The following is a 127271-nucleotide window of genomic DNA, read 5'->3' on the forward strand; positions in this document are numbered from 1 at the left end:
TCCGCAGACGACGGTGGGGTTGTTTTACATAGTATACTGTGGCTTAGGGGTAATTGGTACGTACTTAATCAGAATCAGAAGTGGTTTTTATTGAGATGATTAGAAAGATTACAAGTTGTTAAATATTCATGCAGCTGCAGCTATTTCGTTTTCGTTTCATTTTTCGCTCGGTGACCTTGTGTCACACACGGGGCAATGTCTGCATGACGCACAACTTCGCCGGACGTGACGCGCCAAAAAAAAAAAAAAAAATATGGATTGTCAGCGGAAAGCAGCTGTTTATAACCGCACCTTGAACCACGAGTTGGAAAGCGAACGAATGAAAGCATTTGAGGGCATCAGTGTTCACTAGGTGCTAGAAATTCAGACGACGAGACGTAACTTGAATACAGGGACACGGCGGTCAACCCAATTAAATTTAATCATGGGGCTTCACGTGCACAAACCACGATCTGATTATCAGGCACGCTGTAGTGGGGGACTCCAGAAATTTGGACAACCCATAGGGTTCTTTAACGTGCCCCTAAATCTAAGTACACGGTTGTTTTCGCATTTCGCCCCCATCGAAATGCGGCCGCCGTGGCCGGGATACGATCGGTCAACCCAAGAGGAGGACAAGTAGCTTTCGCGGGTCCACCACATCTTGCGATCCAAGCTACTGCCGCTGTGCGACAGATATTCCAGATGCGTAGGTACTTGAACTGCAGGCTATACACGATGCGATTAAAGCTCTCCTCAACAACTGCATTGATCGTGGTGAGGCTTCTTGCATATAAAAGAAACAGCTTAAGTGTAGTGCCTGTATCAAGGAGCTTTGTCATTTAGGCCGTACATTATTTTAAAGATATTTCTGAAAAGTCCAAAATTTCGTAAATCACAACTACAAAATTACAGCTCTATAATTCAACAATGAAAAACCACATCACAATTGTGTAAATGCCGTTATTATTGCATCTAAAGCGGACAAAATTGATGTATTATACAGCGCTCTGAAATATACAGCTAATTCACGAGTATAGGACTCTTGCAAAAGCCTCGCAAACACAATTTCAAGTAAGCTATACATTGATATATCCAATTAGCGCGCTTTAGATTCTCTAACGATGTAGCTTGCAGAACTACCGTATCTATTCTTGGTGCAATGTTGCGGATTTGTAAATTTCATGCTTAAGTTTTTTTACAAATCTTAAGAAACTTTTCTCTTTTTTTTATTTTGACACCCGAAATCAACATTCTATTCCGCTTCCTATATAGTCACGATAATTTAAGCTTCTTTCTCAAGCGCGATAAATTTCATTTAAATCGGTCAAATAACTGCTCATGAAAGCACTTCTGCGTTTTATGTGTACTTGAAAAGGTAATTCGTGGTTGGCCCCGAGTTCAGTCTTCCTCTTAAACGAGTAATCGAAACGCTGCGCGTTCTCGAACATATTCATAAGCTTAAGAAATCTTGACGTGTTAACATCGCAGTCCGGTAGAGGTAGAGACATGATAAACACCACTGCAACGACTTAACGAACCGAAACACTCGCTATTTCTCGTTTCCAGTAAACCATCTCATTTTTTTTATTTCTGTGAACCGCGCTTGTCTACATCGCCCGAAAATCTCTACCCCGACGGGACAGCGGGCTGTTTTCACAATAAAGAACTTTACCTTATCCGGTATTCCGGCAAACGCGGGCGTGCTGGGCGTTTTGTCGGATGGGTAGTAGACTTAAACGTGAACGGCTTGACAGGCTGTGGGACCTGGTGGCGCTAAAATGAACCAGACAGAAACAGAGCTAATATTTCACCAGCCTACTTCCTTCTACTTCGCTACTGGCGTAAATTCTCGGCCGCCGCGAATCGTGGCACAATTACGCCGCTGCGAAAAGTTAGACCAGCAACGAAAAATAATACGCTTGGTTGCTGAGCTATTAGCTCTGTGTTTGTTTGGTTCAGCTGTGCGCCACCAGCTCGCGCCATTCATCAAGCAACTCACGCTTACGCCTCTCGCCCATCCGGCAAAACGCCCAGTCCGCCTGCGCTTACCGGACATGCTAAAACTGTCTAATAAGAAGTGACCGTAAAGGTAATGTCGTTGAACAAATATTGGATTCCCAGAGAGTTGTACGGCAGCAACAACGCTAATAGCGACATCTGATGAAGCAGATCGGAACCAGAGAGCACGCAAAGCTAATACTTCAGTGGCTGAAATATTTTACTTCCCTGCTTGTGTAAAGCGTTTGTAGCGACATAATACGTAATATGCAGTACGTCTGCGATTTTTTTCGGCGATAAGACCAATGCTACAGAAAGATCTCGCAAACGTATTGTAGTTGCACAATATGCGACAATGTCGCGACAAGTTCTGCTACCGCAATCCAAGGCTCCGGTAACCCCATAACCCGCAAATGGTCAGAAGTTTGCGGACAAAGTGAAACTCTCTGATACCGGCTGACCTTAAATAATCCCTGAGTGTGTATAGACGTTCATCACAGGAAGAAATAGTTTATGAGCAAGCTGAGAGAACCCACCGAGGTAGAGCTCAGACCAAGTTGTTGTGCCGCAAATGTGCTTTACCGAAACCTGGCATTCGTGAAGCCAAAAGCATTAAGAGTGGTAGGCGAATAGTCGAACCTTCGAATACGAAACGTGTGCTTAACACTAACTACACTTATTCGTATTCGAAAATGAACTATTCAATATTTTTGAGTAGTTGAAACTAGACAAGTTTTCCGCAATAAAATGTTAAAGTCTGGTAGCTGTTCTTCGTCTGCTAAAAATGTACCACTTAATCACAAATGAGGATCCGATAAACGTTCGCGAAGCAATGCAGACACAAAATGGGTAATGCAAGCTTGTTTTCGGCTTCACGGAGGAAGCTTACATGACAACTTGTGATTTTAGAGCGTAGCTCTCAGGCGCCCTTTCCTGCGTTGAGCGTCGGCCTCGGCGTCAGCGTCACTTGAAACGAATTCTCAGGATGACACCAGTTTCGAGATATTGATTCCTGAAATTCGCGGCATTGGCGTTCCAGTTACTTTTGTGCTTCAACGCACAAAACGACATTTTGTTAAGAAATTAACTGGAATGCCAATGCATTTCTCCGCAAATTTCGGGAATCAATATTTCGAAACTGGTGGCATCCTGAGAATTCCTTCTAATTGGATCTGCGTTGCGAACGCCGCGGTTAGAGTTGTTAATATAATAATATGGGCAACAGCGCAATTAGTTAGACCTTAATTAAATAATGTTTGTTAATTAGTCGATTATAGATTTCGATATTTTGTGCAAGTAATGTCCGCTAAATCGAGTAGACCAGCTCATAAACTTTAGTCGGTTACAACTTTAGAAGAAAGGGGAAGACCCACCCATATGATCGAAGCGCGACAGCTGATTTGAGCCGCGACTAAAATAGTCCCGCTCAAAAACCATACTTCTAAAACGCGTAATTCTCTATATAAATATAGACTTTTGTATTTTGATGACTAGTTTGGTAGACCTATCGTGATTGAAATGCTACAGCACGTGCCGGATCGCGAAAGACAAATAACCCCGTGTCTTCTACAACGCTGCCCATCGTCTGCTCTTTAGCTTCATTGCAAGTGAAAAAAGTAGAAAGATGAGCAAAACGGGAACAAAGTGCAAGCAGGAGCCAACGTTTCGACAAGTGGACTTGTCTTCTTCAAGGCAAGTCCACTTGTCGAAATGCTGGCTCCTTTGACCTTGTTCCCGTTTTGCTCATCGTCTTGAATTTCCATCTCCCGACTTCCCCCCTTTTTCCCCGGAAAAGTAGAAAGAGCAGCTCTGCAACGCTTTTGCGCTGGTTTACATGTACACGGCGCATTTAATACTCGTTTCGGCGCGCTTAAAATGGATCAGTTGCTATTTAACAAGTGCTTAAAGAAACAGTGCATTTATTGACACCATTACAAACCTGGGGCGAGAAGACGATCGAGGCAGGAAAGGTACAAAAATGCTTCATTAATAGTTTAAATAAATACTCTTGATTTTAAATATCATAAGCTTTATATTCTTTTGGTTCTGAGTTTTCACACACTCATTTTCAATAATGTGATATGTTTATTTTTTCATTCCTTTTCACATTCTTGAGGTCAAGACCATGTATGTGGGGGGATCGCATGACCGCTTTCAGAACATCACGCAACACTACAGATTGAAAAGATGTACATACTACACCACCGCGCGCCAAACTAAACAAGAAACAGGCGGTTGCCCGGAGGCAATCGCAAACACACACATATCCGAACCCGGCGATCCCTCACCTCTGCTACCCCGACATTTATTCGTCCGACGATTGTAAAGCGTGCGGAACCAGAGCGACACTGCCGTACATGCTGTGGGCATGCACCGGTAGCGAGCAGCAGGAGTCGCCCGACGAACGGGGTAGACATGGCAGTCTCGAACCGACGTGCGCGTTGGGAGGCGGCACTGCTCAGCCACGACCTCGCTGATCAACTGAGGGCCGTCCGGCACGCCAAGAAAGCCGCCCGTGTCCAAGGACTCGAGGCCGTCACCTAGGCTGGTGTGCTTATGGCCCCCACCCCAGCCAAATCGCCGGACATTTAGAATAAAGTTTTCGCTCACTTTTCCCGTCCTTGTTTTTTTTTTTTTTTTTTGCAAGTCTCCAATCTCGCCAGTTCGCGTAGCTTAGCGTCAGCGATGCTCGCTGCAATCGTTCGTCACCATGGCTCAGAATAAACGCACGGGGCACAAATGGTGCATCGTAAGCTCGCAATAATATTTCCGGCATGACAGACCACCACAAACAGTTTGGGAATGCACTCCGACGAGGGGCAGACGCACGCGACTGACGTGACTCGGCCCAGTTCGAAGCGCGGGCGGCCATCTTGTCCATCGGCGGGGTCACCGGCCATCTGGCTAGTGACGTCAGTCTAGAGTGCGCGCCCATTGGTGGAGGCTCGTGTGCATCCGACTTTGAGGAGTAAACGCCCCTTTTTTCTAAAGTTGCACCCAACTATAGAATTGTGCTCTCTGCCACAGACAACCTGCACTTATGCTTCTGTGTTCGACTATTCCATATTCGACACTTACTATTCGTTTTCGATCCGCATTAAGACACATCGCACGCATGTCCTACCTTGTTCCAGAAGAAGCCCGCTGTTATTCTGAACGCTTCACCAACTTTTTTCACGCTCAGTTCACCATCTTTCCAGCTGTGATTGGCTCATAAGGCGGGTACGCTTTCTGTGATTGGCTTTAAATGCAAGAACAACGTAACTTGACAGCGTCTATGCGAAGCAGCATCGCTGCGCTTGAATTCTTATAGATGGCAGAGGGAGACATTATAGGAAGGCTCACGGATACGTGGCTTCTCGGTGTAAGCCCACACTGTATGGCAAGGCAGCGGAAATGCGCGTCGACTGTCGTTGCGCCGTTTTGAAAGCATCAACTTGTTCTGGATCACGTAACACCTAATAATAATAATGTAATGGGTGCACTGAACAGTTCCGAGGGTAACGTCTCTTCGTAACCGAGGAGGCAGGTGACGCAGAGCAGGAACAGCTGGTTGCCCGAACGGCTCACACTCGTGCCAAGCACTGGCGATCCGGCTGGCCCACTGGTTGCACAGCAGGCATGGAAGAGACCATCTGCTGGCCCTGTTCTTGTGCTCTTCATTACAATTACCCCCGGCGCAAAAGCGGAGCCATCCTGCCGACTTACGACGTGGAGACGAGCGGGTCATAGAATTGTTTCAGGCGGCGCACGTGAACAACATCCCGTCCACGGCGGCGTTTGTCGGATGTCGATGTAAGCGGCTCTATGACATAGTTGACCGGAGAGGTCTGTTCGACGATGCGCTATGGTCCATCATACTGCGAGAGAAGTTTTGTCGAAAGTCCAGGCGTGGTAGAAGGCACGGACAACAAGACAAGGGTGCCGGGAGCGAAGTTCGGATTCGTAGCGTCGCCATCACGATTGGATTTTTGTCGTTGTTGGTCAGCGGAGGTGAACTTTCGGGCTAATTGACGGCATTCCTCGGCGTATTGGGCGACAGCTGAAACGGGGGCACATTCTGACGCGTCTGGTGTATAAGGCAAAGCCGTATCGATGGTATGGGAAGGATCGCGACCGTAGAGAAGAAAGTATGGAGAAAATCCTGTGGTACTTTGTGTAGCCGTATTATATGCATACGTGACAAATGGGAGGATGATGTCCCAGTTTGTATGCTCTGATGAAACGTACATGGCGAGCATATCACCAAGGGTGCGATTGAAGCGCTCTGTAAGTCCGTTAGCTTGAGGATGGTACGGCGTGGTGGTCCGGTGAACTATGCGGCATTGAGCAAGCAGAGCTTCAACCACCTCCGACAGAAACACACGGCCTCTATCACTCAGCAGCTCCCGAGGTGGACTATGACGAAGAATGAAACGATGGAGCAGAAAGGATGCAACGTCACTGGCGGTCGCTGCAGGTAGAGCAGCGGTTTCCGCATAGCGTGTAAGGTGATCAACTGCGACAATAATCCATCGTTTTCCAGCAGGTGTTAGTGGTAGCGGCCCGTACAGGTCAATTCTCACACGGTCGAAGGCACGAGCTGGGCACGGAAGCGGCTGTAATAATCCGTGGGCCGGATGAGGCGGAGATTTGCGGCGTTGCCATTGTGGGCACGAGCGAACAAACTTTTGGACAAAAGTAAACATTCCTCGCCAGTAGTAGCGTTGCCGCAGGCGCTCATACGTCTTCAAAACGACTGCTTGTGCACATTGTGGGTCAGTATGGAAAGACGCGCACATGTCGGAACGCAAAGTCCTAGGGATAACCAGGAGCCACTTGCGACCATCGGGCTGGTAGTTCCGTCGATACAAGAGTTTATCCCGGACAGCAAAATGGACAGCCTGGCGACGCAGGGAGCGGGAGATGGGAGAAGCAGGCAAGCCAGAAAGGAGATCCAAAAGAGAGGCCACCCAAGGATCCTTGCGCTGTTCTGATGCGAAGGTGTCGATGTCGACCGAGGATACCGCCTTAATGGTGGAGAGGGAGGCCGTGTCGGCAGGCAGCGGAGAGCGGGACAGAGCGTCAGCGTCAGTGTGCTTGCGACCTGAGCGGTATACGACGTGTATGTCGTATTCTTGAATGCGCAGAGCCCAGTGGGCCAGAGGGGTCTTTTAAAGAGGATAACCAACAAAGGGCGTGAAGGCGACTAACCACATTGAAAGGCCTGCCGTATAAATAGGGGCAAAACTTCCCGAGTGCCCAAACGATGGCCAGGCATTCTTTTTCTGTGACGCTGTAATTGCGTTCCGCTTTGGTCAGCGCACGACTGGCGTAAGCAACGACGTACTCGGAGTCGCCAGACTTGTGCTGTGCAAGGACAGCGCCAAGGCCAATACCACTGGCATCGGTATGCACTTCAGTTGGGGCGGTGGGGTCGTAGTGTCGCAGTATAGGCGGAGACGTCAGGAGACGGCGTAAGGTCACGAACGCGGTGTCGCATGCAGGAGACCAGGGGGATAGGTCGTTGGCGCCACTTAAGAGTTGTGTCAGAGGTGATATTATCGAGGCAAAATTGCGAACAAAGCGTCAGAAGTAAGAACAGAGGCCGATGAAGGCGCGGAGTTTTTTGAGTGTCTTAGGTTTGGGAAATTCTGCCACGGCGCGAAGTTTTGATGGGTCAGGGCAAATGCCGTGTTGTGATACGACGTGACCTAGAATCATGAGCTTGCGCGCGGTGAACTGGCACTTTTTCAGGTTCAGTTGCAGGCCTGCGTTGGTCAAAGACGTCAACACTTGCCTAAGGCGAAGAAGATGCGTACTGAAATCAGGGGCGAACACAACGGTGTCGTCGAGATAGCACAAACACGTGCTCCATTTTAGGCCGCGCAATATATTGTCCATCATTCGTTCAAAGGTAGCAGGCGCAATGCATAGGCCAAATGGCATCACATTAAATTCGTATAAACCATCTGGCGTAATGAATGCAGTTTTAGGGCGATCAACTGCTGACATCGGTACCTGCCAGTAGCCCGAGCGTAAATGCAACGAAGAGAAGAATTCAGCGCCTTGCAAGCTGTCCAGAGCGTCGTCAATGCGCGGTAGAGGGTAGACGTCTTTGCGCGTTATCTTATTGAGACGGCGATAATCGACGCAGAACCGAATGGAACCATCTTTTTTTGTGACGAGAACCACCGGTGATGCCCACGGGCTATTGTAAGGTCGAATGATGCCGCGCTGAAGCATGTCGTCCACGTGTTCACTGATCACCTGACGCTCCTTGGCGGATACGCGGTAAGGGCGCTGCCGCAATGGCGCGTTGGAGCCAGTGTCGATGTGGTGGCTGACGGTTGACGAGCGACCCAGAGTAGGCTGAGCGACATCAAAAGAGCGGAACTGGGCAAGCAGGTGAAGAAGCTGGGAGCGCTGCTCGGAAGTAAGGTCATCGGCAATGAAAGGTGTGAATAAGTCTGTTGATGGTGGAGCAGAAGTGGAAAGTGCACAGAAGTCGGTGAGCTCTGTATACGAAGCATCCGGCACGTCGGTTATAAAAATGTCATCAATAGGCTGAACATGGCCAAGTTCTTCGCCGCGAAGAGCCATCAGGGCTGTAGGAAGCGGATTGCAGACAACGATGCCGCTGAAACCGGCTGAAATGTCAAGCGCGGCGAAAGGCAGGGGAACGTCTTTGCGGGTCATGAAGAGTTCTGAAGGAGTGAAGAGGACAGCGCCTTCAGAGACCGCTGAATGGCAGAGACCGCTGAAAACCGCTGGATGGCGTTGCGGGACAGCGCCAGAGCAGGCAGCGGGGGGTGGCGGCGGCGTCGGCTGGGGAGAGTCAGGCATGACGGGAGGCAGAGTCCGAGACCGGAGTTCCAGGGTGTAGATGTTCTTGAGTACCCCGCACCTTCCACCAATTGTAATGGGTGCACTGAACAGTTCCGAGGGTAACGTCTCTTCGTAGCCGAGGAGGCAGGTGACGCAGAGCAGGAACAGCTGGTTGCCCGAATGGCTCACACTCGTGCCAAGCACTGGCGATCCGGCTGGCCCACTGGTTGCACAGCAGGCATGGAAGAGACGATCTGGCTGGCCTTGTTCTTGTGCTCTTCTTCTTCGTTGCAATAATAATAATAACAATAATAATAATAATAATAATAATAATAATAATAATACCGTCGAGAGACGGTACATGCTTTATGCAGCTACGGCAGACAAAGAGGGATGCTTTAGCGCAGCACTGCGCAAAGCTCGCAGGTGTCTTGTTCTCGTTTCCATAGCTGGCAGGTATTTTCGAAGCTCATTTCGAAGCTAGTTTCGTAACAGTACTGCAGTTGACACATGCGAGCGCATCTGTGCAAAGCTCGTAAATAAATTGCAAAAATAGAAAATAAAGCTGGTCGGTGACGGCACCACAGGTAATAATCGGGAGAGTTGTGGCACAAACATTTCGCTCCGTTTGATGACGCACGTAGACGACGCACTGTACGCGGTGGAGACCAAAACAGAAGAAGACAACAAAGCAACTATAACAACCTTACAGCAATAAGAATACCTTGTTTTAAATACGACTGCCTCTCGGACTGCAGAGCGAGCATTCCTCTGAGACTCAAACGAAATAGTGAAGGCTTCAAAACATATTGCACAAGAAATTAGACCGAAATTGCGAAGCGTATTTGTTCGTAACCGTTTTATCAAGAAGGGCGAGTATCAACAGACCAAAAATAATGACCCATAGTTTCATCTTTGATACAAGATGAGCCTAACACGGAAAGAAAGGAGGGGGGGAGCGAGTGTACACAGAATTCCTGTGCAGAAATACGGCAACAAGCCTCGTAACCGAGACTTAAGTTCTTCGTAAAACGCAGCTTCAAAAGAAGATGGAGTCGTGATGAGATCAGCAATGGGCGAACCAGGGATGCCTCAAGACTTTAGCCAATGTTTTTACAGTGGGTACTTGCCTTCGCACTAACAGAGACAAGTTTCATTCTCGAAATGTAAGCTCCGAGCTGAAGATTCCTTTGTTTTGCCGTTGATCGTTTCCCGTCATTGTGTTTGGCAAAACTTACGCCCCCGAAAAAGGTGATAATGCCGTTGCACATTGTGAAAAGGTATAGGCTTGCTCGGCTAGTTTTAATGCTACTTTCCAATGTTCTGTGGCTGTTACGCTAGATCATGTTGATTGCTACAAACTAATTTTCCTTCGCAAACTGCACATGTAAGTGCCGGGAAATATATGCGCATGACTATCACTATCACTATCTGACTATCATTACCAATACCTGATAATGTGGCAAGGCGTAACCGGTGCTGTGTTCAAGAGCCTACAGCTTCTTTTGATTATACTTAAAAGGAAAAAAAGAAAGAGAAAGAAAAAAATTAAATTATGGGGTTTTACGTGCCAAAACCACTTTCTGATTATGAGGCACGCCGTTGTGGAGGACTCCGGAAATTTTTACCACCTGGGGTTCTGTAAAGTGCACCTAAATCTAAGTACATGGGTGTTTTTGCACTTCGCCCCCATCGAAATGCGGCAGCCGTGGCCGGGACTCGATCCCGCGACTTCGTGCTCAGCAGCACAACACCATAGCCACTGAGAAACTACGGCGGGTAAACAGAAAGAAAGAAAGAAAGAAAGAAAGAAAGAAAGAAAGAAAGAAAGAAAGAAAGAAAGAAAGGAAGAAAGAAAGAAAGAAAGAAAGAAAGAAAGAAAGAAAGAAAGAAAGAAAGAAAGGAAAAAAGAAAGGAAGAAAGAAAGAAAGAGAGAAAGAAAGATGAACACATTAACAATCACTGCACAAACCAACACAAGTCCCAAGCGTGCACATAGTGTCTCCACAGGCAGCACCACCAAGAAGCAACCCGAGTGTCCTGGTAGGAGCAAGCAATAGACGCTAACCTTCTTCGCATTTGAAGCAAGCCGGTAGGATGTTCTGTGGCTAGTTTATCGCATACTCATTATTGCGCTGTAACACAGAGCGCACTGGGTTTGTTATTCTTTAGTTTGCCAGGGATTAGTGGACTAATAAACGAAAAGGCGTTCAGACCTTATCTTCTAAACTATGTATAAATTATGTCAGCATAAACAATCTGCGTTTTTCAAACGCCTAGAAAATCAGGCCAAACCAATGCTAGTATCCATGTTGGCGGAATCGAGCTGACAGATGTGTGCTGAGCCTCGTTTTGTATATACATCACTTGCTGAACTAGATAAAAATAACGCATATAGGGCACAAGTGTTGCACAGTGGTAGACGAAGGAACGTCGCTGGGAACAATGTTTCAACAAGGGAACTTGTATCATACCGCTTTATCTCCACCTTCTACAGTGCTATCTGCAGGAGGTTAAAATAACGACGAAAGATTATATTACCATCCATTCTCTCCCATTCCCTATTAGAGAGCTTCAGCGTGTCCGGTATTTCGGTATACCCAGTGGTGTTTGCGAATTACCGGATTAGCGGAGGCGTAAACATGAGGGCCGGTTCTCTCGCACCACCAGCTGGCGCAGAGCTACACCAGGCAACCACCGAGCTATTACTGCAGTAACCAAACGTAATCTACTTCTCGGCTGGTGTGACGAGAAAGCTGCCACGTTGCATCAGGTTTCTTTTTTTTTTTTCGTTTTCATTGCAGGAAGGCTTCGCTCAGCACGCAGCTGGCATAGCGTCGTGGCTGCTCAAGTGTGGTACTCTCAGCGCACTGTTGCTGTTCGGCGCGCAGCAGACGGCGTGGAACAACTACCCGAAAATATGTCAAGGTCCCTGCTTGACTCTGCTCGACGTCGGCCACTTTGTGAGTTCATGACACGCTAGCCGCATTTATGGCTATTGACGCACGCGCAGCAGAAAAGAGCATCGTGAGGCGGTCGCAACATTGTCGTCATGATTCATTAATACCCACAGAAGCACAATCAGTCTTATTTTTTTATTGAAATGTTCCTGAAAAAAAAAAAGAAACTAGGCCAGTAGTTAGCAACGCTACCACTACACCGCACATTTAGATTACGATAACGGTGAGGTCTCGACAGTTGCGAGTGCGTGTGTAAGGTGCGACCTTGCAACTCTCATTTGTCAATGTGACGTTTCCACACCTCGCACGTATTTTGCGATCTTGTGCACACTGTCACGCGCTCGCTCAACCCACCTCGAGTTTTCTGTTGGGTACCTCCAACGTGGCTGAAGGCTGCCTCTAATGCTATAAAGAAATGCTTGATCATTGGTGGGATGGAACCTTTGTCTTATGGCACAGGAGCCCAACGCACTAACCACGATCCCACGCGTTCTTACCTCGTGCCAAAGTGTAACGCCTGACGCTTGCGTCAAGTGCCAGTTCGTAAGATTCTTCCCTCGTGATGACTAGCCCTGTGAGACGCTGTGTTAGGCTGCACTGCCTTCGGGATCAGCCCACACTTTTCGTCGGATGGACACCTACAAAGTCCTTGCAGTCCGCCCATAATGCTATCGCATTAAAAAAAATAATTTGCCGCAGTTGGCATACAAGAGGCTAGCATGTAACCTGCGCTCAATATGCGACGCCGAGAGTTATTATTTGCTCGTACTCAAACGTAAAAAAACATCCGAGGACACCTAAGCACTTCTTATGAGTTGTGAATGCGAAAGCATTAATCTCCAATTGAACGGCGCTGAGCGGTCAACTCAACTCAACTCAACTTCTTCGTGTTCTGTGCTGCGATGTGTACGTGTTGCAGCGGTACGTAGCTGACCTAGCCAGCAAGCAGTGGTAGCCATGTCCAGTGGGGGTGAGAAAGAGATACGAACCGCGCGCCGGCTTCCGAGAGTGATACGGCGAGAGCGAGAGGCGCGCTGATTACGTGGCGTTGTGGCGATGCCCTTTCCCCTCACGCCGCAACACCTGGCGCGCATTCGACCAGCGGGTGTTATGTTTCAACAACTCTGCATGCTCCGTCGAGACGCGATCGTGATGTGGCGTGTTCGTAACGTAGCGTCGTAGCCAATGGGAATTTAGGCGCCCTTTCGCTGCTACAGACGCCGGCTTTTCGCGCTCAATGGGCCCCATTTGATGCTTTCGCATCAAAAATGAAAATAAAGAAGAAGTTTCACAGATACTATCGACGACGATAGTAAAGATATGAAAATATCCAAATGCTTCCAGAAAGCTATCCGGTTTATTTAAGCAATCGATGCACAAGACGCCGTATATTTGTTGCAGCCTGAGAATATTTAGCTGGCGTTTATTTCGTCACTGCGTAATTCCACGGACGATAGAGCCGTTAAGCAGCGCCATTGAAGCGGCAGTATAGGTGGACAGCATGTGCGTCTCACAGAGCATTAACAACAGTTGGCGTTCGAGGACGCTGATAGTCCGATCTCCGACCCAGGACCACCCGCTACGAAAACGGGCGAAGAAGCCAAAGGAAGCTATTCGCTTTGAAACTGTGGAAAAATAGCAAAAGCATGAAGAAGCTAGGTCTACAAAAAAAAAAGAGCCTCGCAGGCCCTTACGCTGCACATGAGTGATTTTAATGCAGTGGAATTATCAAAATCAGGTGACCTGCGCCTTTGATTACGGCATCGGCCTGCTATTTTGTGTCGGCACCAACGAAGAAGGTCGGTGAGGCTCCTGCATAATGTTGTCGTATTAAAGGAAATGAACATGCGATATTGTTTCTAAAAAAATAATTAGGTGCACAAGAAAACATTGCTATGTTGTGACAGCTAATCTTTGCTTATTTGGACAAAATAAGGGTTCATGTACCGCCACCTTCAAACTTAGCCCATGCATGTATGCACGAACGTGAGCCCCTACACCAACACGCCACTGACGTCATTTCGGAGTCATCATTTCATCGCCATCATGTCCTTCTGCTCGCTTTTTTTCGTTGTGACGTCGTAGTCATGCATCTGCCACCTTCACCTTGTAGTCGGAACTGCCTTGTCACATCTTAGTTATAACGCCACCATCGTCAAGCGGTCATAGTCGCACTGTCATCATTCAGTCATCCTCAATCTGTCGAAAGACATCTTCGACAATGTTGTAGGGGGGCATACCACGAGCTACGAAGCAAGCTATCATTTTTGTCATCTGTTGGGCTTTTGGGGCCGACGCTTTCATTTTCGGCTTGAAACTGTCGGCTATGGATGGCTGTTGACCACTTGCCTTGCTTGCCCCCTTGAGCGTGGATGGCCTTTCGCGTGCGTCCCGCTTCTCTTGGTAGTCCTTGTGCAAGTCAGGGTGCCTCCTTAAATGCGTTGCTAGGGTTGTTGTCGTACTTGTCGGGGTCTTCAGGATTGTCTTGCATTTAAGACATCGAGCTTCGGTTCGTGGTGGAATCTTTACAAAAGAATTCCAATTCGGATTGCTGGCCGCATGCAAGTCCCCCATGGTACTCTCTGAAGTGGTCCAAGGCAGCTGGGATTGATGAAATGCCGCCACGGCAGAGACCCCCACTAAACGCAATCGACCACACCACCACGCCGACGAGATGCGTTTTTGTAGGCCTTTGTTCTGAGTATAGTTCTGTTTTCCTGGCTTGGTTTGGATTGGGAAAAGTATTACTGAATCCAAAATTGAAACTTCCGAAAACGCCTTCTCCCTGCCGCGCGTGGCTATTTGTCCGAGCCGAATACTTCGAAATTTCTGAATAACTAAAATCGAATCGACGCGAATATCGAATAGCGCATTGTTCGTTCAACTATTCAAAAATATCGAATATTCGCACAAGCCTAATCGTTGCCATGCCTTCGTCGTCGGATCGTTGTCGTCATCGACTCGTCACCATGCCGTCGTGGTCATTACATTATCGTCATCCCTTTGTCGTCATTCGTGGGACCCTCACGATCGAGCGCGCCAAGTTTATATTAAGCAAGGCGGTTCCCGGCGTAACTGTGTCCAACTTGATCGAGAGCTTCATAAGCATCCTGCGTCAGCGAGGTGGCGCTGCGTCTCTTTCATTTGTCAGCGTCGCCGAAACTAGCCATTGGGGCGACGGTGACGGTGAAACGCTTCAAAGGCAGAGACGCGTCCGTGCTTCGTCACTCGCCTGAGTGGTACACGCCGAACTCTGCCGAGCCCTAAGCTCAAACAATGGGTTTTTCGGTCTGTTGTGTTCACGCAGAACTTGCATGCAAAGCTTGCGCGGGAATGACATAAAATTCACACAACGCCATTAATTCTAAAAATGAGCATCAGTAAATTTAAAGTAGTAGTTTCTGATGAAATAGAAGTTCTCAGGCTATGCAAATTACTAAGAGTAATAAAGTTGATTCATAGTATGTCTTGCTTGCCAAATCTCAAACTAGAGAACGAGGAAGAAGCCGTAAAAACTTGCAAGTCAGGGATCTTAAAGAGATAAGTGTCTGGTTGGTTACACTACACTGGCAATAGAAATTGGAAATAAAAAAGTCAAGGGGCACTGAGTTATCCGTACGTGGACGAATGTAAAAGCATTGCGACCACCACGCGATGCTTAGACATTACGCCACAACGCAAGGTAGTTGGATCGATTCCCACCAAAGGTCGCGAGTACGAGGGCCTTAATTAACTCAATCTCAATTAACTGTACCTTCAATAACTTCACTTTAATTAACAACAACGGCCGTGGGTTACAGTGCCTTAATTAACTATATCTTAATAAACTGTGCCTTAACACCAAAGGTCGCGGCTTCGGCTCCCACCAAAGGTCGAGGGTTCGAGTGTCTTCATTAACTCTATCTTAGCTGTGTCTTCGTGATATGTAAGGTTATAAGCAGGGACAAGGTGCCTCAGAAAGGCTGGCCAATGTTTGAATAGGAGCGCCTGTCTTCGTTAAAGGCGGCTTCGTCATCTTCAGCATGTTTATTGCTCAATTATCTTCGCCTTAATTAACACCAAAGATCATGGGTTCGACTTCCACCAAAGATAGAGGGTTTGTATTCCTTTTGTACCATCGTGTGGCCACGCCACCAACGCTCGATTTCCCGCCTCATGAGTCATTTATTGCCTTCGCATTAAAGAAGAGAGAGATAGGAAAGTAGTGAATGTGTAAACCTGCGCGGAGAGCACCCCGCTGTCAAATGTACTCGCACAAGCCAGTTGTTATCAAAAAGCATTTCACTGCCTTCTGCGCCGCTGACCGATGGGGACGGGTTTCCAGTAGTGTCAGTAGGCTCAGTGGACGATCACCTATAGGGACGTATTGTGAAACGATCTACTTCGGCGATATTATCATCTCGGCGATAGTTTCGCCATCAGGCGCGCGCTGGTTGGCTGGTTGAGCAAAATCGGATGACGTAGTGCTCAACCAGCCAATCAGCTCATCCGATTTTGCTAAAACAGCCGATCAGCGCGCGCCTATGGCGAAGGCGTGGCCAAGGCAATGGTAATGCCGAAAGTGATCGTTTCTGAATACGGCCCCTAGTCATTGCAATACCTTGGCCATTGATCACCTTTGTATGCCAAATCGAGAACGGTGGCACAATAGGTTTCCTATGTTCTTTTCGCAGCCATAGGCAATCACAGACAGGACTGTCACCAATGCCAATTAGTGCAGAACAAACGAAAAGACGCTTAAGGCTTGTTCTTGTTAACTATGTCGGAGGCTATACACTGCGGATTTGTCTTAATTACGCGTTGTGTTTCAACACAGTTGCTGCTTCTGCTGCCGGTTGGCCTCGGCGTAGCAAGGGGCTGCCTCACGCTGGGGACGGCACACCTGGAGGGCTGCGTGCGTGTCACATCCTTGGTGGATGCAACCTGCGACTTCGCAGTGGCTTTGTCCTGCGTGAGTACTTGTCGCAAAATTTATCCAGGCCTGTCAATAGTCGAACTTTCATGTCGTTCTCATTGCGCACAAGGAGGTGGTTGCATCATGAGGTTTTCCGACCGCCAAATAGGCACGGGTAATCGCCGTTCTCAACTGAGCTCACGATAGGCGTAAACCGACACTTGAACACTTAACTTAAATAATATGGAACCCGCCGTGGTTGCTCAGTGGCTATGGTGTTGGGCTGCTGAGCACGAGGTCGCGGGATCGAATCCCGGCCACGGCGGCCGCATTTCGATGGGGGCGAAATGCGAAAACACCCGTGTGCTTAGATTTAGGTGCACGTTAAAGAACCCCAGGTGGTCAAAATTTCCGGAGTCCTCCACTACGGCGTGCCTCATAATCAGAAAGTGGTTTTGGCACGTAAAACCCCAAATATTATTATTATTAAATAATATGGAGGAGTACAATTAGTAATAGTAAAGTGCCTGCTTGATCGAACCAGATCTCGACACGGTCCCGAGTGTTGGGAGGCGTGATTTTCTTTATGCAATAAACGCCGACGGCATTCCTCTGCATACGCCCATCCATTTTCGATCTCGCTAGCTGTCGTGCCACGTTGCGGCGTCTTCAGTAAGACCCGACAGATGGTGCTGCAGTGCTGCATGGCGTAGAGTTGACGCAAGGACATGTCTCTCATATGGCGTAGTGTTTATTTACAGACTGAAGCATGTACAGGAACACGTTTCATGCACAGAAGGCAACGCTATGACGGCTAGATAGACTTCGCGCCCTGCTTAAATTAGCAACCAAAAATAATGCGTCACAATTGAAAGTAAGTAAGTAAGTAAGTAAGTAAGTAAATGTCATGTAGTGTGATGAAACTCTAGCTCTCGTATACTTATGTCTCAAAATATGATGTATATATTATGCGGAAAGCGTAGCAAATCCAAACCTATTTACGGGCGAGTGAACGGAGTGACAGCTTTGCTACCAGCGGCCACAGCGCACCACTGGCTCTTGCGACCAATGCACAGTACGTCCCATACTGGAATCGCGAAGGTTCAGAAAAATTCCGCAGTTTGACGTAATCTTGTTTCCACAATTCCACAAGTTCTAGTTGGGGCCAATACGTGAAGTAGTTGGTGGTGATTGTGATGTGATTACCAGGCTAAACCCTCTTGCAACAGCAGGCAGATTTAGCCTGGTGAGCGAGGCTGGCAACTGCTCCGCCAGGGAGTCTCATGCAGTGTCACAGTGTATTTACCATCTGTAAAACATATCAGCTCCTAATCAGAAGAAGGCGTGAAGATTCCGTGCGGGCTATAAAGGATTTTTTTTGGAAACACAAGCTGTCGCTGGAGCGCATGTGGATCGCCTTTCTTCCATGCTTCTGTAATGCCTCTGTACTGTTCCCAAAGAGCGCGTCACTTTCACCACAGCAGCTTAGGCACGACCACATAAAATATTCGATGTCTCCTATTTCATTGCACGAAGTAAATACCGGAGAATCGGTATACTTGAACAACTACGCCCGGGTACATGCAGATCCGGTCCGTATTACATACAGTAGAGAGGCTTCCTCTCTACGAAATCGCCTAGTCACGCAGGGCTTATGCGACCCAAAGCTACACGAAGGGTGCACGTATAGAGCGTCGGAGGCCCAGAACCGCACTGCGAAACACGCAGGGTGAGACTTGTATGACCGCATTATTTACGTAGCTGCTGCAGCGTCGTTGCCTGTTAACTATAAAACGAGGTATGTTGCTAAGTACGATCCACAAGCGTTGCGTGTGGATTGTGTGGCGTGTGAGCGTTTACGTCATCGAACCGAAGCGTGCAGATTACGATATAAGCGCGAAAAAAAGGTACGATGCATTTGATGTGTGCTGTTTTAGAGCGCTGTTCTCAGCGCATGGCGTGATTCTTCAACAACGGAAGCGTTGTCGAAGTTCCTGCAAGACGCCTGAGTAGACGAGCGGCTTTGGTGCGGCTTATGCATACTCATGCATTCACTCCTTCCTTTCTCCTTACCATCATCCCATCCCAATTCGTTAACTTTCCTTCCCTCTTTCTCAGCGCATAGTAGCAAACTATACAGAGCGCTCCAGCTCAGGTTGACCTCTCTGCATTTCCTGTAAATTAAATCTCACCCCTCTCTAAGCACGTGAATGATATGTCCGCTGCTGTATATGAGATTTCAGTTTTGAACCTGCCATGCCATCTGTTTTCAAGGAGGCGTACAGCTGTTATCATTGCCACATCGCTATGATTTCACAAACATATTCCCAAGTTGATATGCATGAAACTCACCTACACTCTAAGAAAAAAGAGAGTAAAAAGTGAGTCACGGCAACTTGACTCTCTTTTTTCTTACGAAGACCCATTTTCGCGCGGGTAGAGTCACAAAACAAGAGTCAACATTTGTGTGTGGGTCGTTTGACTCTTAATAGGACGCGAAGAGTCGTCGTGCAAGATTCGTCGTCGCGACTCCTCTGATATTCGAGATGAGTCTGGCGAGAGAAAGATTAAAATGCAGGAGAATAAATACCGGATAACGTCTTATGTTTTAGGCAGGCCCTCGGTTTCCTGTCCTGGTTGTAATGCGGTGTATCATTCTTTCGTCAAGCTTGTCATGTTCTGCAATTACATCGAACTCTAAATATCGATTTTCCTTGAACATGTTTGTTAATATCTCGCACGCTGGCATCCTATGCTAAGGAATACCCAGATTTGTCAAACTGGATTCTGACCATAAGTAAATCTAAAAAATATAGCATTGGCTACTACAGAGAGCACAGCAACGAGATAACAAGTTCAGTATAGGCGCACTCAACACTGTCGATTGTAAATGTAATGGCACTACGTAAAGTTAAATTTTGAGGATTTAGGTTCCAAAATCAAGATCTTGTTATGAGGCGCACGGTAATGGAAAACTGCAGATTTATTTTCAGCAGCTCGGGTTATTTAACGCGCACGGAATGCACAATATACGCGCGTTTTCGCATTCTGCCCCCATTGGAACGCGACTGCTGCGGGTGTGATTGTTCCCGTCACCTCGAGCTCAGCAGCGCAACACCAAAGCCACTGGGCTACCGGAGTGCGTTGTGTTCCGCGACCAGAAACAAACATTAACGTACGCAGCACTGCTTTTGAACCCCCTAGAAATTTAAAAAGAAAAATGTAGCAGTTTCCCCCCAATGCTGCATGAACCAAGGTTCGTAGTTTCATCGCCTGAATAAACTGCAGTAAACAATCGCTTACTCCGTAAATTAGCAAGCACGGGGTCACACGCGCACGTGCAAACATGAACAGATTTCACTCAATGACCGCGAACACTCGCTGTCACAGCCTCGGCGGGATGAAGGGCGCGAACAGAGCGGACAGAACACTGCTGCTCCCTCATCCTTCGAAGCGCCTCCGAAACTTGAAATGGCGCAATAAAAGCGCCCTTCCCCTCTCCCCCCCCTCCCCTCGCCGCTTCGCACCTATCGCAAATTATCTCCAAGACAGAGCGAGAGTGGCGCCAGACCGGGCTAGAGCAACGGCCAGAGGAGAAGCGTGCTAAATAAGCGCCTCCTTTCCCCGGCTTGCGCGCTTTTTATCACGTGACCACCTATAGATACTTGGGGCACCCATCCAGACACTATACATCTCGGCTCGCCCTCGTACACTTCTTTTAACGCGCACAGCTAACGGCGCAGGATAGGATCTTATCGCACTTGACTTTATGCGTAAGGTCACGGCAACACCGACAGATATATTTCGACGGTTGTGTCCATATAATTGCTATCGCAAAATTCGCAATAAATAGAAAATTTCACTAAGGACCAACCCCGCTGCTTCTCCATGTCGTGATATAGCGGTGAACGATAGTTCTAGAAAATGTGTTGCTAAATATCCGCCAAATGACTACGCTCGCATTTGGTGATCGCGGCACACAGTCGCAAGAACTTGTGGAGGAAATACCGGAGTTCTGGCAGCTTCAGGTGCACTAGATCATTCAGTAACATGGGTGGGTTTGTAGTTCTACTTTACATCAGAGCAAACTGCACTCGACAGAAATCAAGGGCAGCCGCACCGTTATAGCTAAGCAAATTAAGGACAATTACGCCGCGTCTTCACACTTCGAGCACGCTCCGACAGCCCAGCGATAGATATTTCAAACACAACCACACTCGGACGAGCAAATTTTGCTTCTGCCAAGTGAACGTAGCGGGTATTTCAAGACGCGTGTTAAATTCATGGCTGTTTCATTCGTGAACATTACTTAAGTAACGTAAAATTTATCAGTGAGCAAAACAGTTTTTATTTCAACGCAAGGAAACAAAACCGAAACTAGCGCAACTGTTTTGCCCAGTTGTGCAGACACAAAATGATCCAAAGCTGAAGCCATCAATAGCATGACGCCATTTTTAAGTTGCGCCGCATCACGCGCGAGTACGTTGTCGTTGAGTAGTTCTGAAATCGCTACGTTAGGGGCGACTGCAACCAGGCGTTGCGGCAAGTTACGGTGGGAGCTTCTGTCCGTGCTGTGTGATTGCGACGAGGGGGACCGCCGCCAGCAGCAGCGTGTCGCCGATTTCGTCTTTGCCGACATCGCGCAAGTGCAGCTCGCCGGACCGTCACAAGCGCCCGAAGTGCTGCGGTTTGCACAGCATCTTTTATTGTGATATGGGAGATCGCAACGGACAGAGACGACCAGATGCATACGAACGACTACCAGCGGGGAGTGACCTGTGCCATATTTAACGTCTCAGGTAAGCATATCAGCTTTTGTTCCGAGTTTACAAACGGCGCGTACTCGGCCCTTCCGGTATGGCTACATTTTGCGCCACGTTTCTCTTGGCAGTTCACAGACGTTTCTTAGGCATGCGTGCGCGTATGTATGCGAAAATACTAGTGACCGACGGAAAGCCTCAGGCGAGCATCTGAAATTATTGCAAAGCTGTACTGCCAGGAGAAACACCGTTCTTAAGGACCCTAGTGACGAGTGGCCTGTCGCATCGAAAAATAAGTAGAATATCAAGTACTGCGTAACTTGAAGTGTAGATACAATACTAGCGCCAGTGTGACTTTCGCATGGCGAAGACAGGTAGTCGAAAAGGCAGCTTGTGTATTCTGAAGATTTACTAGCGCTTTAGGCATATTACCGCGAATAATAAAAGCGCTACAACGCTGTACGGCAGTGTCAGGCGATGTGGCAGCACAGAAATTTTAAGAGCGGTAAAGCGGCTGCATGCACAAGCGAACAGACACAGCGCTTTAAAAGCGCTGAAAGAGAACAAATTTTTTGTGCATTTGGCTGTAAGTAGAAAACACATTAGCTCACAATCTAAGCCTATATATAATGTATTATTTTTACTTAATCTTTATTTTCACGGTTGTAAATATTTGAAAGCATGAATATGCTGCAACATTTATATAGTAAATCCTACTAGGCTTACAAAACCTGGCTGTGTTATGTGGTGAAATTGTAATATTGCTACTGGATTTTCTATTTTGAGTCCGGTGTTTTATGAAAAAGAGGGTCTTTTTATTTGTAGTCTTATGTTAGTGCAGATATTTGGCGAGCAGAAATGAGTTGATTGCAAAGTTGTATCTCCCGGTGAGCTGCATATGAACCCAAATGTATCCTGTCTTGGCTATTGCAATGTGCATATAACAATTTTAGGTATATACAGCCGTAGTTGGCTTAGGCGCTGTAGCGTATTTTGTAAAATTAGAAGGCTATGATTATTTTACTGTTTTCATGCAGAAATACCTTTTTTTCTTGTACCAAGAAACGCTCACAGCATTGAATGAGATAAGGTGTGGTGTATTTTTCTACTAATTTAATAAAGGAAATTTCGTCTGCGGTGTATCAGAGATTAGTTTACTTTCTTTTACTAAACAATGCGTTGTCTCTTCTGCTACTGCTGTTGTTCTGTGTATTTTTGTAATTTTGAAATTTACTTTACTTTAGGTATTCAAGAAATGGCAACATCTAGAAGAAGACGCCATCTTATCCAGCCTGTTATGGGTGAGACAGATCGTAGCAGGCACTTTTGCATATCTCATTAGCATATGATGCCATTTGTTGTAATTTTTGTGTCCACTTTCCTGTCTTGATGCATTTTACTATTATTGTGCAAAGGGTAACAGTTTTACATTTAGACAGAGTAATCGCCCAAAGGGGAGACATGGCTGGAGGTGACAACACACACAAACCTCCTTTGTCCGTATCTCTACGTTGCGCAGTTACTCTGTTGTTATCTACCAACAAGCCCAAGTTCCTCATCAGCTACATTTACTAATGATCCGTTATTACAGTTTCATTGACATCACATTGAAAGTACAGAGGTACACAGGAAGACAGAGACGTGAACTGATGAAGAGCCGTTGAACAAGAATCTCTGGAGCCAATATTTCGACAGAGAAGGAGATTTTTCTTCTCAAAACGTTGGCTCCAATGAATTTTCTTGTTCTATCACTATTTAAAAGAAAGCATCATTGCTCTTGCTGAAGTATTATGCATTATGGCATAAAAATTAGCAGGGTGAAATATCAGGAATGTCAGAATTCTTGTATATTCCAGTGCTGGAGCGAAAGCCAGGAAAACAAGATGTAGAGAACCACATTGTCATTTTTCACTGCCCAGTTTGGCCAGCTTCATTCCGAGCTTGCACTTTGTTGCATTAACGACCACTGGAATTCGTTAATTGAATTACCTTGGTGATTTTCTTATATTAAAAGATTTTGAACTTGTATTAATGCAGCTTAACATAATGCATGTAAAAGAATTTACAATGACATTTTAAGGTGGCAGGCTTACAGTTGACTAGCAGGTCACTTGATGGTATGAGCTCAGGTTTAAACCGAGCTTCCATGCACTAACCAGTTACACATTTTTTGTTTCATTGTTTGGATTTTCATAAACATAAGTACTGTTTCTTTTTTGTCAGGCTTCTAGTTGTGTCGTAGGACCTAACTGTTTATCTTTATTTGTATTGGTAGCCATGTTACACAGACAGCTCAATTTTTATTGTAAATCGTGACATGGTAGGACTAAGAACATTTGTGCAAATTTGTTGCAGGTGCACTCTGGCGGCTCCTACCCCTGCGTCCTGCCACCACCCTGTCCTGACTACGTCCACTAGGTAGTTGGGAGCCTTTGGCGGATTCTGTTACTGCATCCTGCCGCCACCATGTCCCGACTATGTCCACTAGGGAGTTGGCAGCCTTAGTGATGATGCCAGCAGGCTGACAGCCGACAGAAAAATTCAGGTAAATACCTGTAATTAAGCAGCGTCTTTTTGAGTGAAATGGCTTGTAGTCACTCAGCAATAACAGAAGTAACTTCGAAGCAGTTTAGACTTCCTGCTATCCGTGCAGGGATGCTCAAGTCCATGCATTTTGTCTTAGCCGCCAAGAGGCTATGTGTATTAGGCGAAATGCGATGCAAATTTTGAAACTACAAGAGACCACTTGTACAATTTTTTTCTTGCTTAACACAAAAACTACTTTGATAAAGCTTTACCAATTTAAAAACAATACAATGTACTCTCATAAATGGTATTTGGCATAAATTTACTAGGGCTGCCTCAATGGTAAGTAGGCCGATAAACGTACGCCAAAACTGACTTCTTTTCCAAGTTCATCCTCCTCTCTCTGCACTGCTGCATAATGTATCTTTCTGATACCATTCTTGCACACAGGACAAGTCCTAAACACATAGATTGCATAAATTTGCAGCTTTTGCTGTAGGTCACTTCTGTGAAAATAAAGTTAATAAGCCATTTTGTCCATTTTTAATCAGCCATAATAAACTGAGCCGTGGCTAATAAGCAGTTAAGTTTTTGGTGTAAGGCCTCTCTTCATTGTCGTTAAAGATTCGGCCCTCTTAATGAAGGAACCATATTTTTGGCTATGCCATTTTATGATGCATTCTTTGGTGCGTTACACAAAATTTGACATAATGTTTATGCCAGTAAATATATTTTTTTGCTTTAAGTATTGCGTGAAATTGAGATTTGTTCTATATTGAAGGGCCCTCAGTGTTCAAAATAAAATTCCAAGTGGTCGTGTGCCAGGTTGGAACAGCTGGCATGGAATAGCCTACCTACACAAATAGGGAGGGTCATGTACACTTTATGTTAATATACTATTATTGATCCACAAAAGACAAAATGAAGGATTCCGTCCTATAAGCAGCTCTTTGCATTCATTTCCACTTTTGCACATTTATATACCTTGAGTCTGGTGACTTGTGTCTGTTTTCATCATCTGCTATGTGCAGAGGGTAAACTTCAGATTTGCCCTATGGTACAGAATATTTTGGTGCTAAATATATGGATCTGTGTTTTTCAGGTTGCCTCGAAATTTTACCCAAGCCATGCCGCACACTCGGGCCAGGCCTCGTGCAAACGACGTATAACCAGGTTCAACGCATCAGGGTCGAGGGAGTCCGGAGATAAGGCAACCTGCTGTGCAACCAGCGTGCAACCTTTGGTGACCCCTCTACATGTGCTACCTATTTGACAGCTGTGCCTCACTTTCATCTATCCAAACAGCATCACCGACTGTGATCACTTATCGAACCATGGATGAGTGTTGGGGTGGAGTGATTTGAACAGACATTCTATTTGTCTCTTCAAATTCTTTGCAAATATTTCTGTAATTATAATTCATATGTGTCCTTAGTATCTAGTTTTTAATAGTTCCTTTCTCTTAGAATTCTCACCATCAGCTCCTGCTATTCTAATGTATACCTGCCTTTAAGCCCCGTTTCTCGTAGTTCTTTTGTACTTGTGGATGTAATTGATAGGTTCTTAATTCTTGTTGTACAGAAGGCTAAAATGCGAACTTACTGCATTTTTTCTTCCTTTGATAATCTACAGCACTGCAATGTGTTCAAGAAATGTAACATAACACAGGCTCTGGTGCAGGATAAATTTGAGAGCAATATAGAGTACTTATTTCAAGCACCCGTTATTTTTGAAAAACTCAAGGATATAGGAGCACAAGAAAGAATATATTGAACTAGAGAAACATAAATTCCCCTCATGAGTCTGGTAATAATGTGACTTCCTTTCACTGCAAAGATACTGGTACTCGCATACAAGGTTTGAAACATGAAAGCTATGATACCCTTGGCATTTCTCAGTGCTTATTTGCCACACTGACGAATGTCAAAGGCAGCTGCATAGGTTTCATGCACACATTGGTTGTATTACACCTTTTGAGTATTGCATTTCTCAAACACACGGGTTTGCAACAGTGCTTTAAATAGCAGATGTATTTCCTAATTTTCAGAATTTGTTAGTGCAAGAGTAACGCTACAGATCATGTAAAAATAATTTTACAGACTATATGTCCATGGATGCATGCTTCTTCTGATGACGTAGCAGTGCCATGTGGTCGGGGAATGAATGTCTATTTCAGATTTAAATATTGGCTTCCAGGCCTGGGTTAGTCTCCTACACTTAGTATTCTAGGTCAGAGCCCAGTTAATATAGGAAAGTGAATTAAACTAGGAATTATAAACATCAAAAGATCTTGTTCGGGACACTAATGTAACAATCAGCAAGGTTCTTCGTGCATTCATTTCCAGATTTGCGAGATTATATTTTGACTGGTTTCATTAATGCGAGAACAAATATTTCTTTATTCTCATACTAGAATTGGCTGCCCCCATTCGCACACAACCCTTTACAGGCTAAAAATTAAGTGTTATAATAGGCTGTTTTTTCGTTATGCGCCCTCAGTGTTAAGGGATGCAAACGGTGGCATACAACAGAATGCAGAAAAATGTCTAAGGAATGCAAGCAGGGCATGGGGCTATTTAGGCAGATGCGTGCGTGTGCTATTTATAAAACTCCCTATGGTATGCCTCAAGGTATTTTGTAACCCTTTGGTAGAAACACTGACACCCATTTAAGGGGAAATGCTCCTCGAAACAACTTTTTAAATTATTTGTGCTAGAAATTTGAATGTACGGCCGTTCATAGGGAGTTTTATGTAGACTTGAATTGTCATTGGTTTTTGTGTAGCTGGTGTTCTTTAGTTATGTCCTACATAGTGGCAATATATTTTTATGGGCACTTGTTTATAAAAGTTTCACAAATAGTTTCATGCTGTATCTTATTTAGCTAGTTGTATACCGCAAAGTGGTGATACCTATCCAAACAGCTTGTACAATTTCTGGAACTATGCAAAAAATATTAGGCCACTTTAAATAATTTTTGCAGATTGCAATTTCAATTAGATATTGGTGTTCTGCTTATCTTGAAGAGTATGTACGCCAAATTTAATTTGTATAGGACATTTATAAGTGCACAAGCTCATTCTCATGCTATTGTGAGAAAAAATTATTGAAGTATTCTCAATAATTTTTTTTTTCAGAGTACATGAGAGGTATGCAAGATTAGTATGCAGGCCTGCCTGCCTACTAATCTTGCATACTTCTAGTAACTTTACGTGCTGTTTGAATAGATATCGGCACCTTGCAGACTACAGGGAGTTGAGTTAACTGCAGCACACTGCTTTTTGTGAAAATTTAATACACAAGAAAGTGCCCGCAAATATGACTATATTTTGCCGTTGTGTAGGACATAACTCAAGAAGCAGCTAAACAAAAGCTAATGGAATATATGAAATCTGCATGAAGCACTCTACAATTGGGTCTCTTTTCAAACCTCTAGTACAAATAATAAAAATATTTCGAGTAATATTCGATCAGCAAAACGTTCCCGTTGCTACAGTGACCTACAACATAGCGATGCAAAGCTTAAGGCAAGTCCTCTTGTCGAAGTGATTCTGGGCTGTCTTCCCAAGGGCTTCTGTTAAAGACGGTGAATTTTCCTGCATTTACCAGAAGTGCAATACTAAAATGTTTGTGAATGTGCGATTGGTATTGGCACACTAACAGAAAAAAAGACAGCTCTGTGAAATGTAGACTTGAGACGTGACCTTGTTGGACATTTATATTTTGACTCCATGTATTTATGTTATGTTTTGTACTGAGTGTTTCAGCGGTGACTGCCACTAATTATTGAACATAGCTGCTTCATGAAAGTGCGACAATTTTCACTACCAGAAATTTATAGCAGTGGCAGGCATTAAAATTACAGTACTCCATAACGTCTACTTTGTAAGAACTCGGACTAGCACCAGTTCTGAGATACATATACCCAAAAAGTAATGATCAAATAGATTTCTCTTCCACACAGAATTGTCACACAAGGCTTACAGAAGGCTTTTTGGCAAAGTAATATCTGAAAGAGCAAAGCATTTTCCACCAAGTATGGTGACAAATATTTCAGAGCTGCCAGTCTGAGGACTCCTACAAGCTAACAATACCTTCAGCACTGACTAGCTTCAATAATGGGATGTCAGCGTTTTGCTGAAGTTAATGAAACTTCAAATATTGTGATCTTGTTTAAGAAGACATTTGAAATTAACATGCAGTTCTAATCCCTGTCGCTTTTGTAAATATTTGCCAATTATTTTTTCAGGCTACAATTTTTGATAATAATGGTATTCATTGCAGAAAGAGCTATTACATGGCATTTAATAAAAAAGGTACTGGTCGTTGTAGATTTTCGGTCTTCAGCATTTGTTCTGTTCCATAGCTGTTTCTTGAAATCTGAAATGATGTACTCATCTCTTTGTTAGCAATAAACAGGGAAATCTGTCAGTATGCTTTGTTTAAAATGGAGCTGATCAACCCAATAGTTAGGCTATTCGCTAATTATAAATTACAACGATAATAGTACAGGTCCATAAAAACAGACTGATGCTGAATAACAGCTGTGCCCAGCTACATCCACGCAGCTGTGCGACACAATTTGCATGTGTTCAGAAGAGCCAAATTGCCCAGAGAGAAAGCAGCAGTAACTCATTTTTCGTCATCTTGTACAAGCAGATTATGCGCTAAATGTAATTTATGCTCAGTAAATACATAAGTCAGTCATGTGAGGTGTCTCACTTTAGGTTGCAAGTTGGAACTTCTTGCAATCTTGCTTGTTCTTATTTTGTTTCCTTTGTGAGCATGAGTGACTTAGTTGCCTTGGCACATATTGTCAAAAGTGTTTCTTCATCAATGGGAATCACAAAATTTCAATTACACATAATATTCCCAGTTACTGATATGGTAGACTTCGAGCTTAATTCTCTTATTTTTCATACGTTTATCTACTACGTAGTTTTATCATTCATTGAAACAAAACCATGCAATGCACAGTGGCAACCCAAATTATAAATATCTGTTGCTTTCTACCTTGCTCTACAACATTATGAAGATACAAAGCAAAACTGTAAGTTTGCAATTGTCCCCCATAACCAGAGTTTCGCTTAGAATTTGAAAAACAAAATTGACATCCTGCTATGGTGTGAGAGTTGCTTTGGGCACCAAGTGAACTGCGTAGCACCTGTGCTAGAGTGCACAACAAAGCAGAAAATCGCACCAGATTGGAATGGCAGTGGTAAGTTAATTTCACGCACCATTAATGTGGCTTATCATCTGCTCCTGTTTTGTTTTGTGGGAACGCATACATTGGGAAGACAATTTTTTGCACCAATCTTACCTTAGCGGGACACCAGAGAAAGGTAGAAATCAAGAACAGGTATTCACACTTTGTTGCCCACAGTGTATTATCTGGATGTGTTTCACTCTACAAAAGACTACTGTGGTAGATAATCATAAAGACAAAAGAATTAAAAGAGGTATGTGTCAGTCATCCTTCGATGACCTCCAGTGTTTATAGAAACACTTCTTTCTGTATATGTGCCAAGCCGTAGGGAGGCTTTACGTTACTCAGTCATGCTTTCCAAGTTAAAAATCTGAATAAGGACAATCACAAGAACATTGTATGAGTGATTTGTAAATGTGGCACCTAATGTAACTTATTTACGTGCGTGCTGAGGGTAGATTATAGCCAGTGCATAATCTGCTCTTACAGGATAGCTTGTCATGAGTAAAAGAAGCCTTCCTCACATCTTCCTCTTTGTTTCTTTTGGACATTGGTGCACCATGTGTATGGTTACAGCTGCATGCATGCAGCTGGGTATAGTTTGTTTATGTGTTCTGCTTCCTCCCTTGTCCTCATTATTCATGTGCAATCTTTGCCGTAACAAAATACAGCTACCTGTGCTACATATTTTGTCAGCGTGTTTGCAATATGGCAGGTTTTGTATTAGTGGTTATTGCAATCTCTGAAATTGTCTGTGTCAGCTATTATACTTCGTCTTGCAAAAGTATGTTTGTCAACATAAATAAACAATTAGTATAAATTTTGCTGTATTTATTTTTGTAATATCTGTTGTGAAGCTTTTATACACTGTTGCACGTTGTATGACAGAATAAAATTGATGCACAACTTTTTAATGTGGTATTTTTCAGATCAATTTTCAACTGCCACTAACATGCACAAGTTGTGGGGGAAAAGTGCCAACAAGAGTACCATAAGGTAAGACAGCTGTTCTTACTGTTAGATTGGATTATCAATTGCCGACCAGTTGTTTTCAGCAAGCATAGTATAACGCATAGATTATGTAATCTAAGTTGGAATATTGTTTTTCTTGCACTTGATTATCTGGGTCTCCTTTGTACATAAGTGCGGCCTTTTTTATTTGTTTGTGTAGCTTACTTGCTTAATATGCTAAATCGTAAGTTCTAAATAAAAACACGTCTCGAAGAACAGTGAAATAGGTTTAACTTATAAATGTTTTGACATTAGAGACTTGTGCAGTGCTTAATTGAACTTCTACATGAGTTACCTAATATTTTGGGGTCTCATTATGGTTCTGAGTTGCATTGCAGTGTCATGCATATGCACCTGCAGGCTACATATTGGATGTTTATTTAAGGCTGTTTTGCTTGGTTGGCTATTGATTCCAGTTTAATAGTAATGAGAACTGTCTTGCTTTCATGGTGATTCTGTGCTGACTAATACATTTGAATTTTCCAGAAGACAACAAAGGGTGATGAAATGCTAACTTATTGTTGCTAACCTGCCACGTCCTTTTTGGCAAGTTTGCTATGGGTTCTTTTATGTTGTCTTTTCACAGTAGTCATCTTGAGAACTAGCCGTAGTCGTGTGTACTTACAGCAAAAGTTGGTGACCCATTTTGAAAAGTGGCTCGACACTGCCATCCGAGAGTCAAACGACTTACATGGATTAGTTATTTTACTCTATTTGCAAGAGTCCTGCACCACACACTAAGGGTAACTTGACACACACTGCTGGAGTCGTCAGACTCATCACGACTAGTTGCCCGAATCCTTGAGCAGTGGTCATGTGACCCTTTATCTTGACTCGTCTGACTCATGCAGAATAGTTAACGGGACTCCCTCAGCAGTAGTCGTGTAACCCTTTTGAGAAGGTTAGGAGACTACTACAAGAGAGTGTGCATGACTATTGTGTGTGGAGTCACGTAACCACCTTGTATCGAGCACAGATAGTCTCGGGACTCTCTGCCGAAAGAGAGTTCGGGTGTCTCCCACAAAGTGTGTCGTATACGTGGCGAGTCCAGACTCTTCGAAAAGAGTAAGCGGTACTCTTTTTTTTCTTAGTGTGTAGAGACCCACCCGAACATCTACTTCTTGGCCACTTCTTCGCACTTACATCGCTCTGTATTTAGGTCACTCGTCTTTGGCCGCTTTATCCAGTGTCCTCGAGACACCACATCCGAGCAACAGCAATATATGTTGATAGGCACCATTCCGATGTTGCCAAAGTAATGCAGGCAAGTAATTTTTTGAGCGACAAACAACAACCAAGTAAGCAGTTAGTTGTGTTGTTCTCAAGGCAATCTCGTGGAAAGCGTTGGGTAGCTAATGCAACGTTCCGTATGGCGGAATACTAGTGTACCGCTAGCAAGGCGAGGGCACAAAACACCAAAACACACAGAAAAGGCAGGCACTGTCTGTAAGTTCCCATTAGTGGCACAGGTTGAGTCATCTCTCCTTTATGCCTCTCTCACTGCCTACCTGTAAGTTTGTGTTCCCTTCTGAGTCTTCATCTTGCTCCTGCTACACTAGCTCTCAAGATTACGTACCAACAAGCCCGAATTGAGACAGCAGCTGCTCTACATGGCAACCTGCGAAAAAAGCTGTGATAGTGACTTGTGCCGCCCCCATTTTGTGCGCCAATTCCCGTTTCGATACTCATCTTTCTTCTTTCCTGCATCTTTAAGGCGTTTTTCCCTGCGTAGGGCAGCAAGCCAGATTTTTTCTTGCTAACCTCCCTGCCTTTGCTTTTCGTCCTTCTCTGTGTCATAAATGAAAAGCTTTCAACGCCGAGAGCCGGATCGATAACCTAAAGCGAAAAATTGATGTACATTCTATTGCATCTTTTTGAATCTTCGCTTTCAAACTTCTAAGAGCTGATAAAAAGGAGTCCATCTTGTCGGCTCTTGAATTAGGCGACCTAAGGTATTCTGCATGCGATAGACATGATGCATGCGATGACATGGGCTTTACTAGGCGAACATCATCCCTATTATGTCAGGAAATCTCTCTGCTGACTTTTGCACTCAATTTAATTGAACTTCCTCAGTGAGTCTTGAACTTTAAATGTGCGGAAACAAGCCGGCGTCATTTTTTGATACCAGACAGTGTACGTTGCCATAGAAGTTTCATTAAGCTGGCACGATGACCTTATTTTGTCGACAGGTGGCGATGTTGGCGGTTGCGTGGAAACGGTGGAGGAAGTGCCTTCCGACGTCGGGATTCGTCTGCACACTGCTGGGCTTTTTGAGCACAGCTGCCGTTCTCGACGCCGTCCAAGACTCCATATTTCTGCGAGACAGCCAGGTATATATAGGCTATATATCAGTGCCTTACCCATAATATTGCAGCGTTAACCGGTGTACCCGGGAAGACCTGCTGGACAGATAGTTTTCAGTTTCCAGAACGAGTTAGGCAAGACAGAATGCAGCGCAAAAGCTGCACCTGCGCTCGCGTTCGTGTTTGTAGACCAGAACCATTTACTCTCGCACCTACATTTGGAGCAAGCGCGAATAATCTCCCCCCTCCCCCCCTCCCCCTTCTGCGCTATTTGTCGGTACGAGTTGCGCGGCTTTGATGACGGAGCAGTTGGCGACAAAGCCATGACGAGCCAACAGCGGTGGCAAGCATGCGATAAGAACAAGGCTGAGTATTATCGCGGTCGCCCTTGCCGCCAGTTACCGTAGCCCCCAGCAAAGAAAAATGGCCGCCACCTAGCAGCGTTGCAAATTGTCGTCTATAGATCGGAATATGAAGCGCTTGATTGTAGGTGACGGCCATCTTCTGCAGGGGGACTTCGGTTGTAGGCGGGAAGATTGGCCGTGGTAGCTCTCTGGATTGCGCCCGCGAAATGCGGCGAAGAATCGAATCCGCAACATCTTGCTCAGCAGTATGAACACCATAACCATTTAACCACCGCAGCGGGTGAAAGTTAGGACGGGAGGAATAACGTGAAACTAAGGAGCGCCAAGCTGTTGCAATCGGAAGAAGAGAAGCAAACAAGAAAGATTCCGGCACGACCCGTCTTACGAATAATTTCGACATCATTGCGATCAGCGTTGACGCAATGTAGCAACACACCATATTACCGCCGCAGAGACGCCTTATGTATGAGGCGTGTACTGCAGCAGGGTACCTCTGGCCGCGACATGCCGCGCCATCTAACGACGCCGCCGGGAAGTCAGCGAATGGCGCATGTGAATTTATTTCAGGTGAGATTGTCTAGATATATATGACGCGGGTTCGACTGCGCCATGCACATCAAACATTTTGAACGCTTTTCTTTTCTTTTGTCATTGAACAACTCCACACAGCCAGTGGTACATACCCAATGACCGGAGTGTGCCTCAAAAAGATCCATTGGACAGCAGCACATGCCATTTGACACAAGCTGGCGTCAAGGAGGTTAAATGAAAAGCGGCACACATCCAGTGTCACATACCCCCCACTGAGACAAGTTGGTCCGATGATTGGTTTCGAGTGCGGTTCCCTCAGCACACAAATGCTTAGACAGACAGACAGACAGACAGACAGACAGACAGACAGACAGACAGACAGACAGACAGACAGACAGACAGACAGACAGACAGACAGACAGACAGACAGACACCGGGAAGCGCGTGGAGCAGAATGCTAATTGCATTACAAATTGCGCTTTTATCCTTTGTTGCCCTTCATAGCAAATAAGTGTGTTCAGCTAGACAGACACACACAGACAGACCGACAGACACCGGAACATGCATGGAGTAGAATGCTAATCGCATTATAAATTGCGATTTTATCCTTTGTTGCCCTTCATAGGAAATAAATGCGTTCAGCGATCACTTCAGGGAAGGCGTCCTCGTTGTCACATATCTTTTGGTGGTGTGCATAGCCGGGAACTTCATTGGTGCCGGAATACGTGACCAAGTCATCTCCATGCCAAGGTCTGTGCGGGTAAGTTCCGCCGTGTATCTTGCAGCATTCAACAGGGACATTAGAAGTGCAGGATAAGTCAGTGTGAGCTGGCATATTAATTGCCACAGAACGCTCCGTAGTAGCTTTCTTCTTTTTTTCAGAGGGGACAAATAACTTGTAGTGGGCGTCACATTGCAGCTGATGATGACGAGGACGATGATGAACTTTTAAACATGACACTTATCTGGTTGATTTGGCAGAGACGGCGTCAATATTTTGGCATCTCTTTCGTCCTTCGGTTGTTTCATCTATTGGAATAGTTATGCCTGGTAAATGTTTGGCTATGTAATGGAAATTCTGAAATTACGTTTTTCACCACTACAAAAAGTATTCCTAGCCTTGGTCAGGCGATTCTGAAATCTGAATTCATCGTACGCTATTTTGGATGCCAAGTCCATACCTACTTTTCGTGGTGACTGTAATTGTATTTTAGAGTTTCGAGCCTCTGGCACTGATAAGAGTAAGTTATTTGCATAGTTTTGCTCATTTGGCGATGTAAATTAAATAACACAATATCATGTACGAAACATCTGAATTATTTTTTTCTTGATGACGCACTTCAATATAACTATAAGCGCTACCAGTACGTGAAAGTGGAAGACACGTCACGTCAGAGAAAAAGGAAGCCGTAGCCAAAATCAGAACGCCACTTACATCCAAAATCCGCTTGGAATGACTAGCGAAATGGCTATGGTGCCATTGAATGCCGTCATTCAATGTGCTCGCTCACGGTTTTTGGAAAGGTTTTCAAAAATAAAGTCTTCGTTTTTTTTGGTCACGGTTTCATGTGCAGACGTATCAAGGCTTTCTCGACGAGGATAGCGTGTCGCCTTTCGCCAAGATATCGTGCCTGTGCCTATTACCGTAAGTTTTCACATGATTGATTGATTGATTGATTGATTGATTGATTGATTGATTGATTGATTGATTGATTGATTGCATGTAACGTTGACTGCATGTAGCCCTTCCAAATGTACATTTGGTCACGCTACACGAATAAAAGTTCATTTGGTTATATCTGATTACCCATCCAGTTTCATAATGGCGTTATACTTCTGAGTTAGTCGCATGTAATAATAATTATTATACTTTTTTACTAGCACGTCTGCAGCTGATTTGTATTAGTACTGCCAAACCTAAACCAATACTAGTATTGCTTTTTTATATTTTGCATTATTTGTTGCAACTGTTGCTTATATCTTTACTTATACACTGTACAGGATATACTGTACAGGAGGTCCCGTTACAGTCTTTGACCTCGGGGGCTCCTCCTGTATAATATTCCCTTGTACTGTATCTTGTCTATAATTAACAAAAAACTCATTTAGAAAAAGCGACACTGGGACTGTGAGAGACGAGGATAAGGATGCTCCGGGCTTTTTTTCAACCACCTGACATTATTTCTGTAACGTGCAGAACTAGACGTAATTACAAGAGAGATTTTCTTTTTTTTTTTTGATTTCGCCCTCGTTTAAATGCGGCCGCCGATTCTGCGAATCGAAGCCGCCACCTCGGGCTCAGCAGCAAGACGCCAGCTTTCGCATAAGAATGTCGTTAACCTGTCCCAGAGATTTGGGGCTACTCGAGGTGATAAGGGAAGGCAACTCCAGAAATGTTTAGGTCAATTGCCTCATTATATAACCTTTATGATAATTTGGTACGAACTTTTGAACATTTTTTGTATTCGCCGGTTTCGTGCATTGCTCTCTTTCATTTATTTTGTTCTCTCTGCACAGACCTCGAGTCCGCAGTATGAATTGGATAATTAAACAACATAAATAATGTAATGAATTATTACATGAATAAAAATATTATGAATTAATTAGTAAATAATATCCTGATCGAGCGTAAGCAGCATCGGCGGCCATACGCAACTTTGTCGCTGAGAAGAAATCTGCCACTAGTTACGAGTTTTAAGCTAGTCCCATAGAAAAAATTGCTGTTATGTTGTAGTACGTAATATCCTGGTTTCGGGTACAAGGAAAAATATAAATACTTAGAATATGGGGCACAGTATAATAGTGCCTCGCAGTGCCCGCAAAAGAGCTACGATACGGAACTTAAGTATGTCGCGACGCGGCATTAGACTGGGGGATGGGAATTCTACATAGCATTTCCGGTAGAAATGAGCATACTCGTACAAGGCAGAAAGCCAGATGGTTTGGGAATCCACGTGTGAAGCACCAATGTCAAGCGACTAAGCCACAGAACACGTATGTAATGCATGTGCTGTGTATACATGTTTCGTGTTTCCGCCTGTATCGTATGTAATAGCGATAATGTGCAAAGCTCCACGCACATCTCTCAGCCTTGAAGCATTTGCGTGTCCGTCTACGGCGATTTTGTTTGCTCCGTTGAATATACATGGTAATGCGAACATCACCCACCACGAAGGTGATTCTCCTTAATGTCACTTCTTATATGGCGGGCCTCAAAACATCTCGTGAAGTCGACTAGTATAGCGAAGAATATCGCGAGGTTAAATTACGTTGACGCTATAATTAATGCTGCGCGATGTGACGCGCAAAAAGCGTCCCCGCATTAGCAGGAAGCAAGCAGGAAGGCTGGTACACACAAATGCACACAGGTACAAATAGAAAACATGTACTCACACGCTGCATCACGTTGTCTGCAGATCGATGATTTATTTTCAGTCGCACTGCCACATAGTATGTATCGTCCTTGCTGTTTTTTCAAGTGCGGGTAGCGACGCCCCACCTAGCGATAACGCAAGAGGCTCCGCAACATAGCTTTTAACTTGCATCACGTCTGTACTAACATGTTGGAAGCGTATATATATATATATATATATATATATATATATATATATATATATATATATATCACTGTCCCAATAAAAGCCAGTTGAAGTTTGCGCATGTTGTGTGTCCCTTCTTCGTTCGACATCCTGTCTTTGTGGGCGCGTAATTCTCTGAATAATCATTTACTGGGACTGTCCACTCACGCAGAGAGGCCCTATGTCTCGTGGCAGGATTGGTCAGACAAACGTCTCTCCGTTGTCCCATCGATGGTGTCCGTTTTGTTGCTTTTTGTCGTCACGCTTGCTAGCTGTGGGTCGCTGTTCTTCAGATGTTCTCCTCCCTCCACTGTCACAGGACCTTCAAGGAAGCGGGCAGGAAAGAGAAATCCAAGCTGCAAATCCCACACCTGCGAAGAGCAGTGCGCTGCAAGCGTTTGGTACACGTTCTGATGTCACGGCTGCCCAGAGGGTAAGCTTATAATTACACTTTCGACTTTTCACTTTTGCAACACTATACCGCGGCATCTGGCGGTAAACAATAAATGCCGCAGTTCCGCCAGGAAGAATTGAGTGCCATAGCAATCAATTCTTCGCCAGCTATACGAAGCTATATGATATAAGTACAGTAGTTTTATCAGTCGTACAAACATGTAAGCATTCGTTTACAAGCTAAATTAACAAGCATGGAGTCAGGCGCGCAGAGACAAACATGAACCCATCTCACTCGATGACCACCTGCACTCGCTGTCGAAACACAGCTTTGTCGTACGGCAACACCGACACCAGTGAGGCAATACAAGCTTCGCTTGAATAATAATAATAATAATAATAATAATAATGATGATGCCTATATATATATACATATATATATATATATATATATATATATATATATATATATATATATATATATATAAAGGCGTTTTTATTCAGCTAAACGCACCGCAGCTTCGCTGCTCGTCCTTCTCCACTGTAGTGTGGAAGGGGCGATGATTTTTTTTTAATTGCCGTCACCGTTGGCCATGCAGTTGCATGACGTGCTTGGCGTGCCCGTGCTACAGCTTCAACAAGCATAAATGTCATGGAGGAAGGAAATAATTAGAGAGCATCGCTCGACACAATTGAAGCCAGGCGTATGATCTACCACGTGATCGTCGCGTCAGTGCACGCTTTAAGTGTTAGCGCTCTCAATCGCTGCAGGTGGAGCTACGGCGGGGTGGTCGATCAAGTGTGCATTCATTAAAGCCTAAAGGGAGCTAAAGCATACTCGGCCAATACGCTGAGTTTCAGAGGTCACGTGTTAGACGGATACTGCGAGAGAATAAGCATTCACCGACGATTACGACATTCCCTAATTGGAAATTTGTATGAAGCTCTATACGTGTTTTCATTTCGCGATATATTGACTGGCGCGAACAATCTGTCTCGTACGGCACGTTGCAAACGGAGCGAAGTGTGGCGCGACTGCCTCGGTGATTTGGAGATTGCGAGAGGCAGCGCGCGGGGTGACGCGTGGGCGCGATTCACAGCAGCCGCCGCAGACAGATCTCTGCTCATGCAGCACTTTGTTTCCATATATGGGCTCCGTGGCATCATCGGTAAACAGACGACGCGCGCTACTCTGGCGCCATCTCATAGCCATCGTCGCCGCACTATGCTTTTCCTCTCACGCTTTCGCCGTACCCTCCTCTTACGCATTCATCCTCGCGTGTTTCATCCCCCGCTGCGGTCTGCCTTGGCTCTTTCATCTCTCGCTGTGCTCGTACGTTCGCTAGATTACGCCGACGCTGAAGGCTCACCGCAGGAGCGGGGGCCTAAGAGCTGCTATCTAAAACGTGGAAAGCGTGTCTTCACGAACAGTACGCTTGCGAATGATGGCTACGTGACGCAATACAATCTCCTAGTTTATTTGCTTTCTCCATGATAAAAGTCCTGCAAGGTGGCGCTGCTGTGGGTTGTAGCGAAACCGGGCAGCCGTTGCACAAACACAGAAGTCTATGTTCCAAGCAGACGCTCAGCATCTCCTGGGCGATGAGCATAACTCTCTGTTTTCTGGTATTCCCAAAATCAAGGCGCACACCTCGATCGCCGAAGGCAGCATTCCTGCGGCGTGTGTTCAGCGTGCTGTGGATCGACGTACTGCGCGCGTTGCTTGCCACTGCGGCCTACTACTTCTGCATATTCGCAAGGGTTCCTGCTCTCGAGTAAGTATAAACACACCTGCAAGCCTTATAACATGAAGGATAGCGCCTTCGAAGTCAGAAAAGCGAGGAGTTAGATAAATATACTAAGATTGCCTGTTTTCTCAACAGGGTTGTTTTTAAAGATTGTTTAAAGATTGTTCCACCAGAGGCACTGTGCTTTGTTGTCTCTGCAAGAATGGCCTGCACCACAGACAAACAGAAATGCTTGGGAAGTTTGATCATAAAATGACCACGTAATTCAATTCAGCCGGACTCAGACTCACTAAAGTGCTACTCAGCCAGGCTCACTCGAACTCAAGCTCACCAGAATTCTACTCGTCCGGGCTCATTCAGTTCGAGTTTGAGTAAGTAGACTGATACGCGAGTTTGCCGACCTATGGGCCTAACTCTATGCATAACTTCAGCGTACGTAATGAGGCTCTCAGCCACGGCGGGTAGGTCTATTACTATAAGGTTTCGCAGCCTCGCGAAATAGAAAGGCTACTAGGCAATGGCCAGCGCAAGCTAATTTCTTGCATCTAATGATTCATGACGACGCAGTTTTACACAATTTCGCGAGAAAATATTGCAGCTGTGAACTGCAAAGCACGCGCCCCGTCTATGCTCGTATACCTGGAAAAACAATTTATGCGGATCACTGTCACCGCCGGTCCACGACCACATTAAATTCAAGTTCCCTCGATAATTTCATAAACGCTCTTAGCTTCACGCGTGACTCACCACATTACCAGTAGTGAAACCGCAGAGCCTTTAATTGCGCAATGTACTCACGAAATACATCGTGTAAATTTGTACCAGCGGAGTAACGCTCTTTCTTTGTTTTCCCTTTCCGAGACTACTGATCGACAGCGGAGGTAAAAGCGACGTGCTGATGTCGTCGCTGCTGTTCATGGCAACATGTGTCGGCGAGTGCCTGCTGTCCTCCTACAACATGGATCTGGTTATCTTGATCGGGAGCCGCCTCCGGGCGCTTCTACAGGGAGTGGTCTTCAGAAAGGTGCCAGACAGTTCGCTTCAATTCTCGTCATTCTGGCCTTTAATGTTTTTAGGCACTCCGAGAGAACGCGTGACTGTGTGCAGACTAGATAGCCACAAGCGCTGTGGAGGAGAGGCAAAACTATGCAGCGAGAAAGAGAGAATGGGAGAGAGAACTATCAATTCTACTTGGAGAGTTTGGCCTAGCAGCCGGCTTTGCATGATACTCCAGCTGTGATGGATGAAAAAGTATGAACGAATGGGAGCGAAAAAAAAAAAAGAGCAAGACGCCTCAACGCATATACGCATGCACGAAATTCACTACCGAAAAGTTATTTACAGAATCTGATTGAGGTCTGTACCCTACAGGAGTGCTTTACGCATCTCAGCGGAACGCAGTTTAGAGTCAGGACCCGGCCATAGTCCAAAAACATACCGCAGTTCAAGTCGCGTGTCATGTCTCCTACGTGCAATAATGTCAAAGGGCATACTTACACTGCATTCCAACACAATTCCTGAAGTTTCTATGTTCAATACACGATATCTTACCAAATAATGAATTCACGGAACCTTTATTTCAGCTCAGGAACAAGGAAATTACTACCTTTAAACAAATCTCCGCCCCTGATCACAAAAATGTTCTTACACTAGAACTGTACGTAAGGATAGGTCACAGCTACTAGAGATGTAGGACAATCTATTAGTGAAAACGGCCGGCCAATAGCAACGTCTGTTGTGAGTCAAAAGTTTAGTCAGTTTGGCCCCTAGTGTTCCGCTTAATACTGATGCACCGTGTACATAGAAGCATGCATGGAAACAAATAAAACGAATGTCTTGATACATACATACATACATACATACATACATACATACATACATACATACATACATACATACATACATACATACATACATACATACATACATACATACATACATACATACATACATACATACATACGCGCACATACAAACGAACAAATGCACACACAAAGTTAGAAGGGCGGGCGAACAGGAATTTTAAAGCTGGTTCGTTTACAGAGCATGATTGACGACCTAACCATGACATGCATGTGAACAGTATACCCCGAAGCGCACGCCACAAAGTACACTTCATATAGGAAGATTACCGTGTATGCAAGCCCGCTATAGGTGTTTTTACGTTCACATCACCTTTTCCGTGTACCAGTAAAAAAACAAGCTGCCGTTTCGCCAGGAAAGAGAAGCATTGATGGCGATAGCCAAGTATTAGAGAAGTACTCGAAGTAGGGTTCGCAGTGCTACCCATCCTATAAATTGGAGCCAACGTTCGCTTACTAATGAAATTAACAAGCGTGGCGTTACGCGCGCACAGACAAACACGAACAGTAATGTTGGTGACCGCGAATACTCGCTATCACAACGCGCTGGCGTGCTGAAGAGCGCAGGCGGAAGGAAGCGAACGCTCGAGCGCTTCATGCTGCGTTCCGCTCCAGAAGGCGCCTCCAATACCTGAGATAACACGACCGCTCCTGCACTAGGAGCGCGGGAAGATGGCGCATACGAAGCGACCGGCCCTCTTTGTTCCCGCAACTTTTGCGCCCACCACAAGTTATCTCCAAGATAGAGAGCGCGGGTCGCGTATGCGCTCAGCCGCGCGGACAGCCATGCGCCGCCAATGCGGGGCTAGAGGAGAGCAAGCGCCTCTCACCTGCCCACACCCCTAGTGCGCGCTTGATCACCACGTTATAACTTCACTCTTAACGCACTCGGACGTTGTACACAGGACATCAAACCAAAGGCGACGGCGAAAATTCGCCTGGACTCTCCCTACGACTGCTACCGCAAAAATTAATCGTACATTGGAATATGCACTGTAACAACGCTTTTCATTATCATCACGATCTATCCTAAGGACCCATATAAGATGAGAACTCCAGACTTTGATTTTATGTGTTTTTTTTTCAGTATTGAAAAGAGTTCCAATAACAATCAGCCCAATTCGTGCCGCATCGCGTTCGCGCAGGCGACGCTGCTCTCACCCGCGGCAGCCCAACCCACTGGGTACGTGGCTTCAATACTGGGCGTGGACTGCCTGCAGCTCTGCAACTGCGTCTACCCACTGCCGATGCCTTTGTTGGGTGTTCTTACGCTGCCGCTGCTCTTCTGGATGCTGTCGGAGAGGGCGGGTGTCCTGCCCGCCACGTGTTGTGCAGCCTGGGCGCTCGTGACGCTTCTCGCACCCTTGGCCTTGCTGCACGCACAAAAACGCTTCTGGGTAAGCCACCAGTGGCCCTGAACCATCAGTGAGACAAGCACGTATTATTGCCAACAGTGGCCAAACTGAAGTTCACGAGCTCGCACTGTACTCCTCGGGGTCTGGTTGTTTGGTACGACAGTGATTCTACGTAAGTTCCGACCATAAGCTTCATCATCGACCTATTTCAGATCCACTTCACGGTGAAGTCTTCTGCCAGTTGTAATATATAAACCCTGACCCCATCTTATGTCCGCTAAATTTATATTCTCATTACGTCACAATCGTGGCCTCCCTTGGCATACACTCTGTAACTAATGGAGAGTTCGACGGAAGCCTGCCTGATCGGGATGGAGGCTGATAAGGAAATATGTACACCGACCAAAATAACTTTCAAAACAAGACGTTTCGACTTCTCTACGGAATCATCGTTAACAATGGTGCAAAAACCGTTGAAGTGCTTGTTTACGTAGGTTTCGTAATTGTGTAACTATAGTAACTCTGTAACTCTAACAGAGCAACGGTTAGCTGCTCTATACACTACACGGCATTCCCTACGCCACTGCTTCCACCTATAATCCCACAATGATATCGGTATTTCAAGCACCACAACATATAGTTTGAGGCCATGGCTGGACTTCGAAGACGCCATTCCTCTGTTGACAACGTCATCGACCTCTTAAAACTCGTACATTAAGAAGAACACCCCAAGCGTATATCGGTTGCGCTTTTCCTCGATGCGAAAGGCGCATATGATTACGTAACGTTTGAAGCTATTCTTGATGCTCTAGAGAATATTGAAACGTTTCGATGGATACTGAGCTACCTATTCGGGACATCCTCCTTTGTGCTAAGTGCGCATGGCCGAACCCCTACATGAATATTACACCTGTCATGGCATTTGACCGGGGCAGGTTTCTCAGCTCAACTTTCTTCAGTTAACCCGACGATCAATGGACTTGGCGACGTTCTTCTAAAGGCAGTAAGTCTCTCCTTGTATAGAGAAAACACATGCACCTGAGTCTCGGCAGCACCACGTCCTCAGGTGTGCGCACGGCTCCAAAAATGAGCAATTCTAACATCGACGTAAATACGGGCTCAAGACCTCAGCATTTCCATTGAGGAGTGCGACTAGTGGCTTTTACCCACAGGTCTGTGACCTGGTACCCCGTTTACATTAATCACAAAGCGATTTCATATACAAACTTTCACGGAGCCTTCACTCCTTATACTTCAAGAAAGGCCTTGCCTATATCACCCGCACACTATGGTTTCTCGGAGGTAACACACGGGGCACATTCCTGACATCTGTGCTTAAACTACGCAGGGCGCTCTTCCTAGGACACTTCCGATGCAGCACACCACTGCTGCAGAGTCCAACCCTGGCAAAACTAACGTTTACAACAGAGCGTTCAAGGCCGAGCTCTTCGAACATGACAGGGGCCACCTCGCTGAGCTTGAACCTTGCCAACGATTGCTATCGCCAGGGATCCGCCACTAACTACATATATGGCTGTCGACGCACACCAGGCGTATATTCATCATATATCGAGAGTTTCTAGCCACCATCTCGTCCTCTCCGAAGGTTTAGTTGGGGACGGCAAGCCCCCCCCTCCTCCTACCCCGGCGATGCCGACGCCTAAAATGTAATTACCAGAGTTTTGTCACATCACTTGAGGTTTCCTTTGATTTGCCTCTACCTTTTCACCGAAAATTTTATAGGGCTAATAGCTTACTGCGCCATTGTTGGCGCTGACGTGCACGGAATTTCATTTATACTTTCGCTTTATTTCTTCAAATCCTGACAACAGGAGGAGGAGCGCGATAGAAGCACCAGCGGCGGCTTCCTCATCCTTATTTTCTTATTTCAACATTGCTTTAAATTTCCGCTGTACCACCCTGCAGATGCACAATATATTTAAATTACACACAGGACAAAGTTTATTATATTTTGAAAGAGAAGGAAGTAGCCAATTAACAATTATTTCTGAGGTATGAATGGCCTATGCATAGAGAATGAGTATGTTGCTAACGTTCACCTCCCTTCAGATTGATTTGCGTGCTTTTTTGACCGTGAAAAGAGCCTGCAGGTTTCAGTGACCCCTTCGGCAGTCTTTTATCAACGGCGAGTGAAATGACGTGAACGATATGTGTTTCAGTATTGCTTCCCTTTCCAGTAAGCCATGCTCACGACTAAGTAAAGAAAGAGAAACTTTTTTATTAAGTTACAAGAATATATAATTAGCGATAGAAATATCGTCACTTGCCTGCAGAGGTCATTATACAGGTTGTCCACATTAACTATAATGCACCAAGATTTAAAAGAGCAGTTGCGTTACTCGAAGGAAACAGGGGATACTGTTTCCCTCAGAGTGGAGTAGCCGCCAATAATTTATTGTTACTAAGAGTTATTTAGGTCATTGTAATTAATTACCTAACTCGATATGCACTATCCTAAATATCGAAGTGTCAAGGAGGCTTTTGTAAGCACAGCCAAGGGACATCTAAATGCGGTATTTCCGGCGACGTACTAATTACTCACTAATTTTTCCCGACTGATAAATAAACATTGCGAATTTGAAAAATACCACTTGACTGCACCCCCACCCGCATCACAAAGCAACCCCCTCGAACAGGCTCTCTCCGAGTTAGTCAAAATCAAATAGAGGAAATAAGAAAAACATCCTGATCGAGCCTTACCTGCCGCGCCCCGGCCTAAGTAACATGCCGCGTTTGGTGTTAGCTAGAAACAAGCTGTGATAGTTGTTCTCTTAGCGTAGATAAAGTGCATGGATGGTACTTTTTTATTCCACAAAACCTACGACTAACAGCGAATTGACGTCAGCGCATAGGTATAAAGGTATGTTTCGTTTCGTCCCAGTTGCCATGACTCTCTAATGAGCAGAAGGAAAACATGATCCTTGCCTTGGGAGCTGCAAATGACAAATAGAGGAAGGCCGCAAATATATATCAGTCACGGAAGTGTGGCGGTAGACCAAACGCATCGTCTATACTCAGAAATTATGAAAACCTGAGACAAATTGGCAGCTTTCGGAAACTGCGGCGGAAGACTCCATCTTTGAGTCCTAGCCTACGCACGGATCTTCAATCATTTATGGCCTCAAACCCTCATGGTTGCTTGCGAGACGTGGCCGCCCAGGTACCAGTTTCCAAGTCACTAGTTTGGAGAGTAAGATCCCTCGGCATCTTACTCATATCCCCTTAACCATCACCAAAGCTTGGAAAATAGGGACCTGCAGAATCGCCTAGATTTCTTGAATTGGTTCCTCACAAAAGTCGATAAGTCACCGGACTTTTTTACTAACTTCATGTACCCAGATGAAACCAATCTTTGCAGAAACACCCAGGTAAATTTGCGTAATGCATACTGTTGGAGTGACTACAATCCAAACTGGATTAAGCGCACTCGGCACCAGTATCAGTGGGCGTTCAATGTGCGGTGCGGAATTTATGTCGGTGCTATAATATATCCCCTCTTCTTCGATACCACACTGACTGGAATGCGTTACGTGGATGAAATATTTGAAGGAGTGGTGGATGAGTTTCTCAGCGAAATTCCCGCTGTCACGTCTTCTACTTGTGGCAAGATGGGGCGCCAGCACACAGCAGTAGCCGAGCACGAAACTGGCTGGATGCGAGTTTTCATGTCCAGTACATTGGAAGGAACGGGCCTGTGAACTGGCCGGCTGGGTCACCTGACCTCTCTACACTCCATTTCTTTTTCGGTGTTATGTGAAAGATCATATTTACATTATCGAGAGGACGACGTCAGATGAGCTCAAGGCAAGGATAACGGATGTCTGCCGTAGAATACCAGCGTCGGTCATCAAGAAAGCCAATGAAGATGTGATAAAACGGATTGCGTAGTTTCATGAGACCCATTCGAACGCGTCCTCTAGGCAGCAGCTGGTGTTGCACGGCGCTTACGAATTAACAAACGATAAGGGTACCCTGAAATCTGATGGTTGTCTTTTGCTATTGTTTTTGTACAGACCCCGCGACTGCCAATTCGGCTCATTTAGAACTGGCATATTTACTTTCCTGAACGCATCGGTTTTACCTTTTTTCTACACGTGGGTCGATTCAATGTGTGTTTAGTCGCTTTTATTTTTTCCACGAGCTTGTTTTTGCAGCAGCTATACACTCCCATGAAAAATAAAACCGTCATTTTAATTTGGCTTTGCTCCGAAGCAAGCTTCTGGCACGAAATACAGCCATGGTCCTGCCCTGATAAGCTGAGGCATGCCGTCAGCTCCCTTGGCTCCTTAGTGCGTAGTGATTTCATGCACTTCCTCTGAGTGCCAGTCCCATGTTGTTTGTGCGCCAGTTCTGTGTTGTGCTTTGTAATTTTTAAGATTATGTGCACGTTGCTAACTCCGCAACCCCTTCGCCGCGGTGAGCCTTGCGTAGCCCCAGCCTCGGCGGCCAACTCTGGGCCGTCCAGCGGGCCCGCGAGGCGGCGGCGAGGCAACACCTCGACGTCCCCACGTGGGACACCTAAGGCCCCGTCGGTGAAAGCTCTAAAGCTCAGTAAAGTTGTTACCAACCAAATGTGCAAGTTTAGATGTCACTTATAGTTAATAAGAGCTATGTGGGATACTTCCAGTATGATGTGGTGACTGTACCGAATAACTAGATGCTTCTGGTGCTCCGCCCGTGGTGACATTAGTTGTAAGCTTGTGGCTTGTATTGAAGTGTATGTAGTGTTTGTTGTTATCATGATCCTTTCTTCCTTTTGTTTCTTGAGTAATGTTTAGGAATGTTTCGCCAGAGCCCAGGGGCTCGTGGCAGACGCCCAGGCAAGGTGAAGCCCACCCTATTAACTTGTCGGATAAAAATAAAGTTTTCACCACCACCTAATGTTTAGGCTTTCGGGACAGTCGAGAGGCCTGCGTTCCTGTTTGTCTTGACTTAACAAAACAACAACAAACTTTTCCGCAGGACGTGGAAATTTATGCTCGCGACGAGCGGCTGAAGTCAATGACGGATCTCCTGTGCAACATCCGGGTCGTGAAAATGTATGCCTGGGAAGATGCCCTGCAAGAGACCGTACTTCGATCGAGGAAACTGGAGCTTAGAAACCTGCTTGCGATCAACGTGCTCAACGCTGTCCTCGATTCTCTGTGCAGTTCCTGTAGTACTGTGGTACGATCAAAATATTCACTTAGGCTAAGTGCTATCGAATGGTATCTTATTATTATTATTATTATTATTATTATTATTATTATTATTATTATTATTATTATTATTATTATTATTATTATTATTATTATTATTGCGATAAGTACTTGCCCTTAAGGCACAATTCTTGATGTGTATATCTGTACTATATATGTGCTGTGAGAGCTGTGTTGTGTATGAGTTGAAAGGGTGTTTTGTGGAACCTGTTATGTATCTAGCGGTCATACTGTAGCGGAGGCAGGCTTGCAGTAGAAGATGCGAGCATTCCGATCGTAAGCCTGGACATGTATGTCCATATTAAGTACGCATCTTCCTCCATCACTGGGAGCCAGCAGTATGAACACGTAACACCCAGTGGTAAATGCGACCAATTCCATGTTGATAACACAGCCGGTGTGAATGCCACCCCGGCCCGACGCCTCCTAAGCACAACTATTTCCGCCCTAGTGAGGTGAACAGAGAGGGAGCAGACACACGGTGGAATAAAAGCTCGTGTGTCCTGCCGGAGAAAATTTTGTCGAGCATATTAATCTGCCCTATACGATAGACCAAAGGGAAGAGGTACCACGTGATGTGAGGAGACGCATCAACGTGTACCCCATTCCGCGGAACACGCATCCCGCATATAACATCGAAAGGAGAAAAGCAAGAGGGGAAGCCCTGCAGAAGAAATGGGACGAGCGACCTAACACCTTCTATGTGGACGCCGCAGGGCCAAAGAATGGAGTGATGACTATTGTGGTCTCAACGCCTTCAGGATTGATGGTGAATTGCGCCTCGATGAAAACATCCAACCCCACTCACGCAGAGGAAGCAGCTATTGCATTAGCTATAGCATCTAACCCCAACGCCGATGTGCTCACTGACTCCCAGAACGCCTGTCGCAACTTCAATAATGGATTAATTCACAGGTCAGGGTTGTCATTGCTGACTAAGCATCCACCCAGCCAAGCCTCAATCATCTGGTTTCCCGGTCACCTGGAACTACCAGGAGGAAACGAAGCCGCTCACAGGCATGCCCGAGCTCTTCTATACCGGGCGTCTCCCCCTGATGACCGTGAAGAGTGCTGGGACCTAACTGCTTTAGCAGTGTATGCTGACCATCTCGCACCATACAGAACAGCCAGGAAGGAGTACCCAACACCACATAAATCCCTCGATAAGTTGGAAGAGAACACTCTTAGGAGACTCCAAACTAATACATACCCAACGCCAGCTAAGTTACACCAGTGGTACCCTACACTGTACTCCCCGCAATGCCCGCACTGTGGAGAGGTAGCTAACCTCTACCACATGGTGTGGGCTTGCCAATTTAATCCCATAGTTGACCCCATTCCAAATCCCTCAAAAGAGCAGTGGGAGGCTATTCTGCTCAGCGATGATCCTGACCGTCAGCACTGGCTGGTGGGGAGGGCCAGCGCAGCAGTAGTAACCAGTGGGCTACCGGAATAGGCGGCCCACCCACGAGTTCTACGAATATCCTACAAATAAAGATGTTTTCAATCAAATCAATTGTCGAGCTCGAAGTGAATTAAGGGGTTCAGGTGGGAGGGGAACAGACGGAAGATATGGATTAGGAGGGTAGTGTGCCTGCTGAACAGTAGCAATGTTGTGAGGGTTCGCAGCATGGTCTTGAATCCAGTGTACCTTGACGCAAGTAGCTGTTTTACTATTCATAGTGTGGGTCGTCTCAAAGATTTCCATCGCCTTGTGAACCTTCTTGAGTTCTTGGATGCACCGCTAAAGAATCAGTGAACACATCTAGTTTTACTGTAGGTAGCTTAGATGTGACACCTTGCACAGCGTCATGAATGGCTTGAAGTTCCATTGCTTGAGCGCTGGCTTCCGTAGACAGGTAACGCTGGTGACCGCTGATGAAATTATGCGTAGTACTGAGGAATGATGTTCGCCTGCCGCCTGGTAGGACAGTAGCATCCGCGTAGACTTTCCAGGTGTTAGCCCATGATGCATCAATGATACCATCGAATGGTATCTAAACATGTGGGTACGAGGCGATCTTTGAATGAGACGAACAAATGGCGCTATTATTGCCAAAGCAAACCCACTCCACGAGTGACAAAGTTTGTTTATTAGTGCTGTTGGAGTCACTAAGGAGCTAAACAGAGCGCCAGGCGCTTCCTCTGTCAATATTAGCTACACTGATTTTTAAATTTGTCACAAAGGTCTGAAATGCGAGGTAGCGACTGGTCTGGTAGCGGGGAGACGAAATATTTGCATAACCCCCTTTCCGAGAGATACTGAAAATAACATTACAAATAGAGACTCGACATAAGCAAAGTATTTCTTTATGGCAGAAACACTTACTACGCAGTAAGCAAGACAACAACTGCTGCTGCTGCCGCGCTCGCCGAAAATATAGCCAATTAACTAGTTGCTAGCACCGCAGGCCATCGTTACTTGCATAGGTTCTTTTCTGTCTCTAGAAATGACTAAATATTGCAAGCGATGCGATGGTAAAGACTACTAGAGCGGCTGCGGCAAAATGTGTCCCAGAATGATTGGCTAGCAGCAGCCCACACGATAACACGTATACTCGGTAACAATCCTACAGTTCAGCACAATCGCCGCCCACTAAAGCAAACTGCATCTACCTTCTGTGCCTTCGCGCACCAGAACTTGGTTCCCGAGAGACGTCGATGTTGACAGAACTTCGCCCCTGCTACTACGTAACAGAAATGAGCGAATATATTGGCGAATTCATACAAATTCTATTTGAAGTGGACAGCGGTATTTTCGCCACTGAACTGTTAGGGTTGTCACCGACTTAAAGCAATCGTTCGTGTTCTTAATTCATTCTTTTTCTTCATTACTTTTTTTTCAGGCAACAATTATCCTCTTCTTAACTATGTCTCTGTTCGAGCCTGAACGTGCCCTCAGTCCTCAGCTGTCTTTCTCGTGCGTTTCCTTGTTGTACATCACCGACTTGACTGCCAACAGCCTTGCTCTTGTCTTTAGGAACATCAGCAAGGTAAGCTCTCTTTTATAGCTACGCAACTCCCTTACTTCATCCAATGCACTGGAAGATTGCACTTGCGCCTACCCACGCCTGTAATAACTCGTTACATGCGTCACGCCTACAATAAAAGTAACACAGACACACACCATCCCCATTTCCTATTTTATTTGCTGTTTAGCCCACATACTTGCAGCTCCGATAGACGCTAGCGCAATATTTCCATATACAGTCGGATCCCACTATTGCGACACCCATTAATACGACCTCCCACTTAAACGGAACGCCCCGGAAAGTCTCTGCGAGAAACCATCATTATTATGAAATTAAAATTCGTTTAGCTCGAACGCGAAAGCAAGGTAATTGGTTAATTCGGCCTCCTCATGCATCCCCTCGAACGCCCAGCGGTTATCAAAAGCTTGCAAACCTCAATTCAGCAGACTGCTTTCCTAGGGTTGAAGCTGTTTTCGTTTTATCTGTTATTGGCGAGCGCTCCTTCCGGCCGTGGAGCCATGTTTTCCCGCTTGTTTCGTGTGGTGTCATAGCGGGGCAGCGCCTAAACATGTCGGCGCTCTTCGCCGCATGCTGGTTGAGTTGGGCTTCAAGAACAGGAAGCAAAAACTCATTACAGACTGTGTCAGCAATGAAAAGGGATTTGAATTCGTAAGTTTAATTTTTCCATCATTTCCGAATGCAAAATTTCGGATAATTCGATCAAATCTTGCGTTATCGCAAGGGTTGAATTGACGGCAGTAGGCTGTAGTATATCTTCGGGAAAAGCTCTATGATATTCAGTGTTGTTCTATCGGCGCCACCTAAATACGTTTCTCATCTTTCAGGGCGCAGTTGCACTGAAGCGCATCTCTGAATTTTGCACCACCGAAGAATATGGCGAGGAAAAGGAGTCGCAAGTGAAGGACTGCTTCAGTCAGAAGGGTACGAGATTGCTGAGCAAGTGCTCGTTGAGTCAGGCGGATGCTTTTGCTGACATTCGCTTTGCTCTGTCAGCTGTGAAAAGTTCAGTAATCTTTCGTTTGCTGCTTACACTCCAAGTTAAACGGGTACACTCACATTCCTATTTCTTGGCCTTTCTTCGCTTAAATCAAAGATACTTGTTTAAGTTGCAGGACAATGCAGGACAGACAGAGGCAATAGACGACAGGTCCTGACAGGTGAACACAACGCATCCAACGGCGTGAATGTTATGTTTTGCTCTTACTATTCTTTGTTCGTTGTTGCCTTTCTGTTTGGTTTGATTCAGCTTACGGAGTTAGAACTCGTACAAAACGCCCGTATCTATTTTTATATACCTACAGATAATGCTATCACCGTAGGTCTCCCACGTTTTTCGCAAACCTAAGAAATTTGGGAGCGTTTTACGATCTTTCGAGTGTTGCGTCTAGTTTTAGGAAAAACAAAACGCTGTTCGCTAAAACGTTTCGCTCATCAGTGTCCGAATCTCCCGATGGAGGCTTTCCTATAGTGGAAGGGTGCAAGACGGGCACTTGGTTCGAGCAAGTTAATACAGACAAACTTCTGAAGCAGGCGAAGTCGGCGACAGCAAAGTCACTGAAAAACTTAGTGATATAACAAGATGAGGGTCTTGTAAGTCTGGGCTGTTCCAACATTGCTGAAGCAAGGTTTGGGTACGGGCTAGTTGGTATTCCATTGTTTCAAACATCACTTACAGCGCGTCCCTTGTCTATGTATGCGCTGTAAGCGATGTTTGAGCCAACATTGCTGGGGCTGCCTGTGTGCTGCGTATAAGACTAAACCACCGTCAATAAATTGCATACATATTCCACAAAAAGCGTGTGCTCGAGGTACGCTTTTAATCAATACGTGGTACCTCTTCCTCCTCCCCCCCTCCCTCCGCCCGTTTGCCCGCGGTCTTGTACCCAAAATATATTCTAATGTTCGGAGCTTCGCAGGTGTCCAAGAGGCTTCAGACAAGATGCAAACCAGTGCAAACACTAACTGCAACTTGCAATCGCGAAAAATACTTTGCGTGATTACACGTCGGACGCACGTTTGAGAAACAGGGGGCTTAAGACAAATGGCACTGACAGAATTGCGAGACGTGAGGCATGCGAGATGTTTAGCACCCTCTGTCGGTGGACGTCCACTCAGCGATACGCAACTGAAGGGGCACCGCAGTTAATGGAATATCTTCATTAAAAAACGCATTTAACAGTTGATTGATATTTGAAAAATGCCCATTTGGGGACAGCTTTGGTAAGCACGAGGTCATCGGTAAAAACAAAGCTCTAGTACGTTTCTGAGCTGTTATATTCCTTCTATGAAGTGTCCACACAATAAATATAACCTGCAATCGCAAGTAACAACAACGGTTGCTCCAAATTCCTCTGCAGGAGCCGTGAGCCTGAAAAACTGCACGCTGGCGTGGAGCCGCTCGCCGGAAAAATCCGCTGAGCCATTGCTGAGAAACGTGACGCTCAACGTCGAACCCGGATCACTTGTTGGAATCGTTGGCTTCGTCGGCAGCGGCAAGTCATCGCTGCTGTCGGCCATCCTTGGAGATATGCAGTGCCTAGAAGGCAGTGTCACACACAGGGTGAGCATGCAGCCTCGGTTGTGTGAGTGGTCCCTAGTGAGTTACAGTTGGCGTCATCCATTTGAGTTTGACTGGTTATGGCGCAAAACGTTTTCAGACTGTCTTCTCCAACCTTGTGCCTTGCTGCGCGCTGCTTCATTTATATATTCAGTTGGATAAGCTAATAGCGACGTAGTAAGTTTGGCTATTATTGCATGTGTACACAGTTTGCGCAATTATGAAAAGAAATATAGACCTAGACGCTCTGATGAATTTGCGTAAAATTAAAGCGCACCACTAATGCGAAGTTCGAAGCGTTTGAACGATGTACCCCCTTTGCCAAAAATACGAAGGTTACGTTGCAAATGATCGCCACACTGACTACAGCCGGCTCAAGGTATTTCCCGTGGGCTGCCATAAGTTACAACACTCTGGGGGCTGAAACAAACTTCTGTTTGTCATCCACATGTCTGAAGGGTCGGAAGCCCCACGACAGCTGCACTGTGTAGTGAAGTGCTGCCTCGTCCACCTCCACCCTATCAGTCTCTCTCTCTCTCTCTCTCTCTCTCTCTCTCTCTCTCTCTCTCTCTCTCTCTCTCTCTCTCTCTCTCTCGCTCTCTCTCTCTGTGCGTGCGTGTGCGCGGCAGCCACGACAGCAGTAAGCCCAGGCATGCGCCACGACTCCAACCTCTCTTTCTTGTCCTCGCAGGGCCGCATAGCGTACGTGCCTCAGTTGCCGAACGTGCACAACATGACCATACGGGACAACGTCCTGTACGGCCGGCCCATGCATCCGGGCAACTACGAACGCGTGCTTCGCCGCTGCCAGCTAATGAACGACCTCAACAAGATTCCAGCGGGGGACGCGGCAGAAGTGGGAGAGAAGGTGCGTGTAGGCATAGCTGTAGTTTGGAGCACAGCTTCACTAGATGCAAATAGTATATATGCTCTGGTTTTTCTCTTTTTCTTCTTCTTTTTTTGTTTTTTACAGCGATATATTTTATATAGGATCGCTCCCCTGGTCATTTTGATGTTCGCCGCTGGTACCGAGTTTTTTGCGAACCCATCATGGTCGTGATGGTCGCGCACAAATGAGATCGGAAGCCTTCAGCACACACGTGCAGATTTATTTATTTATTTACAACATACTTCAGTCGAAAGACCAAGCAGGGGGGGGGGGGGGGTGTAACAAAAACAGTTGACAAAAGAAATAAAAAAACAACAAGAAAACGTGGTGAAACGGTAGAACACAGTATAATACATAATTATAATCAAAACTCAGCAGGATAGAGCAAAAGTGCAAAGCACAACCAAAACAGATGCGCAATAATGAAAACAACGCCACACCTTGTACCGTGTGGTCACAAACAGAAAGATACACAGCTCTCAAAGATGACTGATATCAAAAGCCTCCCGCATTCAGAAAAGCGGCGATGCATGCATAAAGAACCCGCACATTTTGCTCCTTCCAAAGGAAATGTCATTCCTATTGGAGTGGTTTCGTCCCATCGCTTCCACGCACGTTCCTGCCCCATATTTTCTGCTTGTTTCCTGTTGAGCATACAGAATACATATGTCACTTGAAGAAATAAATTGTTGTTTGTTTGTTAGCGCCGTTCTATGCCCCTTTCTTACGTACTTTTCATTGCGCCGTTTTCTGTGCTGAATTCATGAACCAACTAATCCAAACGTGTACACTCCTTCACGGCTAAAGCGATATTAACCCGGTGAAGTGTCCGAGAGAGTCGGTTCCCGGCTTCTAGACCTCTGCCATATTATCTGAAAGTGAGCCCATGTTAATTTATCCTGATTGATTGATTGAGTGTGATCAAGTGTGCGAATTAGTCAGCGAGTGACTGACTGAGCAAGAGTGAGTGTGATCAGAATTTGAAATCTCAACAACAAAGGACTCCACCACACTCCCCACAACGAAAAGGGTGCATTTTTTGTTGCTTCGTTCAATCGCTCACAGGGAACAAACCTGAGCGGCGGCCAGAAACAGCGAATATCGTTGGCGCGCGCGGCCTACAGCAACAGCGACGTGTACCTGCTCGACGACCCGCTCAGCGCACTCGACCCCGCGGTGGCCAACAGCGTTTTCCGCGACGTCCTGGGTCCATCCTCCCTTCTCAGGAACAAGGTCAGCTATCGGGTTTCCTTTTCTGTACACGGGTACACGGGCGTTCCGTGTCAAATGGAACACATCTGCCGTGGCCGGGAATCAAACCCGAGACCTCGTGCTCAGCAACAGAACACTGGAGAGGTGTACACACTGACTCGCCGCGACGGTTATCAACCTTAAGTGAACCGAATGGTACAAGGAAAACATGTGTAGTTCCTATAATCTTGCCCGTATTGAGCCAAGCAAACGTTATTTCTTTTTAGTCAAGCAAAAGCCACACATCTGAACAAGTAGAGATCAATGGCAAAAGGCTGCGTTGAGCCCGGCCATTGTTCTTAAGCCAAGCCAAGCCAGAGTTTGTATTTTATCAGTCCTCTAAGTGAACGTAAATATACATATTAAAAGCTTGTTACGAATCCACCACAATATGAGAGAAAGCAGTTGACGCACAAATTTAGCCAGTATAAAGGGGTGCCTTGCTTTTAAACACAACCTGTCAAGACCACGGGGCAAAGATACATAATAAAAAATGCAGCTGTCACTTAGCGTTGTCCTTTAGGTAAATGATAATTTATAGGTCTTAAAGTAAGTGATTGGCATACTGTTTTTGTTGTTACAGCTATACTTAACTATTGCGCCTGCATTAGCCTTGACATAGATGTCACTGACGCTTTCCGCAGGAGTGTTTCATTTGATATGCATCCGTTTCAGACTCGCATTATGGTTTGCAACCAAGGAATATACTTGGGTCACATGGATAAAATTGTATTCCTCCATGACAAGAAGGCAACGGTGTACTCATCTGTCGGCGATCTGCTGAAAGACCCAGCATCGCCGCAGAATTTTCACACGGCTTTAAAGCAAAAGCTGCTGGCGTCCACTGCCGCGGACGGGTAAGGTATTAAGCGGCAAGCCTCTGAGCACACGCGTATCGTTGCATGCGATATGAGCACACTGCGTGCGCTTTCTAGCAGCCGTGTTATTGAAACCTCGATTAGTTTCACGTGGCACATTTCTAATAACTTTTTCTCGTATTTAGGCCTTTACGACAGAGGAAGTATTGTTCAAACGTGCTAGGTTTAATCTTCGGCGTCTTTAGAGTGCAATTTAATTCCTATCTTTAGTGATAAACAAGCAGCTAGACTTGAACAGACGCTGTAGAATGCATGAGGTCACGAGGCGTTAACGTGGTGAGCACAAGGCGGCGGCGGCGTCGCAGTCCTTCTTTCCTTGTGGCTTCTTTTGTGGCCTGTAAAGCTTCCTCTCAGAGTAATGCCTAATCTTCTTGGTATCCTAGTAATGTGACATACTTAAAAGGCTTTACTTAAGTATCCCAAGTTCACAGTTCTTTTATTACACAAAGGGTATTGTTTAAAGGTGGGACCTTATAGCTCTCTCGTAGGAGCCTTTAAAATGAGCCCCTATACTGAACACTTTCATATAAACACAATGAGCGTGTGAATGAATAAATACAGAAAAAGCAATGCTTGCGACAGTACAGCTGCATTGTGTTTTCGTTGACTGAGGTGCGCAAACATGAAAGAGCGAAGGTTAGTTTCGTAACAGATGAATCACTGTTGTGATGTTACATCTGTCCGCAATTGTTTCCACAAGTGAGCTGCAGTATACGAAACGGAAATTGAGTCATAATTAGCACGCGCGTTCGGAGTATCGGAGTCGATGCTCGTAGTGGACATGAAGTATTCCATGTAATTTTTACTAATGCACAAGATAACTTTAAGCATGATTTTCTAAAGCAAAGTGAGAAAATCGTAATGAGCGCATTCGTTTACGGGTAGTACGTTAAACTAGGCAAGGGATAAGCGTATCTAAACGACTGCATTCTTTTGAACAGAGCATATAGCTCGAAGCACAGCATTTTGCGCATCAGTATAATGGGCATAATGAGGTGATGGGGCACGTGAGTCCATAAACGGTAATTGGGAACGAAATATTCGAATGTATGAAGCTAACATAGATAGTCTGAAATGTATCTAATGGGAAGTAAAGGCGCTATTTGTTAAGTATTGTGGTTTTCTTGCAGACAGTGACTATATTCTCAATGGCCGTCAAGATAAACTCTAAAAATTTCTTGTCGTTGACAGTTTGCGAGGGACACTTATCTAAGTTTGCATAGCGTTCGTTAATCGGGTGTTTGTCGCGGCGAAGGCTATGTAGTTACTTTTATCTCTGTTTTCCCAAAGGCAGTCGATTCTAGCCAGTTCGACAACTTTCGTGCAACGGCAAGAGCTATTTTGTAAAGTTCAGTATGAATTTCAGATATTAAGAAAACCTTCGTATAATCTGCGTATAACATAGCCTCTACTGAGAGATTGCCGGGTAAATCGCTTATATATGCCTGAAAACGTACTCACTAGAAGTATTCTTATTCAGTGGCCCCGAAAATTAAAAACAATAATTAAATTCTAGAGTTTTAAGTGCCTAAACCTCCATCTGACAATGAGGCACGCCGATGTGCGGAGAGGCTCCGGATTAATTTTGACCACCTGGGGATCTTTAGCGTGAACTCAATGCACGATGCACCAGCTTCACTACGCCCTCAGCAGAATGCGACCGCCGCAATCGGGATCTAATCCACGACTTCGAGCTCTGTAGCGCAACGCCATAGCCACTGCCCCACCGCGGCAGGTCGCCCTTCAAGCTGCTGGCAATGATGCTGCAAAGCAAACTTGATAACGCTAATCTTTTGAAACGTTCGAATTTCTCGAGAAAGGTGCTTTGCTCTAGATCAGTATAGCACCTCTTGTCAAATCAAGCTTGCATACTTTGTTCAGCTCAGCTTGAAATTCGGCTGGCCTCTAATCACCACTCAATCAGTGGAACTGATAGTTGAGCGAGATGGCAAGCATTCGTAGTGAAATTCGTGCGCGCTACAAATTTCACCATGGCCGGTCACGCGTAAGCGGTTTTAACTAAAACTTATACGGTTTATTATTGTTTTCTCGGTTATGCTGGAAGCACTGCGCTTGAACAGGATGAAGAAAACGACGCTGTCGGACGAATTACAGAAGAAGAAATGGATGAATCGAACAAGGTGAATGACGTTGATTGCCTCATTCGGAAGACGGGCGTCCTAACTTAGCTAAAAGTTTAATGTACTAAATAAATTTCTTGTGGTAAATGTGAGCTGTACAATATTAAATATTTTAAATGTATTCACTTTCGTTAAACATCGGCGAGTAGTGCAGATTAAAGCATCAGTGAACAAAAACAAAATAAAGGGATTTTCGAAAAAGCAAAACTTCGTTAAGCAAGTCCCTCACTCAGTTCTTGTCTGAAAGAAAGCGTCAAGTTGGACGCAGAGTTATCATTTATGAAGAACGCTTTCGTGACGCACACGTTTACAATGTGGATGATCTCTGCACGGAACTTCGAATTCTGGCATATTACAGGGCAACTTCAAATATGTTGTCAGCAATTTTGAAAGGTGATTGTTTTAGCGACAGTACTTGTTATCATCACCCTATTTTATGTCCACTGTCCGACGAAGCCCTCCTCAGCAATCTTCGGTCATGCGTTTTGCACTAGCTGACACTAACCTGTGCTTGCCACGCAGTACTTGTGACAAGCTATGATTTTCAACGTCACTTAAGCAGTTAATGAACATATGCTGTATTTTCGAAAAGCGATATGACTAGCTGCCAAGCCGATAGACCACAAGAGATCGTCGTGCTTTAATGCATAGATCAACAGGAGCGGAACAAGGGAGGTCTAAGCCTGCAGCCAACGTTTCAACAAGGGTCGTGTCTCCTCTTAAATAACCTTAAGGAGGCCATGAAACACTATTGGATAATCTGAACATATTTAAAAAAACGTTGCCTATCTGCTGACGACATGTGAAACGTTTGTGAAACGTTTCGCAGTAATATTTAGCTCACATGTCGGCAACGTTGTTGAAACGTTGCCGACGTGCGAGCCAGACATTATTGCACTGCATGCAGCAGAGAATTTACTATCTTACGTCGAAAGAAGCGAACAGTCGCCTGCTCTCGCATTCGCAATGTCATCATCGAACGAACTTGACCCACCGACGCTACTGGTAGAGTCCGTTATCGTGAAAACATTTTCAGTAACACGTAATTGCCAATGTTGAGCTAAACAATCGAAAAGTATACATGTCTGCGATCTCTAAAAAAAAACAGAAAAATCATTTCATATTTGCGCTACGCGTAGATGCGTCTGCTACGTGTGGCATCCGAGATGGCAGCGGCGTGCTGCGTAGCCTAACGCGGCCGTCACGTGGTGCCGCGACGAGCGCTTTCGCCGCCGCGACATTCTGCTTCTGCCCGCGACTTTGTACTCTTGGCTTCTCCGCTGCGTCGCTCACAACGCGCTAGCGGAGACGAAAAGAGAAAGTCGGGTATCCGTGAGATAACTCCAATAATAATTGAAGGTTTCGAAAACTTCTTGCAGCATAAGATCCGTTGGACGACGTACTTCAATAGTGAGGCCATTGTGTGATTAGTCAGAAAAGTGTTTCAGGGCCACTTTAAGCATGGCGTCACCTTTTTAGAGTTACCAATATAACTCTCCCACCGCACCCCTCCGCCCCTCCCATCCCGACCTTGCATGCGTCTGCGCAGTCTTAGGCAGGCTGCACTTGTTTCAGAAACGCGTGACGGTATGTAGGAATTTCTCGCGCAATCGAAATTCATTATGGAACGTATAGTTTCGTTTTCCGGGATACTTATGGCGTGCATGGGCCGAAGGTGTTTGTCTGATTCAACGTTCGCATTCTCTCTCGCCTCGGGCGTTTACCATCGCAGACCGGCTGGCAGCTTCTCCTGGCTCTTGTCCGTTTCTCGCAATGGCCCGCGATGGCGGGCGTGGCCGTCCTGGCCGCGGCAGCCGTGGCGCACGGGATGCAGCAGCTCTGGATCAAGTCGTGGACGGACGCCTCCATCGCCGATCCCGGCGGCGCGGCAGCGGCACGGCGGTACTGGGTCGGAGGACTCGTGGGCATCTGCGTCGCCAACGGTGGGCACCTTTCCCACAAGCAACAATTTGCTCCTCGGATCCAAACGCGCGCACTGCAGAAATGCCGCGAGCATATATTAATGGCACTAGCATTCCCGTGGTAGTTCACGCACTTTCCTGTGACTACGTATGTTCGTCTCTAACCGTTTTCCCGCCTACCTGCGTCATGGGTCACTGGGTATGCACCTGTCTACCGCTCTTCAATGAACACCTCTGACGCCAACTTGGGTAACTAGCTATGTCCCACTGGCATTGTGCCACTCCAAAATGCCTAAAAAATATCCCTTAAGTTTATCCGATGCCGGTCGGAATTGAACCCACGTCACAAGAGTTCTCCAAGGACAACAACCGGATGCTTTAGCAGGCTGCGTAACAAATACACTGCGCAGCTTTTCAATGAACATCTCTCACGCCGGCGCTTTAGCGAGGAGCGCCATAAGCGCCATGAATGCACTGGGTATATTCCACTGGGTATATCCCTGTCCGTCGGGCTCAGCCGATCAACGCCAAAGTCCTATACGCCACAACGGCAGGGTATACTCGTTTCGACGGTAACAATACGTGGTGTCGCTAGATTGATTCATTACTAAACGCATTACCATCGACGTCATCGTGAGTTAGGTTATGCCGAAATTTTTAATTAACTAACTTATGGGATTTTATGTGCCAAAACCACTATCTGATTGTGAAGCACGCCGTAGCGGGGGTCTCCGGAAATTTGGACCGCCTGGGAGGTCTTTAACGTGCACCTAAATCTAAGCACACGGGTGTTTTCGCATTCCGGCCCCATCGAAATGCAGCCGCCGTGGCCGGGATCTGATCCCGAGGCCTCGTGCTTAGCAGCGCAACACCAAAGCCCCTAAGCAACCCCGGAGGGTCAAGAGCAACTTCGTCAACGTGTGCCCGAATCGGTGTTCTATGAGCAAGAACATGTGACTCGGTTTCTCAAGCGCTTTCAATCGCAGATTTATGCTAGCTGTTAGCTTTGTTCTGAATTTCTTGTTCCACCGAACGCGCTTGCAGTGCTGTGCCGCTTGCTGGGAGGCGTGCTGCTGGCGGCCACTGCGCAGTTTATGTCCGGCTCGCTGCACCGCGCCATGCTGGAAGGCGTGCTTCACAGTCCGGTGTCTTTCTTCGACGCGTCGCCCAGGGGCCGGGTGCTGAACCGGTTCGCTGGTGACCTGGACATCATAGACACCGACTCGTTTGTTTGCACCAAGCAGTGCCTCCAGGGGTCGTTGATCACAGTCGCCAGCGTCGCGGTGGTTGCCACGCAGGCGCCCCTGGTGGTAGTGGTCACTGCAGTTGTGGCCGTCCTCACCGCAAAGGGCTTTGTGAGCAACATTTTGTCATCTTCCGCCAGCGCTCGTCTCGCCGATTTCGGTCCTTTCTATCTGTGCATGTCTTCTCTCATTTTTCTCTGCAGATGTGAGTGCAAGCCCTAGCAAGTAAATAGCGCGCCTTACTGCCTTGACACCTCTATTTAAATCCGCTATCATCTGCCGGCCAATTCTAATGAGGAATGAGTAAGAATTTTCGAAGTCTACGCCCAGTCTAGCGGTACAGCAGTTTAGTGTCACAATGCGAGAGGGCTGATAGGGTAATCGCAGCAGCGACATGTTAAGTATGAACATGATAAAATGTGCAAGTCCAACCGCGCGAAGACCAACTACCCCGCCAACGCGTTTTAGCCAAGTATGAAAAACTGCTAGGAGACAATCAATTCACCTCGTCAGCCAGCGCACCCGCTTCGACGTCCAACCAGTCCAACGTCAGCCTCGGAGTGCGCTCAGCCAACCTGACAGTCGGCCCTTTACAGAGGCAAAGGTCCTGGGTCTCGATAATCAACCAAAAGAGGTACGCGTCCAGCGGACCCGATAAGACGCTTAAGTTTGTGTCTACTGCATGTGTATTAGTGTGAACGTGAACTCCCTCTCATTTTGCCTTTGCATTCTTCCTTTCAAGTCCTCGTCCCGTTCACTAGGACAGCTAGACTCTACCTTTACACTGTGCAGGGTAGCCAGCTAGACATCCGTCCGGTTAACTTCCTTGCCATTCAGCTTTCCTCCCCCTCGCCTCCCTCTACCTCATCTCTCTATTCCCTCTCTCCCGTCCCCCAGAGTAGGTTAGCCAACCAGACGCATTACTGGTTATTATCCCTGCCTTCTCTCTTTTGATTTACTCCTCCTCCTCCTTGTCTCCTCTCTCTCTCCATTATCCGCCGATTCACTTCTGTAACTATGTCCCCACCCGTTATTTCGAATGTTTTTCACGTACATAGGAACTGCGCACACGTAAATATTGTGCGTGATAGAAATGCGCCTGCATACAACGTAGAGAACCTCTCGCGTTTCACGTTCACATGCCAAATCGTCGTAGACACGCTGAGCGCCCTACGTACGTGAAAGAGCCCTATGTGCGACTCTTGCGAGAACATGGCGGCACCCGCCGAAATGGGTGCCGTCTGCTCCGAATCTATGAAGTCGCAATTGTGCACTGTTCGGCCCGTTAGTTTCCAACTGGTGGTGACATTTGCTTTAGATTTGTGTCATGATACATCGACAGGGAGGTATTCGTGACCATTCGTCGCTCTTTCCGAAATCCGTTCTCGATTTTTAGGAGCTTCAAGCTTAACGATGGAGGTCGAGGCTGTACATTGCTTCCGAGACATGGCGGTGGCTGCCGCAAACTACGGTTACTGCCAGATTTTAGAGGCAATATATTGCTCATGTTTGCTTGTGATGTATATTTCGTATAGATGGCGCCACAAGCTATTTATTGCGCACCTGAAACTATCACTGTATTCCAAATGCCGCACGTAATGTCCGTATAAATCTCGCGTTTGCTTGCGCAATGCTTATAAGCAGGTCAGACTAAATTGCGTAATGATTCATTGTCCTGCGAAGCATTTCGAGGAATTCGAGGCGGTTTAGGTTGGATGTGGAATTTTCGGCTTTTGTTTAGAGATAATGCTTGTCGAGGTAATGTTGCCGGTTGGACGCGCACATATAAATGCTTCAAGTATACTAACAATATCTCGTAAGATGTTATGAATCGCTCAAAGGCTTAACTCCACAGGATCTCTTTAAATGTGGGGAAGCCTGCTTTGACGAACGCTTCTTTTGGGGAGGTACACTCAAATGCACGCTCGCATGGGGTAGTCTTGGGGTGGTCCCAAGTACCCCATACCTACACTACAGAAAGTCTGGTTAGTTGATACAGATGTAACATTTGAAATTTAGGCGGGTTGAACACTGACAAAGAGCAACGAAATGGCGCGTTCAGTGCCCCATGTCTGTGTGTGCACTCTACGGCTAACCTTCAAGGCGAAGTACCGTTAGCATACATTGAAACGCGAACGGTACGTAACAGATCAGAACGCCTGTTGCGCGTGACTACATCGAAGTGCGACGTTTAATCGTTCTGGAGGTGGTCTTTAAGCACGGCGTGCAGACATATGAGTGTGCGTTTTGAAGTCTGAATTAGGCCACAGTTTCAAATGCAGATGAGCCTAGAAACTCGACGATGTATTGGAATAGTTTCGGAATTGTTACCGTATGAATTTATGCTGATAGAACCGGCTAGTATAGGCTCTTCTCTGTGCGCATGGTTTAGCTGCAATGGTCACGACCAGGTGCTCTGCGCACTGCGGTTTTACGAAACGTGCAAATACTCGCCGGGGGCGCCTTAAAAGCAGCAGTACGTTGCCGCTTGCTCCTGACTTTTCGCACTTCGCAGAGCATGGCCGTGAGCGCGTCGCACAGTTCGCGCTTCTACGACAGCGTGTCCACCTCGAAGCTGCTGCAGCACATGACCGAGACTCTGGAGGCGCTGAGCAGCGTGCGGGCGTACGGCGTTCTGGAGAGGTTCCGGCGGCACTTCTACCGCCTCGACGACATGTGCCTGCGCGGCTATTCGTCCTACGGCGCCTGCTACCGTCTCACGCGGAGCGTCACGGCCGCGGGCGGGTTCGTGGTCGTGCTCGCAGCGATGCTGTTCAGCACCATGGGCATGACTGAGCCCGACCCGAGCAGCTTGGGGCTCACCCTCAGTTCAGCCACGTCGGTGAGCGCACCATTTGAGAGAGAGTCGTGAGTGCTAATAATAATGAGTCACATAGCAGACGGATGAGTGACTCGCCACAAGTTTTTCCGTAGTGTCCATGGGCCCTATAACGTAAAACTATTCCAATATGTTTCTATTCCAATCTCCTGACGTCAAATTTGCATAACCGCCGACGCAAGCAGCGGGCGGTCCACCGCAGGGTTGTCTGAACAGACCAATCAAACGCTCTCCTCCTTCATAGGAGGTCACTTTTGTTTGCTTGAAAAACGAATAACATTGCCTACACTGAGCGGCTTGTCGTATCTAATTGGCTGACAAGAGGCGAGGAGAACGCTCAAGTGGAGAGGGATTCACTGGGGCAGAGCCAGTGCACTGAAAATCGATAACCGGATGAAGAGGGTGGTGCCGCCGTCTGCGATTGGTCGGCTTTCCCTTACTTAGCTTGTGTAGGCTTGTCGAAAATCACGGCGGCATGCAACGGAAGCTTAAGAATGACGCTAAAACTGACCCTCACCAAAGAAGAGTTGGCAGAATGAGGTGGTAAACGTGCCGAAAGTTCTTGAAAACATTACATGGCCACGCAAGAAGCTTTATTATACGCAAATACACCCATGCTCTCCGGCAGGTGCGAGTAGCCAGCGTCTGAGCGATCGGCGGCAGCCATCTTTTGTTGCTTTCGGAACGGGGCAGCCTGCGGCTATTCCGAAGAAAATTCAGTTTTGTTCGGCATATTAATGCATCTTTATCGCGTACACGTCACTTTGACGCGGTGAGTTTGTGCGGTTTTGTGACGTCGCGTGACAGGCAGGTGAAGTGGGTGCAGCCCGAAAACTTTTTACCAATAGCCGAGGGCTAATGGCAAAAAGGGGTCGAATCAGAAATAGCTGTTTTTCGTTTTTCTGTCAAATCATGCATAATCAGTGTGTACACATCATATCAGATGGGGGGGGGGGGGGTATCGCGGTTTTCGTGACGTCGCGTGACAGACAGATGAAGTGGGCGTGGTCGAAATAAGTTTTGGCCAATCGTGGAGGGCTGATAACAGAATTGGAATAAAAAAGTTTGGAATAGTTTTACGTTATAGCGCCCCATGTCACTGCTTGTCACCCGTTCGTCGCCGGCGCGAAGTCGTCGACGGGGTATACAAGCAGGGTGGTCGTTCTGTACTCAAGCGCACAAAGTGAAGGGGTCAGAGTCGGGAGAAAGAAAGAAAAAAAAACATTTATCTAGTGACAACGACACATAATTTAAACGAAACAAAAGAAAACACAAGAACACTAACACAGGTGCACTTAATGTAGATCAATGATGAAGACAAAAGAAATACAACGAAGTTAACAGTAATTATATAAATTAACAGTACACAAGACACACTTAACGGTGGTCAACTAAACAGAGTTCAAAAGAAAGCAAATGATGGCATACACATGGCCGGGCAGCAGCAGAAACTCCATAAAACGTGCAGTCGACGGCAGCGCTTTCCCGAAGAACGCTGGCAAGCCGACCTCGTTGCGGTGGATGCAATTGCTGGGCTGGTTTCCCGGGAGTCTAGGTCTGCACGTCTGCCCTCGAGCAAGTTGAGCTAACTTGAGGAGCACTACCGTGAGCTTCGTTGCAGACGTTGGTTTGTCGTCTCTTACGTCAACTAGTAATTCGCAGTTCGGGCGCGGCTTGGCGGCCCAGGCGATACTGGACGGCACTAGCTCCTTGACGCTTCTCAGCCGATTGTAGGCTCAGCTTCTAGAGTGCTTAGCTCGGTCTAAAACCTGTGCTTACATAACTTCTCCTTTCCCTAGTTCCCTGTGTTGGGGAACGGCAGATATTGGTGACAATCCACTCGAGTTCACCCAGTTGTATCCCGGCTCCTCCTAAGGTCTTGGCCGCGCCCCTTTTAATTAGGGGCGAGGGAACGGGTGATTCCCCCCTGCTGCTGGAGCTCGCGCACTTGCATTGCACCACACACGCACACACTTGACCCCGTGGCGGGCCTCTATTGTTCGTTCACAAGCACAGAAGAAACGATGGCACCCGGCCATACGGCGCTGCCGGCACACATACACTGTCAGCAATTCGTGGACACAGGATTGCACAGAGACACCACATATTTCGGAGTATTGGCACCACCTGCCTTCTTAGCAAGCCTCTCAATACACGCGCGGGGCATAGAATACACACGGGATCCCTACAAAAATATCTCGGGGCGTCACGGCCGCGCCGACGACAAAAATACAATCTCTAAACCTGCCTTCGACTTCGTTCGGACGCTTTCCCGAGTGACCGGCAATAAGCGTCTTGCTCGCCGGTTCCTATTCCTACGACCTCGTGGCGCCCGTTGATCGGTGCTTCGCCGAATCGAATAATACCGCGCCGTGACAGTCCACAAACTTGCAGTAGTACGAACAAAAGCGGCTCGCTTTACTTGTGACGGCCGGTTACGGAGAGTACCAGGAGGAGCTTGGCGGACAAACGTCACCCGATTGACTTCTTCACTACTTCAGAATAAACGTGGGAATGGTCGATCCGCATGATTTATTGAGCCGGAGCAGACTATGTGCAATTAGATATGGCTTAGTTGAGAGATCCAGGTTAATTCTGACCGACATCGACTCCACTAGGTTCACAAGTGTGCCAGCATTTTTGTATTCTGCGACCGCGAGAATGCGTCCCACCAATATTTGAATTCTAACTCTCGACATCGGGTCCGGTGGCCGAACACCAGAGCCATTGAGCGACCAGTGTGGTTGACAGTATAGTTGAGGCGTGAGGAAAATCGCACACAGACAGTGAAAGAGGTGTGGAGTCGGAAGACTTACTTCTCGAGAAAAGGCAATGTCACAGAGATGAGTCACAGGTGGCATGACCATGTCAACTCGCCGCCTTGCCAGTCTGCGCTCGCTTCCTTGCACAGGACGCTACCGGATGTGCAGGATGGTCCTCGCGTGCCTCCGGATACCGCGTGGCAGCGAACTCGATGCTTCGAGCCGGTACTATGTGCTAAGAGCTGGAGACTTCGGGAACGAAAATGAAGGACACGTTCGTCCTGCGTCCTTTCTTTTCACCTCCACCGTTTCCAGTGCTAAATAGCTGTTACAGTGTCATACCAACAAGCCCAACGTCAACATTTGTTAAGTGCCCGTCTTGTAACCACAGCATGACACAAAACAACGAACGGAAATAACTAAACCCAACATGCGCATGCTACCAGCCGAAGAGAAAAGTGTGACAACTTTTAAACACAACACAAAAGCCTACAAACTTTCCAAATTTATAGTATATGCTTACAAACGCCCGCGCCGTCTCTATACATGTGTAGTACCTTTGGTAGCGATTTTCGTCCTTAAGCGTGTTATAGTCCCTTTCCACTCACTCCGGGACTACTCGGTGGTGAGACCTTCAATGCCTTTTAATTGTATGTGAGGTGTGACAGCGACACAAAGAAGAGTTCGCGAGAGTGCGGCTGCGACACCACCCCACTGTCAGGCAATATGAACGCCTCTTCGAGTTGCCCGTCCTGCTCTGAGCCCTCTGCGAGAGGCAGACTGCCTTCTACGAACATGACCCGGGCTTTCATATACTACGCTTCTTCTACTTATTTAACACTTTATCCGGGAGACAGGGTTTTGCATTTGCATGTAGACAAGTATTGATGTCGAAGGGCAAACTAACGTACAAAAAAAAAATGTCTCTATTTTTCGCAGTACGTTAGAAATGGACACTTTCCTTAACCCTTTCTGCAGCAACGATTTCGGTAAGAATCGTAATGTATTTCCCCAAATATTCGACTTCCAGGAAAGGAAAAACAAACCAAAAAGGACTATTCTCAGAAATGTGAATGCCTGCCAATGCTATGTAATTACATAACTTCTCGTCTTTGTACCGCAGATGAATATGACCATCCCTGAAATTTCACAAACTTTCATGCGTCTTCATCACGCTGAGGCTAGGCCTCGGGGCTTTATTTTTCGAGTGTGCTGCCTAATTCGCGTATAACCTTCCTTGAGCAGCACCAGAAAGTTGTTACCAACGTTTGTGGCCATAGCTCACACTAACACGCTTGTAAGTAAAGAGGTCCGATGAACCGCATCCTACTTATTTTTGGCAGCTCATGAGAAAAACCGCAGACTCACTGCCGAACAACTCGAATAGGGATTTTGTTCTTGTTTTTATTTTTCCCTGACCTTTGTCGTTCATGCGCAAGTTATCACTTCATTAAAAGAATGTAAAGCAGAAAGGATTAACGAGTCTTATATACACTGCTTTCAAACCAACACTTTTACAGATTCCGCTGGCGCTGGTGAGCCTTTGCCTGATGCTGTTCGGTACACTTCAGATAATGGTGTCCTTCGAGCGTTGTCTGGAGTACACGGAGCTGCCGCCTGAGGTGCATCGTCGTTTACATTCCTCTGGTTGTCGCCCTTAGGCATAAAAAGTGTTGCGAAAAGTAGCCTTGTTGCGGCTTTCGGTTCGCACGCGCAGACTGACGTCGACGGGACCCCTGGAGGAGAACGACAGGATTTGTGCTGCCGGGCTTTGTCCGAGGACTGGCCGTCGGAAGGTGGAGTCACGTTTCAGGAGTACTCCGCTTCGTACCGGCCTGGCATCGCACCGAACGTTCTCAACGGCGTCACTTTCACTGTGCAGCCTACGCAGAAAGTAAGCGCTTGGTCTGCTAGCTCTTGCATTCTGTTGAGATCCAAGTCATGCGTACCCGAAAGCGAAAGCGTACTCTTGTAGGCTAGGTAGTTTAATCAAGTCAAGATGATGACTGGATGGCGCAATATTCTATAAGGAATAAAAGAAAGCAAGTGGAAACATTTCGTGGCTGCAATATACGGATCCACTTAAAGCCACGTCTTCAGTATAAATAACGCAGCAATAAAGCTAAAGAAAGGGGGAGGGGGGGCACTCTTGCGCTTGAAACTTGTTGTTCCACTTAAAGTTTCATTGGTTCCACTATGCATGCGTGGAACGACAACCTTAAGCTCAGCGTAACTGAAACTGCGTGAATCAGCATCTTGCTGGCTGCTCGTTTTCACTGAGTTACCCACCACAGTGGCTTAGAGACTATGGTGTTGCGCTGCTAAGCACGAGGTCACGGGATCGAATCCCGGCCGCATTTCGATGGGGATGAAATGCAAAAACGACCATGTCCCGTGCAATGGGGGCACACTAAAGATCCATAGTGGTGAAATGTAATCTGGAGTCCCCCACTACAGCATGCCTCATAATCGAATAGTGGTTTTGGCATGTGAATCCCCAGAATTAGATTCAATTCATTGATGAGAAGAATTAGAATTTGTACGAATGGATAGCAATGTCAACGAAATGACACACTAACGCGCGACGCATACTTGCGAGAGAAAAAAAGATCCGCCTCCATTCTATCCTGTGAAAGCGGATGTACAGCGAAGCTGGTGCGGACGATAGACGACGTTACACAAACGCCACCACAGCAAGCGACGTCCGTCACGTGTGCGCGCACGTGTGCGGAAGTGCAGGCCCTCCGCTAGGCCCTCCGCTAAGCGCAAGTGCCTTATTGAACTAAATGAATGTTCAAAAGTAAACTGCGTCAGAAAATGCGTAAAGTACGACTTACACGCAAGCTGCACACACGATCCCTCCCAATCGTTATACGAATATACGAGAAAACAGAAATCTCTTAGGCGGAAATTCAAACACAAAACCTTCCAGCTGCGGTTTGCTTTTGGGTTCCCCGCTTAATGCGAGTGCGCTACTGAAGTAATTGAATTTCTCAAAGTGAAATGTGTCAGAAAATTCGCAGAGTTCGACTTCCACATAACCTACAGACTACAAACTGAAACACAAGCCCCCTTCCTATGCTGCGATTTTTTTATTTCTTTATTTCTTTATTATTATTTTTTTGGTGAGCACGCCACAAGAAAAATCCCGAATAACCAGAGGCTCATAGCTTCGCTGTAACAAAAAGAAAAGAAAAAGAATGCATAATTTGTGAGAGCGTTTAATTTTTGTGGCTACAGAGACGGAGAACAATCGCCATAACGATCACGCGTCGTAAAAAATGCTGCTAACTTCGCTGCGTATAGTTTTGAGGTAAATTTGATCTGAATTAGAGCGGTTTTATACAAAGATACATGCGTAGGTGCTAGAATTGTGTAGGGACACCAAAAACAGCCACGATGTGTTTTCATAGAGGCAGCGACATTAATGATAACTAAGGATGCGCGTAGTTAAGCGAGACAATAATAAAAGAAACTCCGCTAATAATTACATACTTCCGGGCTACTTGGTTCGTGATACAGCGGGGAATAAGACAGGGACAAGGACACGACACATGCCAAACAGTGGTGTATCCACCACTGTGTCCCCCCCGCACGTGTCCCCCCCCCCCCCGCTCCTGCGAAATTTGCGTGTTAGTATGCGACCTGCCCAGCCCTCTTCCCCCCTCCAATCTCCCTCCTACCAGATAATTCTGACAGAGCCACTGGCGCCAACTATCCCTTGGCTATTCGTGAGCTTGAACAACATCGTCACCTGCACTTTATTTTCAGGTGGGCGTCGTTGGAAGGACGGGGGCCGGCAAGTCCTCTCTCGTACTTGCCCTTTTGCGCATTCTTAAAGCTTCTCAAGGACGCATCCTCATCGACGGCGTCGACATTGCCGAAGTTCCTCTGAAAAGGCTGCGCCGGGCCATCACAGTCATTCCGCAGGTGACGCTGGAACCGACGAAGCTGTTGGTTTTGTTCGCAAAGAGCATTACTGGAAGTTTACGAGGTTTACGCTATAGCTCACCGCTCATATGGCTCCTTTTTTCTTTTTCTTTCTTTTTTTTCTGTGTGCGTCTCCTAACACCCTGTAGAACTGGGTAGAGATGCAGGACTATGTCTGGTTAACCACCATGTTATATCTTTGCATCCATGCCTATGCTCTTTTCTTTCTTTATCTCCACCTTGCTGTCACTTTACCTCCACCTCCACTCTCTCCCCAGCGTAGCGTAGCAAACCCGATCGTGCCGTGTGATTAACCTCCCTGCCTTTCTCCTTTCTTCTTTCTCTCTCTCTCTCTCGGTACTTTATTGGTACTTTAGTCTCGGTACTTATTGGTACTTTAGTGGTACTTTATTCACAGTGGGTGTTGCAAACATACGACAGGACCCGAGCCTGGTCCGAGGCACCATGCGCATGAACTTGGATCCGACAGGCTCACACTCCGATGACCAGCTGTGGCAGGCGTTGCGTCACGTCCACCTGGCACCTTTGGTCAAAGGTCACCCAGCCGGACTGGACATGGAGACCGCTGACGGGGGCACGAACCTCAGGTGAGTCGTCGCAGCCGGTTCTATTACTGTTGATGTTTTGCCTCATCGACTTCTTTCAGTGCAGGGAACAAGTGCGGGGCTACAAGCCGCTTCACTCGCCGGAAATGCAATCGGCGGCGTATATCTTAACGCCGGTGCATTTCGCGCTGCGAATGCTTGCGCAGTTCGTCCCGTTCGACCGCCACCGTGCGCGGTAGGTTAGATGCGGACATTGCACACCAGCCGTCTTTTCAAGCTTGAATCAGATGCGTGACACACATGAATAAGACGTTGAGGCTTCTTAAGTGACTCTGCACTCGCGGACGAGTGTTCGATTTCCTTCTCGCCTTCGCTTCTCTCCCCGCGCGGGCGCTCTCTCATTCTCACCGCTTGAAGCAAATATAAACGGCACATATTGTCACGTTACATGGAAGGCGAAGAATCAAACACTGCAAAAATTGTGAGTTAAAGGAGTATGGACACCAAATTCAGAGGCTAAAATCATATAGCTTAAGATTTGCCTGCTTACGAGGAATGCCTTGACAAAGTATGAGTGACAGGAGACAGATAAAATGTAATTTATTTCGATTTTAAAGTCAAGAAATGAAATGTGACTTCCTTTTACGACGAACTCGTCGCGACTGCCATCATGAAAGCGTCATTGTTGAGAGAAAAATGGTGTGACGTTAAAGACGCTGGTGGTGGCGCATTTCCAGAGTGGCGCACTTGTATTTGCTGAAACACGACCGGGAGACGCAAGTGCGCGTTTTCCATATAGCTGCGGCGCCGACGAACGTGAGCGCATGCGTGAAATTGACCAAAGGACGCGTGAATTTTCTGTCGTCAACTCTTTGGTGGTTCACGTGACCTCCGTAACATCGGGTACTGGACATTTACGCCATTCAAAGGTAATTCACCCCTGCGGGCTGTAATACTGATACGAGAAAGTGTGCGATAGAAATTGCGCGATATTTCATTACCGAGGACACGATCGTGCATATGCCGGTCGTTATCGTGGTCCCTTAGATGCTGTGGATTATTACCCAAGAGTAAAAAGTCTTCACCTGAGAATTCGGTGTCTACACTTCTTTAAGAGGAAAGCTTTAGCTCGGGCCCAACTCTGATGCTGCTTGTTCAAACGCATGTAAACAGCAGAAATGCTTTTCTGAAATCAGCTCAGCATCATTTTCATTGAAATTTGTTACATTTAAGAGACAAAGTAATATTTCATTCTAGTGGCTGTCAAAACGCAATTTTGATTTAGTGCATTAATGCATAATGGTTTTACAAAAATTGCCGAAAATCGACAAGTCCGAAAAAAATATAATGGCGTTTACAAATCTGTAACTCTGTGCCAAAAATAGGTATCGTAGTTTTGTAAATTGCACCCATTAGGACATCCAAGGCAGACAAAATGTGTTATAGTAAACAAATTGTGACACTAGTGCATGCTGTTTGCAAGAGTATTGCAAAAGTACTACTCACATGTAAGTGGTGCGTTGAAGAGTCACGTATAGCACATCAATTTTGTCCACTTTAAAGGCACTCTTAGATGAAATTTTCAGAACTGTGGCATCATTTCTCATTGCTGAGTTACTGAGTTGCATGCTCGATAGTTCGTTTTCTTAAAATTTGCGATTTCCAACAATTTCTTAATAAAATGACGACGGCCTAAATAAAAAAAAATCTGCTTCCAACATTCACTGGGCTCTACCCTTAATTTTTTCAATTCAATAAATCTCCTCGACCTTGGTGACACGGTTGACGAGAAAAACTATTTCTGCTTTCTCATGTACTTAGATAGGAGCCCCCGGAGCTTCCTCTTTGGGATCCAACTCTTTAACGGGCGAACTTGTGCCCAGAAAGGAGGATCAACAAACACCACCACAGCGATCACGGTCAAGCGCAGATGGTCGAATTCATAGACGTTCACACACATCCGCGAGTCAAGTTCGTCCGCTATTCATGCACGTCACACCATATTCTTTAAAACTGATGGTAGCGCTAAGAGGGGCGAACACAAGGTGAAAAGACAACACGACGATGAGGTAACGCTAACGGGTGTCGTCTTTTCACCTTGTGCTCATCCCTTTTAGCGCTATCATCAGTTTTAAAGAACGCATCACCAACTAGCCCAGCACCGAGTTTTATTGAAGCACACATATACACACCAGATTAATCGCTGGTCAATGAGAGTAGTGACGTGGGCTCGCTGTTGATCTCGAAACGAGCCTTCTCAATAAGACAGATCTGGAAAGAGCAGTAAAAAAGTGAGTGCGCGAGAAAGGTAAGGAAAAAGTCCGTAGATTGCAGGGCATTTGTAATTTACCGCCACCCAATGCTTGACAATCCTGCTATTTTTAGGGAAGACATGAATGTCACTGGTTCACAGGCTGCTCTATCATCTGTTCCCTTTTTTATGTACTACGATTGTCATTATTTCGTAAGCTGTCTTGCGCTTTTTTACTCGAAAGTCATTTTCTTGCGTTCTGGGTGTACGCACTCACGCTTGTGTCCACCTGACTTTTTTTCTTGCTTTCGCTTTGCTTTTGTGTAGCGAGACTGTGTTACGTTGCATCCCTGCTCCCACTGCTGCCTAAGGCCTCAAAAGTAGGCCGGTAGCATCTAATAAATAAACAAAACAAATAATAAATATAGAGACGGCTTTAACTGCTTAATCGTGGAGGCTGAACATGTGTCGACGCACTTAGCGAGTCGTGCACAAGAAAGCCATCCATAGCGTTGTCTCCTAAAGAGCTACTTTTCCCTGCGCATGCAGCGACAAAACGTTACCGAGCAATTGCGTTCAGTAGCGCTGTTTTCTGGCTAAATTTCTTACCTTGTTTTCTTTCTTCTTTCGCATGAAGCTGCCTGGCTTCCGTGCGATCTGTACCACGGTTAGCGCCATGTGCGCTGCACTGCCCCGTTTCCAAAATGAAGTCTGTCGTTGCAAACAGCGCTCCGAGTTTGCCTTGTGCTTTTCCTTCTAGTTCTCGCTCAGCATAATCGCTGGCGCTCGCGTGCTGCATCCGAGCAATGCACAGTGATATTCGCAACATGCAGGCGATTCGTTTAGGCGCGTCTTTCTTCGCTATAGAATGCGTGATAAAATCAAAGAAATGTTCGGGGACTGAAGGCGCGTCTTGCGGCGAGCGACCACTTAACGACAGCGATAATGGGGTTAAAAACGAGCGTCTGTAAAAAAAAATGTCTGTGGTATAGCTCTGCTTAACCCTAGTTGAATTACGAAATCAAGAGATGGATGGATGGATGGACGGATGGATGGATTGATTGATTGATTGATTGATTGATTGATTGATTGATTGATTGATTGATTGATTGATTGATTGATTGATGGATGGATGGATGGATGGATGGATGGATGGATGGATGGATGGATGGATCGATGGATGGATAGATAGATGTTATGAGCGTCCGCTTTGGAACGGGGCGGTGGATTGCGCCACCAATCTCTTGCTATTATACTGCTTAATGTCCTACCTAGGTTAAAGAATAAAAAAAGAAAAACACTATGAACTCCCACAACCAAATTTTCTGATCCCCTATTGCGAACTGTGCTTTTATTCCACCAATCCTCCAATCGCCTCTTACTAATCCCTATTGCGGACATGTTTACTTCTCCACTGCTCTCGCTGAAACCAAAGGCTTCAAGGAGGCCAGTGGTGCCTAAATCGACCGCTGGGTAGACGTATTCACATTCGAATAAAACGTGCTCCATAATTTCACTAGCTTTACCGCAGCAAGCACATGCTTCTTCTTCCTTCTTATATCTCGCTTTATAGGTGCATGTTCTAAGGCATACCGATCTCGCTTCGAAAAGTAATGAGCTTCCCTTTGAGTTATCATAAATTGTTTCTTTCCTGATTTCGTTTTTTTCCCCTTAAGTAGTTACTCATGCCAGGTTTCTTTTCCATTGCCACCACCCATGAGATTATTTCGGCCCCTCTGACTTTCCGCTTGACGTTCTTTGTTGCTGTGTTGCCCACCCTATACGCCGCATACATGTTGGTAAGCTTCCTAGTCCTTTTCCTCCACTGTGGATCAATGTTTTTCCTGTACAGATACCTCAACACTCTCCTAGCCCATTTACTTTCTTCCATACTCCTCAGTCGTTCTTCATACTCAATTTTACTGCGAGCTTCCCTCACTTCAAAACTGCATGGCGTGCCACGGCGCCATCTGTTGGAGCGCGGCTGCGGCGTTGCTAGGCAACGGCGGCTCAAGGTCGTTCGTCGGCCACGGCATACGGCATACGGCGCGACGAGCCGAAATGGCTCGCTGGCTGGCGAAGTAAAGCTTTCGCTTAAAAAAAAAAGGTGAAGCGATGTACGCGTGACAGTACTGCGCCTCTCTCGCAGCGTCGGTCAGCGGCAGCTGGTGTGCCTCGCGCGCGCCCTGCTGCGCGACTCGAAGGTGCTGCTGCTGGACGAGGCCACCTCGCAGATGGACGGCGACACGGACCGGCTCATCCAGGCGACGCTCAGGGAGGCGTTCGGCAACAGCACGCTCATCGCCATAGCACACCGGATACACACCGTGCTCGACTACGACAGGTATGCGGGAGTATGCAGTACCACTTACCGCATTACTACGCTCTGCGCACGCCGTGAACTTCTGTGTAATGCCCAACGTGTCGCGCATGCTACGCCGTTGTGGATACCTCTTAGGTTAGTATTGCGTGTCAAGAGCACGATTTGATTATGAGGCCAGTGGGGTACTTCCGGTTAATTTTGACCACTCAGTTTTTTTTTTATATGCGCTTAAATCCAAATACACGAGCCTTGTTCTGCATATTGCCCCCACCGAAATGCGGCCACGGCGGCTGGGATCGAACCCGGTACCAGTAGCAAATCAGCGCAACGCCGCAGCCAATAGTTTGTCGCAGCGGGTTCCATATCTGAAAATTCTGATTTAAGCAACGAAGACCTATATACTATAGTATATATATATATATATATATATATATATATATATATATATATATATATATATATATATATATATATACTGTCTCTGATACGCTGAATAGCTGTGGATAGTTGAGCAGACCAATTAGGAATTTTTTATTTACTGTACTAATTAAAATATAGCTCTAACATCTCATTATATATTTTTTACAAAAGTACTATCCGTGCCGCGCAAGCTGATCAAACTTTCCATTTTACAGGTGAGCATATCGCAGAAACAACAACAGACAGTAGAGAACACACACCACAAGCACCACGAGCGCACCACAGCGCTTGCGGTGTGTGTTTTCGCTTTTGCCTGTCGTCGATCTAGAGCTGTTTTTAACTTCAAGAGACATGACAAACCAACTAGCCCAGCGATTGGCACTAAGTTTTCTTGATGTGCAACTCTGCTTGTTCATTACAAGATTAAATTATGGTAACAGCCGGGCGAGGGCTTAGATCTTATGGTCATTTTTTTTTTTCTTTAGATCTGCGTGTACCTATCATCTGTGCTACTGAAAGTTACAGGGGTATACACTTAACTTGAGGGCGGTGTCGAAGGGACGCTTCTATTGAAATTTTGTGTAACTCGAAGCAAACTAGTACAGCTTTTGGCGATGTCACAGTGCCAGTTATAAGGGCAACTGCACTACTCAATTTAAATAAATATTTTATACCTTTTTTTTATTCTTGCATTGATCGCTGCTTCGTTTTCGCGTAACTTTCCCAACGAGATTCCTCTTTCAGTTTATGTACGATACATTATATAAGTGGCTTGGCTTTTTCGTCCGCGAAAAGAAAAAAGGAAAATGACGGACTACTGTTAAAAGCACACTGCACCTTCGGGGAAGCGAAGTGTTGTATATAAACGTGAACCGGCTTAACTGCACGTCAACAGCCAAAAAACCAAGCAAGCTAGGAAATGTAGTGTTCAAAACTTTGGAGCAAAAGAAAAAAAGAAAAGAAAGAAAGAAAGCATCGGTAAACGCCAAATCTTGTGTTTAGTAAATGCAGACGAAGGTAATTGTACGTAGGTGGCCTCAACACCACTTTATTCTTTTTTCTTAATATAACCGCTAGATTCGTGAGGTGAACTGAAACGGAGTAAGTTCTTGAATGAGGGCGTTCTCAGTTGATTTTCCGCAGTCTTGCCCGAACAAAGAAGACACGGTATACCATCGCTGCTTTCAGAATACTCGTCATGGAGGACGGAAGAGTGAGGGAGTACGACACGCCGGCCTCTCTGCTCTCCGATCGTAGCAGCTGCTTCTACAGGATGGCCGCGGACGCTGGCGTCGCTGCTGCCGGTCAAAGCGATCACCTGCTCGACGTAACATCGTTGTGAAAGGACCTTTCAGAATAAAACATCAGACACGGCGACGCTGCGGCTGCGACTGCGCCTGATGGATGTCGATGACGACAGGTCTTCCGATCCGCGAGACCAAAATCGTGTGTCCGATTCAAATCATCTTGTAAACCTTTCCCGCCATTCCTATACTTCGTACTGTTACGAACGAAAAGCGTGTGTTAGTGCTCGTACAACTTCGAAAACACGCGTAAGTATTCCTTTAATACTAATATTTATAGTCTGACGTAATACTACTGCTCAGTGTAATGGTCGGGGTCGGGAATGAAATAGATGGTATCTGGCCCATTCCGTCGTCTTCCACGCTGAGGACGTTGTTGAAGGGAACGACTTGTTCTCATCGAGAACTAGGAATATGGGATTTATTTACAGTATCTACATGAGAACGTTACAGTCCATCAGTCTAACATGACTGAAAGAGGAATGTACACTGAGGAGCCGCCAACGGCTCCTTAAATACACTATGTCCTCCCTAGATCCTTAGGTGAGGGAAAACGGCTGTTCAAACTGCTACCAATTCGGAGCATTAAAGTCATCGTAGCCGACCCGCCTTTGAGGGGGAGAGTTTACGCACACTTCCGCACAGGTTTCACTGACCTGTGCGGAAGTGTGCGTGGGTTCTTGATGTGAGTGGGTTCTTGCAGACACAGGTTTTGCCCCGAGCAGGCGCCTCTTCATCCCAGTGTTGACTCCGCAGACAATGGCCGCCGCGTCTGTCCATGACTTCTAGGCCCGTGAGACGGCCGCCAGATATCTGCCATGAGTTCCACCGCTTCTAACAAGCCGTGGCGGCCACGGCGAATCCAAGAACAATACTTGGTCCGCCGACCACGTTTAGCCATAGCGGCGCCGAGGGGGTGCTGATGCGGCACACCGTCGTCCCTACAAAACGAGTCGCCGCGGCAGGTGGGGAAGGCTTTAATGCTCGCTTCTGGGAAGCTCGCCACCCTCACAGCTGCGGCTAGCTGGGAAAATTTTGTAGGTTGGTACCCTTGCTGCAGGCTGTTCGTAACAGCTCCTCCATGGCCCGGAAAATCTCGACTGGTCAGAGCTGATAACCGCTGGGTAGGAAGAGAATGGCCGGTGGCAAAGGTACGACCAGCTGTGAAATGATGATGCCGCCCCAAAACATCCAGCAAGGACAGGCAACTGCAAAACGAACCCCGCAACACAGCTCTGCGCCGAGATGACGTATCTTCGATCTCACTTTAGATCCGCTAGGCTTCAAAGAAAACAAAAGTGCAGAAACAAAAAATGCTGCACTTCGCTACTACAATTTGGAAGAAATTTCGTGCTGACAAATTGGGCAATCATGGAGAGAGTCCTTCTAAATGAGAGGAAATCTTCTTGGTTTAACAAAATTAACAATACCAACCCTAAAATTTAGGTGGGATCCCTAAACGCAGACTTCAAATTAGCCTGTTCAAACCATCCGCATTGCTATGCAACTTTCGTTTCTTATATCTAACGGAAAAGTTGCACTCTTGGAGAGTGAGGCTCCATCGGAGCAAGTGGCCATTTTTGTGTGACATTTGGTTGATCCACGTAGGAGGACAGTGGTCGGACTGGAAGATGAACCTGGCTCCGTACAAGTAACACGACAACTTCTGGGGTGCCCAAAGTAAACAAGCACATTCCTTCTTTGAAGCGCTGTAGGCTTCATCTCTTACAGTTAGTTTACGGCTGGCATAGAGGATAGGATGTTCCTCATTATCGTCGCCGACCTAAGTACCATGCCCATAACCCGGTCGCTTGCGTCTGGCGCGCGAAGCGCCGGACGAGAAACCAATAGCATTTTCAAATTTTGGAAAGCCTTCTCTTTGTCCTTATCCCAATGCACGCTATTCGGTGCTCCCTTTCGGGGGCGTCCGTTAAAGGACTTGCCATTTGCGAGTAATTCGGAATGTACCGTTGATAGTGCCCCACAAGTCTCAAAAATGAACGAATGTCTATTTTCGTGCGCGGCTGTGAAAATTATCAAATCGTAGCCATTTTCAGCTCGTCCGGCCGTCTCGCGCCCTGACCGACAACATGGACCAGATAAGTAACCTGCGAGCAGCTAAACCTGCACTTTTCCGCTTTCGTCGTTAAGCCGGCTTCCCTCAACCGTGAGAACACCTGCTTGAGGTGCGATACGTGCTGTTCCCACCTGTCGAAAAAAATTGCTACATCATCAAGATATGGCAAGGCGAACTCCTGCAAGTCTTTTAGGACAATATGCATTAGCTTAGAGAAGCTAAACGGCGCGTTCTTCAGTCCGAAGCTGAGGGCGAGAGGGCGAAAAGTGCCTACAGGGGAGATAAATGCGGCATAGCGGGTGGCACTTTCTGAAAGCGGAACATTCCAGTATCCCCACACGAGATATATAGTTGAAATGTATTTAGCACCGCTAACTCTTTCGATTTGTTCCTCAATGTTGGGTATCGGGTACAGCTGATCCCTAGTGATGGCATTTAACTTCCTGTAGTCAACACATGGACGAGGGTCTTTATTAGTGGTCTCTACAAGTATTAGTGGTGACGTGTAGTCACTCTCAGCATGCTCAATAACTCCCAACTCTAGCATGCGCTGTATCTATGCCTCCATAATTTCTCTCTGTCGTGGAGATACCGTGTAAGGATTTGATTTTACGGGTTCGGTTGATGTCAGCTCTATATCGTGCGGTATTAGGTTATACCTTGCCGATCGCTGAATCTGTCTCGAGATATTCCCCTAACATCCCTTTTAGCTCATCTAGCTGGTCGGGTCTAAGGGCGTGCGAGCTTACCGAATGTTTTAACACTTCTTCCAGGCTGATTTCAGAGTTGGAGGTTGCCTCATACTCATTAAATTCGGTACTAGTGTCATCCTGCTCCTTGAAGGTAAAGTTAACGACTCCGCTCCGCTCTACGTACGGCTTCATCAAATTGCAGTGGTATATCCTCACCTCCTTTCTGCGACCGGGAATTTTCATAGAATAGTTAGTATCTGAAAGTTTGTGCAATACTTTAACGGGTCCGTTCCAGTGAACTTCAAGCTTGTTCTTTCTTGAAGGTTTGAGGATCATTACCTGGTCTCCAGCGTTAAACGTACGAAGCCTCGCATTCTTGTCGTAATAGAACTTGGCGTTCTTTTGAGCTACTCCCATGCTCTTTTCGACTAGTTCTTGGGTTGCACTTAGCCGTTCCAGCAGATTTAGCACGTAATCAATCATAACAGGTAATCTACCCCTATTGGACTCTCTCCTCTTTCCTCCCACATCTCTCTTGACATTGTCACTGGAGAACGGAGTGTCCTCCCACACACTAGTTCTGCTGGCGAGAACCCTGTAGCCTCATGAGTAACCGTTCGCAAAGCAAACGAATTGGCCGGAAGGCAATTCTCTCAGTCCTTCTTGTGCTCGTCACGGAGCGCCCGCAAAACTTGCTTAAGCACTTAATGCCACCTCTCTACACTATTTGACTGAGGGTGATAGACGGAACTGTGTATCAACTTTACCCCGCACTTTTGTAAGAATGTGGAAGTCAGTGAGCTGGTGAATACTGACCCTTGATCTGCCTAAATTCCGGCTGGAAACCCAACTCGTGCGAATACTGACAAAAGTGCGTCTACTACTTCGGTTGAGCTGAGCTCTTTAAAAGGGATTGCTTCCGGAAACTTTGTAGCCGGACACAGCATGGTAAACAAGTACCTGTAACCCGACTTTGTCTTTGGTAGAGGCCCTACCGTGTCTATCACAAGTCGCCTGAAAGGTTCTTTACATCCGCAGCCTCACACGGCAACATAGACAGCAACCGCTGTGGCCATGTACTCGGGCCGAACTTCATCTTCTCGGAAGTCCTTTCAAAAATTTCTAGGAACAAGCCTATGTCGTCCCCTACCAGAAATGGCTTTAACAGCCTGTTCATGCGGTATGATTCTGCCTCACTTGATCGTCCCAGAGTCCCTTCACTTCCTTGAGACAACTCCAAACATTTTCTTTCAAGCTCAAGTTGCATTTTTCTTAGCTCGCGTTCCTCTCTGTCCCGTTCTTCCCTCTCTCTGTCCCATTTCTCTCGTTTACTAAGAAGTTCTAATCCGATTTTAATGTACTCCTTACTGGCCTGCTCGGAAATCAGCTCCAGTGATTCCCATTTTAGCATTTCCTTGCGTACCTCCAGGCCCAGGTCCTCACCAACAATAAAAAATTCGTCTCTCAGCAGTGTCCTTAACTACATAATTGCTGTTCTACTACTTTGGTCCTGCTCGCTAAACATACCTAGGTAAACACAGCCTTGCTAACAATCAACAATCCAGCTTTCCTACTGTTCTAAACAGAACAATCACAAAATGAAGCCTAGAAAGTCAAAGCAAAAACCAAGCACTCACCGCAGACACAACACCACGTCGCAAAGTCCATCCCACCACTGCCACCACTTGTAAGGATTGATGTCGGGCATGAAATAGATGGTGGCTGGCGCATGCCGTCGTCCAACTCATTTACGCTGAGGACGTTGTTGAAGGGAGGGACTTGTTCTCATAGAGAACGAGGAATATGGGATTTATTTTCAATATCTACATGAAGGGTGGAGTACGTTACAGTTCATCAGTCTAGCATGACTGAAAGAGAGTGCACACCCAGCAGCCGAGCAATGGCTCCTTAAAAACACTCTGTCCTACATAGATCCCTAGGTGAGGGAAAACGGTCGTTCAACCTTCGACCAATGGGAGCGTCCATAGTCATCGTAGCCGACCCGCCTTATAGGGGGAATGTTTACACACTCACTTCCGCACAGGTTTCACTGAACACACCGAGGTGAGAGGGTTCTCGCAGACAGGGATCTTGCCCCGAGCAGGCGCCTCTTGATCGCAGAGTTGAGCCCGCAATCAGTGGCCGCCGCGTCAGGCCATTGACTGTGACGACTTCTGGAGCCCGTGAGACCGCACCGCAAAACATCCTCTTCCAGGAGTTCCCCCTCACCAATCAAACGTGAAGGCGACGGCGAATCCACTAACAATACTTGGTCTACCGACCGCGTCTAGACATGCCGGCGCCGACGGGCTGTTGACGAGGGGCATTGTCGTCCTTACAAAGCGAGACGCCGCAACGGACTGGGAGGGTTCCAAGGTCGCTTCTCCGAATATGGCCACCCCCGCAGGTGCGGCGGGCTGGGAAAATTTGGTAGGTCGGTACTTCTGCAGGCTGATTTTAACACAGCGCAGTAAACAAAACTACAGTAACGCCCCTTAAACTTCGTAATGTAGCGCCACGCTTTGAAGAATCCCGCCTCCTCCTCGCACGCTCTGGCTAAGTCCGACGCCGCGTCGCTATTGGCCTAATAGCATCACGTGGGCCCTCGCGCCTTACTTCAGCGCCATTTTTGCTCGAGAAGCGTCTAGGGAGTGCCGAGGAGCGCATGTTGGCGCCGTTGCTACGCTCGAGCAGTGTAGGCGGCGCCACGGTCGAGGAGGTAGCGTGAAAGAAAGGGGAAACGAGGAGGAGTGAAGGCGGAGGAGGAGAGTGTCGCTACTTTACGAAGTTTAATGGGCTTTAAGCTATAGTCAAATGTTATCGCGCAAAATCTCATTTTATTTCTGCATTATTTTATATAATGCACAACACGTTATATAAACTTTGTATGAGTTTGAAATTGAAGCACGGTTTTCTATGGTTTATCACCAGGGCACACCAGGGTATGCGTTCTTGGGCGATTCTGTTCCCCATTTACGCCAGAGAACAATTATTTATTTTTACAACAGCAATAACAACCGTGCATGTACTCACATAAAAATACTCATCAAGTACATATGGACATAAAAATTTTGTATTGCGAGAAAGTGTTGGGCTCTTGAGAAGAATGCTACAAGTGTCGTCTGCTACGACGCCTGCTCGCTGCGAACGCGAGACTTTTCTCGCAGACGACAGGCACTTGCGAACTCTCTCGCTCTTTCGAAAGGTTGCGGCGGCTGTCACGATTGTCGATTCCTGAACGTCTTCAAGTACTTTTAAGCACATCTGGCTAGATAGCATGCTTGCGGCCTCCTACGAGTATGCTTCGTTATATTTTATATTGACGTACCGCTTCCGAAGCGTTATGGGATGGGTTTGCACTTACCCATTTTGCGCCACTAGACTACAGCCAACAGCAGCAACCTTTTCTACAGCAAGTAAGTTTGTGTTCTCAAAGTCCTAAAACACGCATTTCTATAAGCACATAAACGAGCAATACATAATGAAGTCCTCAATAAAATTTTATTGTCAAGCCACTAGAAGTAAAACTGTCTATGTCTTGTATCAGTAGTGCCTTTTTTCTTTCTGAAGTTTCATAAAGCAAGTAACGCTACAGCGCCAACCCAACACACAAGGTCCAAACGGTGAAAACATGTTCTTTCAACGTTTACGATGCCGTCGCTTTCTCGTCAGACCTTCGACACCACACCGCGACACAAACATCGTCCCAGCGCGCTATCGCCACTTCGAGCAACAGAACAAAGGCAGAGAGCTTTGCGTTGCACTGTCCCACTGCACGTTATATCAATTCCGCTTGGAGCGAAACCAAAACTGCAAACAAATACTTCTAGACTAGTTTGCCAGTCAACAGAATGCCAGTCCGCAGCCTGTACTTTCCATCATTCCCATGATGGTTGAACGATTGCAGCGCCAGATTTCCCTCTAGTTATACTAATGTGAAACTCTATGGTGTACGCGAACTGAGCGAACAACAGCAGTGGGTGCGAAAAGCACAGAAGCATGTATGGGGATCTTATCGCTCATGGCGTACACGCTTATTGTATCGGATACGCGAGTTCAGCGTTCACGCACGCAGATTAGCGCAGTTGGCAGCTTAGTACAATCGATTTGGGAACTCTCTACCGTTGGCGCCCAAGGCGGTCGACCCGTGCGGAGTCGACGACCCAGCGGAGCGGTGCCGAGTGACGTCACGTGTATTCCCCGCTTTTGTCCGTCGCGCAGATTGGCAGATTCGATATTTGATTCTAAATAATCGGTATTCGCGCACCCCTATAGGTGGTATATATAGAGTAGCTACTTGTTTACTGACCTACCGATGTGAAAGCGAATGGGATGTTTTCCTCTTTGATTTAGAGCCGCAATGTGCGGATACTTAGCTATGATATTTGTTTTTGTATTTCCAAGGAACATAATTTTTCACGCTTCATCCCAATAAGGTTTCGCAGCAATGACACACGCCGCTTTACCTTTTCACTGAAATTTTTAGGTAAGTGGACCCATACAATGCTGAATTCCCTGCCTCCATAGCTTGTCAGATACCACATTATTCTACGTCTTTCAAACGAGCTCGCCACACGTTGCAGCGACACTCTCATACGGCTTCTAAAATTGCCACGCTGACGATAACCGACAGAAACCACATGCCATAAAGATGGAACAACACCCCTGCTTTCTGGAAGAAAACTGGAAAGCACAACTTTCTATGCAATCGAAGATTACCATTAAGCACAGTATAGCCCACTACTAAAGCGAAAACAACACTAGTATTTAGAACAACTTCGCTATTTCTTCAGCTTCAGAGGGAAGAAAAAGTACTTGATTCTATTTGACAGACATTCTATCGATTAAAAAAAATATATCTTCCAGAGCGTCGTATACGAACTGTTATCAGCGCTCGCATACTAAGTTGGTGTTCCCTTTTAGAGCACACTATACACCTCGGTTCATGGGTGCCCAAATTACTGATAGCTAGCAATATTATCGTTAAGTAATATGATCAGCTTCCTGAGCATATGCAGCACTGTGTCTCCTGCACGAAATTTGAAAGCATGAAAAATTGTTAGCTTTTCAGATATTCGATTCGATATTCGTTTTTTTTTTCTCACTTGATTGGATTAGATACTCGATTCTAAATAATCGGTATTCGCGCACCCCTATAGGTGGTATACATAGAGTGGCTACTTGTTTACTGACCTATATATATTTCGCTGTGAAAGCGAATGGGGTGTTTTCCTCTTTCATTTAGAGCCGCAATGTGCGCATACTTAGCTATGATATTTAGCTGTGATACTTGGCTGATATATGTTAGCGAGACTGCCAACAAGCAGTTCTGTTGCAAAATATGATATTTGTTGTTGTTTTTCCAAGGAACATCATTTGTCACAGTTCATCACAATAAAGTTTCTCAGCAATGACACACGCCTCTTTACCTTCTCATGGAAATTTTTAGATAAAGGTACCCATACAATGCTGAATTCCCTGCTTGTATCATCGTTGCGATTGGCTGTTACAAAGCACAGCTGTCCAAATACCACATCATTCTAAGTCTCTCAGACGAGCTCGCCACACGTTGCAACGATACTTTCATACGGCCGTCGCCTTCAAAGATTAGAGACCTGTTTTTAAAACGCACATTTAATAGACACCTTTCGGAGAGCACAGATTCCGATACCGTGCGCACGGGATCTCGAAGGTCATTAGGACAACTTTATTGTTTCCGTTGTTTTCAAAAGATGGCGCCACCATTCTACGATCACGGCGTGGGACGGCACGTAATTATGCGGAGTACTGGGTTTTCACTCGCTGATTCATCGAGCATGTGAGGGCGTGCTGCCGGCGTTGCAGTAGTGTTGCAGCACCTCCGTGAAACGGGTGCTCAGTCTGCTTAGTACAACCTGTGGGAAGGCGAGCGCTAGACATGTGTGCACGATCTGCCTGCAACTCGTAGTCGTGGATAGGACTGCTGCGTACCGTTGGGCATCAAGTTCCAGCTTGGCCTGCAGCCGTAGTTTCGTCGTGTATGTGTCGTAAGTGATCGTATCAGTGTTCTTGCTTTTCATGATCATCCTCGTACGCGAATTGCTTTCTCAAGAATTCCTAGTGCTACTCGCGACAACCATTGTCGTCAAAACTGTTAGTTCGGCCTCCTTTATGTGGTGGCTGCGCGTTAATGTGCCACATGATTGTAGCTAACGTTGTGCGCAACGAGTGCTTTCCCAGCGACCGTGCAGTGACTTTGCGTTACTTTACACTTTTACACTTGAGTTACAGTCACTTTACATTTGTCTGCATTGTCAGCAGCCGTGCAGCGCTGTTGGATTATTTTTCTAGTCTGACGTTATATTTCCTTATGAAAATTATGTCCTTCACTTGACCAGAAAGCAGAAGGCCTCAATATCCAGCGGAAAAAGGGCAGCCAAGCTGTCGCCGAGTGTCAGCAACACACGCGCGCAGTTTAAAACGCGTGCGAGTGTTTGAATGCGTCAAAGAACGCTTCCCAAATTTTTGTGGTAACAAGGCGTACAGTCAACCACAATAGATTATGGACCACGGGTTCTTAGAAAACGTTCAATTCCCGAGCAGCCTGTGAAATTAGTCAGTAAAAGCGAACATCACAATGTTGTTCACATATCCTAGTAGAGGCTGTAAATGCGAATACTAGGCTGCGTTGTAAGGCTGCGCAGATATTTAGCTTTATCTCAGATCTTGTGTTCTGTAAAATGTTGTGGTTGAAGGTGCGGCACAATATAACGACAGCTTTAGGTTAAGGCACCTTGGCGTATCCCGGAACCAAGCGTCTGCTTGCGTTTTGAGATGCTCAAGCGGATTGCGTCAGGCCTCTTGCGTCCCCTGATCTCAAAATGTCCGATGAGCTGGAGCAACCCCGTTAATTTACGGGTATCGCAGCTGAACAGAAATAAATGCAAAAAGAAAAAGGTAAGCTTACTTCAAAACTGCACTTTACAACAGAGGCACACAGATTGGTAAAATTTCTGGATACGCCATCCAGTCGCGTGCTACGCTTTCTTAATGTGATATGGCTACAAACGTACAGCAAGGCGTCTGATTCTATGAACTTCCGTTGTGTGAAAGAAGTGTCTCTCATCCTCATCACCCATCTTGGACTGGCCGGCTGCTGGATTTGTTCGTGCCGGCTTTCAGGGCTCACGTCGGCATAAACGTCACCTTCGCTTATATAGACGGCATAAAGCACTGCAGGCCAATTCTCATTTCAGACTAGCCGATGACATGGAACCTGCGCCCACAGGGGTCGGTGGCATGGAAAGTGCGATCAAGTCCTTGGATTCAAAGCGGCTGTTGCACAGGGTCGGAAGTTTACTTGGAACGTTGAAATCCCGTGGCGTGGACCTACAAGCGCCCTGCAGCGACACCCTCGGCAAAACCAAGTGCTGGTTAAAGCGTCACCTGCCCGCTGTGAACGAAGTCCTCTGGAAAATCTCCATGCAGGTCGTGGAACATGCACCCGGTGCGTTCACGCTGGGCAGCGTTGAAGCTGCCGATGTGGACACGGTACGTACGGACGCCTCTTTTCAGGACGCCGGCCTCCTTGTGTACTGGCTGCTCAAGCATCACAGCTGCATCAAGCGACTTCTGCTGGGCATCACAGCTGTTCCCCTCTGGCACTTTCCTTCGCTGCTCGCCAGCGCAATCCATGCCAGCCGAGGCGTCGTAGAGGTCGCAGGCCACCCTAACGACATGACGGAGTCCTGGCGGGAAATCCGTCAGTGCAGGGTTCTGGCGTGCGCCCTGGGAAAACTGTCGCCTGCGTTGAATTGCTTAGATTTGACGTCGCTGAAACTGGACCACGTCGCAGCAGACTGCATCGCCGATGGAATTGCGAGGAGCAACCTGCGGCGCCTGCACCTGTGCAGCGAAATGTCAGCGAGTGTCACACGGAAACTGTTGTCTGCCGTCAGCTCCTGCCAAAGCCTGACCTCTCTCGAGCTCACCGGTTTCACACAGTTCTCTCGGTCCAGTGCCATCGCGCTAGCAGCCGCCTTGAAGCGCAACAGAACGCTACGGAGACTGTTTCTGAAGTTCGTGGAGGATGATGTGGTCGGTATCATCCTTGCCTCCCTGAAGCACAACGAAGCGCTACACGAGCTGTCGCTCGACTATTCGATAGACTTTACGCGTTCTACAATGTGGGACGGGCTTCAAGCACTTCGGGAGAACAGGGTGCTCAAGTGCCTCAAACTTACTGATGCCTACTTTTCTAACAGCTGTGCAATGGTCATAGCTGAAGTCCTGCGGCACAACAATGCGCTCGAAGAGATTTCGCTTTCTACGAACCAGATCAGCGACCTCGGGGCGCGAGCGCTGGCGAAGACACTGGAGCAGAGTTCTACCATAAGGCGTCTCGACATCTCACAAAACCGATTGACCGCTGGTGTCGTGCCGAAGTTTATAGAAGCGATTTCACGGAACAGCACGATCGAACGCGTAGAACTCGGCAACGTCGACATCCCCGAAGAGTGGGCCCCGACATCGCCTCTTACAGCTGATGTGTTCGCTCGCTTGCACGTTTCGTGGAACGGCCGCGGGCTTGAGGAATGGGCTGCGTGTCTACCCTGCGAAGGGCACCGCTTTCCCCGACCGTCCATTGGCTGGAACAACGCCGCGAACTGCTCGGGCATTGTGCAGTGGTTTTCCGCAGCGCGCGCCAGTAGTGCGTCTCTCGTGGAACTGGTCATCGAGTGTCCGCGCGCAGCGGGTGCGGACTGCACCGAAGCGGTCGTCTCTTTCCTGGAGACCACACATTCCCTCAAAAAGTTGATTGTGCGTCCGTCCCATTGTAACTACGTGTTCTCAGCTGCGGTTATTAACGGTCTCGCCCGTAATAAGACCGTCTGCGAGGCCGAGTTCCACCAGGAGCTCCGCGCCCACTTGGATGTTAAGGCTATTGAGGCCCTTCTGCTCGCCAACCGTACTCTACACCGTCTAAAGTTCAGGGATGACTCTCTCCCCAGCAAGGCGCCTACTTTGTTCGCACGTGCGCTGGAGGAGAATTTCGTGTTCCTCACTCTGGAATTTGAGCGCCACTACGTGAGAAACGACATGTACCCAATAGTTAGCGCCCTCAACAGGAACAGATCACTTCTGAACAGAGCAGTCGAATGTGTCCTGGACGCTGCTAGGGATGAGCTGTCGGTACGAGCCCTTCGCCTTCTTTCGGCCACCGAATCGCTTCTCGATGCAGTCACTGACGTTTCGGGCAAGACTCGCGAGGAGTGCCGGTGTTTGGTGCTAGAAGCAGTGCGCCAACTCAGCAGTTAAGCCTCTGAAGATGTTCTAACGAGTGACTGGCACATAGTAGAGGAAGGCGGCGAACGGCCGAGCGCTCAAGTGTGTTCATAGTCATTGTGTATAAACATTCTGCTAGATTTTACCCATTCGTCGCCTCGCAATAGATTGGTGGATTAGTAATGTCACTATAGGACAGATGGATGCGTGGCGCCGCAACGATTATGTATATAAAAGTTAGCCTAGCCAACCACAAATCACTAATTTTTGGTTGGCTATTGGTGAGCTAGGAATCGCAATATCGCCGGACAGTGCGGGTTCATGTGGAGACTGGCTGTAAACGCGCTGGACACGACGCACGCTGTGCTCTTTGTCGACGAAGCTGAACTGTGAAGGTGAAGATCTGTCTTAATGTGTCCTTTCCCTTCTCGTCAAGATCGCCTCAGACCATCTTCTGAGATTAAAGACATTCTTTCAATATGCCATCAAGTTTCAACACCTTGGAAAAAAGTTACGTTTAAGGTAACCAAAAACCCTACGGCTGTCATGTGTGTTTTCGTTTGTCCACAACCGAACTGCTGTTTCTATTTATTCGTAAAGAAATAACCACGCGACCCCTGTCAGGGCACTGAGTAAGTGGCGAATAAAGAAAAGAAAAAAAATCTGTTGATACGGCGAGTGATGCTTTCGACTTTTGCAGCTGGGTGTGTTATCGAGTTTTGCAGACAAATTGGTGCTGGTTAATATTATTTTTGTACTCTTTTATTTGTTTCGTTAGCCGTACACCGGAATTACTTGGGCGATATCAGAGAGCTTTAGCTTGTCCGGTATTCCGGTAAAACGCAGGCGGACGGGGCGGGGCGTTGGGGCGGAGGCGCGAACGTTGTGGCTTGACAAACTTTCAACTCTCATTAGCAACTGCTTCTCTGGGACGGGCTAACGGTCCTACGGCCCTTTTTCTTTGTCTCCTTCACCTATAGCAATCGAGACGAGGTGCTTGTTCCTCAGTCTAGGCTGTAAACACTAAACCTGATAGATCAGTCAGACTCCGTACGATGCAACGCTAGTCTGGGCAGTAACCACTTAGTGGTAGAACAGTGGGACTCGGTTGGTCGTATGTGGTGACAGTTGTCCTAGGCTCTAACTTAAGAAAATGTAGAATTAGGCGCTGTTTACTTGTGTGTTTTTCATCGGTGTTCTTTTGCTAACTCTGCATTTGACTGTGTAAATATTTTCGTTGCAATATATGTTCAAGTTTTGTTACCTCCAACCTGCCTCCTGCTTCATCAACGCCGATAATGACCATCAAGAGATTTTGATGGACTTCAAAGAGAAAAGAACGAACTCCCAGTAACCTTACTTCACAGGTGAATTAAAACATTCGTAGTAGGGCGTGATATATGTATAACATCTCATGAAAAGACCGGCAGGAGCTACATCGATTATCTCGCGCTAAAAAACAGCGCGAACCAGAGAACGCCCACAGAAAATATCTGCAGTTGACCGCCGGGACGCACGTGCGATAACGAAACCACGAGCACCCACAGTGCACTTCATTTATCACTCCTCAGGTGAATTGCCAGATACAAAAGCAACCTTTCTAGCTGACTTATAGCTGCGACAGTAATTACTGAGCACTCGTCTTTTTTGTTCCCCTCTTTAATGCGTAATACAAGGCGCGTATATAGCAGCTTTCGATCCGCGGTGTTCTGGAAGAAGTAACAAACATTGATTTTATATTTTGTAGAAATATTGGGCAGGTTATGTCTAACGTGTGTGGAAAGCTTGATGCGTGTAGATAAATACGGAGTTTACGAGCGTCATATGCGTGTTCTTTTTCTGGTTTCGTTAGAGTACGATCGAAAACGACTCCCAAGTTCAGATTTTGCACGATGTGTTTTCATGTCACGAGTCTTATGCTGGAAAGTTTCGATGTGGTTTAATTAGCAATTCCTAACGCAACTGCTATAAAGCTCACACAAGCCATTCATGTAAGTTTCTTCCTTTCTTCTTTTGTTCTTCATATATGCGTTTATTACAGAAACGCAAACGGCGTGTCACCAGCGACGTTGACATGGTGTGCGGATTATGCGAAATAAATTGATATTTCACGTGAAGTTTTGCCACTCTTCTCTTTCTTATCCTTGTACCATTTCACGCTACTTTATCAATCAATGCACCAATCAGCCGAATAGTGTGCTTCTATTAAACTGCACAGTGGTTACCTTTCTGCGTGCATTCTCATGCATGCTGCTTAATTACTCCATTGAATAAACATCACAGCATACCATGCATCCATGCCTACTCGCATTTATGCGGAGCAGTAAGCACAGTGTACAAACTTTGGTCGTCCCAGATGTGAACAACGCAGATCACCACCTATGGAACTCCACTCTAATGTCACGGTGTTTCACGGTACATAGTCATCACTTCCTTCCTCTTCTATTCCCCCTTTCCCTTACCCATAGTGTAGGGTAGAAAACCGGACGCTTGTCTGGTTGACCTCCCTGCCTTTCCTCTCTTCGCTATCTCTCTCTCTGTCAAGTAAAAGACGCATGTCAACGGGAATATTTACTGCACAGTCGACTACGATTTTTGAAGCGCGATCATGCACGGTAAAGGGGGTGTGTCGGCAATTATTGTGCCTGAGCCACATCGTGAACTCCCGTTCTGCCCATCTCCGCATGCAATAAAACCGTAGTACTCTCATTTACGAAGCATACATTTATTGCGCGTTAGTGAGGAGTGAAAGCAGCGCGCATAGTCCACGCGTAGCGCTGTGAAAGCCCCGCATAGAATAAAGAACCGACTGGGCCCCGCTCCGCGCATCTTGCGACGACGCCCAGTCGACCGCAGTCATAGCCTCCGAGACTGTGCGCGCCGTTGCGATTGGTTGTGATGTCGGAGGCCTCCCTCTGTTGGATGGGAAGGGAGCTGTGAAGATGGACTGGTTCGGGTAAGGTTGGTAAGTACTCTTATTGCAGGGTTGAAAGCGCCCGAGTGCACATAATGGCGCGTGCCAATCGCGCGTGCAATTATTACACTCCGGTCCGAATTCTGGTCTCGGAGGCAGCATGTATACCAATAGTGTCCCTCTGTACGCTGTGCGGAGCAAATAGAGCGACACTATTGTCCACAGGTTAAGGGCCACGCTGTGTTTATAGTTCCTGAATATATCCTAGGTCACTCGATTGTGGATACAAAAAATAAAAGAAAACGCACAATCGCCAAACAAACGTAGCCCTCATGGCATAGAGCTCCGTGACCTCCGCAAGCCAACGCTCTGAGATTGTGTGCATGCTAGTCTCGGAGGTAACAGCGTTCTTGTTCTTAAATTATACGCTTGACGGCGCCACTCATCCGCGGTAGAGGCCTAAAATCGCTATGACGTAGCAATGACATGCGTGTCTCACGTGGCCTCATTATGCGCAGAACAGGTAAACAACCGCGTCAAACGTGTATTGCGATACACTTGCCACGCCTCGGTGTAACGGCTGGCGCTGCCTGCTGAGCGCAGTTTCTGCAATCCCAAGCGGTCAAAATGCGTGCATCTGCCTGCTTTTCGTTGTGGCTACTACGGCGTCCTGTTGAGTATCACGTTTGAGCCTGACCCGCAGCCGTTGTGTCGTGTGTTTCGTAGGTTGTCAGTCGCCTATTTGCGGGCTCGCTTTTCATGGTCATTGTCACGCCACGCACTAACTGCTTCTAATGCTGATTATGATGCTGCTTAACATGCGTCTTTGTTAATTTATAAGTTTCTAGTCCGGTACCGGTAGAATGCAATTATTGCACACTTTCAAAAATAGAGGTCAGTTGCCTGTCATGATTTGGTAATGCCCGCTGCATGCGCCCCAAGCCATTTTTATTGCAATTTCCTTCTGATAATCAGGTTCCGAAATCGCTCGCACCTAAATTTCGCTTCGACATGCCATTTGGCGATGGGTATTCATTGGTACTATTTATTGATGTTGTAACGTTGTGTACTCTTGGAAATAATTCTGAATAAGATCGATAGTGCTATATTGAGGTATAGACATACGTCAAGATATAAAATATTTTATACTTCTATATGTCACCAATGTGCTTTTCACGAAGCAAATGTGCTAATATTTCAAAATGGCCGCCCATGTCCCCATGTCCCCCTCTTCCCAAAATAACTGTTTGGTACAGCCCTGAACTGCAGTGATTATTCCAATTATTCGAAAAGAACTATTTGAAAATTATTTGATATTCTATATGGTTCAGTCCACTTTTGACACTGTTCAATTTACATTCGCTTCGGTCTCTAAGATACTGCTTGCAGAGCCCTAGTGAGAAGTAATCCAGCCTTCTGCAAAACTTGATGTTGCAACAAAAGCAACGGATTCCTAAACTCTTCTACAGTGTTCGACATCTTCTACCAGCGTGAAACGCTCGAGCTATAATCATGGTAACGAACGTACAGCAGGGCGCCTCATTCGATGAAATGCATCCATCTGAGAGAAGTGTCCTTAATCCTTGCACTGGCCGGCTGCTGGATTTCTTGGTGCCGGCTTTCAGGGCTTACGTTGGCATAAACGTCTCTTTCTCTTATAATGACGACATAAAGCACTGAGGGCCAATTCTCATTAATTGCAGACTAGCCGATGACATGGAACCTGCGCCCACAGGGGTCAGTGGCTTGGAAGGTGCAATCAAGTCCCTGGATTCTACGCGACTGTTGCGCATGTACGACAGTTTACTTCAAAAGCTTAAATCCCGTGGCGTGGACCTACAAGCGCCCTGCAGCGAAACCTTCGGCAAAAGCAAGTGCTGGCTAAGGTGGCACCTGCCCGCTTTGAATGACGTTCTCTGGAAAGTCTTTATGCAGGTCATGGAACATGCACCCGGTGTGTTCACGCTGAGCAGCGTTCAAGGCGCCGATGTAGACACGGTACGTACAGATGCCTCTTTGCTGGAGGGTGCTCTGCTCGTGTACAGTCTGCTCGAGATTCACTGTTGCATCAAGCGCCTTGTCCTGGGCGTCACGGCTGTTCTGCTGTGGCACTTTCCTGCACTGCTCGGCCGCGCGCTGGAAGCCAGTCGAGGTCTTGTTGAGGCTGCGGGACACCCTGTCGACAAGAACGAGCCATGGCGGGACACATGTCAGTGCAGGGTTTTGGCCCGTGCACTGGGTAAGCTGTCCCCTGGGTTGAACTGCTTAGATGTTACGTCGCTGAAACTTGACCACGTCGCAGCAGAGTACATCGCCGACGGGATTACGAAGAGCAACCTGCGGCGCCTGCACCTGTGCAGCGAAATGTCAGCGAGTGTCACACGGAAACTCTTGTCTGCCGTCAGCTCCTGCCAAAGCCTGACGTCCCTCGAGTTCAGCGGTTTCAGAGAGCTCTCGCGGTCCAGTGCAGTTGAGCTCGCAGCCGCCTTGAAGCACAACAGAACGCTACGGAGACTGCTTGTGAAATTCATGGAGGCAGACGTCGTCGGCATTATCCTTGCATCTATGAAACACAACAAAACCCTCCAGGAGCTGTCGCTCGACTATCCGGAGGGCATTTCGCATTCTACATTGTGGGACGGCCTTCAAGCGCTGCGTACGAACAGGGTGCTCAAACGCTTCCAACTTACCCACGCCTACTTTCCAAACAGTTGCGCGATGGTCGTAGCTGAAGTTATGAGGGACAACAATGCGCTGGAAGAGCTTTCTCTTTCTGCGAACCGGTTCGGCGACCTTGGAGCGCTAGCATTAGCTAGGACCCTTGAGGAAAGTTCCTCGTTAAGACGTCTCGACATCTCCAAGTGCCGATTAACAGTTGGTGTCGTGTCAAGATTTGTAGAAGCGGTTTCTCGAAACTGCGCGGTTGAGTGCGTGCGCCTCGGCCACGTTGATATTCCTGAAGAGTGGACACCAACCTTGCCTCTTACAGTGGATGTGTTCGCTCGATTGCATGTTTCGTGGAACACCCGAGCACTTGAGCAATGGGCTGCGTGTTTGCAGCACGAAGGCCGCCGCTTCACTCGACAGTGCCTTGGCTGGACCAAAGGTGTGAACTGCTCGGGCATTGTGCAGTGGTTTTCGGCACCGTGCGTGAGTCATGCGTCTCTCGTGGAACTGGTCATCGAGTGTCCGCGCGCAGTGGGTGCAGACTGCACCGAAGCCGTCGTCTCTTTTCTGGAGACCACACTTACCCTCAAAAAACTCGTCGTGCGTCCGTTCCAGTGTGAATACGTCTTTTCAACTGCGATTATTAACGGTCTTGTACGCAATAAGACCGTTTGCGAGGCCGAGTTCCACCAGACGCTCCGCGCACATCTGGACGTCAAGGCTGTCGAGGCGCTGCTGCTTGCCAACAGAACCTTACACCGTCTCAAGTTCAGGGACGAGTCACTCCCCAGCAAGGCACCTATTCTGCTGGCGCGTGCTTTGGAGGAAAACTTCGTGTTCCTGACGCTGGAATTTGATCACCACTACACGCGAAATGGCATGTACCCAATAGCGAGCGCCCTGAACAGGAACCGATCACTGCTACACAGAGCAGTCGAATGTGTCTTGGACGCTGCCAGGGATGAGCTGTCGGCGCGCGGCCTTCGTCTTCTTCATGCCACCGAATCGCTTCTCGATGCACTCACTGACGTTTCGGGCAAGTCTCGCGATGAGTGCCAGTGTTTAGTACTAGAAGCAGTGCGCAGCCTCGAGTGTCAACCCTGAGGATATAATGTCACTATAGGGCATATGAAAGTGCGTTAGCGCCTCAAAGGTGTTGTATACAAAAACTAGCGCAGCCAACTCAATCACTGCGATAATTAGTGGTGGGCTAGTAATCATGATATCCCCGGACAGTGCGCGTTCATATAGCGACTGGCTTTAACAGCACAGGTGACTTTGCAGTATTCTAGTCGAGCTGTGGAAACTTGTCATCAAAGCTAACCTGAGAAAGGGAATACTAGGCGTTGTGTGTTATTTTCCTAATTGCCACAATTGTTTAAGCCCATCGCTGCGCGATAATCGCGTATCTCAGAGCTCTCAATAAAGTTTTTCCATCCATCGGTACATCCATCCATTCATCCTGTGCGACTAAATATCAGTTTATTCATTGTAACATCAAGCTTCAAACTGTCGAGAAAAATTTGCGTCAAAGGTGGGTTCTAACCAGAAGCTGACGACTGTGGTGGTGGCTTTTGCTACATTATTTATTTATTTGCATATAAATACTTCAATGTCCCCTCTCAGGGTGTTCAGTAAAGGAGGCATTGGAAACAAACAAAACAAAACGCGTATTAAAGCAAGTGTGGCATAAAGAACACGAGATATGTGACATTTAGGCACTACTGACAAAACTAGCAACTAAGTCGTAAACATAAAACAATAAAGATTGAAAAAGAAGCATCATAACGTCATTCTAGTGGTTAATAAACTCGTTTTAATTGGTCGCGTTGAAAGCAACATCTGAAAATATGCACTCCTTGCTTTCATTATTACATACGGAGTATACAGACTTGAGCATGTTCGCAGTGCATGTTAAAATAAGAACAATTCGGACATTCACTTAGCATTGTGTGCGTCTCTTTTTCGTTTGTCCTTGTGTCTCTCGCGCTGTTCTCATTTTAACATTATTACATTATATCTGAAAAGTATACCACAGGGCGGCGGGTCAAGCAAGGAGCACAACTCTTCGTCTTCTGCCTTCGAGTAATCGCTGCCCTACCTGCGTCCCCCCCCCCCAAAAAAAACCCCTTTCTTTATTTCGTCCCAGATGAGCGCGAACCCACACCAATTAGGCAAAAAGCAAGTCGTATACATACCGTGTGGCCCAGCTAACATTAGCCAAGCTGTTCAATAAAAAAAAACAAAACATGCGAGATACAACGATAAAACCTACGGTACCCAGCTGTCAGAGATCTTACGACCGAACTCGGTAAGTCATTAGGTTAAATCTTGCACCAAGTTTCTATACTTTTCTATTTCTTTCTTGCGAGAAGATGAACTTCGGCCTGAGTACATGGCCACAGCGGTTGCTGTCTATGTTGCCGTGTGAGGCGGCGGAAGTAATCGCCAGACTGAGTGCACAGGATGCATATGATTATGCAAAAGTTAAGGCTAGTCTCCTGAAGAAATACCGCCTTTCAGCCGAAGCTTTTCGGCAAAGGTTTAGAAGCACAGGCAAGAAAGATAGCGAGGGGTATCCGGAGTTTGCATACGGCTTAAAGGCCAACCTAGTCGAGCTAAAAGCTAAACCTAGTCGAGCTAAAAGCGCGGAAGCGTACGACAGCAGAGACATGATCATAGAATGCATGTGTCTAGAGCAGTTTTACGAAACCATCCCCCAAGCTGTGAAACTGTGGGTGCAAGACAGAGCGAATGTAAACACCGTGGAAAGGGCGGCTGAATTAACCGAAGAGTACGCAACCCGTAGAAAGTTGAACGCCGAGGACGGAAATTGGGACGGTCGAAATCGACCGCGGAAACCATTTCCGTTCAAGAAGGGTTCGCAGACTAGACGACCGGAGCTTGTAGGCGAGGACGAAAAGCCTTCAGAAAAGAGTGAGAAGTCAAACGGGGAAGCTGTACAAAAAAGCAGAAAAGAAAATTCGAATCTTTTAAACCGATCCGCCGCTCCAAGTGATACAAACTAGGATATATCGCTGTAAACTGTGGGAAGCCTAGCGTAGTTTTTTTCCTACGTGGATGAAAAAGACGAGAATATGGAACTTTTAAGCCAGTATCTTCACAACCTGCAAGTTAATGGTAAAGCCATGCCGCGTGCTGCGATACACTGCCACCCCTATCGACGTTGTCCATCCGTCTTACGTGACGGTAGATAGCTTCACGGGAGAAGTAGCATGGATCAAACAGGTTGTAGAAGAACACAGCGTGTGTCTGCCCATGGCCAAAGTCAAAATCAGTGGACCGTTCGGGGACCTCGTGACCGAGGCTGCAGTTTCCAAATTCTTGTCGCTGCAGTACCCTTACATTTTCTCGAATCGGTCGGATCAGTTACTGCGTGACAAAGGGCTTAAACTGGGAGAGGGCGTAGTAGAGGAGTTGACGCGAGGCCAATCTCGTAAAATCGCGTCGCTTTCGGATGAAAATGCAAAAGCTGCTCCAGCGGAAGTAGCAAAAGCGGCAACTTCAGTAACCGAATCCGAGCTAGGCTCGAGGGACGAAAAAACGGTTGAGGAATCACTGCCAGCTGACCAGCTCAATCAGAGCGTATCACTGGGGTGTCAAAGTTCACGCCTGGGGAAAGAGCCAGCTGACGCACTCGCAAGCGAGACAGGGTCCTTGCTATCATCTGCCTCAAAGAACTTTGATCAGCTCTTACGTGTGGACAGAGAGTCACTGGCAGCCGAGCAAAAGAATGATGACAGGTTAGCTAAATTGCATCGCACAGCTAAAGGAGGCATTGCTAGGCGCAACGTGACGATACAAGAGAGAGGAGGATTGTTGTATCGGCACTACAAAGACTGAAAGGGTAGGATTTTAGATCAGTTAGTCGAACCTACTAAGTACAGGGAGCACTTTTTGAGTCTCTGTCATGGAAATGGGTGGTCTGGCCACCTAGACATAAACAAATCAAGTGAAATATTGCTTATGGAATACTACTGACCTGGCTGTTTCAAAGACATGGAAAACTTTGTAAGATTATGCGACGCCTGCCAGTGCTCGCGTAAACCAAGAGAAACATGGAAAGCTCCACTAAATATAGTGCCCTTAATATCAGAACCTTTCAGGCGACTTGTGATAGACACGGTAGGGCCTCTACCAAAGACAAAGTCGGGTTACAGGTACTTGTTTACCATACTGTGTCCGGCTACAAAGTTTCCGGAAGCAATCCCTTTTAAAGAGCTCAGCTCAACCGAAGTAGTAGACGCACTTTTGTCAGTATTCGCACGAGTTGGGTTTCCAGCCGAAATTTAGGCAGATCAAGGGTCAGTATTCACCAGCTCACTGACTTCCACATTCTTACAAAAGTACGGGGTAAAGTTGATACACAGTTCCGTCTATCACCCTCAGTCAAATAGTGTAGAGAGGTGGCATTCAGTGCATAAGCGAGTTTTGCGGGCGCTCTGTTACGAGCACAAGAAGGACTGAGAGAATTGCCTTCCGGCCACTTTGTTTGCTTTGCGAACGGTTCCTAATGAAGCTGCACGGTTCTCGCCAGCAGAACTAGTGTGTGGGAGGACACTCCGTGCTCCACTGAGAATGTTAAGAGAGATGTGAGAGGAAAGAGGAGAGAGTCCAACAGTGGCAGAATACGTGCTAAAATTGCTGGAACGGATAAGTGCAACCCAAGAACTAGTCGGAAAGAACATGGTAGTAGCTCAAAGGAACGCCAAATTCTATTACGACAAGAATGCGAGGCTTCGTACGGTTAACGCCGGAGTCCAGGTAATGATCCTCAAACCTTTAAGAAAGAACAAGCTTGAAGTTCACTGGAACGGACCCGTTAAAGTACTGCACAAACTTTCAGATACTAACTATTCTATGAAAATGCCTGGTCGCAGGAAAGATGGGAGGATATACCACTGCAATTTGATGAAGCCATACGTAGAGCGGAGCTGAGTCGTTAACTGTACCATCAAGGAGCAGGATGACACTAGTACAGAGTTTAATGAGTATAAGGCGGCCTCCAACTCTAAAATCAGCCTGGAAGAAGTGTTAAAACATTCGGTAAGCTCGCACGTTCTTAGACCCAACCAGCTAGATGAGCTAAAAGGTATGTTAGGGGAATATCTCGACAGACTCGGCGATCGGCTAGGTATAACCTAACTAATAACGCACGAAATAGAGCTGACGTCAACCGAACCCGTAAGATCAAATCCTTACACGGTATCTCCACGACAGAGAGAAATTATGGAGGCAGAGATACAGCGCATGCTAGAGTTGGGAGTTATTGAGCCCGCTGAGAGTGACTACACGTCACCGCTAATACTTGTAGAAACCTCTAATAAAGACCATCGTCATTGTGTTGACTACAGGAATTAAATGTCATCACTAAGGATCAATTGTACCCGATACCCAACATTGAGGAACGAATTGAAAGAGTTAAGGCGTAAATATAGTCCGACGTAACGCGCGCACGCGCACGCTACGTTACGTTGGCGAAAACACGTAACCGGCGGCTGCCAGCGCGCCCAGACGAGCCCGGCGCAAATTTGGCTCCTGCTCCATTCGCGCGCCGGCGCCGCCGACCACGTCGACCCACAATGCATTGCGCGCGAAGAAAAAATTGGAGGACGCTTAAGCTTCGCCTTCAAGAGTGGAACGCGACTGCGTTCCCATCGACCCGCCAAGGGGTGTAAGACAAAGCGCTACGGCGCAGGGATCACTTACGAGGCGCCCCGCATCGGACTTTGCGTCCACCTATCACACGGAAAGCGTCGAGCAACGCAGCGTTCTGCGCAGCAACGAAACGTGCGCCTGAGCAAACGGAACGAACCAAAGAACTCGGTGTCTCGGAGGGGGAAACGATCTACGCCAGCCAAACGTCGTGATCGGCACGGGCAGAGAGATAGACAGATAGTAATCTAAAGAAAGGAACGGCGCTTGATTCTGCAACCCGCGTGGGAGCACGTAGAAGCGTCGCCAGGGGAGAGGGAGTCGGGGCCGCAACGCGCCTGGCACCGGTCCGCGCACAGCACAGCCCCAATGCACGCATGGCGCGCCACCTGTCGGGGCAGCGCCGTACATTGAGAGGAGGGGTCTTCTGTGTTTGCCGCAAGATGGCTCTGCGTTTCTCAGCACAGAAGAAATGTAGCGGAAACGTACTTCGCTATTCGTGTAAATGCGACTTCTGTAAGTTACGTGCTCATAATTACCGATATACACCGCAGTATAACATTCTACGGCACGTTTTTAAGGCAACACCGCGTTCACTAAAAGCGCGTTTGTACCGATTTCAAGCATCGAACTCGTGGCTGAGTGGTAGCGTCTCCGTCTCACACTCCGGAGACCCTGGTTCGATTCCCACCCAGCCCATCTTGGAAGTTGCTTTTTATTTATGAAGTGCCTGCCATGATTTATCGCTCACGGCCAACGCCGCGGACGCCGACACCGACGACACCGGCTTTTCTGCGACACGAGCTCCTTAACGCTATCGCGTTAAAAGGCGCCAACACAACTCCGCAGACGGCTTTTGCGGACTGCGCGCGACTTGGCGAACGGTCTGCGCATGCTCCGAAGATAGCAGCCGACGGCGCGCGCGTTGAAGTATAGAGGAGAAGGCCTCTCGGCTGGCGCAGTGCAACCGACGCAGCGCGATTGACCGCGAACGACGCTCGCCCGCGCGCCCATAACGTCGGACTATAAACGTGCGCTGCTAAATACATTTCAACTACAGATCTCGTGCGGGGGATACTGGCAAGTTCCCCTTTCAGAAAGTGCCAGCCGCTATGCCGCATTTATCTCACCTGTTGGCATTTTCGCCCTCTCACCCTCAGCTTCGGGCTGCAGAACGCGCCGTTTCGCTGCTCTAAGTTAATGGATATTGTCCTAAAGGACTTGCAGGAGTTCGCCTTGCCATATCTTGATGATGTAGCAATTTTTTCGGACAGCTGGGAACAGCACGTATCGCACCTCAAACAGGTGTTCTCACTGTTGAGGGGAGCCGGCTTAACGATGAAAGCGGAAAAGTGTAGGTTTGACTGCTCGCAGGTTACTTATCTGGGCTATGTTGTCGGCCAGGGCATGACACGTCCGGCCGAGCTGACACCAGCTACGATTGGAGAATTTTCACAGCCGCGCACGAAAGCAGACATTAGTTCATTTTTGGGACTTGTTGGGTACTATCAATGGTACATTCCGAATTACTCGCAAATAACAAGTCCTTTAACGGACGCCCTCCGAAAGGGAGCACCGAGTAACGTGCATTGGGATAAGGACAAAGAGAACGCTTTCCAAGGTTCGACAACACTTTGGCGACGTTATAGATCACTTTGCGCACTTTGGCGACGTTGCAGGTCGCTTTGAAGATACGGCGCCCACGCGGCCGCGCCGTAATTGGCAGCCGCCGGAGAAGAACGCCCCGCCCCCTCCCTCGCCTCACAAGCGTGCCTTGTGCCCTACCGTAGAGGGCGCGCTTGCGGCCCTTCCTCTAAACCTTCCTCGCTCGCACACGCGAGGTTGAGCCGCGTGAGCATTCTCAGCCTCGCACAATTTCACTTGCACATACAGCTTACGTATCATTAAACCTTCCTCTCGACTCTACAGCATATATACGGTGCGCGGTGACTATTCTATCGCCCTTGGACTTTATGCCGAACCTCACGGCGACGGCGACGACAGAAGTGCATCAGGAGTGTTCATATAATTGCTACCACAATAAAAAAGCGCTCTTTAAAGAAAGCTAAGAATGATTATAAAGATATTTGCGTCCCCTCGATGATATTTGCGTTTATTGAACAACAAACAAGGTACAGTAGCACGGTTTATTCGTTGCTATGTTAATATGAAACTGTGTCCTTGCCATGACGTCCCAGATCGGGAGCGGAACGCGAATCTCGGAATCCGTGCTGCAGGGGTTACGAGCGTTGTGCTCATGTTAATGTGGGCATATCGTGGCCCGGTCTCGGCTTGGCCAAAGATTTGATGACTTAAGAGACGTAGCCTTTGTAACGCCCTCTTGCGTGCATCTGAAACGGAGAACGCGCATCGAGAGACGACCGCCTCCTTTTTGTCCTTTTTCTTCTTGCAGCCATGCAAAAACAAAATTGTTCCCTTCACTCTATATATGATCTGTATCCATTCAGATGGACATTGCAGTCTACAGAGACTGTTCGCCTGTCTAGTCGGGAGTCAGTTCAACGCTAAGGTGGCTAGAACCATATCCACCCTAACCATTCTAGTTCTAGCCGCCATAAAAATGCGAAAAAAGAAGTGACTCTCTTGTGCTAAATGTGTACTTCCGTTAATTTTCATAACGAACTCGTAAATTTCACTAATCAGTGGCAAATAATATCAAACTAACTTTTGGATGCTGTTACGTTACATAAAGTTATTATAAAATAAAAAGTTTTCGGGCACAAAAACCAGGCTATGAGAGTGGCAATCCTCATTGTGCAATAATTAGATTTGCGATATAGTAGCTGTTTTCTGTATTTGACGCACGGTTTCAAAGAGACGTAGACACCTCCTTGAATTTCCCTTGGCGTTTATCATTTCCTCCTTGTTATAGCTAGAGAACGTGTGTTCAGTTGGGGTAAGAGAAGCGTTTGTTGAGTTGCTCATGTTGAAGAGGAGGAAGACAAAATCACAACACAAAGAAGAGAGTACACGGCGACACAGACGCTGCACTCGCAACTATACCGTTTACTTCAAAAGCTGGTCTTAAACAGGCATCCACCGCAATACCCTGTGACAGAAAAATGCAGTTCACATGAAAGAGGGGAAAAAAATTGTACGACGCTTAAGCTTCGATCACCTTTAAGAGTGGAACGCAATATAGCATTCAAAGATGCCTGACTGCTTCTCGCGCCTCCCGGCAACTGCAGCTTGTGCAACCGCAATGTTTACCGGGAAATGCTGGCGGCGAACGCTATGCAAAATGATAGAATGATGCGGCAACCATAACGTACATATACCTAATCTCATATAATAATAATAATAATAATATTTGGGGTTTTACGTGCCAAAACCACTTTCTGATTATGAGGCACGCCGTAGTGGAGGACTCCGGAAATTTTGACCACCTGGGGTTCTTTAACGTGCACCTAAATCTAAGCACACGGGTGTTTTCGCATTTCGCCCACATCGAAATGCGGCCGCCGTGGCCGGGATTCGATCCCGCGACCTCGTGCTCAGCAGCCCAACACCATAGCCACTGAGCACTAATCTCATATAGCAAGCTGTGGCATATCTATATGCCTAAATATATACGACAATTCCCGCTCACGGACAACTCTGCCGGCGCCGGCGCTGACAACGGATTTTCTGCGACACGGGGCCCTTAACGCTGTCGCTTTAAAATAATACACTAGCATCTCCATTAATATATAGACATATTCGTTGTATACGAATTTTTTTCTGCGATACTGAAAGGCATACTTTATCCGCATGCGGTGACCTTATTTCACCAGCTCACAAATGTTAAAGGTGATCACTCGGCGCAAGACGCGCCTTTCTGTGCCGAAAGTTTGTGGAATGTTATCGCTGGTTCTATATATGCTGTCTATGTTGTCGCTGAGCCTCGTGTAACCGAATTCTGGGGACGCATTCTGCTACGATCCCTTTCGGCGATAGTATCATCGTCAAGTGCGTGCTGATAGGATGGTTGAGCAAAATCGCATGTGCTGACTGGCTGGTTGAGCGCGATGTCATGCGAAGGCGATACCGCCGAAGCGATCGTCACAGAATGCGTCCCCTGTGCGCGACGGGAATACTAGTGTACATTCTAGAACTTATGAGAGCGCACGCGATCACGCTGGAAGGTTCGTTGAGCTATTTATAAGTAACCGACGTGTCCGATGACCACATCGTCGCGCTTTGTCAGTTGCGTGCGCAGGTGGACCAGCTGAGGAATGTGGCCAATCTTCGGCCCAACATGTCCTGGCCTCTCTACGACACTCACCTGGGAGACATGGCCGGGAACTGCTCGAAAACGGGGCACGAGGTGCTGCGCGCTGCCAGGGCGGCGTTGCTGGCCAACTGACATCGAACGTGCGCCATCGCAGCCAGTCCGCTAGCTGCAACGGGGGAAGGGCGGCAGGGAAAGAGGGAGAGAGCGTCATCGGTCGCTTCGCTGACGTCAAATCGTGGACGGAGAAGCGATTGGCTGGACGGTTGGCGAATTCGTGCCCCTTACGGCGGCTTGTGCCAATACTTCCTAGATGCTATGGTGTTTCCAGCTGTACCGTGACGAACCAGACAACCACGACTTGGGAGCCCTGCACTCGCTTCTATACCGTGGCTCGAAGTGCTGCCTAACTGTTAGCAATTGCTTATCTGATTTTATTCCTCCTTGCGTTTTCCTTTCGTGATTAGTGCAGAAATAAGTTGCTCCGATTTGTGTTCGCTTAAAAGGGCCGAAGGAATATCTGCGACGTTTGTAAATTGATATTTCTTTCACGCAATAGTATATGTTTAGGAATGTTCTCGCACTGAATTTACCATGCCGAGATAACCTTTCTACGCTCTTAAACCATAAAGCACCCGCCACGACAATCTTGCTAATTTGCACAATGTGTAAATTTAATAATGTACTCTGCGCTGCTGCAGAAACTTTGCTTCAGAGAATGCTGACTTTCAATGAAAGTCGAGCTCAGAAAGTTATGCCGGTTTCATTAATGTGTGCCAAATATTTTGCCATGTTACGTTAACGTCCGTATTACATGTGCACAAGTCAAGCATACTGTAACTTGCGTTATTATAAGAAACGGCGAGTTGTGCCGCTACCCACAACGCGCGCTTCAGCGTAGGGACGACAGATGGCGCCGCCGTAGCGTTGCAGTAAAACGACATTTTCACGCGAAACGTCTTTCAATTCGGTCAGCATGAGTCACATGCTGACGGAACTTTCACTCCAGCCAGCGTCTCGCGCGCGCAAGGGAGGAAGGCCGGGAGGAAGCGCGCCGTCTTCCATGGCGCGCGACGCACCGTGCACGGGGGTTCTGTGTTCTACTCCGGAGACGGATGCGCATGGAGCCGCTCAGCGGGCCGTATCTTGAAAACAACGTGCGGTGGGGACAGAGTCTACATGCAACGAGAGCTGATAGCTTTTCGTGTGCGCTATGTTCTTGCCGTTCGCGTTGAAGCGAGACCGCACGAATGTCGATTCGCTCCCTGCTGCTGCCTCGCCTCTTCACACCAGCGTTTTGACAGCGAGTGTCCGCGGTCATCGAGTGAGATGTGTTTATGTTTGCTTGTACGCGCGTGGCACCATGCTTGTTAATTTATTCCGGAAGCAAATGTTTACAAGTTTATACGGCCAATGAAATTACTATCCTTACTTCGCAGAGCTGTCTATTAATTGGCTACGTAATCGATGCTTCGCCTTTAGTGCGAAACTGCGAAATTTTTTTATGTTAGGCGTTTTATTTTAGAAAATTTCTACACTTTATTGGCGCTTAAATAATTGTAGTGCAATATACAGATCCAGGAGAATTCTATACAATAGTTACAATGAACAAATTTCTAGTAAATTCACCAAAAGGGTGGTCAACTTGGTAGATTTTTGTCACCGTTTGGGACGTATACTCTTAAGGAGACGTTTCTTGATCGAAGCTCGTTGCCAATGAGCACCTTTACACATTGAATACGAATACTCGTAGGTTCAGTACCGAAGATCTAGGCAACAGGAACCATGTTTTGCTTACTTGAGCAAACTTTGAAGTCTTCTGATAGGAAAACTTTTTTCAGCAATAATATGATTGGGAAATCATTCTGAGCAAACTAGTAAGTAGTCATGATTTTTTAAAGCAATATCTGATATTGTCAAGCGATACGTATGGGACACTTGGCAGGGTATGACACTCGCACAAAAACGTTATGCGACAAATTCACGCAGGTATAATCTAAATATAAAATCTTTAAATCCTTGAGAAGTGTTTGTACAGGGTCTTGCCAGTGTATCCGTTGCATTTCAGTGATCCAAAGGCATTCACGAAACGTCCGACAGGATAAGAAAGCTTTCAATCTCGCTTCCACGGATTCTGGTTGAATTTCTTTTCTAGAGGGGTAGAGATAAATAAAGTTAACGATTGCTTGCTGCTGAAAGGAAAATTGTTTCCCTACTGTAAGGGAAACTATTCCACGCAAATGCGGTTCGAGTCGATTTCGAATCAAACGCAAATAGTTCGATTTTTCCAGCCGTCGCTAAACATCCGCGTCGATTCCGTATCCCTAGCCTCTGAAATCGCACGTGAGCACGGCGGTGCGATCTCTGGGGCTACACATCTGATTTATGCCGTTCAGCGCTCTCAAGATGGCAGCCGCTGTGGAAACGGCTGATCAGTTGTACTAGCCACTATTTCTTTCTTCTTCCCCTTTTGACTGTAGTGATACGCGATGAGTGAGGTTTGGCTACCAAAGTGTCCTTTCGACTGGGAATTTTTTTTTATTAGATGCAAATAAACGGGCAACTATGAAAGAGCAGAACGAGGTGCGTAACTTTGTTGCGCGCGAGCATATATGTTCCGTAAACAAGTGTGTATAGTGTTTGACTCAGAAAATACTCTAACTGTAGCTTGATGTTACATTTCGAACTTAATTTTTCATTACACGCAAACAATAGTCGTGCAAAAGTCAGAGGACAGTAAAATGTAAATAGCAGCTCGGTCTTATTGCACAGATATTAAGCAGGCTTGCGGCAACAACCCGTCCTTCACAATATGGACGTTGCGCCTGAGCACTGTCTTCTGGTTGCACTGTCTCCAGCGTGCACATCATCTGCCGCGCGTTACCGACGCGTGCGTCGCGCTTGAGCTCTCCCCTTGTTCAAATGAGTGTGCGAATTCACAAAAGTTGATGTTAAGCTTCCCGCCAGGCGTCTCGTCCCGCGAAGCGTCGGCGTCGCCCCTCACCGGAGCGACACGACACACCTAGGCCATGCCAATCTCTGAGGCAATGTCACTGCGGCCGCTGCTTTTCCCCGCGTACGCGCGATGGCGTAAGGGCACCCGCTGGTGCAAAGCCCCTTCACGCTGGTGCGCGGTTGCCCTAGAGGCCGCGCTGCATAAGGGTGTAGACTTTCGCGTTCGGTGGCGTTGTTGGTGCAAATGGTAAATAGGGGTGACGTCGTGTGGCCATGTAGCTCTATCAGTGCAGTGCTGAGCGCTCCTCGCTGTTATCCGTGTATGACTGTCTGCACCTTGTGAGTAGAACTTCGGCCACCCCTTTCCTGCGTGGCCTCCTGCTGTTATCGCTGGGTCTGGTAAGTATTGCCTTAGATTGTCACCGCTTGCTGTGCACCACAACGTCAACATGCTCGTTTCACCACGACGTTGGTAAACAGTCATTGATTCGTTCCTAGCACGATAGATAGCGCCGTGCGTATTTCCGCCGAGAGGCGAAGGAAAAAAAAAAAAGCTAAGGAGGGGCCCTGACGTCACTCTCTCTGAAGAGAGGTAAGTGAAGCCGGAAGTTGGCGTTGCCATGGCGTTGCTCCGCCATCATGTCGGGCCAGTTCTCTCTATATATTTCTCGAGAGAACACGCCGCGCTGTGCGCAACCGGGGGGCTCGGACGTGCGCGCTCCGCAGGAATACATAGTATGCACGTACGTCATTCAATGATACTCCGCGACTTCCGGTTTACGGCAGCGCCATCTTTGGGAACCTATAGTCCTATGCGCGCGCCTGTTGATAAGGTACCCCGAGATAGCGGAAGCAGCGGATGTGACTTCACGTGCATACTATGTATACTAAACTAAAGGATGCAATCGCGATGTCTCATCGCATTACTGTTAACGAAGTCACGTTGAAAGTCCGTAATGAACTTCGCAAATTGGGCCGTGAGGTCGAATCGACTGCTTTTACCGGCTTTTATGAAAATAAGCATGCTCTGTCGGCTCAGCCAACTGAACTGTTCTCATCAACCGCAGGTACTGGTCGCAGCCCAGTCCTTGCGTGTTCTTAAATAAGGTCACCTGTATCGCTGCCTTCTACTTGCTTTTCTCTGCTTGGACTTCCTTGGGCTCTCAGACGGACATGCGAGCTATACGTCTGGCGATACGAAAAAAATGTACTCATTCTCACTGCGCTGCAGTAATGCACTGGAGACGTACGACACACCGACCCATATGCGATTCATCTGGAGTTTATAAGAACAAACACGTATTCTCGCCGGCTTGAGTAATCGTCGTACTTTACTGAATAAATTTTAGGTGGCCGCGCATCACTACCACAGCGCGGCGGCAAGGAGGCAGAACGTCATTTCTGACTCCGCGTTTAGATACATTGACTGTGGTCTGAGGTGCCTTTTTCCCGCGACAAGTGAAGCTTCACGGAACCAAAATTTTGTGATAGCCGGCGTACGCTGCGGAACAGTACGTCTGTAGACCTGGCCTACTTGCGACCATGGAACAGTCGTTTGATATGTTCGCAGGCGTACGTTCTGTGGAGCCTTGCTCACTCTTGCAGCGCGTCCTCTAACCTTCATTTCCCTGCGCTTCTTGCGCGCACAGCCAAGATACGCGTGCGGTAGGGAGTATTCATTCCTCAAGTCAACGCAGCCGCTTCTTTCCCATCTTCTCGGATGAAGTGTCGACTGGCTGGCGCACGGTTCCGAATGGCAGCAAAATGCACATATTCAGCGTAACGCTCTATCAGCACGTGTATTCCGGTACACCTGTGCAGGTGTGTGTGAACCTCGAACGCGCTGTGCTTAAAATACTTCGTGCTGTCCCAAGTACTGCTAAAAACAAGCAACAGTTGAGAAACATGTCCTTTAATATGCACAAAAGCAAGTTGTTGCTGAACACGATGTTCTAAAACCAGGATTATGCATTCTTGAAAACGTACGTTCTACGTGCCGCAAATGCACCATGCGCTGTCAAAAGCAGGAATCGCTGACCTGCAAGGCGTTCATTGTATAGATTCTGAAAAGCATCGCTTTCGGCCTGCGATGGCACGGTAGCACGATTCCGCCGAAGAGGGCAAAATTTTCCGCGGATCGTTGCATGCGCCTTCATTTCACTAGCTTTAGTTCCTCCTGTCCACAGCAACATCCGGGAGAGCACGGTCCTGATAACACAGCGCAACAAAACACGAAGACTAACGCAAACCGGCCCACACGACACCTTTGCCACGGTACGAAACCTACGGAGCAGCACGTGTGCGCGCACAGGACCACAGCAAAGCCGCCATTGTGGCCCGAAAGCATGGCCGCTACAGCAAAAGAAAAAGAAAAAAAGAGAATCTACCAAGTAACTTCCTCCACACTTTTCTCCTATATATCGCGCGGAGGGGGTAGGGCCTCTCAGTTTTTTCCGTCCTCCATGCATGGTAGTCCTAATTTCTCCCTTCTAAGCAAGTGCTAACAATGGCGCGACACTTCTGCGGTTCTGTATTATGACAAGTGTGCTGTTAGACTCTCTTGAAGTACTCTGGGGACCCCTGTCGTGCTCGAGCTGTGTTATTTGCCTCGCGTTCCGTGGAAAAATATCCGCGGGAAGCACAACTCTGGAGCGCTTTTGTCACGTCGATGTGGCTGTCACCGAGCAGATGCGGCGCGCATTTCAAATGCCCGCAAGTGACTGAAGAGCACAGGGGTGTGCGAATAGTGATTCTTGAGACCGAATCGAATACGAATTGCACACGAATCGAATAGCGAATAATTTTCGAGTAGTGAATAGCCGTTATCACAATTAATATAGGACCATATCTTCGCATCCTGCAGTATTCTTAAGGTTAGCAAGTTTCTGTCACTACAAAGTACGTTATGAAGAGTTGTGTATTAAAAGCACAAAGCGACCATTAGGAGCAAACAAGTAGTTTCTTCGCATGCGCAGGGCTCTTCAGAAAAATTCAAATGATCGCTGTACAGCCTGTAAGGTATGGCTATATACTGAACTGATGTCGCCTGCTCCACTGCGCAAGTTTCCATGTTTTATGTCTATACTATGCCCGCTAGGGCCCGCCAGAGTTTATGTCCATAATACTAGGTACGAGCTAGAGCGCTCGCATCTCTCCTAGAAGTTGCAGACTCGCTAAAGAAGCTTGCCGTGTTTCCGCTGGGCTACAGCTCTATCTTCGTCAGCGAAATCATTGCCGGCATGGCCCGCAACAAAAGCGTTTGCGAAGCAAAGTTCCACCAGCTGCTTCAAACGAACTGAAGCGCCAAGCGCTCCTTGCATCGACTCAAGTTCACCCAAGACTGCCTGCCCAAGAAAGCTCCCCGCTTGCTATCGCGCTCATATTGCCGGAAAATTATGCGTTTCGGACGCTCGAATTCCACCACCACGCGGCGCCGAACGATATGTATCCAGTTCTGAGTGAGCTTAACAGGAGTGGGGCCCTCCAGTGCTGCGCGTGTTGGACGGAACTGCGGACGACTGCTCAATGCGAGCCGTTCGGCTTCTCGATGCGAGTGACTCGCTTCTCGATGCAGTGGTTGGTGCTTCGGGCAAGACTCGCAACGAGTGCGACTGCCTAATACTTGAGACACGCACTGAGTGTTGTACAAACATACTGTGACGTCATAGGACATTAAGTGATTCGGAGCAAACATTTCTTGATTAGCTGGTCAGTTTCGCACTCGGCCTCAGCACAGGCAATAGAGGAAGAAGGAGTTGTTTCGTGGCCTGCGAGAGGAATTTAGAACTTGTTGCTTGGATAGTTACTGCTTTGCGTTGAAGAACCAAGTTGCGCATTCAAAATTCAGAGGAGCGTGCGCGCAATATCGGTGGCCATGTCATACGCGAGTTCTTCCCGTGCCTGCCGCATGGCGGCGCGCACGGTGCAGTTTAGCTCAATAATTATCGACGCGGGATCAGGATGCCATTTAGAACACGCACTTATGAAGCGAGATATAAGAAGGAAGGAGAAGCATGCGCTTGCTGCGGTAAAGCTAGGGAAACGATGGGTTTTGTTTTATCAAAATGTGAGCATATCTGCCCAGCGGTCGATTTAGGCACCTCTGGCCTCCTTGACGCCCTTGGGTTCAGCGAGAGCAGGGAGAAAGTAAACGTGTCCGTATTGGAGATAAGTAAAGAAGGGGATTGGAAGATTGGTGGAGCTAAGGAAATTAAAAAAAACGGAGGCGTAAAAAAACAAAGTTCCCCAATAGGGGGGTTCAGAAAGTTTGGTTATGGGAATTCTTCGTGGGTTTTTTTTTCTTCTTCATTTTTCCTTTTTACCATAAGTAGGGCATTAGGGAATAAATAACAAGAGCTTGGTGGCGCAACCCACTGCTTCGTTCCAAAGGGGACGCTCACAGCATCCATCCATCCATCCATCCAGCCCACTTAAGTTCGCCCGATTTTGCAGTTCGGGCGCGGAAAGCAACGGTAAATAGTGTTCATGCGTGGCGCGACAGTCGAAGCTACAGTAATTTACTAGCGCTGAATGGGGTGAAACTAATGTGGCATCAATGAAACGCGAAAAAACTAGGGATGCTCTCTATTCATTCAACTTCACTGTTTATTGTCATGCTTTCGGTGTTGTTGCATTGCGATCACCCCTTATTGCGACGTGCCTTGCAAAGGCGTTCGATCGTGCAATCCAACAAGAGCCTGTCACTGAGCCAAATTTGCAGCGAGCAATTACGGTAAGCGTTCTTAAGTGCAGCTTCGCACGACGCTGAAAGGCACACCATACGAAAACTCTTAATCAGGCCCTGACGTCACTGTGATGAGGCAGATGTCACGATATTTCCGATCATGAATGATGTTTTGTCGGGGGTTGCTATAGACCTTTTTCACCGGCTAGCTAGTTCGCTCGCGCTCAACAGATGGCACTTGCGTGGCGCCGTGCCATTTCTTGCCTCAAGACCGACCGCCTCGCGGCGGTTCGACACTCGGTCGCGGTGGGCGCGTTCCGAGAGGGATGGAATGCAGCAAACATTCTTGCACATTTCGAGTACACGTTAAAGAACACCACGTGCTCGAAATGAATCCGGAATCCCAGCACTACCGCGTTTCTCGTAACCCACTGTGTAGTTTGGAGAGCCTAAACCTCGCGTTGTAATAAATATCTGCTATACGCGTATGCTTGAGTAAGGCTGCTTCCTAGTTAGCGGGTTGACAACCGTGGAATTCTCACGTGAATCTTTGTACTTTTTAAAAGCTGGTCAGCTAGCAGTGTTCGAAAGACAAAAAAAATGTACCGCTCGCTAATGGCGTTCTCTTAACTCTGCTTTTACTGTATAGCTGCTGTTTTCCACGTTTTCTTCGCCCTTGCTTCTTCGCGCAACAACACCGGAATAATTTTTTAGAACCGTCATCTAACTCAAACCAAGGTTTCGCTGTGGAAAAAAAAATACTGCGGTTAATTTTCTTTTTATCAATGGCAAGCTACCCCCCCCCCCCAAGAAAAAAGAAAAAGAATACGATGAATAGATAGCACCGCAAATTTAGAACTCAGACAAGCGCTCGCGCTTGTAAATATTTTTCGCTCCACTAACGTCCAGGTCCATTCACTGAAACTCGCCGAGACTCACAGTCACGTATGAGATGTGAGCGCACGTGTTAGTATAAAACGATGAATGGGGTTTACATATTTTACGCAAGATTGTGCGAAGCTGAACTTTCAGTGACGTCTCGAAGTGGAGAAGGAATTCCAAAGTGGCATCGTAACACACTGCCCATTTTAACGCTATTCTCTCGCTCGTCAAGTGCATAATTGACGGCTTCACTATATTATGTGTTCCACACTCCTCAAGCGCCGAGATATAGATAACTAAAGATAGATAAAGAAAGATAGAGAACTAAGATAAAGAGGAAATGAAGATAAAGAGTATTATGGTGGGGTATCTTCCTTCCCTTCGTTCAGGGGCCCGCCCCATTGGCTCGCGCCGCTCCGCGTGCCCGCTATAGATCAGCCGTGCAAAGCAGCATGACGATCATGCTCACGCATTGTCGCTCACAGTAGCCTATAGCTTATTTACTAAAGTTAGTATCTGTTTTGGACTTCACAGAGGGGGAAAAAGGAGCTGTGGGTACAAACGGTGACATATGTAGAGTGCACATTACCAATTAATACATGAACAGGATCGATATTCCTTTAACCAGTGCAAGATTAGCAGAAAATGCTCCGTTAGCATGAACGCGCGACGACAATTCGAGTAATACGCAGAACGCAAGCGGAACACGCACAAATAGCACAGGTGTCGATACAGACTGTGGCTCTGCGCCAGTTTTCCGCTGAATGACATTTCGCACTGCATTCGGGCAAAATAGGAATGCCCTGCGCGTCTCGTGCAAAAGAATGTGGCCTATATGCATGGTGTTGTCAGCGGCGGGGTTTATGGACACACAATCGATTGAATATATAGACAGCAGCGAAGCGTCGTGGTGTACCTTTCAATGCGTGCCGCCGACCGCCTATCCACGCGGCGACGGTGCTGCGTGGAATCGATCTCGCGGCAAATACATTAGCTGCAAAAGGCATAAACGCAACTCGGCACTGACACTTCCATTAAGCCTAACAGGGTATGTTTTCGTTCTCGTTTCAGAAAAGAAACGACGGCATGGCGTCGGGGCCCAGCGATCTCGGTGGCATCCTAAGTGAAATCCCCTGCGTGGATTTCAGACGGCTCGCAACCAGGATCAAGAGCATTTCGATGAACTTTAAAGCCTACGGTGTAGACCTCGACAAGCCGTGCAGCAATACTGCGCAGAGCCCGAGCCGCTGCTGGATCACGTGGTACCTGCCCGCACTGAATGAAGTGATGCGCGTCGCTTCGATGCGCATTTTCGAACATGCTTCCGGCAAGTTGGCGCTTAGCTCTTTTCCGGACGTCAGCCAAGATTACCAGAACCTCGAGAGCACCCTCCTCGAAAGCGTCACCCTAGTGTACTCGCTGCTGACAGAGCACCGATGCATCACGCGTCTCGACGTGGGTGATACAGCAGTTTTGTTCTGCTACTTCCCAAAGCTGCTTTCCAAAGCGCTGCGTCAGAACAAAGGAATAGTGGAGGTCCGCGTTTATCCCGGTGATGTGAGCGGTGTTTGGCGCGGAACGCATGCTTTGACTATCCTGTCTTCCGCCCTGGCACCACTTTCTCCAAGACTCGATGTCTTGGACGTCAACGAGCTCATGCCGACCGTCGAGTCATTAGGAGAAATCGCCAAGGCTATTAAGAAAGGCAGCTTGCGCCGCCTCGTTATGAGAAACGGTCTTTCGAGCAAGATTTCGAGGAGATTGTTCCGCGTCGTCGAGTGTTCTTCCTCGCTGAGCGTGCTGGAAATCGGGTGTAACAAGAGACTGCCACTATCGAACGCCGCTATCTTGTCCGATGCGTTGAAGCGTAACAAAACGCTGCGAAAACTTTCCATAGGATGGGTGTTGGGAGCAGACGCGGTCGGAACAATACTCAAATCCTTGAAAGACAACAAAACCTTGGAAGAGCTGGCACTCCTCAACTCGTACGAAGAACCGAACTACATCTTTTGGGAGGGCCTGGAGGCGCTACGCTCGAACCGTAGACTCAAGTGCCTGAAGCTCGTGGAAGTTAGCTTGAACAACACCTGTGCTCTAATCGTAGCAGAAATTCTGCGGGAGAATGACACGCTCCAAGACCTCTGCCTTTCCCAGAACAGCATCACCGATATCGGAGCTGGCGCGCTAGCCGAGGCCCTGCAACAAAACGCTACTTTAAAGCGCCTGGACATCTCTCAGTGCACGTTGAGTTGCGAAGCCTTGTCAAGCTTCGTAGAATCGCTCTCGCACAACACCACGGTCGAGTGCGTTCGACTCGGGTTCGTTGACGTTCCGGAAACGTGGACGCCGAGTTCGCCCCTCACTGCGAACCGCTGCGCTCGCCTGGGTGTCACGTGGAACACGCGTGGTCTCGAAGAATGGGCCGCGTCGCTGCGACATGGGGAGCACCACTTCCAGCGACTTTGCGTCGGCTGGACTGCAGATTCCACGTCGTCCGGCGTCGTTCACTGGTTCGACGCGTTGCGTGCGAGCGGCACTTTGCTTACGGAACTCGTCATCAACTGCCCCAGAACAGTCGCTCAGGAGTGCGGCGACGCTACGATGTCTTTTCTCGAGAGTACGCGTTCCTTGAAGAAGCTTACCGTGGAGACTGTCAACTACTCCTACGGCTACGTGACCGCCATCATCCGTGGCCTCGTCCGTAACAAGAGTGTCGGCGAGGCCAAGTTTCACCAGTGCCTCCACATAGACCAGGACGTCAAAGCGCTGCAAGAACTGATGCGCACGAACCGGACCTTGCATCGCCTGGCGTTCACATCTCACTATCTCGGGGAGCACGCCGTCCGGTCTTTCGCGCGCGCTTTAGAGGACAACTTCGTTCTTCTCGCTTTAGACTTCGAGTATTTGCCTAGCGTCAACATGTATCCCGTCCTGAGCATCCTCGACAGGAATCAGTCGCTCCTCAACCGTGCCGTTGACTGCGTGTTGAACACTTCGGCGGACGAGGAGTCCATACGGGGCCTGCAGCTTCTCTCCGACAGCGACGCGCTGATCGATGCAGTTGCTGACGTTTGGGGCAAGGGACGCGAGGAATGCAGGGGCCTAGTGCAGGCATCAGCTCGCCGCCTGTCGAGCGCGTCGCAAAATCTGTGACGACGTTGTGTAGAAGATAGAGCGTCGAGTGAAAAGCGTGATCTGTCACTGTTGCGGAGATCATGCACGATGTATATATATGTTTGCGTTCAAGCAGAAAATATGTCGAATGCAACAGAAAGTCAGTAAAAGCCCGACAGCATTTCTGTAGCGACCATTGTTAGGGCTTCCGCTTCCCCAGGCTTTTCCTGGCAAGTGGAAGTTCTTTCCTTAAAGCTTGCTGTTTGGATATTTCGCGTATTCAGAAAACGAATGGCTCAGAAGTATGCAAGGGCGAAAAGAAAAGCGATGGTCGGACGAGCCGGAAACTGCATGCTTGCAAACACTCGCAACGGATAGCGGAAAAGGAGCAAGGGGAAAGAAATTGTCCGTTCTATTTTTTATTTGAACTCACCGTAGTATCGCAGTGGCAATGAAATAGCGCTACTGAGGTCGCGGGTACGATCCCTACGATTTGAATTCTGACGGGGGCGAAATGCAGTGACGCCCGTTTACTTGTATTTAGGCGCAGGTTGACGAGCCCACTGCAGGGGGTAAAAAAATAATCGGGGGTCATCTACTATAGTATACACGTGCCTCTTAAATCAAATTGGGGTTTTAGCTTGTAACACCACCGAATTTATTTATTTTTTCGAAAGCGAAAGTATATGTCCCATGGGGCAGAAAATCCGGCGTGGTCAAGCGACTGCACCAAAACTCATCAGTGACGTCATCAGCGTCTTGCGTAACGTCATTAATACGGAAGATAGTAAATGGTACAATATGGTAATTAGTAGTAGTTACGGGTAATTAATGTGAATTAAGGTTAATTAGAGTGAAGGGAATTAAATTTAGAAGAAGTCAAAGTAAGGTGGCTTAAGGCGGAGTAAAGTGGATTAAGGTTGGTACAAATTAGAGCAAGGTGGATTAAGGTACAGTTGCGAAGGGCACGTGAAAACGTATGACGTCACGTATCATGGACGCAACCAACTAATTAAAGAAGTCACAATGTTTGCGCATTCATATCAGGTAAGAATGCTCAAGAGACTCAATTTTTATCGTTCCTCTCCACAGTTTCCGCTACATGATATACAGACTAAAGGAATTTGTGTGGTCCATCGTTATCAACGCGCGTGTTCGCGTCATATGTCTATCACAGGGGTGCACATTACGGTCCACTGAGGTTATAACTCGATCTAGGCGTTTCTGGTTTAAACCAAAAGGGGGAAAAAGGTCCCGAAACATGTACGCCGATATATATATATATATATATCCCGCCGTGGTTGCTCAGTGGCTATGGTGTTGGGCTGCTGCGCACGAGGTCGCGGGATCGAATCCCGGCCACGGCTGCCGCATTTCGATGGGGGCGAAATGCGAAAACACCCGTGTGCTTAGATTTAGGTGCACGTTAAAGAACCCCAGCTGGTCAAAATTTCCGGAGTCCTCCACTACGACGTGCCTCATAATCAGAAAGTGGTTTTGGCACGTAAAACCCCAAATATTATATATATATATATATATATATATATATATATATATATATATATATATATATATATATATATATATATATATATATATATATATATATATATATATATATGTTGCTGGGATTAGGTTTAACGGCAAAGACTCGATAGAGAATTTTAGAAAAGGGTTGTGCGTCTGCAGGTAGCGTGTTGTGCTTGTAGCGCCACTATACGGCATCAAAGAAAAGCTATTATAAATAATTCAAGAAAATATGGCGTTTTACGATAAGAAGAGTAACACTGACTTTAGCGTTTTTCGCCTTTCATTACAGTTCACAGGTTGTTCTATTAGCAGCAAGCAATTTGTTGCGCTTAGTTTTGAGTAACCAACTTTACGTGCGTTCACCAGCCGCAAAGTTAAGCCGTGTTAGGCCTACGAGCATGCCTATAGGAGCCATGAAATCGACAATCGAATACAGAATCAGCGGCGTCTAATGAATCAATTTTCATTTCACACGTTAGTTGAGAGAGAGCGATAACCGCAGTCACCTATTCACTTTAGTCACAGTACGCCTTGTGAAATAAAGGAATGCTTATTTTGCTGTATATAAATGCTCATTCCGGGCTTCTTGGGCATTCAACCAATGTTGTGGCACCAGGTAAGCAGCAGTACCCGCACGAAACACCACCGGTCGGCATCAGCTGAAAAAAAGTAAATTACAAGCATGTGTCATTTTGGTGTTTAGACCTTATAGGAATACTGATTCTAAAGGGGAAACGTGCGAAAATGGTGAATGGGTGGCATTACAAAGAAAAGCAAGTTGTTTTTGCATACATGGCGTAGAAGACACCTGACTCATTCCAAACAATACCCTAAAATATTATTCCTGAAATATATCTGATTTCGAAGCATTCTTCCATCCTTTCCATTCCCACTTTAAGAGCACAAATACACGGGCGACTGCGCGTTTTCGACATAACTTGGCCTCAGCTGACGCTGTGGTACGCGTACATGTACACAGAGATGGCCACAACTGGCTCCCAGCCAGACCATGCTAGACGCTCGCAAAATGCCTTCTACATGTACACTCAAGACAAATGCGTGGGTGCAAAGCCTGTTTCCTCCCCCCCCCCCATCGTTCACAACACGAAATTTTCGAGTTACAAGTTCCTATAGTTTTTTTTTTTCTTTTTTTTTGAGCTCCTCGGCCTTCAGCGCGTTCTGCAGGCGCAAGCAACGCACTCTCGTGTTATCACTCTTGACAGTCGCTCGTCGCGTTTTCGACAAGCGTGAGTACCGAAAGAATTAAGGTATATATTGTTGGGGGGTTGAAGTGTCACGGCCTTGTCCCAGTAAAATTCAGTACGCGCGAAACTATAACTGCGTCACCACGGTCGAGCTGCTTTTCGCAAACTGAGTCACAACGCCAGGCGCGGCGAGCGTGCCCAAAAAGTATCGAAATGAGTTACAATAACGTTGGGGACCACATAAACCTCCACCAACATGTCCCAGTACGAGTCAGTACATGCAAAACTAACTGCACCACAAAGGCCGAGCTGTTTTTCGCTAACTACGTCACACCACTGTCGGGGCTGCGCGCGCAAGCCTAAATTGCTTGAAATGCAGGGCAGACTATCAAACGAAATTTCTCACCTTGCCGTTGTCCAATAGCGCAGTGGTGCCGTGTCGGAGTGGAGAACGAGCCCATGACATGCTATACACTCTCAAGCAAAATTACACCCCTTGGGTCGTATCTTGCCACACAACGATAATCTTCATCTGTCTTGTCCGCACTTCCATTCTTTAACGTTGCGAGTCCGGTACTTCCCAGTCACGAACGGGATGCGCGTTATCAGCATTACAGTGCATTCTCGACAGGAAAGTAGCGAGCGCAGCGTTTTGAAGAAAGCAGACGCAATCAACACAGATGATTATTTTTGTGTGGCAAATATACACCCCGAAGGGTTGTACATACATTCGTTTGACAGTGTATACATCCAAAAGAGGCTGACGGGTCGCCGAACAGGCGGCCGCTCGCATGCGCAGCCGGCCTCGCTCGCTTCGGTGGCGTGTCTGGCGTATGACACGTGCATCTGGCGTGTCAATGGCCTATCGCTAGGCCAACGCAAGAAAGTCGCAAAGTATAGGTTCATTTATGCGGAAAGCTTCATTAGCTTTATCAGGAAAGAATAAAGAAAACACAATGTTTCTTGACTTCATTTCACTTTTTTTTTTCGGTGCTCGCGGCAGCTAACGGATGGGGCGAACACTAGGCGTGACGTATTTCGCGTTGCCAGTTTTTTGCCAAGTGCCCCCTCTTGTTGAATGTCTTTCTCTATCCCATTACCGCGGAACATATCTCACTATATTAACATAGTGAGAAACTCTGTGCCACGGAGACAAGCGGGCGAGCGCCCGCGCACTTTTTTTTTTTACTTGCGCCGTCGCCGTGACTGTTGCTCATGATCGCGGTGATCGTGGACCCCGCGATCAAACGGAGCAAATGGAGAGTATCTAGCCACCATACTGATAAAGCGAGCGGTGAGGGAAGGCGCATCCGGCTACAAGGAGGCCAGGAGAGGAGGAATGTCGCTAGCTTTATTTTGGGGGGCACTAGTGGAAGAGAGTCGCCCAAGACAGGTGCGCGGCTGGCGAGACTGCTGAAGAATACGACGCGTGTTTCCCACGTTGCAGGCCGGCCAAGGAGGCCCCGTGGGCATCATTCTAATTGCGTGTAAAACAGGATACGTTAAGATACGAATAAAGTCAATCATAAACATGAAAGAGAGAATAGAGACAATAATCGACATTTAATCATCGAATCAATTCAGCAACCATGTGTGTTCTTTTGCGTCAACACTTGGTTGACATTGTGTTCTTTTTAAAACGAAGCTTTTTTTCTCTCTTCCTTTGACTTTCCCACTGCTGCTGCTGCTGTGTATGCTGCTGTCTGGCACACTGCGTCGGGGGGTGGTTCAGAGCGTGTGTATACATGACAGGAGCGCGGAAGGGAGGAAAGGCGACGCGAGGAACTCGTTTGGACCCCACCGCATCGAACGTGAACAATGCCCTTTGGAGATCCCTGGGCGTCGCCAATTAGCCTCTTGACAATCCGTGACCCACCTCAAAAGCATTGCAGAAGCTGCAGCGCTTCCCTTTCTAAAAAAGTGCTATCCAGAAGGGACGTAGACAAAAATGTAGAGAAGATGGAGGAGAAAAGGGGGGGGGGGGCCGTGACGTGAGTAGGCAAGGAAACCCTATTGCTGTGCAGCAGCGGTTGCGAGGAAACTGGATAAGCTTAAGTTCACGGTATGGTACCAGTACGGTCATACTATTTCTGAAAAATAAATACCATGCAAATATGTCAATCGGACAAGAGAGAGAGAGAGATAAAACTTTGTTATGTCCTTGATGGGGTTCAGGGGTGGCGGGGGTCGGGAGACTAACCCCCAATCCCCCCTTCCTCAGACGGCGGCCAGTCCTTGCTTTCTGGCGGCGTCTTCGGCCATCCGGACGGCCCAGAGCTGCTCCTCTGGGTCCAAGCTGAGCAGCAATGTCTCCCACTGCTCGGCCGTAGTTATGCGTGTGTTAGTGTGGGAGGTGTTGGTGGGTGAGGCTTTGGGGCATTGCCAGATAATATGATCGAGGTCAGCGCGGGCCTCGCACGCTTTGCAGAGTGGAGAGTATGCATCGGGTTCATGCGGTTGTAAAGCACGGGGTTCGGAAAGGTGCGTGTCTGAAGGAGTCGCCAAGTGGTAGATTGAGACTTATTCAGTGTTTTGTGTGCTGGGGGGTAGCGTAACCGCTCCCTGCGGTAGTGAAGGAGAATTTCTCTCAACGTGACCATTCGGTCCCGCGCGTGACCGCGATGCAGAACAGAGGGCTGGTCGGGATCGGAAGACGCAGGAGAAGGATGATGCGCCCGGTGTGCGAGAGCTCGGGCGGCATCGTGGGCGGCTTCGTTTCCAGCCAGACCCGAGTGACCAGGGGCCCAGATGATCTGCACGCGGCGTTGCCTTGAGGGAGGAGTGCCAGAGAGAATCTTCTGTGCTTGGGGTGCTATCAGTCCTCTTGTGAAGTTACGAATGGCCGTTTTTGAATCGCTTATGATGCAGTGTGCATTGGTAGCCGCGTAAGCCAAAGCGATGGCCGTTTCTTCTCCTACTTCGGGTTGCGTGGTGAATATTGATGCGGCCGCGGCGAGGCGGTACTGCGAACCCGCTACTGCGACGACCGCCATGGCATTTTGGTTGGGGTATTCTGCTGCGTCGACGTAGGTTACGTCAGCGGCTTGGTCGTAGCGCTTTTGTAGTCGTTTAGCTCGTTCTGCACGTCGCTCCGGATTGTGTTCAGGGTGCATATTGCGAGGTACGGGTGGGATAACTAGTTGAGCACGAATGTTTGGAGGGATGGGTACTTTTGGTCCGAATTGGGTGGTGTAGGTTATGCCTAGGGTGCCTAGAATGTGCCTGCCCGTGGTGGAATTGGCGAGTCGTTCGTATTGGCTAATACGCTGCGCTTCAATAAGCTCGTCTATGGTGTTATGGATGCCGAGGGCGTCCAGTTTCTCGTTAGAAGTGGTGATGGGAAGATGTAGGGCTTGTTTATAGGCCCTCTTGATCATGGTGTTGAGTTTGAGCTTGTCAGATGCATTGAGGCTAAGGTACGGGGCGACATAGGTGATCCTGCTCAGGGCGTAGGCGGTTACCAGGCGTATAAGGTTGCTTTCTTTCATCCCGTGATGTCGATTTCCGATGCGTGCAATGAGGCGAGTGGTTTGGTGTACATGATTATCTAATTGCTTGAGTATCTCCGTGTTTCTTCCGTTATGTTGGATGCGTAAGCCAAGGATACGAATGCTAGGTACAGTAGGTATGCGTTGCTGGTGCACGTGGAGTTCTATCTCGGGCGGGTGAGGGTCTGGGCGTCGACCTCCCCAAGTAGGCTTGTACAGAAGGAGCTCCGATTTCTGTGGGGAGCACGCCAGGCCGCGCGGTTCTACGTATGCAACGACCTCGTTGATGGCTTGCTGCAGCGTGTTTTGGATGTCCCCGTCGCTGCCCCCGGTGACCCACAGGGTGATATCGTCTGCGTAGAGGCTATGCTTGAGGTTGGGGATGCTAGCTAATGCAGGCGGTAGTCCGAGCAAGGCCACGTTGAACAGAAAAGGGGATAGAACCGATCCTTGCGGCGTGCCTTTGCTGCCGAAGTGAATAATTGGCGACTGCAACCCTCCGATGGTAATGGTGGCCGTGCGACCTGTAAGAAAATTCTTCACGTAGTTATATGCTCGATGACCAACCTGAAGTTGTGCTAGTTGGTTCAGTATGGCCTCATGCGTGACGTTATCGAATGCCTTAGTTAGGTCTAGTCCCAAGATGGCTTTGGTGTCCAGCCTGGAGCTTTTGTCGCCATCGATAATTTGGTGCTTGAGCTGAATCATGATATCTTGAGGAGAAAGTTTCGAGCGGAAGCCAATCATGGTATTGGGGAAGAGGTCGTTGTCGTTCATATGTCTGTGTAAGCGTGTGAGGATGACGTGTTCGAGGACCTTTCCGACACATGAAGTGAGGGAGATAGGGCGGAGGTTTTCGAGTAGGAGGCGCTTCCCGGGTTTGGGAATCATAATAATTTTGGCTTCTTTCCATTGTGAGGGGAGGTTTCCAGTTTCCCAGTATGCGTTGAAATAAGCTGTGAGGGCTACTATAGAATCCTCATCTAGGTTGCGAAGCATTTTATTAGTAATGCCATCAGGTCCCGGGGCCGAGTTAGGGCGGAGTGCGAGGATGGCTTCCCGCACTTCTGCTGCTTGTATGGGCGCGTCCAGGTGGTCGTTAGCGGTGCCTGTGTACGCTGGAGCGGCTGTAGTAGGTTGAGGTCCTATGTATCGGTCTATCAGCTCTTGAAGAACTTGTGCGTCCGTGCCCGGATGGGTGTGAATAATTTTTTGCAAGTTGTGCTGTTGTGTGTTCTTGCTGTTGGCCGGATCGAGGAGGTAACGGAGGATATTCCACGTTTTGGGCAGGTTTGGTTGCCGCTCCATGCTGTCGCATGTGCTGTGCCAATTTTGACGAGTAAGTTGTCGTGCGTAGTCTTCGATGTGAAGGGTGAGAGTACTAATACGTTTCCTGAGCGTTCGGTTGAGCTTGTTGTGTTTGTATCTGCGTTGCAGACTGGCGAGGGCTTCCCACATATGCAGTAACTTGCTATCTGCCTCCTGCAGATTAGCTTCCTCAGGCACCAATTTAGTGGCTTCGCTCGCGTCTTGCAGCAAGGATGCGACCCAATCTTCGAAAGGGGGTAGGGTACCCGAGAAAGAGGTCAGGGCTCTGGCCTGCCGGAAAGCGTCCCAGTTCGTTATGCGGAGTTGACGGCCCTTAGGCTTTCGCGGGCCCGCTGGAACTTTTGTTTGGATTAAATAGTGATCGCTGCCCAAGTTGTCTTGTGTGTTGATCCAGTCTGCTTGTGGAATTCGTTTTGCGAATGTTAAGTCCGGAGTAGTGTCTCTGCTAACGCTGTTTCCCATACGGGTGGGACAAGTTGGATCCGTGACAAGAGTAAGACCTAGATTCTGTCCGTCAAGCCATAGTTGTCTTCCCTTTCGGCGGTCCATTGGGTATCCCCATGCCACCGCAGGGGCGTTTAGGTCCCCTACGATGAGCAGGGGGGCTCCCCTAGCTACTTGATCTGCTTTGGTGAAAAGTCGTAGAAACCTATGTTGTTGTTTGGGGCTGCTGTACACATTGAGGATGAAGAGACTCTGCTGCTTGCGCCTTGCAGACGGGATGATCTCCAGGAAAATGTGGGCTGCTGTATCAATGCCTGTGTGATGCTGTATAACCGGAATGTTTCGCTTAACTAGTGTGGTTACTTGGGGCCTGCGGTTGTCATCGCAAACTGCGGTGTATGCCGCGTATCCCGACAGCTTAGCCGCTACTCCGGTCTCTTGTAATGCGATAACATCGGGGGAAGTATGTGGTGCGAGAGAGGTAATATATTGCTCTAAGTGTGCTCGTTTTCGCCGGAAGCCCCGGCAGTTCCACTGCCAAATGCAGTAGGTAGCACGTTCTGGATTACTCGCAGCCATCTTTGTCGGGACGCGAGTACGGCTTCTTTAGGGGACCTGCTCTGGGACGGAGTAGGGTGTTTTCCAATTCTGTCAAACGGGTGTTGTGATTTTGAGCCAGAGTCGCGACCATGTCTTGAAACACTTTGCGCGTGTCGTCCATGTTTTCCTGTCGCTGTTGTTCTCTTGCCGCAAAGGCTTGCTCAATTCTGGGCAGTAGTAGCGTTTCTAGTTTCGCAGTAAGGAGGTTGTCCATTGCGCGTTCGAGAGCATTTGCAATGGAGGCGTCGAGCAACGTGGCAAGCTTACAGTCTATTGCTTCGTTCAGGTTGCGTTCTATCCGCTGTTGCAGCTCAGTGAGGGCCTCACAGTTGACATTTCCTTCTGAAGTGTATGCTGGTGGTGCCGCTGTTGAGATTGGTTCGAGAGCTTTGCGCTTGTGCGGGGTTGGTTGTTGGGTGGTGTGCGGGCAATCTATCGGACAAATTACGCAGGGTTTGCAGCAGCAGAGCCGCATTAATTAAAGCGCACCGCAGGATCCAGGCGACACTACGGAAGCGGTCGACCATCAAATCAACACTTCTCTGCCCACCGCGGTAGCTCACGGATTTAATCCCGACCGCGGCATCCGCATTTCGATTGGGGCGAAATAGGAAACGCATGTGCAATTAGATTTTAGGACACGTTAAAGAACATCCTGGTGCCAAAATTAATCCGGAGCTCGCCACTATGGCGTGCGTCCTAATCCGATTGTGGGTCTGGCACGTACAACCGCATAATCTAATTCAGCTTTAATAATTCTGCCACGATACGATGTGCCATGCGAGGCAATGGCAATGCTCAACCCTCTTAGAGATTATGAAATATGGCGCACAAAGCCTCAAGCAAACACCTCTCCCTGTTCAGCAAACAGCAGTGGTGCACGCAAGGTAACGTTTAACTTAATTCGACTGACCACTCTCGTGCCAGACTAAATGTTGAAGAAATTAACCTTTCGCCGTCAACATCACCGCTAATTATCCTCAATCAAAGCAATCAGCACAGAAAGCTTCGCTTACATCGATTCCCACTGTGCCTGGGATCTGCATATATTTTTCTTCTACTTTTGCGTCCTTTATTGTCAACGTTTGCCTTTTTCCCCAGTGACTATAAGCCTATACTCGTACCTACGTGGTGTCTTTTCTTTTCCTTCTTTTTCTTTTAGTATTACTCGTTTTAACTGTATCCGCAAACTGCTCTCATTTTACTACCAGCCGAAATACTGCAGCATTTGCAGGAATGCAGTGCATGAAACATTCACCGAGCGCTGAAGAACTCGCCGTATACAAGCGTGCTGCAATATATCCACATCCACTGGATCTTGTACGTTCCTCAACACGCAGCACATGCAAGGCACCATCTAATGTCGCTGAGCGAAAACACTGGCTCGGGAAAAAACGAAGCGAAGTTGACATGACAGACACTGGACAGGAAGAGCGTCTGTCCTGTCCACTTCACTTCTTCCCGCCAATATTTCTGTTGAGCGCACGCTACATGATGCACCAAATGGCCCAACAATCCACGCTTGGGAACATCCAGAAAACTTCCGAAGCTCAAAACACCGCATTACGTGTTGCCAACGACGACGGCTCGGGCAAAGAGCCGCTTTAGGAAAAAAAAAAAAAAAAGTCTACCTCTGAACGCCGCATGGTCGCTTGAGCTTGCCGACCGCCTCTACGACAGGTCCACATACGGCAAACATCGTCCGAGGCTACGGCAGTCCATATCTGTTGGCAGTGCCCATGCCCCAGT

General features: G+C 47.3%; 4 protein-coding genes and 1 long non-coding RNA gene across 7 annotated transcripts; all 5 read left to right on the forward strand.

The window, feature by feature from the left end:
* Positions 1–11429: 11429 nt before the first annotated feature.
* Positions 11430–77912, forward strand: LOC142558554 (ATP-binding cassette sub-family C member 3-like). The gene is made up of 27 exons (XM_075670687.1): positions 11430–11477; positions 11592–11750; positions 16564–16698; positions 32336–32476; positions 33971–34105; positions 34920–34990; positions 37243–37356; positions 38960–39091; positions 39926–40088; positions 42072–42323; positions 47265–47468; positions 50347–50493; positions 51318–51414; positions 52851–53053; positions 53742–53918; positions 55005–55172; positions 55866–56047; positions 58134–58209; positions 59942–60152; positions 61176–61486; positions 63891–64217; positions 68497–68598; positions 68694–68870; positions 70748–70906; positions 71348–71514; positions 75873–76067; positions 77655–77912. Exons 1-27 carry the CDS (start codon positions 11430–11432, stop codon positions 77806–77808), a joined length of 4407 nt encoding a protein of 1468 aa, XP_075526802.1. The 3' UTR covers positions 77809–77912.
* LOC142557611 (uncharacterized) lies at positions 21096–30111 on the forward strand. Of its 2 annotated transcripts, XR_012822797.1 has the most exons (5): positions 21096–21440; positions 22646–22702; positions 23757–23946; positions 25030–25335; positions 30062–30111. It is a non-coding gene; the product is annotated as an uncharacterized LOC142557611 (long non-coding RNA). The 2 variants fall into 2 exon arrangements; XR_012822796.1 differs by lacking the exon at positions 30062–30111 and having other exon boundaries at positions 25030–30042.
* Positions 77913–86293: 8381 nt separating the features above from the next.
* LOC142557615 (uncharacterized) lies at positions 86294–91920 on the forward strand. Of its 2 annotated transcripts, none has more exons than XM_075669578.1 (2): positions 86294–86565; positions 87775–91920. In XM_075669578.1, exon 2 carries the CDS (start codon positions 87788–87790, stop codon positions 89834–89836), a length of 2049 nt encoding a protein of 682 aa, XP_075525693.1. In that variant the 5' UTR covers positions 86294–86565; positions 87775–87787; the 3' UTR covers positions 89837–91920. The 2 variants fall into 2 exon arrangements, with proteins under 2 accessions (XP_075525693.1, XP_075525694.1); XM_075669579.1 differs by having other exon boundaries at positions 86294–86556.
* Positions 91921–92015: 95 nt separating this feature from the next.
* On the forward strand, positions 92016–96830 carry LOC142557614 (uncharacterized). Its single transcript, XM_075669577.1, has 2 exons — positions 92016–93389; positions 94421–96830. Exon 2 carries the CDS (start codon positions 94434–94436, stop codon positions 96486–96488), a length of 2055 nt encoding a protein of 684 aa, XP_075525692.1. The 5' UTR covers positions 92016–93389; positions 94421–94433; the 3' UTR covers positions 96489–96830.
* An 11387-nt stretch (positions 96831–108217) lies between these two features.
* LOC142557612 (uncharacterized) lies at positions 108218–118191 on the forward strand. Its single transcript, XM_075669576.1, has 2 exons — positions 108218–108645; positions 114884–118191. The coding sequence occupies exon 2, from the start codon at positions 114899–114901 to the stop codon at positions 116963–116965; it is 2067 nt and encodes a 688-aa protein (XP_075525691.1). The 5' UTR covers positions 108218–108645; positions 114884–114898; the 3' UTR covers positions 116966–118191.
* Positions 118192–127271: the final 9080 nt, after the last annotated feature.

Source organism: Dermacentor variabilis, chromosome 9, assembly GCF_050947875.1.
Source record: "Dermacentor variabilis isolate Ectoservices chromosome 9, ASM5094787v1, whole genome shotgun sequence".
In the NCBI taxonomy this organism is placed as follows: Eukaryota; Metazoa; Arthropoda; class Arachnida; order Ixodida; family Ixodidae; genus Dermacentor; species Dermacentor variabilis.

Coding starts and splice junctions, on each gene's coding strand:
- LOC142558554 (XM_075670687.1), top strand. CDS start 11,430: ATGAGGGCCGGTTCTCTCGCACCACCAGCTGGCGCAGAGCTACACCAG. Junction 11,478..11,591: donor CTGGCGCAGAGCTACACCAG/GCAACCACCGAG, acceptor TTTTCATTGCAG/GAAGGCTTCGCTCAGCACGC. Junction 47,469..50,346: donor GCAGTTCCTGTAGTACTGTG/GTACGATCAAAA, acceptor CTTTTTTTTCAG/GCAACAATTATCCTCTTCTT.
- LOC142557615 (XM_075669578.1), top strand. CDS start 87,788: ATGGAACCTGCGCCCACAGGGGTCGGTGGCATGGAAAGTGCGATCAAG.
- LOC142557612 (XM_075669576.1), top strand. CDS start 114,899: ATGGCGTCGGGGCCCAGCGATCTCGGTGGCATCCTAAGTGAAATCCCC.
- LOC142557614 (XM_075669577.1), top strand. CDS start 94,434: ATGGAACCTGCGCCCACAGGGGTCAGTGGCTTGGAAGGTGCAATCAAG.